General features: G+C 44.7%; 4 protein-coding genes across 13 annotated transcripts; 2 read left to right on the top strand and 2 right to left on the bottom strand.

Moving 5' to 3' along the window:
* The first annotated feature begins 4098 nt into the window (after positions 1-4098).
* ATAT1 (alpha tubulin acetyltransferase 1) lies at positions 4099-34562 on the top strand. 8 transcript variants are annotated; one of them, XR_008596852.1, is made up of 13 exons: positions 4099-4377; positions 7904-7964; positions 9106-9197; positions 9853-9913; positions 10799-10912; positions 11941-12042; positions 15569-15614; positions 17238-17309; positions 18338-18557; positions 28331-28428; positions 32101-32146; positions 32370-32424; positions 33796-33897. XR_008596852.1 is itself a non-coding variant. In XM_054976843.1 (12 exons), exons 1-12 carry the CDS (start codon positions 4268-4270, stop codon positions 34151-34153), a joined length of 1386 nt encoding a protein of 461 aa, XP_054832818.1. In that variant the 5' UTR covers positions 4099-4267; the 3' UTR covers positions 34154-34562. The 8 variants fall into 8 exon arrangements, 4 of the variants coding, with proteins under 4 accessions (XP_054832818.1, XP_054832817.1, XP_054832819.1 ...); XR_008596853.1 differs by having other exon boundaries at positions 33799-33814; XR_008596851.1 differs by having other exon boundaries at positions 32101-32424; positions 33799-33842.
* Positions 34563-37854: 3292 nt separating this feature from the next.
* Positions 37855-44328, top strand: C4H6orf136 (chromosome 4 C6orf136 homolog). Of its 2 annotated transcripts, none has more exons than XM_054975831.1 (6): positions 37855-38068; positions 40440-40973; positions 41642-41730; positions 43037-43237; positions 43789-43858; positions 43967-44328. In XM_054975831.1, exons 1-6 carry the CDS (start codon positions 37937-37939, stop codon positions 44123-44125), a joined length of 1185 nt encoding a protein of 394 aa, XP_054831806.1. In that variant the 5' UTR covers positions 37855-37936; the 3' UTR covers positions 44126-44328. The 2 variants fall into 2 exon arrangements, with proteins under 2 accessions (XP_054831806.1, XP_054831808.1); XM_054975833.1 differs by having other exon boundaries at positions 37956-38068; positions 40696-40973.
* Positions 44329-46601: 2273 nt separating this feature from the next.
* On the bottom strand, positions 46602-78832 carry DHX16 (DEAH-box helicase 16). Of its 2 annotated transcripts, XM_054975829.1 has the most exons (20): positions 78600-78832; positions 75974-76248; positions 75734-75896; positions 75316-75372; positions 74185-74439; positions 72586-72810; positions 69816-70004; positions 68899-69009; positions 67973-68088; positions 66132-66342; positions 64551-64649; positions 64309-64461; positions 63799-63939; positions 62029-62191; positions 61559-61677; positions 60079-60146; positions 58256-58418; positions 56998-57159; positions 48700-48873; positions 46602-46869 (listed from the first exon to the last, which is right to left on the bottom strand). In XM_054975829.1, the coding sequence occupies exons 1-20, from the start codon at positions 78801-78803 to the stop codon at positions 46741-46743; spliced, it is 3177 nt and encodes a 1058-aa protein (XP_054831804.1). In that variant the 5' UTR covers positions 78804-78832; the 3' UTR covers positions 46602-46740. The 2 variants fall into 2 exon arrangements, with proteins under 2 accessions (XP_054831804.1, XP_054831805.1); XM_054975830.1 differs by lacking the exons at positions 46602-46869; positions 48700-48873 and having other exon boundaries at positions 57005-57159; positions 58294-58418.
* A 2494-nt stretch (positions 78833-81326) lies between these two features.
* On the bottom strand, positions 81327-120319 carry PPP1R18 (protein phosphatase 1 regulatory subunit 18). The gene is made up of 4 exons (XM_054977647.1): positions 119014-120319; positions 115829-117504; positions 84393-84600; positions 81327-83609 (listed from the first exon to the last, which is right to left on the bottom strand). Exons 2-4 carry the CDS (start codon positions 117467-117469, stop codon positions 83590-83592), a joined length of 1869 nt encoding a protein of 622 aa, XP_054833622.1. The 5' UTR covers positions 117470-117504; positions 119014-120319; the 3' UTR covers positions 81327-83589.
* Between the last annotated feature and the right edge of the window lie 3435 nt (positions 120320-123754).

Genomic DNA, 123754 nt, shown 5'->3' with positions numbered 1-123754 from the left:
CATTCACATCCTTCTTCCCGGGTATGCTGCACACACATCCCCGCCCCGCCCCCCCTGCCCCGAAGCCAGGAGTAAATCTTAACACTGATTATTCCCTGCTGGCTTTAAAAGCCAGGAAAGGGTTAAATTGCTACTTTTCCTTTGGCTGCTTTTCCCTCCTCTCCTTATGTGTTTCAGGATTCTAATGCCAAAGGGGGGGGGAGAGAAAGTGTTTTGCGCAGCCCTTTGCTAAACAAAGCAGCAGCAGGGAAGGAATGAAGCTGCAGCATTTTAACCCTTTCCTGGCTTGGCTTAAAAAAATGAGTGGAACAAGCTCAAAAAGTACGTTTTCCCCCAGAACTCCACAATCAATTGCCTCTCCATTCCAGTGCCTCTCCAGTGGGCACGGGACAGCCCAATCAGCCAGTTTGGAGTAGCCAGCTGGGTGACCTTGGGCTAGTCACAGCTCTCTGGAGCTCTTTCAGCCCCACCCACCTCAAATGTGGGGATAATGTATACTTTGTAAACCGCTCTGAGTGGGCATTAAGTTATCCTGAATGGCGGTATATAAATTGAATATTATTATTATTATTATATTATTAAATACAGGGATGGGGGTGAGGGATGGGCTCCAACATCACGTTACGGCTTATGCAAAACTTTTTTTAAAAAATTGTATCAGCTCCAGCCCCCACAAAATGCAGCTACAGACACATCTCAACTTGTCAGCAAACACCAAATTGCCTTGAGGCCGTACAGTGCTGAATGATGGGACACCATGTCGTTTCAGCACCAATCGGCGTGAATGCTCAGCATCGCCAGCTTACAGTGTGCTGTGTGGAATGGGCCTGAGTTGAGATACCACCTTGACTGCTTCCCTTGTCAAAATCTGAGATTGTTATTCTATTCTCCTGCAGGAAACCTACTTTTTACTTATTTAGTGAGGATATTAATGCTAATTAATATATACTAATTTAACTAATTAGTAATTATTTAGCAAAACATTCCCATTTTGAATTGCACCTCCACACTTGAGAAACACAGAGCTCCCAGAGCATTTCTGATTGAAAATCCTGGCGCTGGCCAGCCACAAGAACTTTGTAATGTGTACACTGGTCTACAGTTTTGTGATTTAGAGATTAAACTTGTCCTCCTCCCCAGCTGCATTTGAGGGGGTGGGATTCAGTGGGAGTGGGAAGGGTGAAATTTGCATTCTACTGGTGGACTTGCCTTAGGATCTAACTCTTATCAGTTTTATTGTGGCACACTGCTGTTGGCAAATATACAAAACTTGGTCAGGCTGGTTGTTCAAGCAATTTGTTTAATGAAAAATGTTTCTAAGGCTAAAGTATAATAAGTCTTTATATCTCCCATTTCAATCTTGAAATGGTATAGACTTGTCATTAACAATGCCATCTTAAACAGATCCATTTCTTGACTTCAATGGACTTAGAAAGGTGCTTAAGCAGAGCTTCACCTTTCTAAGTCCATTGAAGTCAACAAATGGATCTGACTCTGCTTAAGATGGCAATATCAAAGAGTCCAGTAGCACCTTTAAGACTAACCAATTTTATTGTAGCATAAGCTTTCAAGAATCAAGTTCTCTTCGTCAGATGCCTGATACAGAGACTGGTCAAATACAGAAGAGGAGGAGAGAGAAGAGGCAATTAGGGGGAGGAAGGGGGAGGGTGCAACCAAAACATTCCTTTGCTAGTATATGTGAACATCTCCTTTTAGTGTGTGTATCAGTTGGCTTCAAAGGAGTTTCCCTGTTAGTTTGTAGCAGCCAAACAGCTAGACCATCCAATTCCAATGCAGAATGAGCCTTCGATAACCACAGCTCTCCCTGCCAGATGCATCTGACAAAGAGATCTGTGGTTCCCGAAAGCCCACGCCAGGTGCCACTGAGCTCCCCCAGACCCAACCTCTGTAAAGGAAATCTGTTACCTGTGGTAATGTGATAACCATTCATAGTCCCTATTCAGTCCCAGCTTGACAGAGTCAAATTTGCATATGAATTCCAGTTCAGCAGCCTCCCATTGGATTTTGTTTTTGAAAGGTTTCTGTTGAACTACAGCGACCTTTAAGTCTTTGACGGAATGTCCTGGTAGATTGAAGTGTTCTCTCACTGGTTTCTGGACGTTTCCATTTCTAATGTCAGATTTGTGTCCATTTATTCTTTTGCGTAGAGGTTGGCTAGTTTGTCCAATGTACAGAGCAGAAGGACATTGTTGGCACATGAGGGCATATATCAGATTGGAGGATGAGCAGCTGTAAGAGCCAGAGACAGTGTAGTTGATGCCATTGGGTCCTGTAATTGTATTCCCTGGGTAGATATAGGGGCAGCGCTGGCATCTGGGTCTGTTGCAGGGCCTGGTACCTGTGCTGGTGACTCTGCTGGCCGATTCATGGTTGTGAGTGAGAAGTCGTTTAAGGTTTGGCTGCTACAAACTAACAGGGCAAACTCCTTTGAAGCCAACTGATACACACACTAAAAGGAGATGTTTACATATACTAGCAAAGGAATGTTTTGATTGCACCCTCCCCCTTCCTCCCCCTAATTGCCTCTTCTCTCTCCTCCTCTTCTGTATTTGACCAGTCTCTGTATCAGGCATCTGACGAAGAGAACTTGATTCTCGAAAGCTTATGCTACAATAAAATTGGTTAGTCTTAAAGGTGCTACTGGACTCTTTTTGATTTTGCTACCACAGACTAACACGGCTAACTCCTCTGCATCTAAGATGGCAATGTAAGGCTGCCTTCCTAAGATCAATTTCCTGGGAGTGAGCCCCATTTAATTAAATAGGATTTATTTTTGAGCAGGTTTGCTTAGGGTTGCTCCCCAAATCAGAGAAGTTCCAAAGTATAGACGCGCTGCTCTCTAGCTATATTACGTACTCCTAAAACTGCCATCCTGTTTCACTTTCTGTGTAGTTCCCAGTTCTTTTTACATTGTCCAAACTTGTCTTCAAAATCTGAACAGGTCCAAGAGGTAATTTCCCCTCAGCTATGTTTGGCAACTGTGAATGGCATGAATTTTTTTCTAATGTTCTGAAACTTGTCGAGTCAGAGTTTTTTGCTATTTATAATTGTGGGAATGTGAGGATCAGATAACCTTAATTTGCAAACTGCCATAATAAAATGGGAGTGGTATTTAATCATTGACTAAACTTTCTTCCTATTTCTAGACCCATGTCCTGTCCTGGTTCCAAGTTTCATGGAACTACTGGAATAAGATATTTTCATATTACTTTTGAAGCATGTTGGGTTTTTGTGTTTATCAGAGATTTAATTTGTGTATGATACTGCAGTCCTATGCAAACATTTAATCAAACACAGCAGTGCGCTAAGTGGCTTGCAGTCCTGAACATAGTGACCTTGGAGCATGCCCTGTTGATAATAGTCTGAACAAATGTGCATGATATAAGGTTGGATTTTCCAAATCTAAATTTGATCTCTACCTCTACTCTCTGCTGTGGAGTATTTCCTAAACCAAACAAAAAGAATTTTTATAATACCAGGGGTGGAGAATGATGAAGTGTGCTGTCAAGTTCCATGTTGCTGCAATGCTTTCTCAAACAGGCCGTAGAAATATTTGCACAGGAAGAGCGCTGTTATTATTTGAGGGGCCACAGCGCTTTAATATTCTGCAGTGGATAAGAAGCATCAACATAATAGAGAAGTTGTGGGCAGCTTGTAGTTTGGGGGCACAACCTCTAAACATGTTTACATAGAAGTAAGCCCCTCTGAGGTGGGTGCACCCCTACCTTTAGTTCAGTAAGCCCTACTGAATACAGAGTACACGTTTAGGAAAATGGGTCCACGATAGTAAACAAAGTCTTCAGCTTTAACTGGAGTCTCCCAATCTGGGTTAAGGCGTGAGTCACGGTGGCTGCCAACCTCCAAATTATAACTGGTCTCCAGACAACATCAACTTCTCTGGAAAAAATGGCTGCTTGGAAGGTGGGCTCTTTGGCGTCACACCCAGCTGGGCTCCCCTCCCTGGCTCCACCCCCTAAATCTTCAGGAATTTCCCATTCCAGAGTTGGCAACCTTACTGCCACGCCCCACTGCGCGCTCCAGTCTAGCAGCTGACTTGGGTAGGGTTCCCGGGAGCCATTAGGCTGCTAGGCCTCGCCTGGCAACGCGGCAGAAAGCGGGTCTCGTTGCCAAAGGAGGGGCCGAGCGCCCGAGGAAGCGGCTTGTTTCTCGGAGTCACGCCCCTCCGTTGCTAGGCGGAAGTCCACGCGACGGGGGTGGGAAAACAAAGGACCCGGATGCCGGGATCATGGAGTTCCTTTTCGATGTGAACGCGTTGTTTGGGGAGCGGATCACGACTGTGGATCAGCACTTGCAACCCTCCGGGCGAAGGGGCCCCGGGTCTGCTACGACCCACAGGTAACCATGGTAACGGCCTGGGCTTGCGGCCCGCCTCCCATCGGCCGATGGCCCGGCATCATTGGCTTGGTATTCTCCCAGCCAGCGCGTGATGGACAATAGTTGCCTCCTTGCCTATTGTCCCCAAGCGTGATGGGAGAACAGTTGTCTCGTGCCTAGGCGTGTGCGCATGCTGCATAGCCGTATCCCTTGTCCTGAGCTCTCGCCTTTAGTGCTGGTGACCCCTGTCAGGAGCAGAGCGTGCTGGAGAACAGTTATTTCCCAACTGGGGCGTATGATGTAGCTCCTGTAATGCACGGGCTAGGCTGTGTCTGTTTCTTTAACAAAGTAAAACCCGAGTTGTGTGGCACTTGAGAGACTCAACACGTTTATTCCTACATAAACTGTCAAGTGCGCATCTGATGAAATAAGCTCCCACTCATGGGGGAATAAATTTTGTGACTCTCACAAGTCCTCCTGGACTCCTGTTTTATTTTGCTGGTACCAACTAACACCGCTATCATCTAGAATTATCGTCATGAAAGATGTTTTATTTATTTGGGACATTTTCTGTATTACTGTTTATGTCTGTCCCTGCTCCAACCTGGTGGCTGGGGCATGTTTGATTAAGACTGGGTTGCCCTGGGTTCAAATCTCCACTTAGTCATATAGCTCCCTGGGTAGTTTTGTACCAGATAATCTCTCAGCCTAACTAACCTCATAAGACCATTGTGAAGAGGGAGCTGTTTCTGTGTATGCCACCTTGAATTCATTGCTGGAAGAATGAGGTTAAAAAAAATAACGTACAAATCCAGCTTGTCTTTAAGGCACTGGATAGCCCTGGGAAAGCTGGACAGACCCTTCAATTAATTAGATTGAGCACCTCATCTTCTGTTGCTGTCATTTGCCTCTCAAGAGTGCCATTGTTGGGAGTTATGTTCAAAATCAAATGAAACTTGCAATCCTGGTCATTTTTCACAGGTCATAATAGATAATAATTTTATCTCTTGTCTGTATAGCAGTCCTATAATGCTATACAGTGTAAACTTCTTGCCCAGTAACTTAACATATGAGATATGTAATATTCCCTTATAGCAGAAATCAAAATGTGGGGAGAGCACGGTAAAGACTTAACATATTTATTGAGCCCAATTCATCAGATGTAGCATACCAAATGATAGGACGTTTTGGAGATCTTTCATTCATAAGGTCAGCATAGTTCAGAGGCGACTTGATGGCACGTAACATACACAAACAGCATATCAAATATTGGTGTATTTCTGTAGCAGAAGCTGTCGCTGTTGACAGCAGCCACACACACACACCACCATTTTCCCACTTTCAAGGAACCCTTTCTGCACTGAGTTGCTTATCAAATCTGTCATTCAAACCTCATGCACTGCAGTGATTCTTGGAACATAATTAGTTTAGTTTATGCAGATGCTTGTATGCTCCACTGGTGTCACAGTTGGTCTCTATTAACAGGGATTAATGTACAGCCAGTGTTCTCCTTGTGGGTGTGGGTTGCAGGGCTCAGAGAAATGATGAACAAGCCGACTTTAGTAGTCTGGGTTAAAGTGCCACACTAGGATCTAGGAGGCCCTGGTTCAAATCCCCATTCTGCCATGGAAGCTTACTGGGCATCCTTGGGATAGTCACCTACTTTTCAGCCTACTCTACCTCACAAGGGTGTTGCGAGGATAAAATGGAGGAAAGGAGAACAATGTAAGCCCCTTTAGGTCCTTTTTGGGAAGAAAGACAAGGTATAAATGAAGTAAATAAATTACCAATTTTCTCATCAATGGTTCAGAGGTACCCTATGATTACTTAGAACATAGTTGGAAAGACCATCAGAAAGTGCTAAAAGAAATAGTTCATTATGAATAGTAGCAATTTATATTGCTATCATCTCAGTGAGTAACGCCTGTTCTTTTGGAATTTGCTTGGCCCTATTGGTGAAACTGATCCCATATAATCAATCCCTCATCCTTGTACTGGTCATACTTGGACCTCTTTAGTTTCCAGTGTTTAGTTTAAAGCGTTAGGCACCTTTAAAATTTGTAACATTTTATTTCAGCTTTATGTAGCTGTTTGCTGTAATGTGCTCAGTCAGCTCCAGCAACCGTGATCTCTGTTTGCCCCAAGGCTGTGACATTGTGGCTTTACCACTGCTGGGAGTAATGAAGGTCATCTGGTTGTCCCATGTGACTAAGGCATCAGCTTCTCGATTTTACTGTTCTGGGAGGGAATTACTTGTCAGAGGGAAAGAAGTGTGGGTCAGAATTCCTAGCTTCTGTCCCTGAACCTTGGTGAGAGCAAAACATAAATGATGTGGGGAAGCTGGGAGATAGGAATCCTGAGCCCATTGCTTGAAGAGGTGGCATCTAGTATTTAAAGCAGAGAGCGCATCTTGGAAGTGCTCTTCCAGCAAACATTCTCTTAAGGACTCACATGATGTAGCAGAGTGGGGTGGAAGGAAGGGTCTACTTGCTCCATAACCACTTTCACAACTCCTTGAAATAATTCTTTGCATTTTTTGCTTCAGTTGACTCCTCTTATGTATGCCTAAGTATATATGTTTCTTTCACACTTAGGAGTACTGCTTTTATTGTGTGTCACTGAAAGGAAGATGTTGTGGCCCTGTATGTAGTGCCTCTCTTTTGTTTTCTTTAGGCAAAAGATGTATGTGCATACGTTGCTTTTGCTCTCCTACTCTTTGTCCTAGAGAGATCTCCAATTTCCTTTATGCAAGAAGAGCTGTAGTTGATAAAACACAGTGCCGTGCCCAACAACTACATACTTGCTGCTTTCAGATAACCCTTGCTTTCACAATCTTAGTTTTCTTCCCATTTTTCTTCCAAGGAGCTCAGAGTGGTTCTCCTGCCCCTCATTTTATTCTTGCAACACCCCTGTCAGGTAAGTTAGGCTGAGAGAGTCTGACTGACCAGAATCATCTGGTGAGCATCAGGGTTAAGCAGGACCTTGAACTTCCCAGATCCTAGTCCAGAGTTTGGCCCACACTTTGGTACTCTTTGGCCCCCCACTCCAAGCTTTTCAGAAAGCAGGGAAAGTTGTTATTGGCTGCCCTCATTCCAATTAAGGGGTTTTCCATGACTGAAATAGCTGCTGCAGCCCCTGGAGGAATAGGTGATGGCACTAACCCCTATCAAACATTCCAAAGGTGCCTGTAGGCTCAAAAAGGTTGGAGACCCCTGGCCTAGCCTGACACTCTAACCACTGTGCCGTGCTTTATACATGGAGAGCATGCATTCTACTACTGAGTGATGAACTTTCTTTGTCTTAACTTCTGGGATAAGAGTAGGCTCTGGTAGTTGGAAGTGTACTGTCAGTCTTTAGTACACTTACTTGGGAATAAATTCAGAAGGTATCGGGAGGCCTAATTCTGTGTAACCATGCTCAGGATTGGGCCACGTGCCGATATCCGGATGCCCGCAAAGCATCAGATTTTCCCCAGGGCTCAGTTAAACTCCAACTGCATGTTTCCATTGGGATTTCATTTTGGTGGCTTCTGTCTTCTTATGTCTAGAGTCGATCTGCAGCAGCAGCTCATGACGATCATAGATGAGATGGGCAAGGCCTCTGCCAAGGTAAGTGAAGATTTGGTTTTATAAGTGCAAGAGGCAGATTGAATTTTCTGGGAAAGTAGGAGGTGAAACATCAGGAGCCACTGCTGCTGTCTGTTAGACATGGGAAGCTCCTTTATAACGAGCCTGATGAGTAGATGCATTTAGCCCAGGATTATCTACTATGACTGACAGCCACACTTCAATATTTTAGCTACAAGGCCTTTCTGAGCCCTGCTGTTTGAGATCCATTTAAACAGAGATAACCAGAGACTGAACCTGAGGTGTTCTGTGACCATTCTTGGCAAGGGAAACTTCTGTTCCTAGTGGAGCTCCATCAGTCTCAGGCAATTGAATGGGGCGGTAGGTGGATTTTTCAGTTCTCTAGTTAATGCTGGATTTGTGTCTTGGAGGTCTGAGTTGTAATCCCAGCTCATCTGTGAGCACACAGGAGTGAGAAAAGAATAACAGTGGTGATCACAAACTTATTGGAAGGAGAGAAAAACTGAAGACAATCCAGCTTGAGCTTTAGGACTAGGGTTGGCTATATAAAAAATACACGAGATTCTAGTTTGGAAAATGATGTTGCCTTGGTATTCCACAGTGAAATTTCAGGCCAGTGAAAGAAATGTCTAGGCCCCGTCGTTGTGTCAGAGACGTGACTATGTAAGGAAGGGTCTTCTGTCTAATATGTTACTTGTTAAAATAACCATAAGCTGTATTTTATGGTCTGCTAGATGTTTGACAAAATTTCCTTGCTCTTCAAGTTACAAACAGCAAGCAAACAGGCAATTTTATTTTGGGTTTATGGTTGTACCTTTCGTGTCGGATGATGGGATGGATATGTGATACTTTTCAATAATAATAACAATTTGTTTGTATACTGCTCTTCTGGACAGAGTCCAGAGCAGAGCAGTGTAATCATCCCCACAATACATATCTCCACAATACAGCTTGGGAGCTGGGGCTGAGAGGAGTGGCTTACCCAAGGCCGCCTGGTAAGTTCATGGCAGTAGTAAGATCTGAATCAGCAAAGTACAGCTCTTAACCTCTATACTACACCAGCTCCAAAAGGTATAAAAAGTAAGAGTAAGGATGCCCCCTCAGGGAGTACAAATTCCAGTTCAGACAATAGTTTTTCCTGCTGGCCTCTTTCTGGTTTTAGGCCCAGAATCTGTCAACACCAATTACCAGTGCCTCACGGATGCAAACCAACCGCCACGTTCTCTATATACTGAAGGACAGTGAAGTAAAAACGTGAGTGTGACTACAGGAGGGCTTGCATTTTTATGGGGGATGTCTTTAGGTCCAGCAAGGGGGAACACTGCTGGCCTAGATTGCTGCTTGACCAGTGGACACAGTTACCATTTAAGTGATTCTGGAGAACTTGGTAGCCTGTGCAGTAGTCAAGATTTATTATTCCTAAGAAATGTCTAGGCCTTGTGGTGGTGAGACACTGGGACATGTGAGATAAAGGCTACTTCCACACACGTTAGATAATCCACTTTCAATACTCTTTAGTGAACATTTGAAACTGATTTTCCATGTGTGGAACAAAAAATCCACTTCTAAAGGATTGCGAAAGTGCATTGAAAGTGCATTATTCAACGTGTGTGGAAATGGCCAAAGTCTGAAAGACCGATAGGACTTCTAGGGAGCAAAATTTTTGTCCCTCCCTACATTGCTAGCCCAATCATTTTCATGTCTCTTTCCCTCTGTCATCTGTGTTCTAGAACAAACTCCTAGGCTGGGCTCCTGGTCTCAGTCAGGCATAAATTTTATTAACCTCTGAAATTACTGGGCCTGAATATGCAGGTTTTTCTCAGCGAATGGGTTTTCTGTAAGTGCTTGTAGAGCTCTCTGGGCTGAATAGGTCACTTGTTTGACATTTTGGTTTTTTTCTTCCTTCCAGAACTGGGAAGGGGGTCGTGATTGGCTTCCTGAAGGTCGGATACAAGAAACTCTTTGTTCTGGTGAGTTACTTGGGACACAGTTGCCCTTGTGGGGAGAGATGCTGCCTCTGTGCTTGGTTGAGGATGTCACCCTCTTAGAGTGGAGGCCATATGTCCAGCCTTGCCTGAGCACCTCCATCCAAGATACTAAACTGACATGGCTGTCTGTCTCCAGCAGCGATCTTGGAATCAGTTCAGCAGTCAGGATAGTAGTTTCCCAAAGAGGAGCCCTTGATATTCAAGAAGCTGTGTGAAGGCTTATATGGCATTGAAGAAAATTTGCCTGTCTGGCTCCTCCTCCACAGTGGTTGTGAAGTGTGTGTGTATGCTAGGCCAAAAAAAACCCCCAACAACACCAAAGGCCTAGTTTATTGAAAAGTAGATCTTTAAGAGCATGCTAAGGGTTCCTTCCACAGTAACGTATGCTTGGGGTAGAATTGTGCTTAACAAGTGTGTGGAATAGGCAGAAGAGCTATGGATTGGAACTGGGGGTGGGAAGGCTCTCAGACCTTGCCAGCTATCTACCTTGCCATTTCCCCCAAGGAATTCAGTATGAGACACATTGCTTTCCTTTTTAGCCTCACAACAATTCTGTGAGGTAGGTTAGGCTGGAAGAAAGAGTGTGTGACTGCCCCAAGCTTTATAGCAGTGTGGGGATTTGAACATGAATCTCCCAGATCCTAGGCCAACATTCTAACGACCACACCACCGGAGAAACATATATGTTGCACTGAGTTCCATAATGGAAGTATGGGATAAAAATGGGACCATTCATGGTTTTATAGGAGGCTCAGAAATTCAAGCTACCCATTCACTTTTAGATAGAAAGATGTGTGCATCTTGTTTTTTCCATGTTTGGTTTTACACACAAATACAAGTCTATCATGTGTCCTCTCTTTTTTTCAGGACCGTCGCGGTGCTCACAATGAAGTGGAACCACTATGCGTCTTGGACTTCTACATTCATGAATCTCTCCAGAGGCACGGCTATGGCAAGGAGCTCTTCCACTATATGCTGCAGGTGTTGCTTTTTGGTCTTGTCCCAGGGCAGTTAAGTCCCAGGAGTCATCCTCCAATATGATCTCGCAACTGGATGAAAGTCAAAAATTCTTGTGGGGGTGGGTCAGTAGCAGATGGGTGGAAAGATTTTCTTCTGGGCTCCAAACAGGGTCAGTACGAAATGGGGCGTGAAGCAAGTCAGCTCCTCAGAGTGTTCTCCAAAGGAAATGATGCCCTGAGCATGAATTCATCCCATCTGACAGAGGCCTCTAATTAACGATAGAGTCCCAGAACTGTTCTGCTCATGGTGCTGTAGTTGTACAGGACCAATGGGGATCGCTCTACAGTGAGTTTATTCATTTGGCCTGACTGGTATGGATGGGGCTTGCAACAACTCTTGTACTCTGCTGCATTTCTCTTGGACGGGTTGCTGCACAGCCTGTAGAGATGCCTCTGCTGTGCCAAGGCCCCAAGCAGCCACACCTTCATTAGTACAAGAGAAAGGGCGTGGCTGATGGCTAGAAACAGACCAGTTTGCTACTTGTTCCTTTTCAAGTTGGGGAGTGTGTAGCCAATTGACAAGAGAGGCTATGGCTCAAGGATAAAGCTCCTGCTTTGTATCGAGAAGATCCTGGACTCAGTCCCTAATATTGCCACATGAAATAATCAAGTAGAAGGTAATGTGAAAAACCTCTGTCAAGGCCCCTGAGGGCCACTGCCAGTTTGAGCAGACAATACTGACCTTGATGGACCAATGGTCTGATTCAGTATTAGGCAACTTCACTTGTGTTCATGTGTGCGGCTTGTAGAAATTTGTCACTGTCCTTATACTGGATGCAGTAGTGACAGTCTCCTCCCATGAGTTGGGGGTCTCCTCTTGATGAACAGAAGGTGAGCCCTGCTGGAGCAGTCCATTGCTTCACCTAATCCAAAATCCTGTTTCATACTGAGGCCAACCAGTTGCTCTGGTGAACCAACAAATAAACAGTAGAGGCCAAGGCTTTTCTCTCTGTCTCTACCTTCCTTTCTTTTCTTTTTTTTCTTCTTTAGCGTGAGCGAGTGGAACCCCACCAGTTGGCTATAGACCGCCCCTCAGAGAAACTCCTGTGCTTCCTACGGAAACACTACAACCTCTGTGACACAATCCCCCAGGTGAGTCATTACCTCCATGGTGGGGTGGCCTCCTGTGCTTTGGCAGTTTGTCATTTGGGCTGCTTCTCATGTAAAGCAAACCAAGGGAAAAAATCTAGCAATGACTACCTCTGGACAGCTAATGAGATACCCTGTATATTGGAGAGTGGATTTTCTTATCTCTAGTGGTCTGGAGGGACTGGAAATAGCTCTTCTAGGGACCTTAATGGGGGATGTGTAGGCAATGTACGATAAAGTGGAAGCGCTGTCTCAAATAGATTTTCTGGAGAAGTGCAGTTGTAAATACTCTAAAATAAATTTAGGACTTTTCTTGTCTAAAGAAGTTCTCATACAGACAGTGCATGGGGCCAGGCCCTGCTAAATTTCAGCCTCAGAACTGTGACTTGTGTCTTCAGACTATTTGCTTGGCCATCAACTGTACCAAAAGTTCTGGGTGGTGTTATCACACTGGGCTGGGTCCAGACTAAATTTTCTGTGAACGGAAAGGGTGGGAGAATTTTTACCGATTCCCTCTTCCTGTGGCGGATCCTCGATTTGCCTCTCATGCTGTTCCTGAGGGTCCCCTGCCCTCGCCAAGAGTGGCATTTTACGGAGACCAGTGGACTGCAGTGTGTAGGTGGTGGTGGTGGTGGAGGCAGGAATATTCTGAGCAACTAACTGAAGTACCTTGTGTGAGCAGAAAATGTAGTCTGGATCCAACCCACTGAGTGGAATTGCACAGTCTTGGACCACGGGAGCAGGCCCTGGCCTTTTCTGGTATGCATGCACACAAAGAAACTTTTCAGGATTTGGGCAATCACAGTTGTGATCGCTGGAAATTCATGGTAGTAAGTCAAAGTATCTTGGAGGAGTATGCAGAAGGTTGTGAAGTTCTTTATAACTTGTGGCGGATTATCTCTAGCCTTTTTTCCTGGAGAAAAGCTTGTGCTCAAAATATGTTGGGGACCTCGAGACTGCTTAAAAAGAATATTAAAGGAAACTTTTATAAGATTCCGTTTCATTGTTACCTTACTCCTTTGTTGTTGAAAGATGTATATATCATTTATTAGATTATCCTTGTTGGTGATGTCCTTCACCAAACATTGACTTTTTGATTATGTTTTTGACTTGTTACAGCCATTGATACATTTGGACAACAGGTTCTGGAGATAACCAAAGAGCAAACAAGTTGAAATGTAGTTTATGTTCCAAAAGAGGTACTTTTGGGCTATTTGAAGGACATTTTTTTTTAAAAAATAGGCTTGAGCTAATGATCTGTTGACTTTAGCTAGAACAGGTATTGCTGGTTTTTGGAAATCTCCAATACTCCTATCCTGTAGCTTTGTTAACTAAGCTACAATTATAGATGACCAAAAGAAGAAATACGTCCAGAAGAAGCATTGTTTGGAAAGGTTTCTTTAAAATAGCACATTGGGACACACATTTTCTAGGTAACATTGAACCATAATCATATTTTCTCTCTAACTCCTTGAAACACTTACTGGAATTTGATCATTCATTGTTATGTCCTTGCTCACACTATTCATTCGCTGCGTGTCTCCATGTGAATACACACTTCAGAGAGGTCAGTATTATTTGTTGGAAAGCGAGGTTAAAAAACCCCAATGCTCACTGTGTGAACCAGATCATAGTTAGATGGGTAGCAAATCTAACAGAAGGAGGGATAACTAGCTGAAAAGGATAGTTGTGATGATAAAATGGAGGAGGGCAAATGATGTTGTAAGCCACTTTGGGACTCCATTGGCTAGACAAGCAGGGTATCAGTATCTAAAGACATAAATAGCACAGTGTCTTTAGTCGATTATCTCCGATTTAAAGAGGTGTATTATGATGGATTAATATGTAGCTGTTTGAAGCAAGATGCTGAGCTGGCTTGACTGATCCTGTTAGAGGAGCTGCCTTACAATCTACCTAGCTTGGCACTTTCAGTCAGTCTGGTGGCTTTAGGAGCCGAGGGTAGCATTCATGGTTCTCTGCCATTTTATCTTCACCAGAACCCTGGGAGGAAGATTAGGTTGGGAGGGGAAGGCAAGGGGGAGGGGGAGGGAGGGAGAGAGGGGAGGACTAATAGAAATTCGTGAGGGAATGCCAAACAAACAAACAAAGTCTTTACCCACTGGTGGAAGGCAACTATAGAGGCAGACATATCTTCCCAGGGAGGGAGTTCCAGAGTTTCAGTGACATGACCAAGAAGGCTCTTCCTTGGTCTACCATCCATCTAACCTCTGATGGTGGAGCCCCCAAAGCAGGGCCTCTGAAGATGACCAGAGGGAATGGGTTCATATGGGAAAAGACAGCCCTTGAGGTATGCTGGCCCAGTGGCCTCATGCCACATCAGGCTTTAAAGGTCAATACCAGCACATCGAATTGGGCCGAGAAGCAGAAGCTAGAGTAGATTGAATAAGACTACGGTGACCAAGGTCATCTCGGAACCAGGCTAGAAATCATATGAATATAGATCTCCGAGATTCTAGTCTGATGATAAAAACAACAACAACTGAGAAATCCAGTTCTGGGTTTCAGGAATCCCCCCCCTCCCCAGGATTCCTGAAATCCAGAAAAGATACTCTGATCCAGTTAGGACAGATCAGAATAAGGTGCCTCTAGCCACTCTCCATTGTTTCCTATGGGGGAAAACAGTTACAAGCAGGCTCTCTGGCAGAAACACACAGGGGTAAGGCTGCCAGTGGCCAAAGGCATACATGGCACAACAGAACCAAAGTGAATCATGGGGATCAACTTCAAACCAGAGAATTATGTCAAAAGAGAGAATTCCACCCAAACCAAACTGAATCAGGCAAGGGACACTGTTGCAACTTAGTCCAACTGAATCAGTGCCACACACAGAAGCCAGGCAGGTAAGGAGAGCTCCTGCACAGATTGGCCACTCACTCCCCCCCTCCCTGTCTCACTCCCCCACCCTCCTGCTTCTGCCTCATTCCCCCATCCCTCCCACTCCTTGGGAAAAAAAGTGGAAGAAGCCAGCCAGAGGCTGAAGCCACATTTGCTGGATTTACCTGGATTTATCCAGGTGTCTGGATCTACATTCTCAGATCAGATCCTGAATGTAGATCCAGGTGTCTGGATCTACATTCTCAGATCAGATCCTGAATTCTCTGATTTGATTTGGGAAAGCCAGATTTAACCAGATCAGCAAAAATTCAGCTTTTCCCCAGATCTAAACTGTACGCCCTTACATTTTACAAGAGCTTCTTTGATTGAAAATGCTGGGGATTGGACCTGGAATCTTGTGCATGCCCAGCCTGGATGCTGCCACTGAGCTCCAATTCCTTGTATTTCTTCTCATTTGAAGGGGCTTAAGCAAATCAGCAGATGCTCTGTGAAATAGACAAGATGTTATTACCTCTACTATTGAGGGGTATGGTGGATGTGTTTCCCGTACCGGTGAATCGCTTTGCTTGCACTTCATTGCAACCATGACTGGGTTTAAGAACCGTAAAATGTTTGTGTTTCACAGGAAGCTAGGAATAGCTTGGAGAGCTGTTTTATCTTTTTTCTCTTTCAGGTGAACAACTTTGTGATTTTCCAGGGCTTTTTCAGCCACAGGCATGGTGAGTCTGTGACATGTGACTTCGTCATGGCTTTATATTTGCAGAAAGTTGTGCAATTCTTTGTGGGATGCTTTCGGCATAGAGAAATCTTGTTTAAAGACATGGTAGAATGGGCTAGAAATGATATTTTCAACAGGCTGGTCTGTTTGTTAAAGATAATAACAACAACAACATTCGATTTATATACCTCCCTTCAGGACAACTTCATGCCCACTCAGAGTGGTTTACAAAATATGTCATTATTATCCCCACAACAGTAATCACACTGTGAGGTGGGTGGGGCTGAGAGAGCTCCCAAGGTCACCCAGCTGGCTTCAAGTGGAGGAGTGGGGAATCAAACCCAGCTCTCCAGATTAGAGTCCCACGCTCTTAACCACTGCACCAAACCTATTGAGGGAAGAAGGGGAGCCAGAATACACACATGTTATGGAAGCTGATCCATCTTCTAAGACTTCCAGTAACTTGTAGTAACCTTGCCCAGTTTTTGTTGTTGTGTTGAGGTCTAGACATTTGCTGAACTGAACCCTGAGCAGCTTTGATGTCACATTCCTGTTCTTGCATGGTATCCACCTAGCCCTAACATTTGCCATTTATAGAGAATGGAATTAAACCTGTTTATTTAGTTTCCCACTCTGGACTAAACAAAGAGATGACATTTATTTTTATTAAAACGTTTATCTCCCACCTGTATTAGTGGATCAGTGTGGTTTGCAAAACCAGTCAAGAATATCACAATTTAAAACATACAAAATAAAACCTCCAATAATCCTCCCCGCACAGAAAAAATGTCTGCAGTTTATATTGCATTAAAAACCCTGGCAAATAAAAATGGTCTTGTAGCATTTCCTGAACATGTCTAAAGAGGTCCCCCGCCGCCTCAAGGAGCCTGTTCCACAAAGTGGGAGCCACAGTAGTAGAAAGCACAGGCTGTGTGGTTGGTGCCACACTATAGTTGGCTCACAGGAACAGAGCCTTCTTTGATATATGGGACCTGGGCCATGAAAGGTTTTAAAGGTCAGAACCTGAACTTGAATCTGCTGCATTTGTAATGAGTCCGCAGACAATAAATGGCTTTTCTTGGAGTCCAAAAACAGGCTGGATTTCCAAGGGGGAGTTTGACTAAGTGGGCACAGTTGACGTGCCTGTTTGTTAGAAGGGTCATTGTTATCGTGGTCTTAGTGAATCAGCTGTGTTGGAGGAGTTAAGATAGCAGACTTCTAGGCTTCACAGAGATCTTTCTCAGGCAAAAAGGGAGTTCTTTGCTAATCTTACTGTGCCAGTGCTGCCATTCATTAAAAATTACGTAAACCTACATAGAATCCTATTGATGTTTTAGAAGTGTTGAGCACTCCAAACGGGAGTTCAAAACAATGATTTCTACATATCTCCAGTTTGGCATTTCTCTCTGTTTCTCTTCTGAAGTAATTCATAAATTACCACCCCTCAGGGTTTGTCCTGTTTGTTTTATCCATGCAGTTTAGAATGGCTGTTCCTCATGGCTTGACTGTTGTGTGTCCAGAAAATCTAATACCAAAATATCTCTGCAGGCATCCTTTTGTACTGGGATCTTTTAAGCATTCTCTCTCTCCCCATCTCCCTCTCTCTCTCCTTCTCTCTTTGTAGCTGCAGCAAGGAAGTTGCCTCCAAAACGACCGGAGGAAGAGATAAAGCCTTACTCCCTGTCAGATCGAGAGTGTAAGAGATTCCTAACTGATGCTTGTTTTAGATTGAGAAGTGGGCAATTCCCTCTTAAAGGCAGCTATGGCTAACCTGTCTCCACATGAGAGGACTGCTTGTAAAGGCAGGGAAAAGAAGTCATTTTCTTGCTGGAGAGATAGTGGTGCAGGATCTAGTTTGATCTACTTGTATTGGGAGGGATGGATTACTTCATGAGACAGAGTTGCTTCTAATTTCCATGGTACTCATTCCAGTTTGCTCCCACAGAGTGGCTGTCTGATTTAAATAACACACTGAGGATAATGAGAAATGACATCTTGCCTTTGTCAGAATGCTAAGAATTCTACTCCTTCATCTAGTAGACTGCCCAGGTTTGGAGGAATTGAGTTGATAGTTTTAGAAGGCAAAGCATACTCTCTCATGTAGCTGGGCAACAAGCTGTAGGGATCTAAAACATTCTACTTTTAAATGTTAACAATTAATTTACTATTTCTGTATTGCTGTGAACATTCAAACATTTCCAGCGCTTGGACAAGTAGCAAAAAGTAACCTGTGCATTCTGGGACAGTCTGTGTTTGCAGAGCAAGAGTATGTTTTCCAAGGCTGGCCCTGCTATTAGGTGCCTGTGCACAAGACTAATGTTAATGTGTTATGGATAATGGATAATGTTAATGTGTTAATTTTTCTTAACAAAAATCAGTATTAGAGATATACATGTGGCTAAATGAATTGCGAGGCCATTGATATTTACACAATAAAATCTTGATAGGTTAAATGATTGCTTTGTTAAATGAAATGTAAATCTCTAAGAAGCGACAGGATCCCCAGTTTGAGACTTCCAAGTATATTCCTCCTCTTGTCCTTGGACTATCAGTAAGTAAACTGAAAGGCAGAGGACAGTTGTAGGGACAAGTATATATTTTTAAGGGACCCAGGATCAGGCTGCGCTTGAATGAATACAACAGGCAACTTTCCCCTGCAACACGCTTTGTTGAGTCTAGGCACTGGAGGACTGATTCTCTTTGGTCTCTTCCTCCACCTTGTAGTCCTCAAGGAAGAAGTTGAACCACCCTGGCCGTTTAACCAGTCTCACTCGCTGACCCGCTCTAGCAGTGTGGGGAACTCTCCAGTGCGGGGCTGCCTCAAACCATACCTCAATGAGCAGGAGCTGATGAAGAACTTGCGCCTCTGCCCCCCGCATTCGACTGCTCACCTCCTGATGAATGGAGAGCCCGGTGACCCCGCTTCACAGAGGCGGAGAACCAGGTACGTATGGACACGGTGGAGACATCCTGGAGCCCTGCAGTGCATGGGAATGAATGCTTCCATTATGCATTGGTCCATCTTGGGAAGTTACCAGATGCCTGATCTTGAAGGATCATGAGTGTGGGAAGTTGGCAGGTTCCAAATATCTGTGGACTACAGTATCTTGTCTTGCATGTTGGAGGCTAGTGGCAGAATTTGTGTGTGCCTAAAAGTTACTGAAATTCTGCAGAAGAACCAAATTCTATAATCTGTATAAATGACAGTTGAGCATATTTGCCAAATATTTTCCATGTATTCTAGGTTTGCTAGGATTAGGGGAGGGACAGGAAGCAGTGCAGGAAAGCGATTCCCCATCCTCTCAAACCTCTAAAAATGTTGCTTATATTTTCTCTTGCTCCAGAGTGTTCAACAAGTGTTGCCTTGCCTATTCTTAAGCATATATCGCAGCCTTAAGGATTCACATCTCGCTTTTATAGTTTTCGTTAAATGGATCCTCAAGGGGGAAATGACTTCTGCTCTCAAAAGCTCCATTCTGTCCCACAGCACTGCCAACTGTGGCCTAGACACGGGGCATGCATATCTAGAAGGCGTTATCCGTGAGACTCGTGGGAATCCTGGGATGTTAGCCTCTGGTCTGGAGATTACAAGGCTGGCTGGCATCAGCGGAGAGCTCAGTTAATACATAAGGGCAGCTTTCACCACCCATGATCCTGAATGGCGTGCCACTCTCCTACCCAATAGTGTGCCATCCTAAATCCAGCAGTACATCCAGAAATTACTTGGTTGAAGCTGGTCTCTGACCCTAGAATTCTTGACAATGCATAGCAAACACATAGTTGAGCTGAGTCTGTCCATTGGACAAACAGGACATTTCAGCTCTGGTTCTGATCTTGCAGTGGGCTGTAAGCAGTCAGTTGATGCCCCTCTTTGCTCTTCTTTTTCACAGTTACAAGTAGCTGCTCTTTGGTTGGCCAGTCCATTAAGTCCCGGGAAGAAGGGCAGCCATTTCATGGTTGCGACATCAGCCTAGAAGCTGGTGTCGGTGTGTCCTGTGGCTGCCTTACAACCATGGTGTGCTTGGACATCTTGGGCATGATGTCAAAAATGGCCTGGCTTTGACGATAGGCGACCAGAGCAGCAGAACAGATGATTGGGGGGGAACATAGTCATGTCTGAGGAAGATGGGATAGAAAGGAGTAAATTCAGCTGTCAGAGAGGAAGGAAATGTGGCACTTACAAATCTAGAGGAGGGACATAGTTGTGCTCATTGACATCACCTTTATGCTTTATAAAAGAGGTGTGGGAAATACAGAAGGTGATTACAATGACTGCTGGGGAGGGGTGCTGATTATCTTGGCCCAGGGTTCACACAGGTGGAATGCTTGAGACAGCCAGGAGTCGCATCTTCATGTAGCTCCTTTTGGTTCCCAACATTTTTCCTGTGTGGAGCAGTGGAGGGTTCTGTTGATATTTGTATGCTGGAATTGGTGATTTGGGCTGTGGGGAGGAGCTGTTCATATGCAGAAGGTGAAAAGAATCAGATTGATGGCAGTTTCAGTCTGCTTGCTTTGCATGTGATTAGTTGAAGCACCTGGAAAGGCTGGGCCAATTGGTTTGAAATACATGCTGCATGGTATATTTGTGAAGAGCATGGCACTCGTTTTGCATGCGTAGGTAGTGTGCTCCTCAGATCGTGGCAGTTGCTTTTGCCTGCTTTAGACCAAAGTCCAAGCTATCAGCGTGCGTTGCTTGTTTTTTTTCCATGCATGGTACTGTTACGGCATTGGTACAAAGTTGTGTTCTGCGTTTGCTGCATATCTTGGTTTACACTTCCATTCTCATTTGTACTCTTCTTTTACACGGGGTTCTCTAACCTGTATCTTGGAAGCAAAATACCTCTATTTACTTGAAAGGAATACAACCCTGAATGTAAGATGACACCCTCCCCTCTAAAAATGTTATACACAACACTTTTTAAAAATTATTTGACATAACTGTAATTTCTATGTGAATTTAAGATGACCCCCTCTTTTTTGTGGCACATCTGGAAAAAAACTTAGTCTTGCGTTTGAGTAAATGTAGTTGAATGTGTACAGATATATTTAAATTGCATAGTTTCAAGTAAAGAATATAGCCATTTTGTTTACAGTACACAGCGTTGGGGTTCCCTGCCTGTTGGATGCATGCTGGATTATGCCCAAGTTGCAAATGAGGTTCCTTTTTGGCATGTGTGTTCTTCTCTTTTGCATATTTAATGTAGTTCAGGGTTAGTGCTAGCAACTCTCATTTGTTGTTTTCCTCTGTACTTTTTTGCATGCCCTTAGTTGAATGGAGCTGCCAGCACGCTGTAAGGGTTAGAGTGTCAGACTAGGATCTGAGAAACCCAGGTCTGAATTTCTACCTTGTCATGGAAGCTTGTGGGGTGACCTTGGGCCAGTCACACACTCTCAGGCTACCGCACAGGGTGGAAGTTAGCATAAAAAAGCATGGAAAAAAATGTTGAAAGCCTTGTTGGGACTCTATGTGAGGAGGGAAAGCAGGGTGTAATAAATACTTAAATAAAGTGCTTTGTGACCGTGGCAGTGATTTTGCCCGGCTCTGTTCATATCTAGGAAAGTGGCTTCCTACTGTTCTGCTCATACTGTTCCAGGATAATCCAGTGGGCAGGGTTTTCTCCAAAGAAGCTGCTTCTGGGGGAGAGGGGCAGCGACTAGAACCCTGTCCATGCCATCACTTCATGCTGAGCCCTTTGTCTGCTGGTTGTTGGGCCCAAGCTGAAGAAAATCCTCCTGTAAGGAGCCTCGGTCAGCAGGGAGAGGAGAACCCTGAAAGTGGAGCTGTCTCTGACTGAGGTGGCACTGCTTTCAGGCTTTCCTCTCAGCCTGCTAGTAGCACCTTTCTGTTGCTGGAGCAGAGTGCCCCGGGGGCCTCTGCATCATCCCAGACTCCCCTGGGGCACCTCTTTGTTTTAGCGTGGGCAAGGCTGAGCAGGTGGTCTAGATCACTCCGAAGCAGCGCATGACTTTTGATTCGTAAGCACGGGGCTGTGCTTCTTCCTGAGGACTTGCTCAAGATGTGGTTCAGTCCAAGCTCAATGCAGTGTGCTGCTACTAAGCTTGGGCAACTGCTCTGTAACTTGCCAGGCCTTCTAAAAAAAGACATATCAGAAGTATTTTTTTCTCGAAAGTGGTTCAGATATAGGAAATTCAAAGAAGCAATGGCTCCTATGAATGCTGCTCTGAAAGGAGTTGGGCTAATGAATCAGGAACCAGATATGTCTGAATAATATAGCAACATCTGCTCTTGTATTTGCTGTGGGTCTTTAGGCCTAACTGTTCTGCTTTGCTTTTCGACCCGCTCCCTTTCCTTGCCATGATATAGATCTTACTTTCTGTCAGAGTGGAATCTGATTCAGGGGTGATGAACTGCAATGCAATGTTTTAATTTCCCCCCACCAACATTCTGGATGCTACCAAGTTCTGAGTACCATTTTCCGTTGACACTATTGTTCTTGGGAGAGAGATAATTAAATTAAGAAGCTAAGTTTGCCCCAGCCATCTGGGATCTAATCTCTCTCTCTATTTCTCTTTTTCTCTCTTTTTATACCCCTCTTTTCCTTCTCTTCTACTCTTCCCCCACCCCTGGCCTTCCCTGAAGCTCCCTGAACCGTTCTGAAAACAGCCATTGATCGCCGGTCTCTGCTGTGTCTCCCCAACTGCCGGTCCTCTCCGCCTGTGTCTTGAGAGCTATCTAGCAGCAAGACTTGGTTTTACATGCAACTACTTCTTTTTTATATGCTTTATGGGTAGAACTGTAAGAATGTGGGCTTATTTATATAGTGTTGGTTGTATTTTACCCTTACATCTCGGTTTGATTTTACTTTTTTATGCCATAAGGAAAGGAATCATTTAGTTGCACTTAGAAGCGCAGATCCTATTGCCTCTTTTTTAAAATTTTAAATTATTATTGAGTTCCAAAGTAATCAGAGGTTTACCTGCAGGAAGATTATTGGCGGTCAAGAGAGACATGCTATCCTATGTTACTGATGATGTGGTCCAGTGCCTATTGCCATAGAGACTTAACTTGAGCTCCCTCAGCGGATCAGTCTCAGATTCAAAAAGCCAATCTGAATTTTCCTCAGATTATCATTTAGTTTTAGAAGATTTCCTTTTTTTTTAAAAAAAGAGCTACATTGATTAGAAATTGGTTAATACAACAAGTCTCTTCTATTGGTGCTTATTTGTTTTTAGGCATTGGATCGATCTCATGTGGTAGATTTAATCGTCCTATTAAAAGGAAACCTTTGATAAATAGGTTACTATTACATTTTTACCATTGGGAGGGGGGAATGTTGATTGTTTATCTTCAGTACCAAAATGTCTTTCTGGTTTTGAAGGGTTTCAGAAACAAGTTTGACCAGAGGCAACATGTTGGGCAGAAGAAATACTCCCTAAAGTAAAAATGCCTGTCATCCTACCAAAAATCTCACAAAAACTGTTTCCAGACTTGGATGGCCTAAGGTAACCAGGGGTAAGGTGTGAGTAAATAGCATCTCTTTGGCTTTGCCGATAAGTATAGAAAACAGGCCTACTGTAGACCATTCTGTTGCTCACTGGAGGTAGAATTAATGGTTCTCTTCAGTTTCTTGGTTTGAGGAGGGGGATGTGAAACAGATATTTGTATAGAGTGCAAAATAAGATGTCTGTTGATTTTGGTTGGTGGTCTAACGTGAGTCCATTCATATCATGCAGTTCCTATGTGGAGTCACTCCAGACTAAGCCTACTGAACGTAATGAACTTATACAAGAATAACAGTATGTAGGATTAAACTCTTTATCTGCTTATACTGGAGTCTGAAATAGGAGATGGAATAGGAATGATGGCTTATGGATTTTACATGGGTCACAAAAGGTGTGTGTGTGGGGGGGGGGATCACAAGTTTTTTCCCCCCAAGGGTGCAAAGGAAAACATGTTTTTGTAACCCGTATAAAATTAGATAATTTAAAAATTAGATAATTTAAAAATGTTATGAGCAGTGCTTTTTAGAGAAGTAAGAGAAGAGATCAGAATGTTATTGGAGTGAATAACAGGATTTGCGTCCAGTGGCACCTTAGCAACCAAAATGATTTTCCAGGTGTGAGAGCCAGAGCTCCCTTTTTCAGGACATCTGGGTGAATAAAAACCAATTCTTTTACTTTAAAAAGTAAGATTTAAAAAATAAGATTAAAAAAGCTATTAAGTTTAGCCTGATTTAAAATGACATCTGAATGTAATACAAACATATCAGAGTTAATAGTTAGTGAGCCCAATCTTACACATGTTCACTTAGAAGCAAATCTCATTACGTTTAGTGGAGTTTCTCCCCAAGCAAGTATGCATAGGACTGCACCCATATTCTATTACAGCTGAGTCCCGGACACTTTGTTAGGTTAGTTAATATCTGTTGTTGAACCACGGTTTGGCTGAACCTCAAGCTTGCGTGTTCCCTCCTCCCATTGGGCTCTCGGATTCAATGCGTAACTTTTTGTTTAGCACAAAGTGTAGCTTTCCATTAAATAAGGTTTGTTTGGCAAGTATAAACAACACTTGGCTGGTGCTGATGTTATGGCAGAAAGCAGAAAGCTAGCAATCAAAGGAAGCTGTTGAGAAAGTTACTTACTGGAGCATGCTTAGAAAAAATAGGGATGTGCGAGGTTGTGTAACATGAAATCATGATTAAGCATCATTTATGAAGCGGTTCACTGAATTAAAACAGGCTTTTCTATGTAAAAGAATGAACAGTGGGCAGAATTTTTTTCATAGTTTCTTCCTGAAGCCAAGATAAATATTGTAGTGCAAACAGCACAAGTAGTAGTAGTTGCAAGCTGTATTTAAATAAAGGATGAAGGATATAGCTGGTTAAGGGCTTTGAAAGTCAATCTTCTTTTTTCAAGAAAGAGCAATTCAAATGGAGGCAGGGAGAACAATGTTATAAGGCGCTTTGTAGAAGCTTTTAGTTCTGAAGTTTTGCTCAAAGAAGACCATTGCTCAAAATATGTGCATGTTGGACATTGTGTAGATGAGATAGCATCCTTCTGTTTATGTGGAGCATTTCTCACTTGGGGCATCAGCAAGTACAGTAATGCCAGTTCCACCCACTCATCTACATTTGAAAAGCAAAGCGGTCATGTCAAGTGGAGCCATGGCCAAGAGGCATCTGTGCAGAGAAGACTGAATCAGGTCCTCCAAAGTTTTTGTTTGTTTATGCTCCCAAGAAACTTAGTGGCCGTCTCTTTAGATATTCTGCCATTTAATCTTGATAGGTAGCTGTGTTGGTCTGTAGCAGTAAAATAAAACAGAAGTCCAGTGGAACCAGTGCGTAAGATGCCACCGACTTCCTGTTTGATTCATGTAGTCTGTTTCTCAAATGGGTCCCGTTTTCCTCTGCTTTATTGTGTGCCAATTGTATTGTCTTTAGTGTTTGGATGTAGTTCTGTGGTATGTTTTGTCCTGCCTCCTTATGCGGGGTCGGGAGGGTGAGAGCATCTGTGCTCCTGAGAATGTTGAATGTTTGGTTTATCATTTGAAAGGATATGGCTGTGGGGATAAATGAAACCTACAGCAGTTGCCTTCATGTTCCTGATGCAGGCAAAGTCTTGATAAGGCTTTAAAGATAAAACAGAAACTCTTGCGTTTTTATTCTTTTCAGCTTTGAGATTGAAAGTGGGCAGGTTTGAGGGATAAAAAAGAAGGGCCTAGAAGTTGGGATTCAGGAAGAAGTGCCAGGGTTTGGTCACTGGAGTGGGAATTGGTCTGTGGTGGTAAGGAAAAGAGAAAAGTTGGGAGTCTGGCAGACGAAACAGAATTTTATATGCAAGACTGTACGCTCAATAAAAACCGAATTTGTGCCAAGGTGGTCTGCATTTTGTGCCAAGAAAAGCTGTAACTTTTCAGCTAGCTGTGTTCATATGATAGATAGGAAAGAGCGAGGATATACAGAGCTGCTGTGGTATAATGGGTAGAGAGTCTGACTAGGACTGGGGAGACCAGGTTCAAATCCCCACTCTGCACTGAAGCTCGTGAGATAATTTTGGACCAGTCACTACCTCTCAGCCTAATCTACCTCACAGGGATTGTTGTGAGGATTATTTTTTAAAAGGTGGTGGGGAGGAGAGAACCCCCACGTGCCATTCTGAGAGGAAAGACAAGATAAAAATATAGTAGTTATAATGTATACTTGAAGTATTGAGGCTTTGCCACTGATTCCTGAGTTTTCACCAGGTGACACCCAAGTCTTCCTTTATTTATTGAATGAAATCTCATTCCCAGGATGCTAAGTACAGAGCCCAGTTTCAAATCCCATTCTTGTCTGGTGAAATTTCAGAATCACGGTGCCCATGCAGCCCTGTGCATAATGCATTAGTTGATGCAATTTATTTTGTGCTTGAAAACTATTACATAAACAGAGTTGGTAGAGAGAGGCATTGGAGGATGCTCCATGGCAGATGTGCCTGAAGAACTGCCTGTTTAGTGTTCCAGCTGTTGCCTGGTTGATCTGTGGTTCTGCCAGAACGGGTGGGGCTACATCCATTTTGCCTTGTGTCAAAGTGCGCTGATTGGACATTGTGTAACCATATATAAGGCTGGCCATTGTACCATGTCCTCATTGCCCGGCTGCCATAACAGAAACCATTATGCTGCCACTTTACTTACATGGTTTTCCTAATTAAGAATCAATTAGTTGGAGGAGGTCCCAGGGCACCTAATCCTGTTTTCCAGCTTCTTTCTTCTGGAAGCTCATAAGCAGGGTATGAAGGTGGTAGACCTTCCTCCTCTTGTTTGTTCCTTTTATACCTGGTTCTTGAGTGGCATACTAGTGGTTCCGCTTAACTATTGTGAGTCATAGCTGATAATAGATCCATCCTCCAAGAATTTGTTTTGCCTTTTTTAATGATATCTCAGACAGATGGCATTCATAGGGCTGGCTCATCCTGATTTTATTTCTGGTATTTGTAGTGCTCTTTTAGATCAGGCACCCCGTCTGACTCTCGGCTTTCACAGGCATGATATAAAATTCTAGACCTTCCATCAATAACAACTCAAAATGGAACCTTCCACATTCAGAAAGAGTATTCTAGAGTATACAAGCTGGGGATGGCTGTCTATTAGACCTAGCTTAGAAACTTTCAGTACACATCTGGCTGGTCACTATGGCAGTCCTCTGGTTTCATCTAGTGTGCCATGAAGCTGCCTTGTTCTAAGTCAGACTCTCGGTCTATCAAGGTCAATATTGTCTGCTCTGATTGGCAGCAGCTCTCTAGGGTTTCAGGCAGAGTTCTTTCGTGTCACTGATCCTATTTTAACTGGAGGTGCCAGGGATTGAACCTGGAACTTTCTGCATGCCAAGCAGATGCTCAACCACTGAGCCACAGCATTTTATATAGCACAGTCATTTTATGCTTCTCTTCATTCTCCTGCTGGGGGAAAAAGTAAAGCTGTGTGTGTCAGCCACTTAGACAGGGAGTACGGGACAAAGCAGGGGCAAAGTTAAAGCCTGTCTAGTACCTTAAGCACAGCAAAAGCTATTACTTGGGTTTGTGAGCATTACTGTAGGTAATGTCCCTTATTCTAGGGCATCATTACTCCTTACAATGGATTTTAAAGCTGGTCAAACATGGAGAACTCCTCAGATCGCCTTTAAATTTGGGGCAGGCTGCTTGATAGTATCCTTCCTTGAAGCTTGTCCTATCAGTTCCTTTGTCTACCCTTCTTTCTTATCAAAGCATCCAAGACTCTGAAACTGTCTTTGGCTGTTAGTATCTGGCATGGGAATATGAGCTTTTGTTTACAATTCAATAAAATTCCTTTTTTAAAATTTCAAAAAATGGTCTCATTGTCTTGTTTTTCTATATTGGAGGGCTTCCAGCATAACTGTAGAACTGCTTCTTGGCATGTAAAGCCTTCGCCTGTTAGACCATGCTTGGTGGGGCTTTGAAGAAGGTCAACAGTTTGACCCGGGTGAACCTATAAACTTGAGTCAAAGGCTGGGCTTTCTTCTGTAATCCCAGCTCTAAGATTGTGTTGGCTTAAAATTAAACCAATTCTACCTCTTCCCCCACCCTGCTCTCCTCTGTTCCCCCCAGGTTATTTTGTTCTTCTGACATATGGTGGAACTACAGGGAACCAAATAGGTTGGCTGCATGTTGGATGTAAAACATACCGGTGACTTTCTGCATTCATTCAGACACCTCTTTAAAAGATATGTGGAGTACCCAATGTCTTGGATTCTCCCATTAGTCTTCCTTGTGCAAAGTGATCCTGCTATCTCCATCCACTGTTTTAATTCCCAAAGAAGAGCATTCTTGATGTGTTTCCTTTTCCATAAGTTAGTGTTTTATAGTGGGAATAAAACCTGGAAGTCAGACATGGAAAAGTTTGGCATACTTCAATTACGATTTGGGCAAGCTGCTTATCTTTCCATGCAGCTTACCTTACAGGATTGTGAGAATAAAATGAGAAACTACACTTCCAACCGTCCCTCAAACATCTGGGAAATTGCCCTGGGAGTGGGGGAGACACTGACCAGCCCCTCTTCTTGAGAACAATCTTCCCCCAATGTTGTTAATTCTGAGTGGAGAAAACACCACTTCAGTCCCACCACAATTTCCTTCCATGCATTTTTCTGTACTTGGTTTATTCTTTTCTTGGTTTGCTCTTGTTTATTCTGTTCTACCCACTCTCTTTTGCTGCCTCAGCTCCATTTTTCCACTTGTCTTTTTCACTCCCATCTCTAGGAACAGGCCTCAAAAGGATGTCAGAATGGCTCAGAAGTGTTCTTATAGCCGCTTTGAGAATGCTGCCCCAATTTTGGAAGACCCCAAGAAGAGAGCAAGTGAGTGGGGTTTCTTCCCCCCTCCCTTCACTTTTTCCCAGTTTTATAACCTGCCTTATCTCAAGGATCTAGGCAAATACATTTTAGAACTACCAGCAAAGAAGTGAACTACAAAAGGTGCCAAAGAAGATAATTCTTGACTGAAGCGCTCCCAAAGGACTGAGCTGCCTTGGGAGAGAGCATCCATGATGGCTAAATTGAACCCCTGTCTTCAGAGGCATTCCTCTGAATAGAAGTTGTGAGAAGGAAACAGTAGTGGGATAATTTGACCTCTGTGCCCTGCTTATAGACCTTCTGCTTGTTGAAAATGGGATGCTGGGCTAGAGGGACCACTGGCCTGATATAACATGGCTGTTTTTGTAGTTTTATGGTTGGGTGCTCATTTCTTGAAGGGCTTTAAGAAAAATTAAAATCTTATGAAGACACAATTCAAAATATACAACTCAGTGACCTCCTTGGAAAGGAGTACAGAAAGTAATACATAAAATACTCTGTTTACTTGAAAGGACGGCTAAGAAAGAGATGGTTAGTCTTAAATTTTGAATGGAAGTTCCAGTAAAAAAATGTCTAACTTGTTTAGGGGGATCATTTTACATCTAGGGTTATTTTTCTTCTGGGTAAATAAAGAACAACACAACACAGGGGTTAATAGGTTATCCTATAACATAATTGTGTTAGCGGGTTTCCGACGACTCACATTGATTCCACTGAGCAGGTGCGGAAGTGCGCCCCTAGATGATAAGAGGAGAGTTGCTCCCCTCCTGCAGCGGCCGGATCCCCACTGATGGGCTGGAAGGGGCTGGCTGCTGTTTTGCGCAGAAGCCCGTCAGGGCACTTGGCTTCACCTCCCCCAGCCCTCACCACCTGCAGCGCCTGGGCAGCGGCCCACTCCGACCCCAATGGGGCCTGAATGGGCAGCTGCCGGGTGCAGGAGCTGGGCGCCTGGCGCGTTCGGCTGGAGGCTGCCCCCAAGCCTCCAGCCCAAGAGATGGGTGGGTGCACCTACAGCCCTTCGCGGCCACAATCGTGGAAGGGGCACCTGCCCACCTGCCAAGCCTCCAGCCCTGGAGCCTGGAGATGGATGGGCGTGCCTGCAGCCCTTCGTGGTCGCGATCGTGGCTGTGAATGGCTGTGAGGTGCACCTGCCAAGCCTCCAGCCCCGGAGTCTGGAGATGGGCGGACACACCTGCAGCCCTTCGTGGCCGCGATTATGGAAGGCACGCCTGCCCACCTGCCAAGCCTCCACCCCGGAGTCTGGAGAGGTGCGGGCACACCTGCAGCCCTTTGCAGTCACGATCGTGGAAGGGGTGCCTGCCTGCCTGCCAAGACTCCAGCCTTGGAACCTGGAGACCGACGAGCATGCCTGTAGCCCTTCGCAGCCGCGATTGTGGCTGCGAAGGGCTGGGAGGCGCACCTGCCAAGCCTCCAGCTCCAGATCTTGGAGACAGGAGAGCCCGTTGTATTTTTTTGCCACAACGGGCTTTGTTGCTAGTTAAAAATAAAAGTACTGTGAAATTAGTAACAATATAGGAACAACTTTAGAGTATCAATACACTAATAAATTGCAACTCTTGTACAATATTGAACACATCCACCAGTCCGCTTACTTATGCAATGATACTAGCATGGTATCGCAGACACAAAGAAAATTGAAAAAGTAGTAAAAACCAAAATATGCTATTCGTATTTACTATCTATCCCTAAAATGGTCTGTTAAAAACCTAGAGGTATCGAAACCATGCATAGTGTCTTAGAACCTCAGAGAGTATATCATTCCAAAGTGCCGCAAATATTGACGTCCTTTCAATAAATGGACCATCGTTGATGTGACCCAGTTTTGTGCATATAGAATATATCATTTTGGTCACTGTGTCAGTAACTTCCCAAAGTTGGAAAAAGACATTCTGAGATTGGGGAGGGGGGAGTGTCAGCAAATATTCTCTCCCAACAATACATAATTAGGTGTGTATGTTTTATGTATTGTCGAAGGCTTTCACGGCCGGAGAACGATGGTTGTTGTGGGTTTTCCGGGCTGTATTGCCGTGGTCTTGGCATTGTAGTTCCTGACGTTTCGCCAGCAGCTGTGGCTGGCATCTTCAGAGGTGTAGCACCAAAAGACAGAGATCTCTCAGTGTCACAGTGTGGAAAAGATGTTGGCAGGTCATTTATATCTACTCAGGAACTACAATGCCAAGACCACGGCAATACAGCCCGGAAAACCCACAACCATTGTGTATGTTTTATTGGCTTCCAACATCTACTGTTGCATCTCTCTGGCCAGTCTCTCCCCCACCCCTCCTTCTCCTTGTACTCTGCTTTTCACGATAAATTTTGTCTGGTCACTATTTTAACATTGACATTTTAGATTAGTTTTCCGTGTTTTTTTTTTAAATTTTGGAAACTGCCTTGGTAGTTCTTAAGTAAGAGTACAGTGAGGAGGTTATAAATGTAAATAAACAAACTAAATTCTTTAGAAAACTTCAACCCTGCCTTTCTATTTAATCGATAGCGCAGTTTTACAACCCCCCAAAATGACAATGCTATAAAATGGACAATAAAGAGTTACCAACAAACTTGTCAACAAAACAGCACAGCAATAAACAATAGCACCAGAGAAGATTCAGGAAAACCAGCTTTCTCTGGAAAACCCACCTCAGACTGTCCTCGGAAACAAAAGTTTCTCAATCAAGCACTGGAAGTTGCAAAGTGAGGGAATCTAAAGTAAACTTTGTGAGGGAGAATGTTCCATAATCTGGGCAGAATCACTGATAGCCCTCTTGCTCCCAGCATTGAAGGCCCATGAAACAGGTTCAATAGAAGCTTTCTTTCCAAAGCAGCCAGATTGATATAGTAAATTGATGATGGCCAGGGAGACCTAGGTTCATATCTCTACTCAGTATTGAAATTTTATTGAGTTCACTTAGACTGAGAGAAACTGGCCAATCAACTTGTTGAGAGGATGAAATGGAGGGGGTGGTGGTGGAGAACTACATAGGCTGTGGGTAGCCTTCTACATGCATGTGTGCACTCTCTCTCTTTAGAGCTGTTTCTCATGATACTGAGTTTGGCCCTCAATACTTGTTCATTCAGAGCAACCACAACATTGCAGAGTAGGTGAACAAGTCTCTCATAAGAACGCTAGAAGAACCCTGCTGGATCAGACCATCTAGTCTACTTCCTGTTTACACAATGGCCAAAACCGTTGCCATGGAGGGCCAACCAACAGGGCATAGAAGCAAGGCCTTCCCTTGATGCTGCCTTCCAGCACTAGTATTCAGAGGTTTCCTTTAGTTACTATGGCTAGTAGCATTTGATGGACCTCCCTGAATCTGTCTACTCCCCTGCTTTAAAGCCATCCAATTCTTGTGGCCATCCTTATCTCAACTAGCAGTGAATTCCACAACTTAATTATTTGCTAAGTAAATAAATAATTTCTTTTTGTCTGTCCTGAACCTATTGCCCATCAAGTTCATAGTGTGCCCTGAATTCTAATATTATGGGAAAGGGAGAAAAAGCATTGTATATCCACTTTCCCCACACCATACTTAACTGTAAGAGCCTCTATCACCTTTTTTATAAACTGAAAAGTCCTAGACTCTTTAGCCTTTTTTCACAGGAAAGGTGCACCAATCCAAATGATTTTCTGGTTGCCCTCCTCTGCACTTTTTCCAGCTTCTACAATATCCATTTTGACAGACTTCAACCAGAAGTGTATAAGGTATGCCAAATGGGGCTATTTCCCAGACTGGTGGGAAATTAATGTGGCTTCTTAGACACTAATTTTGGGGCTGGAGGCATTTCTTGAGCTGTCAATAATGTCTCCTAAGAACTAGCTTTTAATGTCCCTCTTGTTTAAAAATATGGTTCTCTAGGAGAGGAAGTACTACAATATCTCTGCAAATGAAATGCTAAAGGTGCCTGGTTTTTTCCTACTTCTTTAGGTGACTTAAAGAACATCCTCACCTCCCCAAGGAAGGTTCAGGAATCAGAAAGCCAGTAAGACATTCCTCCCTCTTCTACCTTCTCTTCTTGTTTTTCTGTAACTTTTCCCTATTTTCTTCCTACTTTTAAAAAAGTTTCCTATATAAGTAAACAAATTAAAACAAAATAGTGGTGGTCTGAATAACGGAAGGGCAGTGGCTTGCTGTTATTTCGCAGTGCTGTGTATGATGAAAGTCCAGGGTAAGTCCTCATATCTAGTTAAAGGATCTCGGAGAGGAGGTGCTGAGAAAGACTGAAATGCTGGAGAGCATTTATTCAGGGGTCTTCCATCTATTCTAGAGAACAGGAAAATGCAGGAAGTATTCAGATGTAAATGTTTCACAGTATTATAGGATCACATGTCAGTTTTTCAGGTTACACTGTTTTGCTTCATGGGTTGTAAAATATGAAGAAACTGTGTTTTGATCCATAAATCTCAAAGAGGATGTAACAACTGTTTACCTGAAGCAAGTCTTATCAGTACAAATAGACCAGTGTCTCCCAATTCTAAATTTAGGATTTCTGCATTCTTGTCAAACAATTGATTTGAGGGGTTGTAACACCAAATTGTGTTCGGTTTGCTGAATTCCAGTAGTTCCTTTTGTTGAGGAGGACACAGTTTAATGAATAGCCATCACATGATGGATGGCGCCTAATTATGGTAGGTTTGTCCTCTCTCATTTTGTAAGATGACAACTGCCTTGTTGGAACAAACTAAGGTTCATTGCCTAAGACTCATCAGCTTGCCAAATCCCACTGACCAGCAGTACACAATTGTGCCACACAAGGTAAAACAAATGGAGACCGTTCTCTCCATCTGTTCTGTATGCTGATGTTATTGGTGCCCACAGCAGTCATGGGAGGTAGTTTGTGGCTGCTTCCTTTCATACTGGCAGTTGGCAGCTACGGGAAAAGGTGGAATCAGGGCAAACCATGATTGTACGTTGGGGGAGAAAAACCTAATCACAGCAGAGGCATCAAAAAAGCTGTAAGTCTTCTCATGAATATGTCCAACTCTAAAAGACATCAGAGCTCTCACTCATGAGCTGTACTGTAAACTAGCGACTGTAGCGTAGTGGTTAGCAGTGTGGTCCTATTCAGAGTTAATGCTAGTCTGAGTTTAGATTGGAGTAACTGCACTATGATAGAATGAATGGTGAAGTAGGAGCCCCTCTAGTTCAAATCACACTTCGGCCATATGAAAACCATGCAAGGATTTCTGAGCTGATGAATGTGATAAACTTTGGAAAATAATTATTTCTTTAAAATATGCCCCTCTTTCTCCAGAGCATCTCTCTTCAACCTCTATAGACAGTATAATGCTTGTCACCACTGGTGCCCTAGACCCTCCTTAATCTGTATGGCTGATGCCGTCTTTTTCTCCAGCAGGTCAGGCACCATGAGTACCAGTCATTCGCATCACCTTGAACCAGCTACCCATGGACATTCGGGAGATACTGGCAATCCTTCTGAAGAATCCTTTTGCCCCAAGAAGGACCCCCAAACTGTTGCTGCTCCACCCCTTCCAGAAACAGCTAAAAGCTCAGATGCTTCAGCCGCCATAATGACCCAGCCATCCTTTAAAAGTGACCCTTGTGTGGCCTGCCTTTATCAGCAGCAGAACTGGTATAATCTGTCCAGAATCCCACAACAGAAGAAGCCCATGTGGACAGTGGCAGGGGGACCCTACGAAGCCAAACGGATCAGTTACATGTACCTGTATCGCGATACCAGACCCTGGTGATGGGGAGTCATGTGTAATTGTGGCTATAACACCGAGCCAACAATGGACAGTATCATCAGTCCGGTGATGAACAAGGAATTTCCTTAATATGATCTGTTGCTGTGGGAGCGACTGGAACTGAACCATTTAACCTGGAACCCCCCTGTTACTTGCTTCATCTCATGTGCCTCTTCTCTCTGCCTCCTTTGCCACTGCCTTGGATCAGACTACTTAGCAACATATTACTCAGTATATATCCTTCTTGTTTACATTCTGTGTTATATAGTAGCTCCTAATTTTTGTTTTGCCAATTTTCCTCTTTTGAACATTTAGAAATTCTGTTCGCTTCATCTTTAGAAGTCAGTGTTGAACGGCAAGTACACCTAAACTCTCTGCATCTAAATACATACTTGAATTCCATATACTAAAATTTCTTGGGTTTTTTTTTCAAATCTAAAGTTAACAGCATTCAAACCTTCCTTGATGATGAAATTTGCCAGTCGCATATTGCCAATAATTCTTCCCCATTTGTTGTTCAGCACAAAGCTTTTTGGAATTTTTGACAAAATGATACCCCCATAGGCTGAGGAATTTGAACTGTATAAAAATATGAAATTGCAAATGTTAATGTTTAATGTTAGCTTCACAGTCAGGACAATGCAACTAGAATGTGTTTTGGGGATTCTATGAGATGTTGAGCGAAGCTCTTAGAAACCCTGAAATACCAAGAGTGGTAGGAAGAAAAGATCAAAATGGATTTAGCAGTTCTGGTTCTGCTTAAAGCCATTGCAGGACTGAATTAATCCAAATGAATGGAGTCCACATAGGATTTAATTCCAGTTTGCCAGATTGTGATACAGATCATGAGTTACTAATATAAAAAATTAGAATAAAACTGTAGAGAAATATTTAAAAAAATCATAGTGCCAAAATACTGTCTAAATAATACTCTGGAAGGATGTAAAGATCATGTAAAGAACAGATTTCCAATGCTAAATTTAATTGATCGTGAACCAGATGAACTATAGGCTGAAACCAGAGACATTTTCAAGGAAGAATGTGCAAAGACTATTCCTGTAGCCAGAAGAAAGGAGAAGCCTAAATGGATAACTGGGGAAACTCTTAAAATTGCTAAAGAGTGAAGCAAAAGCAGAAGATGACAGAAATAGAGTTCTAAATGCAGCTTTTCAGTGACTTACATGCAAAAACAAAGAAATCTATTACAATAACCAGTGCAAAGAAATAGAAGAGAACAACCAAAAAGGAAGAACAAGAGAACTGTTCCACAAGATCTGGGAAATCAAAGGGAAGTTCAAGCCACAGCTTGGGATGCTGAAAGCTCAGCATGGAAATACAGTATCTGATCAGGACAAAATAAACAAAAAATGGAAATAATACACTGACGAACTATACAGAAGGGATGTAAGCGTCACAGATACCTTCAAAGAAGAATATTTTGACAAAGAACCGGAAATCTTAGAAAGTGAAGTAAAAGCTGCACTCAAAGCAGTTGGGAGAAACGAAGCACCTGGAGTAGATGGAATACCACCAGAGCTATTTCAAGTGACAGAAACTGAGACTATCAAAATCTCAACTTTAGTATTGGAATTATAGAATTGTGTATTTTATCTTTTATTATGTATTGTTGTTTTAATTTATTGTACCACTATATAATGTTGCAACCTGCCCTGAGGCCGCTTGTATGGAGGGTGGGCAAGAAATCTAATAAATTAATTAACAAAATAATGGCCCACAGACTGGAAATGCTCAATCAACCTCAATACAAGGCATATCATAAGGAAAGCTGAATTAGATCTAGAAGAAAGTGGAGTGAAAATTGGCAGAAGGAACATTAACAATTTGAGATATGCAAATAACACCATATTACTGGTGGTGAATGGTGAAGATTTGAAATGACTATTGATGAAGGTTAAAGGAGAAAGCGCCAAAGCAGGATTACAGGTGACTATCAAGAAGACAAAAATAATGACTACTGAGGAATTACAGTTTTAAAGTTGACAATGAAGAAATTGAAATAGTTCAAGATTTTCTATTCCTTGGCTCAGTCATCAACCAACAGGGAGACTGCAACCAAGAAATCAGAAGAAGATTGAGATTTGGAAGAGCAGCTGTGAGGGAACTAGAAAAGGCCCTTAAAGATAAAAATGTCTCTCTGCAAACCAATATCAAGATAATTCAAACTATGGTATTCCCCACTACTATGTATGAAAGAAAATTGACAGGAAGAAAATTGATTCATTTGTAATGTGGTGCTGGAGGAGAGTTTTGAGGATATTGTGAACAGCCAAAAAGTCAAATGGGTTCTAAATCAGGTCAAGCCTGAAACTGAAGCTATCATACATTTATCACATCAAAAGAAGACAAGACTCTCTGGAAAAGTCAGTAATGTTAGGAAAAGTGGAAGGCAGTAGGAAAAGAGGAAGACCCAAAATGAGATGGAGTGACTCAATAAAGGGAGCCACAACCTCCAGTTTGTAAGATCTGAGCAAGTCTGTTAATGATAGGACATTTTGGAAGTCTGTCATTCATAGGGTCACCATAGGTTGGAGTTGACTTGATGGCATATCACACACACAACTTAGTTTGAATGTAGATTTTTATCTAACCTATTTGATGTAATTAAGTTTATGCGGGGGGGGGGGAATCAGCTTTGCTGTTTCTATATCCTTTTCTCCATTAATCCCTTATCAACTGTATGCATTCTTATTGATCTAGTTCTCTGTGTTGAAAGTTGGTTCTTAGGCCAAAAAAATTTCCCATTTAATGAGAGCTTGTACTTAAGAGCTAGAGAAGTATTCTTAGCTCTCCTTGGTGACTATTATTATTTGAGAAAGGGAGTCCTCCTCCCACCCTAGTTATTACCTGTGAATAGGAGTCACATCTGCTTTGAGCATTGCAACCCATCCAGTAGCAACTAAACTATGCATTCAAGTCTCTTTTTATTAATTTACAGTAGAAAAGAGCAAGAGTCCAGTAGCACCTGTAAGATTAGCAAAATTTGTAGGGTATGAGCTTTTTTGAGTCCAGTTCTTCATATACAGCTAGAATGAGCTGTGACTCACAAAAGCTCATACCCTACCACAAATTTTGTTAGTCTTATACGTGCTACTGGATTCGTGCTTTTTCCTTCGGCTACAGACAGACTAACACACCCATCTTTATTTAATTAGTCTTTCCCACGGAGATTTGAGGCAATTACAAACATTAGAAAACAAACGAAATAAAAAGGTAATATATAGCAGTAAAACCGTGCTATGAACTGTTCTCTGGACGCTTCTGTTTGATTATAACCCTATTCCTTAAAGGGCTGTAATTATTTTGCGTATCCTTTCGGAGCAAGACTCATTGAAGTCACGTGATCTGTCAACATGCCTAGCTTTGGCCTGCAAAAAGAGCGTTATGTAAGTTCAGTGTATTTGTGCACTGAAAAGAGTTTTGACAGAAAAAAAGATGTTAACTCTTAATTCATATGTAATTAACACCCACCCACCCCTTTCCCGGCGGAGGAACAGTGTCTGCTTGCCGCCGTGTAGATCATGAAGTCCTCTCCACGCAAGCGCAGCAGCAGCAGCAGCAAAAAAAAAGTTCCTGGCTCCCAAGGCCTGGCCGCATGCGCGCTCGTTCCTCCTTCACTCAAGGAGACTACAGCAATGCGCTTGCTCCAACTGGTCTGTCAGTTCGCGCAGGCGCCGTGGCTTAGCCGGTTGAAGCGGGCGGCTCCTGAGGAGAGCGGCGTAGAGTGGGCTGCGCGTGCTGGAGGGGGAGCTATCCCGTGTCCGCGCCATGTATCAGCGGAGCCGGGTGGTCGCTGGGCGCCTCGGGCCCCGGTGCTCCTGGGGCTGGGAGGGGAGCAGCGGAAGGCGTCGCTGGGCGCCAGGCGAATCGACTAGATGCTGTTACCGGGCGCGGCCGCGGGTGAGTGCGAGGATAACGGGGACCGGCAGGGTGACCCGAAGCGAAGCTTTCTGGTGGGCGTGGCCAGCCATCCTGGCCGTCAGAATGCCCAGCGTGGGAGATTGGAAGAAGCGCTCTGGGAAAGGGGTTGCTTGGGTTAAGAAGACGCGCGGTGGCACAAGGAACCCTGCATCGTTCACACGTGCAAGAAAATGAGGGGTTGGGAACGTTGACATGATCGAATGCACTGCAAACACTTTAGACTGCGGGTCATGTTTCGGAAGGATTTTTAATGTTTTTTTCTCCCCTATAAACGAGCACAACACCCCAAAAGAGTTTGTGTGGGTGGGTTAAAACTTTCCTCTCTAAAGCGCTAGTCTTCTACTTGGGGCGTGGGGCTGAGCAGGTTGGGACGCACAGTTAAGGGATAGTCTAAGCGGGAATGTTTGAAGTTAAAAGAAGCAGTGGGCACTCGGTTCGGGATGGAGGTAAGGAAGTGCTGCGTTGCTCAATGACTAAATTGTGGAAATTCACTGCCAGTGACAAAGAAATTGTGGAAATTCACTGGCAGTGGACCAAAAAACGTTTACTGGGAGTATGTTAAATGAAACAGAAAAGTGTTCACTGCTGGCAGAAGACAATGACAGAGGGAGGCAGAGGAAGCTCCCTGGGGAGGCAGTTCCATAGTTTCAGTACTAAGAACAAAGAGCTTTAAAAGATTAGATAAGTTTGTGGAAAATAGATCCTTCAGTGCTTACTAGTCATGGTGGCTGAAAGGAACCGCCAGACAGTAAACCTGTGGGCTTAGGAGACAACATGGAGAAAGGCCTTGGCTTTGGCCCTCTTAGTCCTCCAGTGCAACTAGTTTCCCTCTGTGTGAAATGGAGTGCTGATCTAGATAGACCAATGGCCTTATGTTCTAACATTCTTTCACCAGCAGTCTGAAGTGGTGTGGTCCATTCTACTATCATGTTACACTTCCAACTTTACCTGGAGGGGCTGAGGACTCTTCGCTTCAGCGATAAACATCTATTAAAGATCCCTGACCCTAGGAAAGCCCACCTGGCATTGACCAGGGCCAGGGCCTTTTCAGTCCTGGCCCCAGCCTGGTGGAATGCTCTGTCCAATAAGACCAGGGCCCAGCGGGATTTGTTAGTATGGGGTGGGGGGTAGCAGGGGAAGTATGGCACATGCCCTCCCTACTAGTGACACCTTCCATCTCTCACATATTTCCCTTCCAAAATGCTCTGGAAATGGCTAAAAAAAGGTGGTCGTCTAGATTATTGTGCCACTGTGTCTATATATGTAGGTATATATGTATTTTAATCTAGGTTATTTAAATGTTTTACGGTTTTAAATCGTATAAATTGTGAAATGTGATTTTAAATTCTGGTTGTAATCTGCCCTGAGCCTGCTGATGTGGGGAGGGCGGAATATAAATTGAACATAAATATAAATAAATAATATTTGATTTATATACTACCCTTCAGGACAACTTAATGCCCACTCAGAGCGGTTTACAAAGTATGTCATTATTATCCCCACAACAAAACACCCTGTGAGGTGGGTGGGGCTGAGAGAGCTCCAGAGAGCCATGACTAGCCCAAGGTCACCTAGTTGGCTTCAAGCAGAGGAGTGGGGAATCAAACTCGGCTCTCCAGATTAGAGTCCCACGCTCTTAACCACTACACCAAAGTACCTTCTGTATGCATGACTGGTACTCTGCCCCGGAACAATAGTCCCTCCCTGTAACAATCATAATTAGTGCTACATGGTGAGCTGGAAGCTAGGAAGTGGCAAGTGGTGGTGGTGATAGCAGCATGAGAAATGACAGAGCTTTATATGATCCTAAAGCCTCACGTGCTTGCTAGCTTTTCTTAACATTTAGCACATTTTTGAGCTTTGTTTTGGGGATTCTTGTGTGCTAGAAAACTAAGCTCTTCAGAATAGGCAGTTCTGCCTTAGATACAGCTGCCTTTGTTGCTAGATGTAATTGCAACACCTATGCGAGGAGCGCTTAATGCTATACAATAAAGTACAAAAGGCAGGATTTAGTTTTCTGTGCATAAACGAGTCAGTGCTAGCATGTTGTCCTCCTTAGGTGGAGAGGAGGGAGGGAATAAAACTCCCTATGGCTGCTGGTCCTCTGGTGGCTAAGGCTTCCCTGTTTCCTGGTGCTTTTCCTAGTCCTTGAACTTCTGGCCAGTAACAGGGACAGTGACCACCCCTTCCCCTCTCCCATGTATATGTCTGTGGCCATTTCTACATCTGCGAAAGACATTTTTATATATCATGACTGGATGACACAGGATGACAGGTTTTGTGTGTGTGTTACTCTCAGGAGAGCCGGGAAAGATTGAAGCTCCTCAAAGGACCTTTTCTTCCATTCTAGGACCTAGATGCTTCTTGGGATAAGTTACCTCCAGGGCTTGTTCCTGCGGGCTCCATAGGGCCAACGTTCCACCCATTTTTTGCCAGGAGGCCATTGGAAGCCCTCCCCACCTCCCCACCTCTTCCAGTCCCTATCCAAGGCAACTTTGCTGGTATCAACATAAGTGAATCAAAGAACAGACTTTGTCCATTGGTGGATGTGCCCAATCTAGACACGGGGACTCTTTTTCACCCCACTCTACTCTCCCCTCTTGAAGGCATGGAGGATGCCATTATGTTGGTGAACGGAAGGCAGGAAGATGACATAGAGGTGAGGGATGGTGGAGGACTAGACGGTGCCTCTTTAGACTCTTTGCACAGCCTGTTCCATGGCTGGCAGTGCCGCTCACCCTACCAGGCCCCTGAGGTAGCGCTGGACCCGCTTATGCCCTTCAGAGCCACAACAGGAAGTCCATGCCCAGCCAGTTCTTCGGGGAATGACGATTCCAGCATGGAGGAGCATCTTGCAGTCATGCACCAGAAATTACGGAGTGAGGTAAGTGTATGGGGATCCTATGTTGTTTGGGGCTTAGAACTTTTTTCTTCGTAGGTGTGTAGGGCTGGAAGACATCTTGGTCCCAGTTTGCCACATGTGTTTGAAAAGCTTGCAAAAAAGTTCAAGCTAACTTATTTTGGAGGATGAAATATTGGAGTTTTTAAAGGGTTTTTTTTTTTTTGCGAGGGAGTCAAGGCTGTGATCCAAATAATTGTGTGATGGATGCACATTTGGAATTGCCTTCCCACAGCAGTTCTCAAAAAGTAATTCATAAAGGTTAGACCCTCTGGGGCAGCATCTGGCACAAAATGAAGCCCTGTGTATGCTCAGAACCACTTTGAGCATGCTCATGGGATTTCCGAATTCCAGCCCCAGTCTGTAGAATTGTGACACCAAGGCACATGCTTGCAACTTAAGCCAAAAAATGAAGCTCAAGTACCAGAGATGGAATTTTCACATACAAAAGTGAGGAATTGAATGAGTGTTTTCTGAGAACTTGTTTAGTAGGTTTAGTTGCCTGCTGTTTGAATCGCAGAAGGGAAGATTGCTAGCGATAGAACAGATGTGAAAACTGAGGCCTAGCAAAGCTAAGTGACTTTGCCAAGATTGTACAGAGAGTCAGTAGTTGGACAGTGAATCCTTCCTTGTTCTCTCTCCAACCCTTCCAGTTACCAGGCTTCTTTTTGAAGACACATGACTATGGAATCTACTCGCAGGATGTGGAGTTTGACAATGAGATTCTGCACCTGAAGACCCGGTCAGTGCTGGGGACTGCTTAGGATACGTTCAAGAAAATGAGCCCTTTCATTCCATTGAGTCTATCATTTTTATGCAGCTACCGTCTCATTGGCCAGATCTGGTCCCTTGTCAGCCAGTAGTTGGTTTCCAGCATGCCTGTGCCCTTCTAGTGATTCAAAGGGCCTTTTAGCACCCTTCGTTTCATCTGGCTTCCAAAGGCTATGGTGGGGCAGGCAACCAGAACGAATACAGACCCTCAACCATGAATTTCCTTGTTTATAGGCAGCATATTGATCTGGTATTTTCAGTCTCACCATTTGAGTACATTGGAAGAGGCAGCTGAGTGAGCGTGTGGCTCAGCCCTTCTCGTCTGTGCTCTGAGCAGGGTGACCAGGTCTCTCCTAATTGCAGGAGACCACCCCTCTGTGCAGGCCCTGCTGCTGCTCAGTAGAGCAGCGGGAGCAAAATCGAGGGGGAAGCTGGCATTGCACTGATGATACAATGTCATTTCCAGCATGAAGCCCAGAGTGATTTCACTGCATCATCCCAATGCTCTGACATCAGTTCCAGTCCCTGTCCACTGCTGCTTACCAGTGTTTGGATGACAACCCTAGCTCTGACCTACATTGGTTTGTTGGGCGGTACTGCCTGCTTACTGCTGACACCAGTTTTTGGTTATTGTTAGCCTGAAAATCCCTTTGATTGCCATGAGCACCTAATTTGTCTAAGGGATTCACATATTGTGGCTTTTATTTGCATGCATGTGTGCACATCATCCACCGCCTCCTCTGCAAAATATTTTTGTTCAGATGACATGAGCTTATATGAAAGCTCTGTCTGGGGTACTTGGAACTATGGCATACAGTAGCTCACACGCGCAAGCATTGGTTTTGTATTCCAGGCTGAATATGCATTTGTGAGCTCATCCTTAATTGAGGGCCTCCCTACTTTAAGTGGGGGATGTAGAGGAAATGTTTCTGTAAACTTTATAGATGTTAGTGGAACTACCGGCGTGGAACTATCGTTTTTTTCAAATAGCAGAGAAAAGAGATCTGTACATTTGTTGGGGTTCTACTGATGTCTTGCAGAAAAGAGGGGGAAGATTTGCAGTTCTACAGTGGGACTTACTTCCGTTGAGATGGTAAGGTAGATCCACATGCCTTTCCCGCTAAAAGAGGGAAGGAATACTGATGGAAGGGAAAGTAATGATGGGGTTGTTACCCAACCAGTGAGAGAATATATAGGCGAAAGGGTTCTTCGTTACTGATGTGCTAAAGCTTCCTCTCTAACTCGGATAATTTCACATTTCCCACTTCCGTCACCAGTGGCCGACCTATGTACCAGCTGGCACTGACCTTCTGCCGGTTTGTGGCTTGGAACTACTTTGCTGACTTGCGCATGGAAGTGCTGAAGGTGACACAGCACTCTGAGAACTGGAGCATCCAAGCTCGGTGGCGGATTACGGGACTGCCTTTCCATGTCCTCCTGTTCCGCTTCTACAAGAGGGACAAGGCTGAACTGTACAGGTGAGGCTTTCCCCTGTAACCTGCTGTTTGCCTTTGAGCTGAATAGTCTTGTCATAGGGAAAGCCTCTGACGAAATCAGCTCTCTGTAAGGCAGTGTAACTGTCATGCTTCTCTTGTATTATCAGAGTTCTTGAGGCATGGCTGGTCTTCTGGAGGCGTGCAGAACTTTATTTGGGCTAGACTGGGATTGCAATAAGAACTGGGTTTTATATAGTGGGTGACCCAGACCACATCACTATATTACAACAACAAAAAATCCCATAAGAAACCTGTAAACAAAACAATCTTACATTCCTATACTTTAAAAAAAATAGTATCTTAAGCTTGTTCAAGGCAGATGTAACAAAGGTTTCATTTGTTCTGAATTATATCTTGGCTTGGGAAGGACCAGACCATTCAAATGGTTCATTAAGCAGGCAGAGGAAGTTTTAGTAAAGACAAGATACATCACCTCTTGGGCTGTGGTTTTAGTGAGGTCAGTGCAAATCCACATGATGCACCAGCAAGAGTAGTGGGTAATAAGTCATTCTTTTTTTTAATTCCCCTTCTAGGACCTATGATGCCTATTCCACTTTCTTCCTAGATTCCCAAGGATTAATCAAGTGTCACAGGGTAAGCAAGGTAAGTTTCAGGGTCTCTCCTTCCCCACCCAGAGCTTTGCTGGTATTTTGAGAGCAACTCCTTCTACAGAAACTATCAGACTAATCTTAGACGTTTCCTTCCTTGCAGCTGATGCCATCCCAGCCTCCTCTGACCAAAGTGAAAAAGCTTCTGGTGGCCTCCTTGTTGGGCCTGGGATTGTTTGACCAGAGGCCGTCTCTGCAGCTTCTCTTGTCAGCTCTGGCAGGCAAACAGCATGGGCTGCCAGTAGGCTGTCGGAACAGCTGAGGCTAAGCACTTCTTGTGTATCATTTAGTTTGGCTGCCCCACCACAGGCTGAGGATGCCGCTAGTGGCTCATTGTATATCCATGATGTCTCTGTACAGGGTGTGTGGGCCTTGTCTTATGTTGCTGTTGTTAATGCCATCAGCAAGTGCTGTAAAGATGGTTGTAATTTAATCTGTACATAATAAAAGGTGTATGTTGAAGAAGGTCTGGCTGGTTAGGGAGGCTCTCTGTCAAGAGCAAAAATTGGGCTGCAGGCTTCATAAGGAAGCGGTGAACTTTGAACTAGTGCTGAGCAAATAGAGAGTCCCTGTTTGGCAAAACATTCTGCCCTATGTGAAAAGCCCCCTCCCCCCGGGCATATGCAAACAAACATAAAACTACTGCCTTCTTTGGAATAGCAAGTGCTTCTTTGAAGAAGGTAGTCAGTCCACAGTAGTACTCCTTCCTTTGCAAATGCTGGTGTGGGGATGAACATGTGTGGCTTTTTTTCCTTGCATGATTTGCCTTTCAGATTTGAGAGTAAAGAGCAGCTTCTACACCAAGAAATGTACCTCCCCTCAAGAACTGGGATTGCACTATTAGACCTAGGTTTGCATAGGGAATGACCTGGCCTATCCTATTTTATTAAAAGAAAAAATCCCTATAAAAGAGAGTCTTGGAAACAACATTAGCTTACATACCTGTATTTTAAAACTGTACTATCAATATTGTTTTATAGGGGATCTTCCCACACATACTCTGCAATAGAGATGGGCACAAACCAGAAAAAAACGGAACCATGCAGTTCGTGGTTCGTCATGTTTCACAAACCACAAACTTTCACGAACCTGCCCCAGTTCACGAATCGGTTCGTTTTAGTTTGTGACAATGTCGCTTCCCAGCCAGCAAATCACCACTTCCGAGTCAGCAGCAGGTCTGCAGGAAGTCCACCCCGTTGCCTAGGAAACTGGTTGATCGGTGCCAGGCTGTCTGCAGTGATGAACTGAAAAACGAACCAGCCTAAAGTTCATGGTGGTTCGGCAGAAATGGGATCTGATGAACCACTGGTTCATGAACCACAAACTGGCCTGGTTCGTCACAAATTTTGGTTCATGCCCATTTCTACTCTGCAATCTAACCCTTCCAAATGGTGTTTGGCTGTATTTTGTACTGTAATTATTTTCAAAACAGTTGCTTCCAGATGACCTCTTTAATTGACAAATTGTCTGAGTTTATTTTGTAAAAGGGGAGATCACAATCCACCCTCTCTGTATGTGCTGCCTCCAGCTTTCTGGGGAATAAACCATCACTTCTATTGCAGACAGCAGAAGGATATTCCAATTCCCTTCATTTTTGATGCTACAACTCCCATGATCATCCTGAACCTGATGACCAATTATGGGACTTCTTTCTTTTCTGATGAGTTATGCCTGTCATAGACAGACAGATATTATTGTTATTATAGATAGTATCATAGGTTATTTTGCTCATGTTAATGCTGTACAGAGGCTTTATTCTTTTTGAATTAGTAGTCAGTCCCTTAGGAAATAACCACCCATGTAAATGCAGAGCCTGCAAGATGCACTTTTTACCACACCGTTTACTGAGCTCTTAACTGTTCCCGTATTTTGAAGGAAGATATTTTCTTATTTCCTATTCTATCATAGCACTTTCTAGCTCAACATTTTAATTTCAAATCAGTTGCAATTAATTAGGCTTCTGTATCCCATCCTGCCCGTGATGTGGAACCACTCTCTCAAAGTCCAAGGCAGTTCCCCCTGGTATGCATGCTGTGTGGGTATGTGTGTGTCATTCCATAATATCCCACAACAGATTCTCACAATATTAGCTTTAAGGCAGGGGTCTGGATCCTGCAGACCCTTTTGGAATTCTGACACAGGGTGGTGGCTGCAACTACAAAATGATTGCCAAAGGAGTTAGAATTTACCACAAAATGTCAGGGAGTAATATCATGCATAATGGTAACCGTAGCTTTTCAACAAGATGCCTTTTAAAATGAACTTACTGTTTAAAAGTATTTTCCTACATACACACAGCTTACCTTCAGTCATGCAGTGAAGATCCTTGGGTCGTAATGGCAGCTGCTGCTGAAGCAACTTCATAAAAATCTGCACAGCTAATTAGATCTCCAGTGGCCAATTAGAAGCCCTGGTATGCAAAAGACCCACCCTAGCTCTTCCACTTTCTAATAATACTTGATGGGATCCAGGAAAGGTGTCAGCAGGCACTGTGGTGACCATGGGTGCCATGTTGGAGATCCTTGGCAGGAAAGTCATGAACCAGGCCAATAGCAATGGGTTGTATTTGATTTAGTCTAAAGCATACAGGAAGGTATCAGCAATAACTAGAAACACCATGACTTAAGATGCCAGAAGGAAAGCCAAAGCAATTCGAGAGGGTGTGAACAGTCCAAAGAAACTTTTTTTCCTAAGACCTCTATCAGTTCTTTGGTCAGCAAGAGAAACAAGTGACCCAAGATTGTAAAAAACAATTTATTGTCTGCCCGTAAGTGACAACAGAAAACTATACAGCTGTACAAAACAAGAAAAGTAGTCCACTGGTGAAGGCATCACTGCAGCATAAAGTTTATAGGAAGTACAGCATAGATTCCTGCTTCAACCCAGCTCCTCTCGGGTCTTTCCTACTTTCTTTGGCAGCTTCTTTGTTGAGGCATCCTCCAGTTCCTTAGCCTTGTAGTAGTGAGGGGCCACCTCCAACAGCCATGTGCTGTCAATCTCTATGACCTTCAAGGAAACAAGATTGAGGTACATCCATCTGCACTTCAGCCAATCAGATTTTTTTTTATCTCCGGTTCCCTCATGACAGTGCTGGTGGCCTATCCTCCCCTGGCCCGCTAGGCACCTCCTGTGTAGTATGCAGAGCTACAGGGCCTACAAGCTCACAGCCAGCCAGCAAATCTTTCCCATCTTCCACATCTTCTTTCAACCCCATCCCCTCAAATGGAGAAGGGATGTCTGCCTTCAAAATCAAGAGGGATCAAGTAGTCTGCAGCGAATACTGGGTGGTGCGGAAAGCTGCAGCAACTATGACGTATGACTATTTTGTTGTGCTGGCTAAAGGAGAACTGTGTATACATGCTTGGAGCTGAGGGCAATACTAGGCACTTTTTTCAAGCTGCCTTTTGACAATCTCTGACCCTGTTGTATTAAGGTGGTTTCTGTACAATTAAAGTTGCTTTAAACTGCTGGTCCATCTAGCAAAATACTGTCTACGTTGACTGCCAGCAGTTTTCCAAGGTCTCAAGCAGAAGCTCAACCAAGCCCTAATACGGCAGATCTGGAGGTACCATCTGGGACCTTCTGCATGCAAAATGAAAGCGAAGGCAGTACAGTGGAATCACTTGAATTAACCAGCAGCATCTTAAGCTCCTCTCCTCGTGCACCAAGGCTGCATTCCTAGACTAGAAACAAAGCCCGTTGTGCAAATAAATAAAACAGGCTCTAGAAAGCTGAGGCTGGCTGGCAGGGGGGCGAGAAGGGCTGGCAGGTGGAGGGGCAAGGGGGGTCTGGGGAGGGCTGAGAGGCAGGAGCGGTCAGAAGGGGCAAGGGGGACAGGAGGGCTGAGAGGCTGGAGGGGTCTGGGGAGGGCTGGCAGGTAGGGGGGCAAGGGGTGTTGGGAGGGCTGAGGCAGGAAGGGTCTGGGAAGGGCTGGCAGGTGGAGGGGCAAGGGGGGTCTGGGGAGGGCTGAGAGGCACGAGCGGTCTGGGAAGGGCTGGCAGGTGGAGGGGCAAGGGGGGTCTGGGGAGGGCTGAGACGCAGGAGGGGTCGGGGGCGGGTTGGCAGGTGAAGGGGCAAGGGGGGCCAGGAGGGTTGAGATGCAGGGGGGTGACGTGCCCACCGCTCTGTGAGCCCTGCTGGAGCCAGGGCAATGGGAGTGACGCGGCCCAGCTCTGGCGGGGCTCACAGGGCGGCAGGCACTTCACCCCCCTGCCCTGGCTCCGCCGAAAGCGCATCTGCAAGTCCCGGTGAAGCCGGGGTGAGGGCACAGTGCCTGCCGCCCTGAGAGCCCTGCCAAAGCTAGGCCATGCTGCTCTTGATGGAGCCGGGCCGATGGGAGCGGCGCGGTCCAGCTGATGGGGCTCACAGGGTGGCGGGCGCTTCCCCTCCTGTCCCATCACCCCGTCTCTGCTGAAAGCAGCACAGCACAGCTATAGCGGGGCTCAAGAGGGCGGCGGGTGCTTCACCTCCGCCCAGGGTCCACAGGGGCTTGCAGGCACGTCATTCTTCCCACGCTGCCCTCCTCCTCCAGCTGGGCTATGTAGCCCAGCGGCAGGGGGCCGGGAAGGCTCACTTGGCCATCTGCTGGTGTTCCATGGCACACTTTTTATCCTGGTGCTCCTGCGCAGGTGCACCAGGATAAATGTGTGTCGTCGGAAACCCGCTAAGACAATTATGTTATAGGATGCTACTAAACTCACCTAAAACTGCTATCTTCCCCACAGTAACATTACCATACGATATCAGCTGTACTTGCCGGCCACCTCCCTTGTGAGATAAAAGGCTTTGTTGTCCTTATCAGCAAGGAATTTACCTTGTGATAGCTGTGAGACCTACCTGTCTCATGAACTCTTTAGTGGTGAAGACCAACTCATGATAGATGAGCCAGCGTGGTTGCTCTTCAAACAGGGAGCTGTTCGGATGGATGAACACTGTCTGCTGGTGCTTGACGGTCTTGTAACCACTACGGGTGAGGCGGGACGTGTGATAAAAGAAACCAGCAGTGATGGCCTGAAGATGGAAAGGCAAAAAGTACTGAGCACTGAGAGATCTGAATAGCACTGTGGGGGACTCTGGATGCCTCTTCTTGAAATACCTGAATAGCACCATGATTGTGTGCTCAAAATGCCAAGGTGGTGCTGTGGTTGCATGCTGACTATCAGATTCTCATGGTCATTATGCAGCAGATATAGATTGTGGGGCTACTGCTCTTGTTTTTAATACATGGATGGGAGATTGTGGAATTAATGCACTTTTCTGCAACTAGTGTCACTTCATGGAAAATTGGAAAGGGAGACCAGGCCCCGCAAACAGAATTTTATCATGTTTTTGCAGGCACGCAGGACGTGATATTAGGTGCAGAAATCAGCTTCCTGAAAACGTTACTTTAAAAAAATTTAAAAATCACAACCCTTATGGTTGTGAAAATACATGGGAAATACCTGGCAAGATGTCAGAGGATTGAATAAGATTTCCAGCAGCCATCAATAATGCTTCTGTGTCTTATGGTGCCCCAAAATTAAAATGTGCAGAATAAACTATGCAGAGTAAGAATATGCAAACTGCTCATAATCTATACAACCTGCAGAACTTTGCTTCTTTCTGCACACCAACAAGTTCTGAGAATCTGAAGGGGTGGGAAAATGTCATTTTCCGGCACAACAAGGAAACGTGCACCTCTCCCTAATGCCTTCCCCCACCACCAGGTGAATGGAGGTGGGAGAGGCAGGGCATCCCCTGCCCCCAGTGGGGGGATGACAGCCCTCCTCTGGACTCATGCTGGAATGAAGGACTTGCCTGGACTCCATTTTGACTATGTATAGCCACAAAATAGGAAGAGCCACATACCTTGAACTCAAGGTAATGGAACTTCTCTCGAAGGCTCCAATGATTAAGCGCCTGTTCCTTTAATTACAGCCGTTAAGGAGAAGTTGATTCAGGGCAAGATAGATTGGTCTGCAATTTTATTTTCCATTATTTGCTCAGTCCCGCTACATACAAGTAATCTGGAGTATATGATTCTTTTATAAACCTTTGTAACTTGAATTCAAGAAGTCTGATTTCTGTATGCTACCAATACCATGTCCTACTCTTAACCACATTATCAAAGGCGAAGTAACGGAGGAGGGTGCAAAAGGGCATCTGCTTGTTCCTGCCAGAACTCAATGGGGATCACAGTAAGGCAATGAAGCCAGCACAAGTCTCCGGAGGAACATCAGGATGGAATCCCATACCTATGGCTGGTTACAATCTACCAACTGAGATGTTGGTGACCCAAGAAAGGGTTAATCAGACGAATAGGGAAGAAGGCACTTCACCAAGCAGTGACTTGGAGTGGCCTAGAAACTCAAACTCATATACCCATGAGGAGTGAGAAAGAGAAGAGCAACACATGCACATTGCACATGTCCTATTCTCTTTTTTTTTTGAAAAATTTTTATTGGGTTAGAACATTGTTATTTTTACATTACAATCAATTTTCCCCTAATTTTTCGTTTCTAACCCCCTCCCTTTCCCCCCCTTTTGTTGACTTCCAACAGCTTTCCCACCCTCTGTCCCTTTTCCCTTACTTCTATTAAATTCCTCTATCTAAAACAGATATACATTCTCCATTATATTAAGCAGTACATCTTTAACTCCCTTACTTATTATACACCCAAACTATACGTCTTTAGATAAACAATTTATCCCATTTTCCAGTTTTGAATATTTCTATATAAACCTATATATCATAAACCATAAAAATTTCCCACATTTAAATCAAACAATTTGATTTGTTCTCTATGTATTACTCATTTCATCTTTTTATGGTAATTCTATATAACTCCTCAGATAGTCAATCAATTTAACTCTTCTATACATTCAGTTTGGTGCATATAAATCTTGTCAAAGAAAGAAAATATTGTTAGTTAGTCAATCCTCATGTTTAAACCTTATCATTAATTATTCTCTATCAGTTAACCTATACATATCTATATATATCTCAATCAATTAATCTAACTGCTTATAAATTCACATTTCTCTTCCTCCCCCGGTAAAGTCACCCCTCTCTTTTATACTTTTATTATACTTCAGTAGTTCTCAAACTGCCACAGTTTTCCTCCCACCTCCCATTTCTTCTCCAGATATTGTTTCAGCTTCTCCCAGTCTGTGTTAAACTGCCCTGAGTCCAGATCTCTCAGTTTTCTTGTCATCTTGTCCATTTCAGCCATATACAGCAATTTGTAGATCCAATCTTCAATAGTTGGCACTTCTTGTACTTTCCATTTCTGCGCATACAAAAGTCTAGCTGCTGCAGTCATATAAAAAATCAACGTCCTATGATGGGCTGGAATTCCCTCCATTCCCAAGTTTAGCAGCAGGAGTTCTGGGTTCTTATTTATTTGAAACTGTAAAATTTCACTCATTTCTCTTATTATTTCCCCCCAGAACTGCCTAGCTACCTCACACGACCACCACATATGGTAGAGGGAGCCCTCATGTTTCTTACATTTCCAGCATTTATTAGAAGTATTCAAGTTCCCTAGCGCAATCTTCTTTGGTGTCATGTACCAACGATAGATCATTTTGAAAATGTTCTCTTTAATATTGATACATGTCGTTGTCTTCATTGTAGTTTTCCACAAGTATTCCCATGCCTCCATTGTTATTTCTTTATTGAAATTTATAGCCCATTTCACCATCTGTGTTTTAACTATCTCATCCTCAGTATACCATTTCAACAGTACTTGGTATACCTTGGATATTCTTTTCTTGTCTTCTTTAAGAAGGGTCTGCTCTAGTTCCGAGTTCTCTGTTCGTATGCCCCCTTTTGCAGAGTCCGAATTGTATAAATCTCTAATCTGTCTGTACTGGAACCAATCGTAATTAGGTGATAGTTCCTCTTGCGTCTTTATTCTAAGTTTAGATACTTCAATTTTAGTTATTTCTTTGTATGTTAAACATTGTTGTTCATTATCAACAGCTCTCGGATCTATCACCTCGTATGGAACCACCCACAAGGGGGTTCCTTCTTGTAAGTAAATTCTGTACTTCTTCCAGATTGTATATAAACTTCTCCTTACAAAATGATGTAGGAACATCGAGTTGACCTTTACTTTGTCGTGCCATAGGTATGCGTGCCATCCAAAAATTTTTTTATATCCCTCTAGGGCTAATAGTTTCTTATTCTTTAACGTCATCCACTCTTTTAACCAAACTAGGCAGATTGCATCATGATAAAGTCTCAAGTTGGGCAGTTGCATTCCGCCTCTTTCCTTTGCATCTTGTAGAACTTTAACTTTCACTCGAGGCTTCTTGCCTGCCCAAACAAAATCTGATATTTTCCTCTGCCATTTTTCAAATTGTTTAGAGTCTCTGATGATTGGTATTGTCTGTAGCAAAAACATTACTCTTGGTAACACATTCATCTTAACTGCTGCAATCCTGCCCAACCATGACAGATTCAGTCTATTCCATTTGGTCAAGTCTCTCTCTATCTGAGTCCATAATTTTTCATAATTATTCTTGAACAAATCTATATTTTTTGCAGTCAGCTCAACTCCCAAATATTTCACCTTACTAGTTACTTCACAGTCCGTTGTTTCCATTAACAATTGTTGTTTCTGCTTAGTCATGTTTTTGCATAATATCTTTGACTTCTTTTTGTTAATGAAGAAACCTGCCAAATCACCAAACTCCTTGATCTTATCTATCACTTTTGGCATGTTCTCCAATGGATCTTCTACAATTAACATTATGTCATCAGCAAATGCTCTAACCTTGTATGAATAGTCCTTTATTTTCATTCCTCGTATTTCCTCATCTTGTCGTATTTGTATCATCAGAATCTCCAATACTAAAATGAACAACAATGGAGATAACGGGCAACCTTGTCTTGTTCCTTTACTAATCGTCAATTTCTTGGTCAATTCATCATTCACTACAATTGCTGCAGTCTGGTCTCTATAGATTTCTTTAATTGCTCTGATGAATCTTTCTCCCAATTGTAGCTTTTCCATAGTGGCAAACAAAAAGTCCCAGTTTAAATTGTCAAACGCTTTTTCAGCGTCTACAAAGAAGAAACCAACCTCTTTATCACAACGCTTATCATAGTATTCAATAGCATTGATCACTGTCCTTAAATTGTCTCTTATTTGTCTGTCTGGCAAAAAGCCTGCTTGTTCTTCCTCTATGACTTCCGAGAGCCACCCCTTCAGTCTCTTCGCCAATATCTTCGCAAAAATTTTATAATCATTATTAAGTAGTGATATAGGTCTGTAATTTTTCACGTTAGTCAAATCTTGGCCCTCTTTAGGGATCAATGATATATTCGCTTCGCTCCAAGTGTCTGGAATTCTTTGATCCCTAAAAACTCCATTCATCACCTCTTTTAGGAATGGTGCCAGTTCATTGGCCATTGTCTTATAAAATTTAGCCGTAAGTCCATCTGGCCCTGGCGCCTTTCCTAGATTTGCAGATTGTATTGCCTTGCTTATTTCCTCATCGGTTACTTCACTGTTCAACTTGTTTCTCCAAGCTTCCGAGATCTCTGGAAGTTTAGTTTTCTCCAAATATGATGCTATTGATTCTTTGGTTACTTCTTTTTTGTTATACAGCTTAGCATAGAATTTATAAAAGGCTCTACTAATGGTAGTCTGCTCCAGATACGTTTTATTTTCTTCACAGATTTTATTTATTATTTTCTTTTCCCTTTTCTTCTTCAATTGCCATGCCAAATATTTCCCAGGTTTATTAGCACCCTCAAAAGCTTTTTGATTCAGTCTTTTAAGGTTCCACTCCAATTCTTTATTACTCATTGCTGTTAACTGTTCTTGAAGAATTTTGATTTCCTGATATATTTTCTTTTTCCCTGGTCTCTTTTTTAACTGTGCTTCTTTGGCCTTTATTTTCTCCTCAATCTCTTGTCTTTTCTCCTCTTTCTTTTTCCTTGCTCTGCCATTTAAGTCCATTAGTATGCCCCTTACAACCGCCTTGTAAGCATCCCAAACTTTATTGGTTGGTACTTCTTTATTCACGTTGTATTGTATAAAAAACTTTGTCTCTCTTCTCAATATTTCCATATTCTCACTTTCCTGTAACAAGTCCTCATTTATTCTCCAGGCTTTCCTTTTCCTCCTTTTTCCAAATTTCCACATAATTGGATTGTGATCTGAGCCTACCATCGGCATTATTTCTACCTCCTTAGTCCATAACGCTAAGTCCTTTGAGGCCCAGATCATATCAATTCTTGATAATGTAAGATGCCTTGCAGAATAAAAAGTAAACTGTTTGGTTTTAGGATATTCTCTCCTCCATACGTCTTCGAGAATCTCTTGTTGAATCAACTCAAAAAAAAGCTTTGGCAATAGTCCTCTTTTCTTTTGTGCTGTTGTAGTCTTTTTGTCTAGTTCCAACTCTGTCACTCCATTGAAATCTCCAGCAAGAATTATCTGGTCATATACAAGATCATCTAAATGCTTCCTTAAATCCTCAAAGAAGCTTTCCTTTGCACCGTTAGGTGCATAAAGTCCGACTACCAACACTCTCTTTAAATTCCAATTACATTCCACTGCTACAAATCTAGCTTCCACATCTCTCATAACAAATTTTGGCTGCAGCTCCTCTTTTATGTACAACACCACTCCTCTTTTTTTCTTGTTAGAGGCCGCTACAAATTCTTTGCCCAATTTTCCAGATTTTAAATATTTTACATCCTGTTTTCTAATATGGGTCTCCTGCAAACAAACAATATCACATTTTTGTTTTAGTAGCCAATGAAAAATATTTTTCCTCTTATTCGGTGAGTTTAGTCCATTTACATTCCAAGATAATACTTTACACTCCATATTCATGGTTTTGTTGGTAAGTCTTTTTCATTGTCCTTGATAAATCTCTCCATCTCCCGCTCAGATCTGATGCGTTTTTTTGCCCCTCCAAACTCAAAGGACACTCCTTCCGGTAACTCCCATCTGTACCTGATATTCATGTCCTTCAAAGTCTGAATTAGCACTCTATATTTTTTCCTGTCCAGTAACACTGATCTGGGCAGTTCCTTCATTATGATAATCGTCTTGCCATCAATCTCCAATGGATCTTGAAATTGTTTTGTCACAATCCTCTCTTTCATGTTTCTAGTTGTAAACTGCACAATCACATCCCTTGGTAGTTTCCTCTGGGTTGCAATTCTCGAGTTCACACGGTACGCCACATCTAGGATAGCCACAATTTCCTCCTCTTCCTTCCCCAGGTAATCAGCCAACACCTCAGTCATCTGTTCTTGCGCTGACTTCCCTTCCACTTCCGGCAGACCACGAAAACGAAGCTGCTTCTCCATGTGTTTAGTTTCTGCAACTGACATCCTCCCCTTCACCAGTCTCATCTCTGTTTGTTGCGTGTCTATTAAATTCTCCATCGCGTCTTCTACTGTTTTAACTCTCTGCTGCGTTCCTTGTAATTCACTACTAATCGTTTCCACGCCTTTTTTCACTTCTGACAGCTCCGACTTTACTGTCTGTGTAACTTCTTTGACCTCTTTAATAAGCTCCAGTTTCGTGTCCTTAAGTTCTTTCATCATGTCTATAAGTTTTTTGTCCAAATTTTCTATCGCCGATTGCCACTCTTTTTTCGACATCGTGGGGCTTGCTTTAGCTCGCTCCCACGAATCTGCTCTCTTCCTTAGCTCCGTGGCGTATATTTAAACGTTTTCCTTTTTTTCAAATGTCCCAATCTTTGCCAAAATTAATTTTTTTGTATCCAAAATGTCGGGCGTCTTTTCTCTATGGTTTCTCTATGTTATTGTAATCCAAGATGGCCTACTTCCTCTTCCGCTGAAGCCGCGACCCTTCCCCTTTCAAAAATGGCGATTCCCTGCTTCCTGTCCGTCGGCAAGGGCCGCTTCCCTCCAGCCACTCTATTGTTGTTACGCACTTCCTGTCTCCCGTCTTCCCACAGCAGGTCTCGCGATGGTGTCTTTTTCCCACAGCTCCGAAACCACAGGTATTCAAAACAATAGTCCAATTTTTGCAATAACTTCTTTAAATTTAGTCTCTTTTAAAATACAACTCCTGCCGAGTCTTCGCCTCCTTTTCACTAGTCTGTTGCAGTTTAAAAATCTACTTTCTTTCTTCTCTGTTTTTATCAATCTGTCCCGTTTCAAGAGATAGCGATCTTTACCTTCTCTTCAGCTTTCTCGGGTTGTAATCGCTGTTTCGATCTTAAATTCTCCTCTCGACTTCCCTCCCCGATCGAAGCTTGGGTATGTAGGTCTTATGCCAGCCGAATTGGCCCCAAAACTGCCGCAGAGATTATAGCCGACCCGTCGCAAGGTGGGACCTCAAGGATCAGGGGGGAGACTCCTTGTGTAGAGCCCCCCCTCGTCCGAGATCTAACTCACCCTAGGGTCTTGAGCGTTCTTTGCCTGCTCCCCGCCTGAGAGCAGTCGGCCGCGGGTTATTTTCACCCCTCCGGCCGGTTAAAACGGCAGTCCGGTCAGCTCCACAAATGGAGCTGCGTTAGACCTCCATGAATCCCAAACCGGAAGTCCGCACATGTCCTATTCTCAACCACATTACCAAAGGCAAAGTAAGGGGAGGGTGTGAAAGGGCAACTGCTTGTACCCACAAGAGCTCAGCCAGAAACGCATTCTATGAACATTACTGGAGCAAAAACTTTTCATTTTCTCCCAAAGTTCCTGTCCCCCAGAGAGGGCCTCATCCCCAAACTTCTTGGAAAGCAGAGCAGATACAAATTGAAGGACATCATCACATGGTTTCACTGAACACTGTCCTCATTGTGGGGAAAACAGGAAGATACTGGGCTAAGCACGTTTGAGCAGAAGCTGCCTTCCTGAAAAACCTAAACACTGCTTGCTTTGTACAAATGAAACAATTTATCTTTGTGGAGTATTGATCCTCAGTCCTGCTGTAGTCTGAACATTCATCGTCACACCCAGATGTTCACAAGGCTCTCTCCTGCAACCCCAGAGGGCAGGCAGCTTCCCCTCCCTCTAGGAAAAGCCAAGATTTTCTGGGTAGCAGATTCTACACAACTGAGAGGTGCAGAACATACAAACTTGGCTGTACCTTCCCACTACATATATAACTGAGCTGAGAGTGAGAGCAACAAAAGTTGTGTGTGAACATGTGCAGTCTGTACCTTGCGAACAGGGATGTAGTCCCCCTCACTGGAAGTGATCTCCACCTCAATGCGCTCCATCAGTCCTTCCAGCTGCTCTCGCACGTCCCGGGCTCGTCTCATAGAACGGAACTGGATGAAGTTCTCATAGCACCACTGCATGGAGTAACCACTCTCCACCCACTGCAAAAAAAAAAAAAAGGTTCAGGCCGAGGCCAGCCACTTCCCATCACCTGGGGTACCACAGCCAACTATGGGTTTGAGCAAGACCACACCCCTGAGCATTACCAATGGCCTGTCCATACCTGGCCCTGCCAATGTAGTTCTAATAATTCAGAGCACCCCGATATTCCTGATGCCTCCTGGAAGCACAAAACCACCTAGCCCCCCTCAGTGCTAGTCAGCAGTCAACTTTTAAAATATCTCATTACTTGACAAAAGCAGTTCAGTCTAAAATGAAAATCCTACTCCTTGGGCCTGAACTCAAGAACTGGTGTGGTATTGTTAGTGTTGAACTAGGATCAAATCGCTCTTGTACCATGAAGGTCACTGGGCAATCTTAACCCAACCAAGCCAGTTTGGTATAGTGGTTAAGAGTGCAGGACACTAATCTGGAGAACCAGGTTTGATTTCCCACTCCTCCACTTGAAGCCAGCTGGGTGACCTTGGGTAAGTCACAGCTTCTAGAAACTCTCTCACTCCTACCCACCTCACAGGGTGCTTTGTTGTGGGGATAATAATAACATACTTTGTAAACCGCTCTGAGTGGGCATTAAGTTATCCTGAAGGACGGTATATAAATTGAATGTTGTTGTTATCTTCAAAAAAACACTTGCATCTTCCAATTCCTTGAAGTTTTAAAGAGCTAAATCAGTTTTCCCCAATAAGAAAGGCCCACAAGAGTTGCCAAACACAGAAACAGGAATCTTGCCTGAACTCTCTCTACCAAAGGAGTACACATACATATCTCTGGCACACCAATACGATCTTCAGAGGCTATGCAGACAATCCTGTCTCAGTGATTAAATTCACTCCTAAACTAATCCAGTCAAGTGTCTAGTCCATAATTCTAATGATGCAGAACCCATAACTCTCCTGAACAATGCGATAGAGAACTTACTACAATCTAGGTTCAGTTTACATCAAGCATCCCCTATAGGGAGACACCTGTCACTCGCTCCTTTCCCCAAGTCCGCCTGGGATTTAACTGCAACAGATGCCTGATGGACTCTGCACCTCTCCCCATCCCTTCCTTCAAAGCTTATGAGTTTTTCTTGACCTGATTGTAAACATTGAGAAGCACCAGGTGATCCCCACCAGGCAGGAAGAAATTCATGCGAGCGTTGTCAGCATGGACAACTTTGTCCTTGGGCCGGTAGAAGATGGCATTGTTGACCGACAGCATGGCAGCAATGGTGAGGATCTGCTCCGAGCACTTGTACCTGGAAGGGGAGGAATGGAGCACTGTTATGGGCTGGCAACGGAGTAGCTGATCAGAAAAGAGATAAGCATGAAAAGGGGAAAAAATAGAGACCGGGGAAGAGAAAATCAATATTGCTGCATGAAAAGAACGTATTCCCTAAAAGTGATCCAACATAGGGGTTTTGGTGTGTGTGTGTGTAAGTGTATTTCTTTTTACCAAGGCTAGGACAGAAAACAGGCAAAGAAATAATCCGTCTTTTATGAAGGCAGTATTAACAGTAAAATACTCTAGACTGAACAATATCCTCTTGGATCCACCTAGAAAGCTATTTTAGTGGGTTGGGGGACTTTGGGGGAAGGGGGGTGACTGCAAGAAGAAAACAACAGAAAAGCAGGCAATCCAAGCAAGCCAAAAGACGACTGGGAGGATTTTTATCATTCGGAAGAGCTGTCTGACTTCTCAGTAAAAATTAATCTCCCAGCCTGCAAATGATGGCATGTATCAAACTATTCAATGCATAGAAATTTTCCTGCATTCTTCTCTACTCTTGAACCCCTTTCCAACCATTGGAAAGATCTTTTCTGGAGTCAAGGGATCCATGCAGAGCAGCAGCTGTCTGAGTCCGTTAGCTGAAGAGGGGAGGAACAAAGGGATGAAACTGACCCTTTTCCTCAGTGGCATTGTGCCTGGAGAAGAGGAAGGAGAAACAATTTCACCCCCTTGGCCTTCCTCACTCCAGCCTAACCCAGACACTGGGAATGGTCTTTCCAGGTATCTGAAGAGGCTGCAGAAATGGAGAGGAATGCTGGAAAACTCCGTGTTCCAAACAAAACCAGTGTGTATAGTGATCAGAGTGCTAGACTAGGATCTGGGAGAAATGAATGAAGCCCTGCCCTCAAGTCATAGCTCATTTATGGCAACCTCTGGCAGGGTTTTTATGGCAGGCAACTAACAGAGGTGGTTTGCCTCTGCCTGTCTCTGCAACCTTGTTGGAGGTCTCCCATCTAATTGCCAACCAAGGCCAATCTTGCTGAGCTTCTGAGATCTGACAAGAACAGGCTATCCTGGTCAGGGCAGGATCTGGGAGTATGTGTGTTATGTGCCGTCAAGTGATTTCCAACCTGTAGTGACCCTATGAATGAAAGACCTCGAAAATGCCCTGTCATTTACAGACTTTCTTAGATCTTGCAAACTACAGGATGTGGCTTTTTACTTTAAATGGCTTATCTTGAAAACCCTATGATGAAGATCTGGGAGACCCATGTACAAATCCATGGAAACTTGTTGGGTGATCTTGGGCCAGTCACACACTCAGTCTAACCTACCTCACAGGGTTGTTGTGAAGATGAAATAGAGGAGAGGAGAATGATGGAAAGCCATTTTGGGTCCCCAGTGGGAAGCAAGATCCGGTTTAAATGAAGTAAATTAATGTACAAAAGTGGTAGGATACTGCCCACTATATTGAGAACATCTTGTGTAATATCAGAAAACAGTGTACTGTATCTAGTTGTAATGCTATTGTTCACTGGTATCTGAGGAAATTGGAATTATGAAAGGGAGCCAGATAGGAGGCCAGGAATCAGGAGACGCATGAAGGTCCCAAAACAAATGAAAGAGCAGAAGCTAGGCTTAGCAGGTATCATCTATTGCAAAGAGAATGAAGGCTGTGAGGAACTCACTGTTCTGAAGCCAGAATCATCTTTGACAACATAGGATCCACAGGAAGCTCTGCCATCTTGCGGCCCAACTAGATACACAACACACAGTGGTCAAGCCTGAGCAAAGAACTCATAAGCTGCCTCATTTAACAGCTCCTCAGATCTCAAATCGAAAATTAGTATTATACAGTCAGAATAATGTTTAGTGCATGTGGCCAAAAGTTATCACAATTAAGCAAACAAAACACCTAAGTAAAGCATGAACAATAAATGATTATAATGTTAACAACACATAAAAGTACATTAAAGCACATTAACACCTCTCCTATGTCCTTGGGGCAGGGACAGATGACAACAGAAGTTTACTAATGACCTAAGAGCACCCAAAAACAAAAGCCAGTGAGGTATGATAGTGGGGTGTTACACTTGGATTGGGGTGACCTGACTTCTCAAACTCCCCTCAGCCATGAGGCTCACTCAATGATTTTTTGGGTAGTTATATTCCAGCATAACCCACCTAAGAAAAGCTGAAGAGATGGATGCCAGCCTGAGCTTGCTGAAGGAACGGTAAGGTGGAAACGTAAACAGCAATTTCTTTTGGTGAATGAGGTATCCAACTCCACAATACTTTCAGTATACATTCCACAATCCAACTCCACAATACATTCCAGGTATCCAACTCCACAATACATTCAGTATATATTCAGTAAACAACAGCAATTTCTTTTGGAGAATGAGGTATCCAACTCCACAAAACACTGGGCCTTCATTTAACAGCAAAGGGGAGGGCAATTGCTTCTCACCCCTTCTTCCACTCACTCCCTTCTTCCACTCATGCCTATGACCTCCGAAGCTGAAGAAAATTCTCCTAAGGATTCCTCTCAAGTCCCATCCCTGATATACACTCTTTCTTTATAAATGTTCTAATTAAGTTTTTTTAATGTTAGCACATATCATTACCCACTTTGAGCCCTTGGGATGTGGTGGGATATCAGCTAAATAAATGCCAGTTATTACCATGTGAACAGCTAAAAGGACTTGGCACATCTATTCCCCCTCATGCCCCCAACCCCCGCAGAACTGACAACGAAAATCACCAGGGAGAGCTGTCTAAGGACTAGGCACCAAGGAGAAAATGGTATCATAATACATCCCACCCACACCCCCAGACCTGTTTCACTACCTGCCTCAGCATGGCGCATTTTTCAGTCTTGTGAAATACAGAGATGCATAATGAATCCAATCAAAGGTGGGGGAGGGGTGAAGAATCTTTCAACAAGAGTTCTGCTGAGGTCTCTGTCACAAGATGATGGAACATTATTTCACATGGAGAAACAAGGAAATCCTTGTCTCCGCTGGCTTTTATACTGCTGCCACTGACAGTGAAGCTCCAACCTTTCCCACTTCCACCTCTATTCCCCCTGGAGAAGAAGCCAGATGGCTTGAGAAGCCAGTGTGGAATCCTGACTAAAAAGTCACATTCGGACCCAAGTAATCTTACCTTGGTGAGCTCACCAAGGTGATTGAGGGCTCCCAAGGCATACAGTTGCTCCAGGGCTAGAACTAGGGTTTCATGGGGTGGTGGGTCCATGAAGTCAAAGTGGATGAGATCGTTGATGCCTGAAGGGGGAGACAGAGGAAGGCCAAGCTAAGAAACTTGCATGCTAGTCCCACCCCCCTCCCAAGTGTCTGCACTGTCAGGGAGAACGCATGATGCTCCCTCATAGTGAATAAGACCTTTGGTCTATCAAGGTCAGTACTGGCTGCTCTGACAAGCAGCGGCTCTCCAGTGCTTCAGGCAGAGGGCTTTCACATCATCTGCTACCTAATCCTTTGAACTGGAGATGCCAGGGTTGAATCTGGGATCCTCTACTATTGAGCTACCTCCCCCACAAAAGCTTATCCAGTGAGAAAGCCTTCACACCACCATGCAAGACAGAGTACACAACTTTCCCATCCTAGGCGGCCTACCCAGGCTCTTGAGCAGCAGCACCACGTTGCCTAGGTTGGTCCTTTGGATCTCCGGTACAGTGGTCTCTTCCATCTCGTTCTTGTAAGCCCAGGCTGTGTAGAGGCGGAAGCACTTCCCTGCAGCCACGCGACCAGCTCGCCCTGCTCTCTGGTTGGCAGAAGCCTTCCAGGACAGGGAGAACAGCATAAAGTGAGGAAGAGGGGGAGGGCCTCACAAGAGAATTTGTATCTGTTTAGTCACATTACTTATAGTCTGCCTTTCTCACTAAGAATCAAGGCAAATCAACCTTTACACAATGTAAATCAACAGGATGATACATCAGTAAGTGTGGGAGGGGCTGTCCTTACCAAGTCAAAGTTGAATGGAAGGACTGTTACAAGGACTAGCAAATATTCAGTGAAATAAATAGGCATATAATTAGGGTTAAAAAAAAACCATGGCAAAACCAGTTGGAAGAATTTTGTTACATAGTTCTGAATCTGACTGAGTTGGCTTTTACTGGGTACACCACCTCCTCATTTTTGGTATCAAGTTGACCTAGCTGCTGTCTAGTATGTACAGAATATTTCAGCTTTCACTTGGCTTAAGTTTGCATCCCTCCTGACTGTGGAGAAGGCTGCTTGAAAAAAACTATGGAACTATGAAACAGGACACAGGTGGGCATGACGTAAAAAAAAACTCTCACCACACCAATGCTTGAGGCATGCAGAAACATTTTGGTATTTTCATGAATATTTTTAAATCCACGAGGACCAGAAACTCTCCTTTGAAACATGCCCCCAAAGCACAGATCTTTGAGAATCCAAATTCTTCACCGTGAGCAGGGCTGGCCCGCCCATTGAGGCTGGCCCAGCAGCCGCCTCAGGGCGCAAAGGTGCCGGAGGGGCGCCAGCCCGGGGGCAGGGGCACTCGCCACAGAGCTGCTGTCGCCACTGCTGGCCAGCAGTGTGTGCTGGCAGCGGCAGCGTGGGGCAGCTGAGTGGGCAGCCTCCTGTTCAGTTGCTCTGCGGGGCCAGGCGCAGCCAGCAGCCAGGACGGCCGGTTGCTCCTGGCCCGCAGAGCAACTGAAAGGGAGGGCTGGAAGGCCCCTCACGCGCGCACCAGCCCTGCGTGATGATGTCACACACAGTGACATCATCATGCAGCCCGGTGCGCATGCACACTTGCGCACGTGTACACAGAGGCAGCCGTTAAGCTGCCTCAGGTGCTAGCAATGCTCGAGCCGGCCCTGCCAGTGAGATTCTGTGCGTGGAGTTGCACAAAAAATGCACTGATCTTCTCTACTAAAGTGGTCCCAATACATTTAGAACACATCAAGAGAATTTGATGTCATCTACCCCATTAGATTCCCTTGCCCAACAGTCACTAAAGCTACCCTGTAATTTGTGCCTACTTCCTAGTCATCTACACAGGTTCACACAACCATCAATGCATAAGAACTTGGGTAATCAAGACACTGCAAGAAATGTTGCTGGTAAATTCATGGTGTCCCCATGTCATATTCCACATTACACAGTGTGATTAAGATCATGTGGCTTTATAAAACCATTGTCATAGGTCTCTAATTTATCGTGCTCAGTCCGTTAGCCGGATGAAAAGACCAACCCTGTAACCCCATCAGCACTTGGTATTTTACATCTGGCAGCCCCCCCGCCCCCATGTTAAAACCAATTTGATAAGAATTGCAAGTAGGACAAGGTTTGCAGTGTAAACAACGCTGCAAATGAATCAGTCTCGGCAGGATGGAAAAAGATATGGAAGGCAGGTACCCGAGAGCACGGGGTGACAATGAGCGACTCCATGCCTGTGCGAGCATTGTAGCTCTTCTGCTTGCAAAAGCCGGGGTCAATCACATAAATGATGCCATCTATAGTCAGAGAGGTCTCCGCAATGTTTGTGGCCACGACAACCTGGAAAAGGGAGGAACAGGGCACATCACTCAGCCAGAGGTTAGATCCCCTCTCCTGAACACCGTTTATCTGAAACTGACGGTGGCTACAGCTGTGTCCTTTTGCAGCCTAAGCTACACCCTTTCAACCACCAACCTGAGAATCCAAAGCATGTCTTTATCCTGTGCCCCCTTTAGAGCAATAAGCTCTGCATTCTAAATGATCGATGCCTAAACCCACATCCCCCAAAATCATCTCTCCTTCCATAGTGTCTCCTCCCCATGTTCACAGCGCTACTCCCCTCCAGAGAGCAGTATGTATAAAGCCCACTCCTAACAGCCAAAGCTTTGTTCCATTCTTGCTTCTCAGTTCCACACAAGAGGCTCCTACCTTCCGAGCCCCTGGTGGGGTTGGTTCAAAGATTTTGGCTTGCATGTCAGAAGGCAGGTTAGCATAGATGGGGAGTACTAGGAGCTCTGCAATTTTGGAGCCCAGCCGACGGCAGCGGTCCTGCAACATCTCACAGCACGCTTCGATTTCTTCCTGCCAATAGAAAATAGAGAGTTAGGTGCTTGGCAAATGTACAACAAAATCTAAAATAAGGCAGGGGAAGGTATATTAAGGAGACTCACCTGGCCAGTGAGGAAAACCAGGATGTCCCCTCGGGGCTGCGTAACATGGATCTGTAGCACTGACACCACACAGGCCTCCAGGTAGTCAGCCTCAGGGGCCTAACAGCAAAGGTCAGGAGGAGATCAGTTACTGTGCCTGCATTCGTCTCCAGGAGTCCCAAGTCCACTGAGCCACTCAGCAAGGACACATTCAGCTTCCACACTCTCAACTTCTGCTGTCTCCTTCATAGGCTACCTGCCTTTCCCCTCTACTATTTGATCTCCTCTAGGACACTTACCATTCCTTATGCTATCCTGGCTATTCCACACCAACGTGTTTGGATATTCTGCTCCCTCAGCTACAAATGCCCCCCAACAAGTTACTCCTCATCCTAGGCATCACTACCTTTTGGGGATCTGACACACATAAGGGACGGTTCTATCACCCTAAAGAGCAACTTTATGCATCTGCTAAGTACTGTGATACTCATTTGCAACACTTCGTAACCAACAACAGCAACAAAAAAAGTAATCTGCTATGGAAACACATGCTTTGGGTAAATTCACACAATCAGTGTTTACTAGGAAATCTCACTATAAGTGAATTTCCCTACAACCGTTATCAATGATCCTGCATGTCGTGCTTACAGTTTTACTGGCAGTGCGGGAGAAAAAGGACTCTTTTTTAATTCTTTACAGGGGAATGTTAGCTATACAAATAAGACACACATCACATCTCTGCCCACAAGGATATCGAGCTTTATACAATCAGAAGAATAAATCTATTCTCCTGCGGAACTGGCCTTCCTTTTAGTAATTTTGGCCAATTAACTACAGTTGAAGTCATTTAAAAAGACCAAACCCAATACCCCAAGATTTGCTTACAGCCCGATTCCTGCATAGAAATAGGAAGTCTGCATGAGCCAGTCTGTATCACCTGGCTTTGTGGAGTGATGGACAGGCCTTATGGAAGAAGAATCTTCTGAAATTACTCACTTCCTGGAAAGGCTACAATAACTTCAGGCATCTGAAAATTTTAGGCATGTGTTTGTGGTGGGGAGATCCTTTTGAAGGGCTGCGGGGCTGGAGAAGGTGTCGGTTGGATGCAACACAAGAACTGGGGATCCAGTTTCAAGCCTTTCTAACCAGGCACACCAAGCTCAGCCCTCTTTTGGGCAACACAACATCCCCTTTTTCTGTACACCTCAGCAATTGGTTATGACTTAGCTGCAGGCAAACCCTGGGAAACAAAGAATGCATACATAGTGGGAAACAGAGAAACCACTGGGGCAGTCCAAAATCAAGTGAGATAAATTAGTTTACTTTAGAGAAAACCTCAGTGCTATTTGGCATACCTTGTGTGTTTCAGCATTAACACACAAGGTATGGCAAACATCTAGGGGTGCATGCATTCCACATCACCAATTCAATTCCAACCATAGGTGTCGACATTCAAGAACTCCTGATTTGTTTCATTTTTTAAAAAAAAATCAAGCTTCTAGCCCTGACAACATATATATGGGCATAGATCCTCCGATGTGGCTCCACTTCCTTGGTCTCTCATCCCTCTTGCAGGCCTCTCATTCTGCCAACCCTGCTGACCTTAGTGTAGTAGATGTCAACAGGGAAACGGCGCCCAGGAATACGAAAGATGGGGGCATCGTCAAAGAAGGTGGAGAAACGCTCTGTGTCCAGGGTCGCGCTGGCAATCAGCACCTTCAGCTCAGGCCTGAAGCGAGCGATGTCCTTGATCAGCCCAAAGAGGATGTCTGTGTGCAGCGTCCGCTCATGAGCCTCATCTATGATGACGACACTAGGGAGGAAGTTGGAGAGCTTGTACCCCAGGACTGCTGCTGATCACTGGCACAGCACTGGCAGTCTACAGACATTGGTGTATTCATCCTAAAGGAGGCCGGTATTTAACTGAGGACGGCAGAAACCTCCCAAGACCACACAATGAACCCTTTCATGTTCGAGTCAAATGCGTCCTATCCTCTGGATCATACTGTGCCATATAAATGCCACCCTTGGATTAATTCTTGGGACTAATACAGGGACACTAGACTGAATGGCATTCCTTGCTCAGTTATATGTTTGACTAAAGGAGGATACAGCAGAAGCTTATAAAATGATACACAGGGTGGAGAAAGGGGATAGAACCAACTTTTCCTCCCTCCCGCAAGATACTACAACTTGGAGGCAGGGACCCAATTAAGTTGCTAACAATGGGAAGACAAGAGGAAGCACTTGTTCACTCAAAGAATAATTAACATGGGAATTGATGGCCACAGCAAGATTGGTCCATCAATGGCTCTTAGCCTTGGTGAGTAAAGGGAGAATCCATATACAGAAGCAGTGAACCTTGGAATACCAGTGGTGGGGGGCCTTGGCCTCTATGCCCTCCTTGTTGGCCCCTCCAGGGCAACTGGTTGGCTACTGTGTGAAACAGGATGCTGGACTAGAGAGGGACCACTGGTCATACAATCTTTACAAGCCCCTACTCAAAGTACTTAGTGTGGAGCATTTTGTGAACCTCTCCTATTCCAGCAGCACAGATTATCTTGGCCTTGCATCTTCATCAACGCCTCATCAAGGCTGGCTTCCCTCTCTATTTTGCTGTGTGCTTACAGTAATGACAGCAGTGACTGCATTTATACATCACACTTCATTTCTGTTAAGTAAAAATGTACACAAACCCAACTGGCTTCTGGGCTCTCTTTCGCACCTTGCTCTCCCCCCTGCCATGAGTATGGAGAATTGTGGATAAAAATTAACTCCAATTACTCATGGCTCAAGGATTCATGAATTAGTCTTGCCCTGACCTAACCCTGGTTAATCCACATGCCTGCACTTGCACATCAAGGGTAATAACCTGAAGTGGCTTTTATCTATGATGCTCTGTGTAAGAAGGCAGAAGCAAACCATCAGAGCCTGGCAACAACCTGGAGCTTGTGCACATTTTTACTTACTGCAATTGTAACATCTGAATGCACACGTAGCGTGATCTGCCTTTATAACAGCAGCACAACATAGGATTTTCTCAAATTCAGAAAAGTTACCTTTTGAACATTTGATAACAAAATGAGCTCAGAAACATGTACAAGCGAAGGATGCAAGGGTATAAAGTGATGCCTTCCCACCCTTAACATTCTGCTGAGATACTCATGTACTTTCTGGTAAGAATGGTTTCCTGGTTGCCCTCCAAACTTGAGGACTAGGCAATTGCTGTTGATTTTTGTTTTCCATACAGAAAGTGAGATATTCAAGCTTAGCAGCTACATTTCCCAGAAAAAAGCATTCAGTCTGCCTTTTGACAACTGTACTGAGACATATAGTGGTCCATGTTAAACTTCCCTCAGTCTTGCTCACGTACTCGGAAGGAACTCACTAACTCCACTGAATTCCAGACATCCTTTAGTATAGGAGTCAAAGCTGCTGCTCACCTGTAGCTGCTCAGGTCCGGCTCAGTGAGGAACTCCCTCAGCAGCATCCCATCTGTCATGTATTTCAGTACGGTCCGCTCCGAGGTGCAGTCCTCAAACCGGATGCTATAACCCACCTGTAGGAAGGCCATACAAGGTTAATCATGAAGCCACACTCACAGCTCCCACTGGAGCATGCTCAGACATGTGAGATGTGAAGAGGAAGGGAAGATTGTCATTACATTCCATGCAGGATAGGGAAAGATATCTAATTCAACCCCAAGATGGTCCACAAAAAAGGACATAAGTAAGAGAACTTGAAGTACAGGAAGATTTCTTCACCAAATAATACATTACTCCCTCCCCATTAGAAAAAGGTAATGAATTGCTCTCCCTGATTCCAAGTGACAACAGGCAATCGGGGGGTGGGGGGTGGGAGAGGTGTGGCTCAGTGGCAGAGCATCTGCTTGGCATGCAGAAAGTCCCAGCTTCAAGTCCCAGCATCTCTAGTTTAAAAGGTCAGGTATACCAGGTGATGTGGAAGACCTTTGCCTGAGGCCCTGGTGAGTCACTGCTATTCAGAGTAGAAAATAGTGGCTTTTGATGGACCAAGGGTTTAATTCAGTATAAGGTGGCTTTCACGTGTCATGTTCACTGTAATGCCCCCAGATTGAGAAAAGACAGTGACAAATGACAGCCAGATAGAATGCAGATCCCATTCACAAAATCTGGGTCCCACTCAGCTGGGTTGATAACTGCTTTCACTTTCCAAGATCAATTGCACAGAAGGAGGACAGGGCCTTCCCAACTACAAAACATATTCAGACAAATACAGTGGGGTTATAAGGATGACTAGAAAAGTGCAACCAGTGTGACACTCTGGGAAGAACGGGCAACTGAACCAGGGGCCTGAGACATCACCTTCTTCCCACTTCCCTATCACGTACTTCATTTCCAAGCTTGACCCCCATTTCCTGGGAGACGCGGGCAGCAACGCTCATCGCTGCCACTCGCCTGGGCTGGGTGCAGCCAATTTTCATTCCTTTCTCTGTGTAGCCCTGTTGGGAGAAAAGGAAATACCTATGATAACATACCACATATTCTCAGCATACATTTATAAAGGTTGCTTTGTCCAAGAGCTTCTTCACCGCAATGCATACTTAACATATGGAAATGGCTGCCACAAGAGGTGGCAGCAACTGCTGGCTTTAAAAAACTGGTCTTATTCTTCTTCCTGAAGGCAGCAAAGGAAGGGATGTGACAGTGACTGCAGTCCACTCCCCAGGCTTCCTGCAAACCTAGCTGTTGTTGCACTCTCTGCCGGATGAGTTATTAAAAAGTCTGGGTCGTTATAATAAAACCACGTTCATTTTTAGTATATCACTGATGCATTTGGGGTCCAAATTAATCCTGTTCTGAAGGAAGCATTTAAAAAGAGCAAACCTTTCTGCTCTTGTTCGTATTCCAATAAAGGCTGGACAGCTCCCATGCACTTCTTCTATTCAGTCTTGGCCAGTGTTTTCCCTTGTGAAACTGCATGTGTGTCAGCCAGTGGCCATTGTGACCAGTATAAAAAACAGTGAAAGGACTGGATGGCCAAATGGAAAGCTGAAGTTTGCCTGAAGTGGCCTACTACATCTGGGAAAACCTCACTTCAGACAACCACCCTAACATCACAGGGAGATAAATGACTTTCAAGGATGACCACCTTCCTACTGATTTCCCAAGCCAAGGTGTGTAGCATGCCACCTTAGCACACTAATGTTCGTGGGGAGCATGAGGGGTGCTCTTTCACTAGCAAGTCCGATTGCCTTAAACTCTCCCCCCCCCCCAATCAGAGCCCATCCCCTCCCCATCACATTACCTCTTCAAACAAGTACTGTGGGATTTGAGTGGTCTTGCCGGAGCCTGTCTCCCCCTCGATGATGAGCACTTGATGTTCGGCAATGGCAGCCAGCAGGTCTGCATGGTAGGGGAAGATGGGCAGGCTGCGGCGCACCTCCTGGATGGACAGCTTCCTCCGCTCAGCCTCTGACAGCTCTGGCTTCTCTTCCTGGGAATAACAGAATCACAGCAGAGGCAATGATTAAGCTTCTGCAGAGCAACAGACTGCTTGGTAGAATCCTCTAGAGTTCCATATCTAAATTCTGCTACTGGTAAAACCCAATTCTCCAAGTGCGATTGTGGGTGGCTGTAAGGAAGTGCAGAGCTAAGGCCAGTCGTTTACAAAAAAGGGCTGGCCTTTGGTTCCGTGTGTAAGTGGTCGCAGGGCCAGGGTTTGGTCTGGCTCAAAAAATGTGCTGGCCTTTGCTGACTTTAACACCTGCAGGCCAGTTTCTGTTCCCTAGAGACTTATTTGGCCTTGGGAGACTGGCTCTCAGAGCTCCTATCTTCACTCCCCTATTTTCACACGGCTGGAAATGCTAATTAGACAGTGGGGCCCTGATTGGCTGTTGGTTGATAGGGTGATGGCTGGAGTCCTGAAAAGATGGCTTCTCAGCATACCCAGTTCTCTTCTCTAGCCATTTTTCCTTCACCATCATGGGAGAGAGTAGCTGTGGGCACCACACTCCACGATGCTTCAGCAGGCCGTGTGCTGCGTGGCACAGAAGAGGGCAAACCGGCTAAATAAGACTGGTAAGAAACAATTAGCTAAGAACTATTCAGAGATGTATAGGTAGCAAGCTTTACAAGTTTTAGTTAGGGGGATTTTAGCTAAGCAATAGACAGGTTATTTGTTTTGCGTCTTTTGCCTGAATTTGAGTGCTATATGCTCAGCAACAGTGTACCTTTGGGGTGGGGAAGGTTCTCCCCACCACTGCACCTTGTTAATTTGTTTTATTATTTGCATATTGATTTTAGTTTTTGTTTTTATCGATTTTAACTGTTCACTGCCCAGAGCCCCTGGGGATGGGCGGTATATAAATTGAAAAAATAAATAAATAAATAAATATAATCTATGAATTAAAGTTTTATTTAAGCCTGTGCTCTGGATTCATGAGTTGCACATGAGTACAACCTCGGAGAGAACCCAGAGACTGAAAAGTCTCACAAAAGAACAGGAGCCTTCCTTCTATCTGAAATCTGAGCCTTCCTTCTACCTAAGGTCTGGAGTGGCTGTTGGTCAGCACCCAGGAGTAGGAGCTGGGGGTTCTGGTTCATACAGTGGTCCACAGCTTATTAGTTGAGAGAACATTCTTTGCATGCAGAAGATCACAGGTTTGACTCCTGCTATCTCCTCAAGTTAAGAAAGGAAACAACAAAGGGCGACCCCGGTACCAAATTATAGCAGAACAACAAACCGGGACTCCACAGTATTGTAAGCCAAAATGTAATCTAATGTCCGTGAATTACGACCCTGTGGAGCGGTAGGAGAGTATGCCTTTGTGCTTGTAACATACTTATGATCAGTCCAAATTGCTTCACGCCCAGGAGGAAGTGAGTCGTGTTACTCACGAAACGGGTTAATGATATTTGCCTGCAAACCCCCGTCGGCATTCGTCTAACTACATCCAACTTTATGGACTGTGAATAAATAGCACTGTGCACAACTCCCTACCTACCGGCTCTGTGGAGAATATTGGCAACTGGCACTTTAAAAATTTTTTGATTATTCTGGACAGCAAAAGTATTGTGATACATTTGTAAATGTTTGGGCTCTGTATTTTTGCACTTCTAGACGATTTTGTATAACATGTTCTGTATTTATGTTTATATTTATAGCACCTTTGCAATTTATAATACAGAAAATTAGATTACATTTTGGCTTACAATACTGTGGAGTCCCGGTTTGTTGTTCTGCTATCTCCTCAAGTTAAAACAGCTCAGGCTAGTAAGAATAAACTTTATCTGCCGAAAACCCTGGAAAGGTGTTGTTGGACTGTACTGATCTAAATGGCCCAATGGCCTGACTAATTAAAATCCATTCAGATGTTCATCAACCAACTTTACGTAAATACAACATGATTGTGTATGTTTCCTCTCTTTGTGTATTATGAATTGGAGTGTACATATTGGTTTATTCAAAGCTCGGGATGGGAAACAATCAATATAAAATAAAAACACAACGCACCTATACATTTACTGTTTGCTTAGCATCACATACAAAACACTTGCTCAAACAAATCTCCAGAAATAAGGGTGGGGGAGCATCTTAAAATAAAGAGAAATTATGCTTAGTGTGCCACGGAAAGCACTTCTCCAGCTCTGTGCATCCTCCTAAACCCTGGACTCCAGATTCAGCTGCTCTAAACTCAGTAAGTCTGATCTAGTGAACCATCACTGAATTATCTCACAATCCAACCCTACTTATCCTCCTTCCTAACTCCACTAAGATATCTCCCAATGAGTTGTAACAATTCGACTGGCTTTGCCCTCTGATACAGAGGAGGAGTTAACTTTTTTCTGGGTTTTTTCCTATCAATGGAAAAAGAAATAAAAGTTCCTTCTTTTATCTTCACTTCCTAAACAAGTAAAACAAGCAAGAAATATAAATGAATCTTGTTACCAACTGATCAAGCATACAGTTTCCTTGCAATTTATTGCTCCCTTCCTCCTGACATGGTCACTGGCCAACCTGACCAGACTGGTATCACATGATCCATCTCCACCCCACCTGCATTTGGCTTTCTCACCTTGCTCTGGCTTGTGCCCCGCATCTGCACAGCGTTCACAAACTGGATCATCTCATCCTCCTCAAGCACGTATTCGTAGTCTTTGTGAGGATGGCGCTGGCTGGCATCCCGGGCTCCAAAGCGCAGGGCGGCTGCTCCAATGTGCTCTTCCTCCCAGCGCCGCTGCTCATCTCGTGGGGCTAAGTGATCCTCTGACTGAGGTTCCTCGTAGCGATCAGGGATCTTCTGCGGGACAGAAAGAAACAGAAAATGGGTCAGGTGCAGCACTTCTCGTTATGCATCATGCAGCTCTATGCCTTCTGAGGGATCAGCGTGCTGGAGGTATGATCACAGCTCGGTCTACTTTGTTTCCTTTTTTAAAAAAAAAGCCTCAGGCAGTGAACAACTTGACAAGTGTAAAAATCTAGTTGTGTCAAAGGAGGATAAAAACCACACAGACATTTAAGTAATCCACCCCCAACGATCCATCACCATGAACAAGAAACAGAACCCAGGGAACTGCTTTGCAAATGAATGGGTGGAATATGCAGAGGAGACCATTGCAATGGCTGGGGTTAGCAGAGAGGTTTATGGCATCCCAGTGGTGTCCCTCAAGCGCCCTCCTTTATTTTTGTTCTAGATAAGTGAATGAATAGTTGCCACTTTCTTTCATGGGAAAAACCAAAAGCACAGCTCTTGAAGATACTACAATGGGAACAAAAATCTGCTTTCGACCCTTCTACTGTGTGGCCTGGTCCTCAGAAACACAAGTCCAAGATGTTTGGCATACTTATCGTGATAACAGACATTTTGCTAGCATAGATGTAAAAGAGGCATTGATTTTGGTAATTTACTATGTGTATAATTTAAGAGTTATATATTTATTGATTTAAAATGTTTATATGTTGCTGTTCTACCCAAATAAGGTCCCCAAGGTGGGACCAACTTGCCTCAAATGCAGAAAATAGTTGCACTTCCCCAATAAGAATGCTTTGTTAGAGCAGATTTTGCTTTCAGGTATACCAGTGGTTAGTAGTTGCTGCAAACGATATATTCTTGTAAGCAAGGATAGGGAGCAGATACTGCTCTATGCAACTACATGGTCTCCTCCTCTTTTTCAGCCAGGTGGATAAAAGCTTTCAGAGAAGCACCACAGTAAAGGAGGCATGTGTGTGAGTGTGTGCGGGGGGGGGGGGGGTGATTACTAAGCAAAAAATGATCCTTCTACAAGTGGTGCATTTACATATATTGTTAATGAAGAAAAGTAGTTTATCCATAGAGTCAATGTGCTGTAGTGATAAAAGCATCGGACCAGGATCTGGGACCCATCCTTGCAACAAGCCTTTGGTATAGCCTTAGATGCATAATCACTTTCACATTCCTCACTTATTCCTACATCAAGGGCAGGAATCAGGGTTGCTCTTATTATATTTCTCTGGACAAATGGCCAGGAGCACCAGAGCAGCTTTCTAGGATCTCTGGTCCTAGAAAGGTCCTTTTCAACACCGTTGCCAGAGGCCTGCAGCCACCAGAGGATAAATACCAGGCTGATCTATAACACATACTTCCTTTGTCAATCACCAGATTAAACTCCTGATTGATTTGTGCAAAGGTCTTTACCTTGCTGCGACTCTCCTCAGGCATATAGTAGCGATTGCTCTTCTCTAGTTTTTCCTGCTCACCAGCCTGTTTGTACTGCTTAGCCAAGTCCCGCACTTTGCGCTTGTATTCCAGCTCCTGCTTCTCATGGGCTGTCAGTTCGAGCTCTGAGAACAGGTATTCCTCGTCCGCAATCTCTGCTTCCAGGTCCTCTATCTTGTCCTTTTCCCGTTTAGACAAATATTCTCGACGAGACTTCTTTCGCAGCTCTGGAATCTGCCAAGATACATGTGGACGATAAAGCATCTTATAAAAATATAGAAAGAACAGGAAAAGAATACAAATAACAGCAATCTAAACAATATCAGATCAAAACAGAATAATGAACTTTAAAAAAAACTTTTAAAAGTACAGCATAAATCCTTATAAAAATATATACAATGCAAGCGGCATAAAAGTGTACAGCTAAAAACTCTAGTGAAGAGAAATTCTAAAGGGCTTGAGATGGTCAAAATTTTGTCACTGGGTGCTAAAAGACTGTTAAGTTTGGTACCAGAGACACTTCTGCAGGAAGAGAGCACCAAGCCTAGTGCCTCCACTGAGAAGATCCAACTTTCTGATGCTCATCCGTCTAGCTCTGAAAGTGGGAGCACACAGAAGAGGGCCTCTCACGACGATCTTAAGCAGTGGGCAGGTTCCTTATGAGAGAAGGTGATCCTTCAGGTACTCTGGTCCCAGACCAGAGCTTTAGGCATAGAGACAGCAACCAGCACTGTAAATTGTGCTTGGAAGCCAGTCACTATGGATTTTCTGAGAGTGGAGAGATACAACTCTTGTACCACCTCACAATTGCATTTTGAACCAAGAAACATCCCAACAGTCTTCAGTTTGTTGTGGGTTATTAGCTTTCTGGAAAAGTAGTAAAAGTCCTTTTGAATATTGTCCTTATATTCTCCAGTACTCGCACAGAGTAGCATTCGCTGAACCAAACTAAAATCAACCCATTTGTCTAACTCAAGCAAGTGATGAAAGAGAGCTTGTTAAACAATATGAGATATGGACAGGGTTGCAGAGGGAATTCTAGACAGAAAAGAACTACAGCTATTGAATGAGCCCAAATATACACCATCTGTATAAAAATGGAACTCTCACCATGAATTTCTTGTCCTCTTCTGCCATCTTTAGACGCTTCTGAGCCTCTTCATAGGCCTAAGCTCAGCATGACAAGAAAACAAAATTTATAAACATATAACCAAGCCAAAGCAGATATTTCTCAAGTGCCACTTTGGGAGCAATATTATCAGAACTGTCCAAGGCTAGCTTGTCAGAAATTCATAAAATGCTTGGGGAAAATCCTTGAGCAGCCTCAAAAGATAAACACACAGCCCTATAAAGTTACTTAGTATCAGTACAATTTATAATGCAAAGGTCCTGGAATATTTCCAGCCCGAGAAGAATAGTTCCTGATGCGAAAGAGTTCAGAAGGAGGTAAGAAAAGACACTGAGGAACACAAGCCAGGGAGAATGATCAGGCAGAGCTCTCGGAAGCAGGGCTGTTCATAGGCTGTACCTTCTTGTCTGAACGTTCCAGGATATTGCGAGTCTTCTCCTTGTCCTTGCGCTTGATGCGTTCAGCAAAGGCATCACGCTCCTCCAGATCTTGTAGTCGCTCTCGCTCGCTCCGATCCCACTCATCCTCTGAATCCTCTTTTGAAGGGGATGCTGCTGCTTTTCTGCACCAAGGAGAATGAGTTAGGCCCCTGAGGCTTCCCTCGTCCCTTCCCATACTCTGCAAATAACCAATACTCACGGCTCCCCACTGCCTTTGCTGTCTTTCCCATCAGAGTCTTTGTCATCGTCCTCTTCTTCCTTACGCCGCCGCAAGTGTTTGTGCCGCTTCCGTTGTTTCCCCTCAGGGCCCCGTGGAGGATGCCGACGCTTTGCGTCCCGAGCTGCTGTCGCCTCACCAGCCTCTTCATCATCACTGTCTTCCAGCAGGGTGTATGAGCGGTTCTTCTGCTGCAAGGCCAAGGCCTCCTGCTCAGCTGCCCTAGCTGGACGCTCCCGGGGGGCTTGGTGGGGAACCTAAGGGAGGCAATGGGTCAGACGTACACAACAGGCAACTCAAGCCACCTGTACTCCACCAGCTCCCTTGGACATCTTCCCTCTGCTCCTCAGCAAACACCATCTTCAGAGGTGCAGCTCATGCCTGCTTACCTTTCCCCGACTTACTCATTGCTCATCCATGCCCTACCTTAATACCACCTTACATCCAATCCTATCAATGCATAATACTCCTGCCTACCTCAGTGCCCCCTCCCCTCCCAACTCTACTCAACCTCTATCAATACTCTAAGGCAGGGATGTCCAACTGTATCTGGCTTCTGAAGCAACTGATCCCCCAAGCACATTTTAAACAGAATGTCATAAAGCATTTCCCTTCACTTGCAAGGAAATAAAAAAACTGTTTTCCAGCTGTAAGAAACAAAATTCTATGCCTTAGCATTATATCCCTTTCCCTACGTTTGTATGGAACATCTACGCAATAGATACACAGGCACGCTATGAGCCCATGTATCCCATACCAGCTCATTTTTAAAGACATGGGCTGCTTCCACACACGTTGGATAATCCACTTTCAATACGCTTTAGTGAACATTTATAACTGATTTTCCATGTGTGGAACACAAAATCCACTTCTAAAGGATAACTAAAGTGCATTGAAAGAGCATTATTCAACGTGTGTGGAAACGGCCATTGTCTTAGTTGTGAGCTGCCTCCAGCAAGCTTCTCAAGAGACAGCATATATATTTTCTACATAACAAATACTAATATACTAAGACACAACTTTCACTTTATTATGACCATGATTAATCAGTATTGCCAAATGCTTTTCCAATCATGCTCCTGAGAATGAAGAAAAGATCTAAGAAAAGTATACTTTGGTCTTGTCTTTTAAAAATGTGCAATGTTACCAATAGTCATGGGAGTACTTATAAATAAAGAGCAAAGTAGGATTCATTGGTTCAAATTACTCCTCTACCAGAAGCCAAGTCTTCTTAGATAAGCTACTATTCTCAGGCTCATTCCTACCCTCTCACCATCCTCAAGGCCAGATAATAATTGTCATGTATCTCTGTCTACATATCTACCATGAGTATTTTCTGTATTCTGTACTCTGTATTGATCCTCTGAAAGTATGTGAGGTTGCATTATCGGTGGCCTATTTGGCTGGAAGTTGCTTATCTTACAGGTGCCTACTGTGGTGTCTACTTTTGTTTTTGCAGCTGCTCAAGGAGTACCGGCTTGAGCCTGGGAACTGAAGATGACTTCATTGTTTGCCTCTCTCGTCCACTCCTCTCCTCCTGTCTCAAACCCCCTCCCCCCCTTCCTGGCTCCTTCACGCCAGAATCCTAACTGCCCATATCCTAAAGGCGGGAACGTTCCCTATAACTTACCCCTTCAAACTTCTACACATCACTTCTGCCAATACCCTTGTCTGTGTATGCTGATGCATCTCTAATAAATTAACTTTAACTCATACCCTGGTGTGTGCAGTGGAGTACTATGGGGATCTAACTGCCAGAACCTGACAGTAATATTGGTTCACCTTACTAGATCAGGCAGTTACAAATTACTGCTATAATCTATATTCTCTTTCCCTATACACACATATACAGAAATCACACACAAAGCAACAAGAGTCCAATACACCTTGAAGACTAATGTGTTGATTGTGGCAGAAGCAATTCTGACTCAGATTCACAGGTCACATTCATTTAGTAGGAGGCCCAGCTTCCTGGCATACATGAGAATGCTATTACTTTGCACAGCAGAGAAGAAATCAAAAGGGCGAATGACCTAATCAGATTGGATGCAGGGTCTATGAAAATGTGGATAAGTTATCAGTGTTGGATGGACATGAACAGAGTGCATGAATCTGAAAGGAAGGGCAGTTACTTGCTTGTACTGAGCTGATCACCCCTACAGTCCGATCCCATGTAGAGAAGTTATTCAGGGCTGGCCCAATTCTGTGTATACATGTGTATGCTAACAAATAACGTACTTAAAGCACTTTGAGCACTCATAAGGGACATCACTGTGTACATGTCTTACACACATATAATGGCGTGATATCACACTATGTACACACAAACGTGTCCTCTCTGAGCACTGACAACACTTTACATTTATCATCGCACTCTCTCTCTCCGAACACTACATATGCACACAATTTTAATTAAGTGCCATCAAGCCACAGCTGTCTCACACTCACACACACACACACACACACACCCTCCCTCCCTCCCTCCCTATAAGGTGTCCTTAGCCCTAACTGCCCGCCCCATTCTTTTTGACCACGACCACGCCACATGATCCCCCGCCCCCTTTTGCTCGAGGGCTGACCACGCGCCTAACGGCCAAGCCAGACTTACCCGCTCCCAGAGCTGCTGAGCGAAGGCTCGCGCGGAAGGATCCGTCACGCGCAGGGTCTCGGTCTCCTCCAGGCGAGCGAGCAAGTCATCCGCGGTGCGGCTGCGCTGGGCGAGGCCCACCAAGAAGGCCACCACGTGACGTTCGCTGAGCCCCAGCAGGGCATGCAGCTGCCCAGACACCCAGCGCTCCAATTCGCCGGCCATGGCCCCGGAGAGTCGGACCCCAAAACGGCTCTTTCCTGTCGCTGTAGGGGTACTTCCGGATTCGTGATTCCACTGGCCAATCAGAGCGCTCGAAAAGTAATTTCCGTTTCCTGTTTGGAAAAAGACTATAGAGCTAAGAAAAAGTGGGGGGAGTTATTTGGGTTGGTTTGCGTTTCTTCTCTCACATGAGCGGGAGCCGTAGACTTACTATAGAGAAGTGTAAAGGCCAGAGCGTAGCGCAGCTTGGGTTTCCGGCGCTAAAGGGAAACCCTAGGCTATTTCTCTTTGTGGGCGTTTTAGGTTTTGGCATGGTGAAGGAGCGTGTGTATTTTGAGCTGAAATATAGAGTGGAAAGCCAAGTTGATTTTAGACTGAAAGTACCGGAAGGCTTGATAGGGAGTTTGACGATACCCTTTCCCTATCTTTACGGAGTGTTAATTACTCCTTCTTACATGTTTAATCTAGTGTTGCCATCCTTCAGGTGGGACCTAGAGATCTCCCGGAATTACAACTGATCTTCGACTACAGAGATCAGTTCCCCTGGAGAAAATGGCTGTTTCAGAGGGTAAACTCTATGACATTATACCTCGTCGAGGTCCCTTCCCTCCCCAAGCCACACATCGATTCTACTCCCTAATCTTCAGGAATGTCTTGAACAGGGGTTGACAACCCCAAAATTGTCTGGGTCCGCTGCCTTGTGGCCGTTTCATGTAATCGCCAGAACAGAGCCGCAGTTTTTCAGCATAAACTGAGGTCCTTTATCTGCTGCACTTGCTGTGGGTGGCAGTATAAAGTTAGGTGTGATTTAGCAGCATGACTGCAACATAGCCTGAGCAGCTGCATATTTAATGGGAAGTAACACGTTTTATTTAGTGGTGACAGTAGTCTTTAAGACTGCCTTGTGCAGCATACAAACTGCAAAGTTTGCACTCCATCTGAGTAAAAGTATATGGATGGATGTATTTGGGTTTTGCTTTTGGTCAATGTGATTACCTGCAGGCTGCAACCCAGGGCTACCAACCCCTTTACTATCAACGCTTTTATTATTTTGTCACTCCTCCCTGGAACTTTGAGGCAAATTACTATTACAGGAAATTTTCACATTTCAGCCAGTTTCACATACAAAGCTAGATGATAATTTGGCCTGGGCATGTTAACTGAAATGTCCACGACCATACAAATAACTCCCCTGCCCCCCACCAATAGTCTAAAGAAGTACAAAAGCAATTTCCCCCATCATTGCATCTTTATGGTCCTTTGTATTTCTTGCCAAGTGTTTTCAACAGCTATTGATATGGGGCATCTTTCCAAGCCATCTGATGGGTGAAATAGCATACAGCTGCTCAAGGCACCAGACGCCCATCAGGAAAACATCTGGCAACATTTAAGTACAAGTAAGAGCCCCATGGCACAGAGTGGTAAGCTGCAGTACTGCAGCCCAAGCTCTGCTCACGACCTGAGTTTGATCCTGGCGGAAGCTGGGATCAGGTAGCTGCCTCAAGGTTGACTCAGCCTTCCATCTTTCCGAGGTCGGTAAAATGAGTACCCAGTTTCCTGGGGGTAAAGTGTAGATGATGGGAAGGCAATGGCAAACCACCCTGTAAAAAGTCTGCCAAAAAAATGTTGTTGTGCGACGTCCCCCATGAATCAGTAATGACTCAGTGCTTGCACAGGGGACTACCTTTACCTTTTACTGGCGACTGCTTAGAGTATTTTTATCTGAAGCAGGTGCTCTGCCACCAGGCCAGGGCCCCTTCCTGATGTTCTATTGAACATCCATTCTTGTGACAAACCATGATTGAGATTTTATTAATTAAGTGATGGGGAATTAGGAGGTGAACAGTGCTGTGTTGAGGTAGGATATGGTCTCTTGGTCCTTCTGTGATTTCACAGCTCAAGACACATACCCAGGGCTTTTTTTCAGCGGGAACATGGTGGAATGGAGTTCCGGCACCTCTTGAAAATGGTCACATGGCCAATGGCCCTGCCCTCTGATCTCTAGACAGAGGGGAGTTTAGATTGCCCTCCACACCACTGGAGCAGTGCGGAGGGCAATCTAAACTCCCCTCTGTCTGGAGATCAGGGGGCAGGGCCAGAAGCCATATGACCATTTTCACAGAGGGCGATTTAAACTTTAAAAAACTCCCCCCTTGTTCCAGCTGACCCAAAGTGATGTCTTTGTGTGGTCCTGAGTTCCACCACTTCTTTTCCCAGAAAAAAAGCCCTGCACATACCTCTTCCCTTCCTCCCCCTTGCAAAGTGTTGTAAAGACAAAGCACCTTTAAGACACACCAAAGTTCATGCATTTGGTTTCCAGCAGTAAATACAGATGCCTCTTGAGAGGCACCCAAGCAAGGTGATGAAAACAACCCATCTTCTGTTGTTTTTTCTGAAATTCAAAAGTATATTGGCACTGTATATGGAAGTTTGGTTTGACGATTGTGGCTGATAGAACGCAGCAGACAGGATGAATCAACGTGCAACATCATTCTGATTTATTAATAATAATAATAATAATAATAATAATAATAATAATAATATAAAAACACTGATGGAAATGGCTGGACACAGCTGCTTCAGCCCTCATTTCACAAACATTGATCTGAGCAAGGCTCCATTTCGCCCCTGTAGAGGAAGTGATGTCTGCCATGCCTAATCATTCACTTGCTGACTTGTTCATGGACTCTAGACAACGGCTGTTTCCACAGTGCAAAAAAAGGGGGAAATGATAATAAAAACTGTGCACAGATAACAAGATAAATTAGTAAGGAAAGGAGAGGGAAGAAACACACCATTTTCCTTGTTCCTTCCCCTCTGCACTTCCTTCATCCACTCATTCATGCTCCTGCTTCCTCAGTCCACACTCTTCCTCCACAGTTTGACGAACCACTGGCGCTCCTACAGTCACAACTCCCCACTCATACATTCATCACTCTTCAGTCTGAATCCTCTCTCACAGATGGGTTGTACCCTTTTCCCACAAGCTGCTGAACACAAGTTTTCCACTAGACAGAGATGGTTCATAAGTGGGGGTTTCCAAGATAAGCATTTGAGAAATACTGCCACTGTGATCTGGACATTTCCAGCATGGTTATGTTTTTTAAGAAGGATTTAGAGAATCACACACAGACTGTGACAGGTGGCATGGAGGTATGGTTCACAAAGCCCTGATCCCAGCAGAGGAATTGGTTGAGGGTGTTTGAAGAAACCGAGTAGCATCTTCAGACAAAAGCACCACATTATCTGGTTTTAGTCGCAACCAAGATTGTTACTGCTCTCAGTTGTAAAAAAACAAAACAAAAACACACTTCCACATTTGTCCATATACCTCCAGAACAATATGCTATTGGCCTATGGCTGGGCTTTAGTCATTGGCACAGAAAAGTCTGAGCTGTACCCTCTCTGGGTTTAATTCACTGTCTTGTCCTTGAAGTCCTAAATGTCACCATTTTAAACTGTTGTGACTACTGTGCTTTCTGACATTTTTGAAAGCCTTTCCCAAATTAGCCTCTTTTTTTCCTACTTAAGAACACCATGCAGTGAAGAGTAGCAAACAATCATTTAAGATGGCTGATCGTTTTTAAAAAACATGTTGAAATGTCACTCTGTTTTCTAACATTCAACCTGCCTCTCCTCATCTTTTCAATTCCACATTTCCCTCCATGCCCACTTGCCCAATCCTTCCGGAGTTCTGAATCCTAGACAGGAAGTAAGTGGGGCAAAGACAAGAAACCATATTTTACACTCCATTTTGTGGTTTATCATCTCCACATGCAACTGCCTATTCTTTCTTGCTTCCAAACACAAGTTTTGTTTTCTTGACACAACTGCTCCTGCCTAGAAGACAAGAAAAATGAAAACTGTCCCAAACAGCAATGAGCTCTGCTCATATGTAGAAATCACATAGTCCATATTTGCCCATTTGCATGCCTTAAGACCAGCTGTAATTGTTTTAACAACACAGATAGCCGTACAGTTTAGAATTGCCTTGCTTCAGAATGGCTTTTTTAAAAGACTGTTTGGCATACCACCCTCCCTGCTATTCTTGGTACAAATCCTTCCCCAATACTGATAGGTTGTTGGCCACCAAAATTGCCCCCTCCCAAAGCCAGTTCCTCCCTCCAATTCCCCTTCCTCACCATGGCAGCGATTAGAAAATTTAAAAATAACAAAAGTCCTAAAGGATAACCTCCAAATATTTTACAAAAAAGTGGGTCTGCAGAACTGGAAACATCCCTCAGCTCAGCAGGGGCAGTGTTTGGGTAACAGCAAGGAGAAAATAGCCCTTGGCTGGGGATCTGCGGCAACACTGGAGACAGGCAGGCAGGCAGGCATAAGGTTTGGTGCTCCACCTTGCTGGCTGTTTCAACATCTTCATATCCAAGTTGTTTTTGCATCAGTATAGGAAAAAAGATTTTCTTTGAGTTGAACCCATGTGGATGCAATCTTTTTGTATAGGCCAGATTGAGCAGCCTGATATGTGACACGGATCCTTGCTGTTTAGATTTAGGGTGGGGTTTCTGAGGTCCTGTTTTCAGTGCTGAATTCAGAACAAAAATGAAAGGAAGGTATTTTTCAAGCTTTTTCTCCCATCTCAGAGAAAGAAAGACACTGAGTCCTAGGAAAATGGGCAGAACTGTCCAGTCTGGGATGGTCTCAGCTTCTTCCCTTGATGTGGTAGTCACTGGAAGACGAAAAAAGAAAAGTCCAGCTAAGGGACTTGAAGGGTGATGCAAATCTTTAGATATCCTACATCCTTCCCTGTGATGGAGAATTATGAGTAGGGTTACCGCCGACAAGACTCATCTGGAAAAGAAGAGAGAAAGAAAATAGGAATTGTCAGAGGAAAGGGGAGGAAAGCATGAAGAAGGGAGCCAAAGGACCCCCCCACACACACACCATAACCCATTAAGACAACAATTTCCAAGAGTCCTTGCAATTCTCAAAAGAAGCCTTTAGATGGAGCTCCAATATTGGCTTCTAATGGCCATCCTTCCTAAACAGTCAAACCTTTCTAGACCCATTGAATTCAGTGAGTTTAAAAGGTGGTAGTTCTTAGGATTGTACAGCAAGGGCCTGTTGTAAAGGAAAATAACCCTCTATATTTCTAATACGAACAGACATGGCTTTGCTTCTACTTTACAAGCTATTTTTTGTCTGTAATAAGTCATTCATTCATTCTATTGTGTTAGTTTTGTATAAGCTGGGAATATTTTATGTTGAGGAGCATTCAAACATTTAATTCCCCATCGGTTATCAGAAGTGGTCTAGTCTGGTCATTCGTCTGAGACTTCTACGCATCTTTTTTACTCTCAGTAAGACATCATTGTCCTACCGGCCATTTCCCCCCCCTTTGCTCAGCCACTTGCCAACTTGTCTTGACTCAATGATATTCTAACGGTGCAGTCCTAAGCAGAATTATACCCTTCTGAGTCCATTAAAGCCCATTAAAGTAACTCCATTTAGGACAGCACTACCTATGAAAAGGCCCTAAATTTAGCCTGAGTGTATAAGGGAGGAGCAATGTTCCCCAGATGAGCATGATTTTCAGGCACATAACAGCTCCTCCTGAGGCTCCCAGACACTCACCCACGATAAGGGGTTTGGTCCTCAGTAGGCCTGGGAGGCCACGATGAAGCAGCAGCAGCTCCTCTTCTTCCTCTTCATCATCCCCATGGGGGTTGGTACACGCCAAAGGCTCTGACTCCTCAGGAGGTCCAAACTCCTCCAGCAGAGAACCCTCCGATGGGTACTGGAAGGTCCTTTCCAGCTGGTTCTCGCTGAATGAAATCTTCAGCTGCAGAAGAGAGAGAGAGAGAGAGGTAGTCCCACACCAGGAGCAACTGAGCAACTGTGTTCTGTATTCAGTCACCCTCTTCCCTTGGTTGTATAAGATCAGACCAGTTTCACACTAGGATCCTTTCATTCAGGTGGGGTCATTCCAGCATGCAGTCCGCATGTACTGCCGAAAATCATGGTGCTGTGTTTGTTTATTAATTCATCCTGTGCTTTTCTCCCCAGTAGGGACCCAAAATGGCTTGCAACATCATTCCTCCTTCCATTTGTATCCTCATCATAACCTTGTGAAATAGGTTAGGCTGATAGAAAGAGCAACTGGCCCACAGTCACCCAGCAAACTGAAATGCAGAGTGTGGATTTGAACCCAGGTCTCCCAGCCTGACACTCAAATCACTACAGCATGCTGATGTAGCAAATTCCACTTTAAAAACATTTCAAAGAGCAAATTTTTGCTCTCATGATTGTATAAAGATTTTGAACAATGTGAATGGGTTAGACTGATGGGAATAAACTGAAGTCTTTCTGTATATACGCAACCTGACTTGAGTGGCCCAGGCTAGCCCAGTCTCATCAGATCTTGGAAACTAAGATTTAGTTAGTACTTGGATTGGAGACGAAGACTCACCAAGCAGAGGCAGGCAATGGCAAACCACGTCTGAAATCTCTTGCCTTAAAAACCTGGGGTGGGGGGGTGTTGTTGTTTTGCCATAAATTGGCTGTGACTTTACAGCAGCACTTTCCACCATCATGTATGTATGCCATTCCAAATTACCCTGCCTTCTTAATTTATCAATAGTTGGGAGTGGTTCCCACCCATTCTGAGGAGACCCTTTACTCTTTTGACTGTGTGTGCTGTGTAATGTAATATAACACACCCATGTCCTGAGAAAGTGAGCCTTTTTGTAATCTTCCTCCCCCCAACCCAGCCCTTCTGCTATGTGTGTGTTGCTTTGTGTACCTCTAGTTCTACCAATCAAGTGTAACACATCTGACAAAATGGCCTATGGCTTATGAAAGCATATGCAACAATGAATTATTAGACTTTAAGGTGCCATGAGATTCTTTGTTGCTTGGGCGTACAGCTACCCCTCTGGAACAGACAGGATTCATTGAATAAGTCCTCTATTGTTGGCAACTGATCCTTATTCAGCTGTAGTTGTGTCTAACAACCTGGTGTCCTGGTTGAGGATACAAGTTGAACATCATAGTGCAAACACATCTGGATTCACACCTGCATCAGTGTGGGCTGCACACATGAAAAGTTTCTGTTGTGTGCCAATCTCTCATGCTGGATCACAACAGTTTGCATTGTCATTAGTTTGATTAGGCGTTGCCAGTAAGGCAAATCTGACTCACTTATGAGTGCCATTATGCACTAGTGTCCTATTCTGTATTTATTCATTTAGACATTTGTACTTCACATTTTTCCCACAATGGGTACCCAAAGCAGCTTACAACGTTCTCCCTTCCTCTGTTTTATCTCCACAACAAAACCCTGTGAGGTAAGCTAGTTTGAGAGAGTGTATTGGTCCAAGTTCACCTAGCCAGCTTCAAAGTCAGAGGGGTCAATCGAACCCAGGTCTTACAGATCCTAGTCTAACCACACCACCATGTTGGTGAGTAATCAGTGTAGAAATGATGGGACTAGATAACCCTAATTATATTCTGGTTTCAAGAAGCTGCCTGATGCTGTTCTCTTTTGCCACACTGCCACTATAAACAGCAGGACTGCCCATCATTTATCAATTTCAAAAGAAGGGCAAAAGACAAAAGCTCTGGAATGACTTAGAATAACCCAGAGAGGCTGTAGATGCCTCAGAACTAGGAAGTCTAAAAATACAGGTGGTTGCATAGCCTTGGCCAGGTAAGCCCGTCTGTCATGGCCTGACAGGATATGTTCTTTCTGCTCGCACGCTGAACCCCCCACTGGCAAAACCCAGGAGATAAACTTGGAGGAAATGAGATTACACTCTCCACCTCTTCCCACCCCTCCAGTGGAAAGAATAGTAAGAGTGTTTCCAAGGACAGGTGTCCTCCTGGCCCCGTCCCCTTGACGTGGAGCAAAACTGTTTCCAGGCAAAGCAGACAGAATGCTCCGCCGGCAGGAAAGGATGATGAGGCACCATTACCTCTGGGGTGGAGCAGCTGTTACTAACAGCTGCTGCATGATTGCCACACACTGGAGCGTCAACAGTGTGTGCAAGATGCTGCAGGGAACCACGGAAATGATGCAACTCCACCCTAATCCATCATCCAGGAGGCGGGAGAGAGGTCAGGGGCTGGGAGAGGGGGGAATGAAGTGAGGGCAGAGGGGCAACGGGGTGACTTAAGGAGGGCCACCTAGATGTCTCTTTGAAACTTCTGCAGAAAAGGGGTCTTGCTGCACCTTAATTCACACCCACACTGGCAAGTGGCACCTGTCAAAAATCTCCTCTCTTGTAGAGCCAGTGTGGTGCCAGGAGGGTTGGTCTAGGGTGGGGGAGACCAGGGTTCAAATCCGCCCTCTGCCTTTCTTTGCGTCTGGCCCACCTTATCAGGCAGGGCTGGCTCAATGTGTTTTGTGGCTGCCCCACACAGTTGAAGGAGCTGAATGGCATGTTATTTACCAGGTTGTTATTTACCTTCAGGCCATGAAAAGCTTCAGCTGCCCATTTCCACACATCTAGCCTCTATTAAAGGGACAGGACCATTTTTTGTCCTCCAGGCCTTTTGGCAACCCTATCTGAGAATGCATTGTTTATTGATTTATTTAAAGTATTTCTCTTCTGACTTTCTGTTCAAACTTTGAGGCAGCAGGCATTAAAAGAAAATTAAAACATAAGATACCTGGCAGGGAAGGAAGTTGGAAAGATTGGCTAGCAGCATCTAAGCACCATCCTGGCTGAGTGTGTTTTCTCCTCTGCTTGCCTGAAAGGCATGACCAGAGCTGTGAGCTCCACAGGACTCTTGGCCCACAGACTGGAGCCTGCCTAATGAATTGGGACCTGCCAGGATGTGTCCCCCCACCTTTGTTTTGTGTATTTAAACTCGATGTGCTATATTTCTGCAAGCTGCTTTAGACACCTTTGGGGAGAAAAGTGGCATAGAAATCTCCCAATAAATATTTTTCTTTTTTAAAAAAAACATTTTTTAAAAATGAGTCAAATCTTTTAAAAATGCAAAAAGTGCCCTCTTGAATATCTCTGCCTACAGCCCTTTCCCACAGCCCTATATATTTCATCTCTTTGGGCAGGATTTTGCCTTACTCTTGGAGTAGCTGGACAGTTTCTCATCACTTATCCTAACATCTATACCCCTGGAATCTTTTGCAATGTTTTATTATTTACAGTCTCCCTTTCTTACTGATATTGAAGGTGACTTACATAGTGTAAATCAATGGGACATCCAATACCACAAAGAAGCCTGATGTTCCTGCCTCATATGGCTCATAGCCTCATTGGCAGCCTTGAAATCATTGCCACCTGAACCACTGCTGGATTGCTTGTGCAGTTGGGCTGGCATTAGTCAGATGGCAGTACCCATAAATAAAACCTTGATGACAGAAATAAGCAAGGCTCAGTCTGGGAGCTGTGGGCTCATCCCTAGAACTTAATTTCAAAGTTCAGCCTCAGATATGTCAAATAATAAAGAGGGTGCCCCCAAACATGTGCAGAGCGCATTTCCCATATCACTTTAGCTGCCTTGCTTGACACATTTGGGTAATAGACATGGCTTCAGGAACTGAAAATATGGTGCGCAGGCAAGTTCGTACCCCAGTAATTTTAAGAGATGTATGACAGAAAAAGTCAAGGAAAAAGTGGACTTTGTCCTATCAATCTACCTCCATGTTAGAAAGTCCTTCACCTGTTGGATCTCTGTCTACCACATAGCCATTAAAGGCCTCCGGGAGCTCATTTCCCTTCTCTGACTGATACTACAGACTACCTTATGTGGCCTTCATGCTGCTACCTGAAGCAAGGCAAATGTCATGTGATGGTTTATAGCATTAGATTATTAGTGGAGAGATCTGGGTTCAAATTCCCACTCAACTTTTGGTTGCCAATGGACTTGGTGAAAAATGTCCTTTTAAAAGGGGTTTAAGGTGTGAAATTTGTGATGGAGTTGCCAAGTATCCAGTTTTCACCTGGACAGTCTGGTATTTTGGTGGACTGTCCAGGGAAAACATCCCCCAAATACCAGATACCTGACTCGTCCCCCCGGTGGCAGCTCCATCACACAGCTTGGCCTGGGTGCCCAGCTGGCCTCCTGTGGCTGCACTGTGCTGCCTAGGAATGACCTGCCAGCCGGCCTCCTACAGCTGTGGTGCACTACCAAGGAGTGGCCATCAAGCCCTGGCACTGGGAAGTCAATTTGGTGCAATGATATCACTTCTGTAATGGTGTCATTGCATTGGGGTGGGAGGGGGGGAGCTCACGTATGCATGAATATATTTTTTTTAAGTGAGTGCCATCACCCCCTTCCCCAGGTTCAGTATTCTTCCAGATCTCACCTGACAACTAGCACCTGAAGTTTTTTTGTGTGTGGGTGAGACATGGAGGTAAATAACATTACCTAATAAATAGCATCCTATTAAGCCTCTATTAAAGTGACAGGATGTTTTTCATCCAGGCAGTTAGCAACCTAACTCAATGATGAAGCTCTCTGGATGACATTTGGCCAGTCACTCTCTCCTAGTATGACCCATTTCATGGGGTTGTTGTGAGTGTAGGATTGTTCCCCTAGACTCATGGGACGGGGGGGGGGGGGTATTCCTTGAAGGAAGAGAGGGATGAAATAAAAATCGGATAGAATAGACAGATAGATCCTGAAAGCCAGGCTGGCTTAAGAAACAGACTTCAATGTGGAAAGCCTGAATTAAAGGCCATAAATTCCAAGTTATAAATTCATAGGGTGACCTTGGACAATTACCTATCTGAACCTTTTGTACGATTTTAGTAGCCTTTCCAAAAGGGTTGTTGTGAGGGTGAAAACAAGAGTCTCAAAGTACTTGGCTCATTGCACACTCTGACACTATGAGGCAAGTGACTATTTCTAATTTTTAAAAACCTGAGGTGCTCAAGCTCAGAATGGCCGACATGTCTTACTTTTTCTTTATTTTAAAGCAGACTGAACCTCTCATTCTCCAGCACTTTGTGCCCATAACCATTTCAATGATCTTCTTTGCCCGTGACTGTTTCAGGTCCCAACCCCTCCATCTCATTTCTCCTCCGTCCCCCTACCCAGAGTTTAAAGACATAGGGGGTCCTTGATCTTATCTTCTTCTCAAGCAGTTCCCATGGGAATTAATCCAAGATAATCTCAATTAACTGAGGTCTATTAATGACCAAGGTAGAAACAGGGGAGGAGCAGAGTGTTCACCTCTAGGGATTTTTTTGCGGGCAGACCAGGGAAGAGGACAAGGTTGTCAGTCAGTCAGGCTGTTAAAGGTTCAGGAGCAGCGGCTGGTAAAAAAAAAAGCCGGGATCCCTAAAGCCTTCCTCTCGGATTGCCAATCTTTAGGTGGGAGCTGGAGATCTCACAGAATTACAACCAGGGCTTTTTTTCTGGGAAAAGAGGTGGTGGAACTCTCAAGAGGGAAATGAAGGAGAAACACATGGGATATTATCCAAGATCCATAATAATTTCCATCAATGTGATCTTTCTATGAAGAACTTCATATGTGCTCTGCTATTTACAGTTGGTCTATTGGTTCTCCCACAGCATGTTAGGCAATGTGGTAGCAGAAGGAATGCAGGCACCGCATTTTCATTTGGAACCCCATGCACCGCTGCAGCTGTTAGCTGCTAGGGAAAGGCTCTGCCCCCAGCACCAGCAATGGGGACACATGCACAAATCACTGCCTAGAATTCCCCGTTGGCTTCTGGGATTTGTAATTTACACCTAGCAAACAGGGCAAGGGGAGCTCTTGTCATATCTCCCCCATGTTTGACACAGAGCCAAACTACAAGTGACGCCTTACACAGGTTGGACACTTGTCAGCTTCCCTCAAGTTTTGATGGGAAATGTAGGCTCCCTGGTTTTACCGCTTGGCTCTCCATTACAGCTGCAAGACCAGGATGCCTACATTTCCCATCAAAACTTGAGGGAAGCCGACTAGTGTCCAACCTGTATAAGACGTCACTTGTAGTTTGGCTCAGAGTAACAGATTTTGCTGGGGGAGGGAGAGGAAAGAGGTTCCGGAACTCTGTTCCTGCTGAAAAAAAGCCCTGATTACAACTGATTTCCAGACATCATTTCCCCTGGAGAAAATGGTTGCTTTGGAGGCTGGACTGTATAGCATTATATCCTGCTGATCTCCAATCCCTGCCTGCCCCTGGCTTCACCCCTCAAATCTCCAGGTATTTCCCAACCTGGAACTGGCAGCAACCCTACGCTCCTCCCCAAGCTTCTTCAAAATTAGGACAGTCACTGCATCCAACTGGGTCTATAGAGCAGCAATGCTGAGGGCCAATTAGAGGCAGAAGGGCCATTCTGTTTGGCCCTCAAGCTCAAAGGAGGCCTCAAATTTAGACAACTGCAAATTTTTTTACATCCAGTAAATTTTGCAACTTGTTATCATGCACATCCTTACTGGACCAAAATGTGACACAGCTTCTCGGCTTTGGTAAAAGATGAAACTTGTTTGTTAATAGATACAGACTTTGTTGCTCTTTTTTTTTGCTGTTTTATTTTGTTTCCATATGCCAACTTCGAAATCTTTTTTACGGCCAGGGGCCACAAAGTTGGAAGTGGTACAGGTCTCTCTGGACCCAAATACAGAGTGGTGGTTGGACTCAGGCCTAATTCACACATGCAGAGAATGAAGAGTAATGTGATGGCAAGAGTAAAGATGCCAGGCCTCCCAATATAGTGGGAGACCTTCTGGCATCCTGCTGCTTTGTCCACTAGCACCTGAGACCCAGCAGGAGGAAATGGAAGTGGGCATGGGGGATAAAGTGTGCACCGGTATGCTGACCTCACTTCCTGTAAAATCTAGAAGTGATGTTGTGGGCACTCTAGAATTTACAAAAATGCTATTGTAAAACCATAGAGTTTTTGTAAAATATAGTGTATCTTCTGAGATTTTTTTACTGGAAGTGATGTTAATGCATTGCTGCAATGTCTGCATGCCAGGCCCTCTTCCCTCAGTTTCACCCAGGGGGGTTGCAGGCTGTGGCCTGGCAACCCAAAGAGGCTTGTTTGTTGGCTTTTCTGGGCAATTGCTTGGCCTAGACATGATGATGTCGCTTCTTTGAGGATTGGTCAGTTTGGGGTCAAAATCGGCCCCTGTGAAGTGCGGGAGCACTCCTGCAGCCAGCATGACAGGTCACTTCAGGAAGTGACATTGTTGCACCCCACCTGCTTGGGTTGCCTGCTGGTGGTGGGTGACTGCCGGATGGCTTGCCATCTCCTCCCGATTGCCAGTGATTGGCAGGCACCGGAGCAAACTACCGGGAGTTTGCCTGCCTGGGAACCCTATCACTGGGTGACTTTGGGTCAGTCTCTCAGTGTAGTTTCTTGCAATTCGTTGTGAAGAATAAAATGGAGAGAGTGGGGAAAGACATCATGTATGTGCCCTGAGCTCTTGGGGAATGGGGCAATGTAGCTTATAAAAACTGCAATATATTTTCTAGTCTTTAAGGTGCCATATGATTCTTTCTTGTTCGTGCCGCGTGGAGCTAACAGGGCTGTTCTCTGGCGTCTGGGCTATTGCTGTTCACACATTCTTTTGTACAAATGGTGTACTTCCCCCACTCCCATCCTTGCCCCAGGGAATTTGCCCCTGCTTTCACTCCTTTCCCTTGTTGCTGTGCATTATGGCATGTGTGAGAAAAGTGGCAGGGGTTCTCCAGACTTAGCTGAGCTGAGTCAGACAACAGCTGCATAAATCCCCACCTTCCTCCCTGCTCTGCCAGGCCTGGCCAGGCCTTATTTAGGAGGCTGAGTGGGTGACTCAGGCTCGGTGCATTCCTTAGGGAGGCAGGCCTGGGGTGGGGCACAGCAGCTGTGGTGGGGAGAGAGGAAATACAAGACAAGAGGGAGAGCCAGGGAGATGTGTGGGAGTGGAGGGATGTCCACTGCTTGGAGAAGAAGAGCAAAGGACAGATATGAAAGAACAAAAAAGGCAAGGAAGCAGTGCAGGGTTTTTTGTTTTTTTTAATTTTCACAGATTCCATTCCTTTTCCATACAATTAAATCTACCTTTGGTTTAACCCCTTAATCTCTGGTGATGGCACCTTAGGCTTTTATTGCCCAAAAACATTTACTGCCAAAAGATCAGGAGAAAAATGCCCCTTTAACAGAAGCTTAAAGTGTGGAAATGGGCAGTTGAAGCTTTTCATGGCATGGCGGCAATAACATCATCTGGCATCTGCTACAGATCAAGTTGTTATTAAAGGGATAGTTAGAGGGACCGGTTTAAAAGTTGGCGATCCTAATTTACACCACAATAAAACTGTTTTTAAAGAGTCTTTAGGACTCTTTGTTATTTTGTCCATAACAGATCGACATGGTCCAACTGCATTTGCTCACTTTCATCTCTTGTTTATAGAGGTTTTCCCCATAAGCAGAATGTATATTCCTTGGGGAAAGCGGTCTGTCTATTTTGCCTATGACTCTCTGTAATATGCTATGTATATTGATTGAGAGTACAATAAAAAATGCATCTGATATTTTGAAGTGGGATCCCCAATGTGGTGCCTGCAACACCTTTCCTGGTACCTGCTGAGTGATTTTTTTAAGTAGGTGGGGCTTTTGCCCTGCAGGGCTTCTGGTTGGCCAGTGGACATCTGATTGGCTGTGTAATGTTTAAAAAAGTTGTTTCAGCAGCTGCTGCCACCATAGCCCAAGGATCTTCACTGTGTTACTGAAGGTATGGAAAAGGCTAAGGGAATCTATGTCTGTGTGAATGGAGGCATGTTTATTCTATTAATGACGATCTATATGGAAAATTAATCTTTGTGACTGGGTCTGTGAATACATCTTTAAGAATATTTTAACTATTTTGAAATTGCCAAGCTTATGAACTTATTCTGCAACCAATATGCTTATCAATATTCTGCAACCATCACACTTATGTGCTTTATTTACAAATTCTACTTTTGGCTAAGCAAAAAAGGATCCCTTTTTTACCTCACAGGTATCCATACACTCTGCCTATTTTGTCATACTACCAGCTATAACATAGCCTACCTAGAACTTCAGTTAAACAGAAAAGATCTAAGGCAAAAGCCTTTGGTGGTAGCCTAAAACTTTTGGGAAACAGCAATATATAGGTCATACACAGGGTCAAAATGCCACAGTGTGATTAGCAGTGGGATTCAAAGAGAAAGTGTTCTTGAGGTAAAAACCTGTGTAAAGTATAGAACACCTGAAGCTCTGTGCCTGTGGAAAGGAAAAGTGTTGTTTGTGCCCAGGGTCCTCCTGAGGTTAACATAACATAAGGAGGAGCTGTAATAAAGGTTCAAGGCAAGGTTAAAACAAAATCCTTACGGTTCCCTTTAAACTAGGGTTGCCAGCCTCCCGGTAGTGGCTGGAGATCTCCCAGAATTACAACTGGTCTCCAGGTCACAGAGATCAGTTCACCTGGAGAAAATGGCTACTTTTGGGGGTGGGCTGTATGGAATTATGCCATGCCAAGGTCCTTTCCCTCCCCAAACCCCACTTTCGCCAGCTTTCACCCCCTAGATCTCCAGGAATTTCCCAACTTGGAGCTGGCAACCCTACTTTAAACAGTCAGTCATATTACCAGGAAACTGCATAGAAGACAGCAGGTGCCTACTCCCCTGTCTTCTGCTTATAGCCTTACTTGTAATCCCATTTCTGCCAAGGGTTGTAGGAGGGAAAGAAAAAGTGAATGAGCAAGGCCTAACAGAAAGGTTGAAACAGACAAGACAAGAGGGTTAAAAAAGAAGCAGAACTCAGCATGCTTTAACTATCTATTTGACCTCTCTCACCCCCTCTTTCACTTAAAAAGTACTGAAGAGCATTACTGCACTTAGGATGCCTCCATTAATCTTTCTGACAGCCCTGAAAAGTCAGAGATTAAGCTGAGCAATAGTTTTTTTTTGCAGCTGGGATGAGTTCTGGGTTGAGATGCGATTTGAACCAACGACACTCGTTTACCAAAATGCAATTCCCATGTCTGTGATTATGGGGGTGATTTTGCAGATCAAATGTTCTTGTTCAGCCCATCCAGTCTCTGCAGTCTACACATGTCAAGGGATTCACCATGTGTAGACCTGCCAGCCCACACGTGGCAGACAGGAGAAGAGGAGGGGAGAACATGGAATCAGCACAGACTGTCAGGTTTCCTGCTTTTGACTGGCAAGTGTCCCAGTGGGGAAAAAATGTACCAGGCTGTCTGCCCTTTCAGCTGGGAGCAAGAAAAGTGAGCCAGCAGTTCAGTGAGGTGCCAGTATGAATAAATCCTTAGAACTTTCATATAATCTGACAGCACATGCACAAGATTACAAGTCTGCGCTCTATACTATGTAATCCAGGAATAAGCAAACCATGCTCTGGTCTATTTTTCAACCTACCTATTCTCTAGAGTGCTTAAGCTAGCACATGTAGGCCTTGATCCTCACAACCCCCCTGTAAGACTAATTACAGAGAGAGAAGGTGACTGGCTCAGAACTGTGATTTTCGTAGGAGCTGAACACAGACTTGAATTACACAAGTCTTCCCCCAACTCTTTATTTATTTCCTTCATTTATACCATCTTTCTCCCCCATAGGGACTAAAAGTGGCCTACATTGTTACTCTGTCATCCATTTTATCCTCACAACAGCCTTGTGAGGTAGGTTAGGCTGAGAGTGTTTAACTGCTTGCATGGCAGAGTAGGGATTTGAACCTGGGTCTCCCAGATCCTAGTCTGACACTCTAACCAATATACCACACTGGCTCTCAACTCTAATGCTCTTGGATGTTGCTGAAAGCCACCACAAGCTCTCAAATATCCCTTCGTCCTCCCCCTCCAACATCACCCCACTCAGATCCATCCCAAACATCTTATAGAAACAAATCATGGCAGTTGTCTAGCTCTATGGACTCTGAGACTGACCTCCCCTGACCAACTGCGACAGCCCTTATGCTGTCTCTGTCCAGTATTCCAACTGGCTCTGAGGTTCTTGTTCACAGTCACTAACACAGACTAGATGCTCCCACACCAAACATAGGAATGCACTGAAAGAATGAGAAGAATGAAAATCCACCTTGTCACCACCCTGACCTGAGTATTCTGAGTATGGGTAATAGGTATTAAAATCTTAACTGATCCATATTCAGATACCTAAGCAAAGTTTACACCGTTAACTTCAGGTTTCAATTGAACGTTCTTAATAACTCTTGTACATTACAGTTGATTAATTACAGTAAGAAAAGCACTGGGGTATAGACTCTTTAAAGAGAAATAATGGCCTAGTCTCTTCATATACGCAATGAATGCCAAAGAAGGGGCTGTGCCCCCCCCACAAATGTTACATGTAGATCTGTGATCATTTTAAAGGAACTCTTTCACAGACTGTAGACACTGGGGTTGCAATTTCCAGGAGAGATGGGGGATTTTCCCCTATGCTGTTCCCCCCATGTAATTATTATCAGCAAGCTACTTCACAGCAAACATTTAATCCTCGTTACTGCTCATTCCTAGAACTTGTAGCCCCTAGGCTTGCCAACTCTCAGGGCCAAGCTACACATGACGAATGACACTTGAACAGCAAGTGTATTTCTCCCTGTTCACTTGCCCTCCACTCAATCCACTTGCAGTTCAAGTGTCATTCGTCATGTGTAGCTTGGCCCTCAGTTGGGAAATTCCTGAAGATTTGTGGGTGGAGCCCTCGGAGAGCAGTGTTGTGGAGGGCAGGGATCTCAGCAAGTCCACCCTCCAGAGTAGCCATTTTCACCAGGGGAACTGATTCCTGTCCTCAGACTGAAGATCAGTTTGTAATTCCAGGAGATCTCCAGGCCCCGACTCAGAGGTTGGCAACCCTAAGACCCAGTATAAAATTTTTAAAAATTGTCTTTTAAAATTATCATGGAATTAATAGAGCCAAGCTCTGGGATACTCCTCAATTTCACCAAATGTTGACTGTTCAGGGAGGGATAGACTAATTTTATTACTTTCTCAACACGTGTGAACAGTTCACAATCCAGCCTAAAGCTTGTTCCTTCATGTTCTTCTTAAGAGAGATCCTGAAAGAGCCAGCATGGATCATACTAGGATCTAGGAGAGCCAGCTTCAAATCCCCACTTGCTTGGCCATGAGGCTTGCTGAGTGACCTTGGACCAGTCAGCCTAATTTTACCTCACAGGTTTGATGGGAGTATAACATGGGGGCAGGGAAAACACTGCACTGCCTTGAGCTCCTTGAAGGAAGGTTGGGGAAAATGTAATAAAGAAATAGTACACACAGATATAGTTGGGTATAGTCTGGACTCCTCTAATATTTTTTAAACTGTTGATAGCTGAAGCGCATTTTTTTTAAAAAAAAATTAAAGTAGGAGGCACATTTCACTCTTACATTGAAAGCTTCATTTCTGGAACAGTAAAAATAAGTACTCTCTCAGAGAACTTTACCGCCTATCTTTTCTGCCTGGTTTAGGGTTGTCAACCTCCAGGTGAGGCCTGGAGATCTCCTGCAATTATAACTTGCCTCCAGAGGACAGAGATCAGATCCCCTGGGGAAAATGGCCGGTTTGGAGGATGGACTCTATGGCATTATACCACGCTGGGATCCTTCCCCTCCTCAAACTCCACCTTCCTCAAGCCTCACCTCCAAATCTCCAGGAATTTTCAAACCTGGAGTTGGCAACCCTATCCTGATTAGAAGTGACTCAGAAACACAATGAGCAGTGTCTTTTGAGGGTAGGTATTCTTCTGTATAATCACCCGTGAAGCAGAGTTCAGCAGCATTACCTATCCCCAGAATCAAAAAGAGTCCAGTAGCACCTTTAAGACTAACCAATTTTATTGTAGCATAAGCTTTCGAGAATCACAGTTCTCTTCGTCAGATGCCTGATCCAAACTGGGTAGATACAGAAGAGGAGGGGAGAATCAGGCATCTGACGAAGAGAACTTGATTCTCGAAAGCTTATGCTACAAGAAAAATTGGCTAGTCTTAAAGGTGCTACTGGACTCTTTTTGATTTTGCTACTACAGACTAACACGGCTAACTCCTCTGGATCTATCCCCAGAAGAAGCTGACAGGAAGGAGTCAAGGCGAGAGCATGTATAGATGTAGTGGGCAGCCTCCTCCATCAGTTGTATTATAGAGCTCATGGGAGTCTGCATTAATTCTTTAATTTATCTTGTGGCATATTAGTTCTCCTGTGGCACACCAGCATGCCCTCCACACACAGGTTGAGCATTATAGATCTGATCCACTTCTCTGCCCCCAGACAACATCTTCTTATCTCTGACCCTAGTAACTCCCTAGAGATTAGCCCGCATTATCTAGCCCCTGGTTTGCTTCAGAGAACAGAAGGGACTAAGATGTTCTACAGCAGAGATCTCTACACCAGAGGAACTGAGCCTAATTGTCTGTAAATCAAGGAGAATTCCAAGCTCTACCTGGAGGTTGGCAAGCACTAGCCCAGCCATGTTTCACTCTCCCCACCCCCACTCTCCCCACTCTCCCCACCCCACCCCCGCCTCCAAGGTTTGAAAATGGTTTGGAGGTAGCCACATTTACTAGAAGGGCAGGCTGGCAGCCAGCAGCCTCATAAAGGACAGAATCTCTAGAACACTGAATTATTCTGTACCAGTCGTATTTTATGCATGTTTCAAAGCAATGAGGGCTAGGATCTTAGTTTTTAAAAGAGCCTATAGAGAATCTCAGGAATCTGTAATTTGTCTGGGATTCCTTACACATGGTAAGAAATGGCAGAAGAACTAAAACCCTGTTCATAACTCCCCCACTCTCTTTTCAGCCCAGCCTAATGACTGTCTTCTTCCGTCTTTATTAAGTGCCGTAACCGCTTCCTGAGCTGAACTAGTCAGAGTGCGTTCTGTTGCATGCAGAGGCCCTCTCATTTCCGCTACACACATTTTCTGCTTCCTGTTTTCGGAAGAACTGTGATGTGGGTAAGGGGGTGATGGAAACACCAGGGATGGAAACAGGCAAATTAGCTAAGGATTCAATTGTAAGGAGACGAACACAAGGGGGACAGCTTCTGTTGTTGTCTAGTGGAGCAGGTGTCAGTTTTGGGCTTGCAGCCCTTGGTTTAGGCCTGAAGCCTGCTTAGTGGCCTTGCTCAAGTGAGGGCAGGGAAGGGAACACTCTCTGCCTGTAGAAGCTTCCAAGTTCAATCGCCAGCATCTTTGATGAAAGCATCACAGGTAGCAGATGGTGGGAAAGACCTTTTGCTGCTTGAGCCCCTGGAGAGCAGCTGCCAATCAGAGGAGATGACAGATAGACCAGTGGTCTGAATCTGTATAAGGCAGCTTTTATGCTTGTATAAATTGGTCTCTCACAACTGGAAAGAAAAAGTCCTGTCCCATGAACAGAGGTTTCATGGACTGTGCCTTACCCGGTGATGGTTTATTATTTATTTTCTTCATTTATACCTTACCTTTCCCCCACAAATACGGACCAAAAGTAGCTTGTTTCATTCTCTTCTCCTCCATTTCATCCTCACAACAACTCTGTAAGGTAGGTTAGGCTGTGAATGTGAGACTGGTGAAGGATACTCAGCAATCTTCAATGGCAGAGTAGGATTCAAACCTGGGACTCCCAGATCCTAGCCTGACCCTAACCATTACACTACACTGGTTTATCCATGTGCTGTGAAAAGTTTCAACTGCCCATTTTCACACAGGAAGCCTCTATTAAAGGGACAGGACTCCCCCCCCCCCCACCTCCAGACCTATTGCTAGAGTTATGGTGTAAGTTACTAACCACTTTTATGAACAATATTAATCACAAAGGCCACTAGCCTGTTCCTTTTCAATACAAAATGAACACAAGGATTGCACAAACAGAAAGTCCACACTCCCCTATGGGGAAGACATCCCAAAATTGTCTCTTAATGAAGCGAGTCACTTCTTTTTCCTTAATCACGGTGGTCAAATGATGAACACATTCCACTGTGATTTAAGTAAAAAGGAGTGACTTGCTTCATTAAGAGACAATTTTGGGACGTCTTCCCCATAGGGGAGTGTGGACTTTCTGTTTGTGCAATCCTTGTGTTCATTTTGTATTGAAAAGGAACAGGCTAGTGGCCTTTGTGATTAATATTGTTCATAAAAGTGGTTAGTAACTTACACCATAAGTGTGTGCTGTACTTTGTAGACTTTATGTTAAGTTGCTAGTCCTTACTGTTGTGGGTCTTTTGATTCATTATCTGTTACCACACAGTGTTCCCCTCTGTATTTGTTCCTATTGCTAGAGTTGGCAGGTCCCCCCTCTCAGCGAAAGAGGGGGGGACACCTAGCACTACCTTGTGCCTTATGGGTGCTTCTTTTTGTGCATGCACTCCTGGCTCTTGCATGATGATGTCACTTCTGGGAAGCAACATTATCACACCGGCCATAAGTGTGCTCCTGCACTTTGTGAAGGGCTAATTCTGGCCCATTTGCGGCCGAAATTGGTCCTAGCGAAGTGCGGGAGCACACCTTTGGCTGGTGCAATGACTTCACACCAGGAAGTGACATCATGCCTCACTGGGAGCACACCTGGTGTGTGCTTTCCCGGGTTGCTTGCTGGTGATGGGCAATCTCCAGGGGGCTTGCCACCTTCCACCAATCACCAGCTATCAGCGGGCAACAGAGCAAAACCCCAGGAGATTGCTTGCCACTGGTGAACAACTGGGAAGCCTACCTGTTGCCAACCTTACTTGCAGCCTAACTGCATGTGACACTATTTATGGTCTTCTCCCATATCTTACCAAGCATATTGTTGAAATTTCAACTCTCAGGCACACAGGGGCCTGATTTGGATTGGGAATAAACAACATATTCAAACATATATCCCTGGGATATACAAACAGTAAATCCCAGGGATATACTGCCACTGAATAGAGGCTCTACTTAGCTATCCTAGTTAGTAGCCATTGAGAGACCTATTCACTTCACGCTGGCTTTTTTAAAAAAAAGTACAAAATATCTTTTGCTCTAGGATTAAGAGAAAGCAACGTTCCTCATTTCAATATTGCAGTTGCAAAAGGTACGGGGACTGTAGTCCTGGAATCCTAACTTTGAGCTTTCATCCTTGTCTGCTTGCCCTGTTTCAGAAATAGAGCTGGGGGCTTTTCCTTTGTGCCACTGTCCAAGTTCAACATCCGTCTTCACAAGATAAATAAAAAAAGGAAAGGAACAGGTGTAACTGCAGCCTGGAATGTACAACTGTGCAGTTCTCCTCCATGCAGTTATTTTCATTTTTCAGCAACTGCATGTTCAGCCCTAATAGACTTCGTGACAAGAAAAAGAAAAATACCAAAGCATCAGCATAACTGATCGCTTACTGTAAAGGCAGAATTGTGCAATCTTTACCAGATACGTGTGGGAAATCAAAGAGAGGGATGGAAGCCAGAAACCACAGATGGTCATTGGTTGTAACTCAGCTGGGTAAACACACTGGATTTGAATACAGAACCCTTACAATGGGGCAGTTGACCAGATGCAAATGTAAGGATTTGATGGGGCCCCTAAACTTCCAGTGAGTCCAATGCTTTGCATGTAATAGCATTTCCAGGTCATCATAACTCAAAGGTTACATTAGGCCTCAGAGAGGATGCAGTAATGGTTTCTCCCACAATCTCCTTCTCTCCTTTCAGCTGTGGGGCAAAACGAGAGTCCTGCTAGCTCTAGCAAGCAGAAAGGGAAGGTGAGCAAAAGGACCAAGGAAAAAGTAAAAGGGGAGAAGAACCCCTCAATGAATTCTCTTTCATGACTGCAGAGCTCCTAAAGAGACAGACATAATCTGTTGTAACTGTACCCTCATTTGAAAACCTTTGGTTGGGGGGAGATCCTAAGAAGTTGCAATGTGGCAGGGAGTCATACAAAACTTTGGAGGGAGAGTAAGTTCAGCAGTAGCTCAGAACCTGAAGGGAGATACAAAGAAACGAACATCGGCAGACCAACTGTGGTCAGGCCGACGAAAAACTGTGCATGGAGACCGTTCATTTTGAGTCCTTGCCACAGATTCTCTGGCTGGCCTTGAGACACATCTCACAGCTTTGGTGCTCTTTCAGTGAAATGGGAACTACAGTGATATTCCTCAAAAGGTCTCTAGAGGACAAATTCAACACAGATTGTAACTCACTTTGCAAATTAAGAATGCTATGTGAAGTTAGCACATGTAGAGGATTGCAAGCTTTCCCCTCATCTCTGGCTCTGCTCCTGTGCCTTTAACAGCAGCCTGGGATGCAAAATTTAGTAGGAGACGCACTCCATTTTTATATATTGCGCTGATGTCAATGGAACAGAAACAAGGCCTGTACAGAAGCTGGAGACTCTACGCATCCCAAAGGCCTTCATTTGCTGCCCACTGTTGCTCCAACACAGAACTGGGAAAAATGCCAAGAATATATGAACCAGAAGCAAAGTAGTGTGAACTTTATGGTTCTGTCTTTTTCCTGTTTTCTACCAACAAATCTTCCCTTTGTCTCAGCACCAGATTTACACCTTCCTTGGTATAATGAACATCCCTTCGGAAGACAGATCAAGATGGGTAGCCGGGTTAGTCTGTCTGTAGCAGTAGAAAAGAGCAAGAGCCCAGCGATACCTATAAGACTAACAATATTTGTGGTAGCTTTCATTTGAGCTTTCATGAGCCACAGCTCACTTCTTTGGAAGTGAGTTTCTGAAGAAGTGAGCAGTGACTCCGAAAGCTCATACACCCACCACAAATTTTGTTAGTCTTATAGATGCTACTGGACTCTTGCTCTTTTCTATCCCTTAGGAAGGACCCGGCAGAATTCCCCTCAGAGCTGAGGCTGGGCTGAAACCAGCGAGATCAAGTTCAAATCAGTGCCAGGAATGTTTTTCCCCTGCAGCCCAAGGCAGCCACAGCTAGCATGAGGATGGGCTGAGTATAAACCAAAAGCAGAAGGCCTGGGGTGGGAGGTTTTTTAAGGGCATCTGCTCCAGAGAGGTGAAGAGCTGCCCTTCCACAGTAACTGTGGCAACTTCATAAACACTGACCTCAGTACTTTTTAATGACTTCCTTTGGAAAAACACAGCAGAAGGCTTCTGCCAGCAACCCCCCCTCCCCATTCTATAGCCTGCTCAGTCTTCCATGATACATGCACTTTAATGTTTCACAAATGAACAACAGGGCCAGTAGCTTGACACCCCTACTCTTATTCACAACACACAACCCCTTTCTCTCCAACATTACATTGCATTGCCAAAGGCTCAGCTCTACCAGCTGTGTTGATTTACCCTGTCATGGCAAATAAGTACTTAGAGTTACACTAGAGAAACATTACTATCCACAATGTGTTGTCAACGACCAACACTGTGACTAGATCTCAAGAGGTGTTTTTTAGTTTCGAAAAAGATCTATGGGAAGGGAGGCTATCAGTTGGGGTTAACTCTTTCTCTCTGTGTCATTTCTTAATCAGAAATGCTCCGCTGTGCTGTGCTCCCTCCTTGGGAGGAGGAAAATACAGGGGTTTGTATTGGACCTCTCTTTGTGCTTACTGTGGCAGAAAGTAGCATTTAGGAAGCCATTTTTGATTGGGGGAATGGCATATAGGAGAGGGTAAGTCATTTCTTTTCTCCAGTGCTGCAGCAGCCAATCCATGCTGGCCTCTTTCCACAGCTGTGTTTTAGCTAAATACACATCTGAAGATCTAGTCATGGAACCCCAGTGTCACATGTGGTGATTATGTACATAGCTTTACAAGCATATGCATTTTAGGCGAGATGCTTCTACCCACACCCCCGAGGCAGCTCAAAGTATTTAGCTGTTCCAGGCAGATGCCATCAGCTGCCTGTCAAGGGTCTAACCTGAATCCTGCTTTTCCAGTCAATGCAACAATGGTGGTGTAAAGGCCAGACTTTAGAATGGAAGCTCAGGACCCACCTCATGAAGGGCTCGGTACTGGGCCCCCCAAAGAAGGCTGTTGCTTTACACTGGAAGTGTATCTAAAGAGGTTAGGGTTGCTGACAGGCCTGAATACGTTATTTTAATAGAGGCTTCATGTGTGGAAATGGGTAGCTGAAGGTTTTCATAGCATGCAGATAAATAACATTATCAGGTATATAACAGCCTCTTGGAGTGGAGAGTGCCCTCAAGTCATAGCTGACTTATGGTGACCCCTGGTGGGGAGGTGGTTTGCCATTTAATCCTCTGTTAAAGAGACAGGGCTTTTCTTTCTCCAGGCCTTTTGGAGGGGTATGAAATATTTAAGTCAAGACTCAAGAAATTCCAAACTGTGCCACTACCATGTATAAATACTGCCTTCTGTGCCAGCAGTCTTCAACCTTTGGGTCAGGACTAGGGATCCCAGGTGCCCACCAGTGGTGAGCAATCTCCCGGCAGTTTACCTGCTTGCCCACTGGTCACTGGCAACCAGTGGGAGGTTTTGAGCCAACCACTGGCAGGCACCCTGGGAACATGCATGGCATTCATGCTCCCATTGGATGCAATTATGTCATTTCTGGAAGTGATATCATTGCGCAGGCCACAGGAGTGCTTTTGGGCTTTGTTTGGGACTGATTTGGGCCCTAAATGGGACAATTCTCAAAGAATTGGCCTTGCGCAGAGCACAGGAGCACTCCCGTGGCCGGCATGTATCGGGTCCTCATTCATGGGGGGATATAGGGACCTAGGAACCCTAGTCAGGATCCTCAGGTGAGTAGAATGGCCCCCCACCTCCTGGGCCATGAACCTTTTGTTTTTGGAAGGACCTGTCCAGAAAACAAGGCACCACATCTCCTGCCTCTCTTCATGTGCCAGCTGGGAAGAGCAGCAGGACAGTAAGGTGAAGCAACTCTGATTTCTTCATGGCTCCAACCCTCACTATGGTACATATCCTAGTGCTTGGCTCATTTATCCTATCCTGGCTCTTGGTTGGCTAGCCTTGATCACAGCACTCTTTTCTCCAGTCAATTTCATATTGTTATATCAACCTATCATTATAATAAAATGTGCAGCAGGTTCTCCAAATTCCCATCTTTCATTTTTTTTTAAAAGGAAGTCTCCAGACCCTTCCCTTCTGGAGATAAAAGTAAAAGGCATATCTCTACAATGGAAGAGGGCTAGATACTTACTTTTTTTAAAAAAAATGAAAGCTGGGAATCCAGAGACCCTGCTGCACCTTTTAGTACAACAGTAAGTTGATCTATCGATATAAAATTGACCATTTTAAAAAACGAATTGTAAAGTGCTCCGGTAATCCAGGGGAATAAGGGTGGTCACTTCTGGCACCAGAAAAAGGGGCATGTTTGAAAAGCACGTAACCGCTGCTGCTTCATGCTCTGTCCCGAGGTCAGTTTCACCTGCTGGTGCTGGCCTCTACCTCCTGGCTCTGCATCAGCCTGGGTAGGCCTCTCTAGTTTGGGTGGGTGGGGACTTAGGTATGGGTGGCAGAGCTGCTCCCCTTTTATGCTTCCTCATGTGTTCATTTTCAATCTTTTTTAAAAATCCGGTCCTTATATCAATTTATTGATAATAAGCATGCGCAAAAAGGGGTGTGTGCTGTGACGTCAACAATGCTGCTGCTGCTGAAGATAGCACCCTCACTTGAAAATCTTGATTTTTTTAAAGGCATATGCAGAACAAACTCACACCACAACTATAAAAATGCAAAGAGAGGGCAAACATGCAGAACTGTACTCAAACCAATTCAAATATTTGGGGATTAATTGCTAATAAAATCTGGAATAAGTCGAGTGTGCGGAAAAGTCTTGATTGATTGATTGAGTCCTATTCCCCCCGCATGACTGATTGAGAGAGAGAGAGAGAGAGAGAGAGAGAGAGAGAGAGAGAGAGAGAGAGAGACTGGCCCAAGGATACCCAGTGAGCTCCAAAGTAGAGTGGGGATTTGAACTCAGGCCTCTCTCTTCTGAGTCTGACATTTTAACCATCATGCCAACTGGCATGGAAAAAACCTACTACATTGTTCTGCACTTTCTCTTTCATTCTCCCATGATTATTTCAGGCACACTTTCTTTCTGTAAAGGGATATCCTCAAAATTATCTAACATGAATTAATTACCCTCAATCACCCTTTTAACCACTCTGCTGTATGCTTAGTTGGGGTGGACAGTTTCCACCACTCTACTGCATGCTTTGGGGGTCTGTAAGGATTCTAATTTGTGTTAGTACAGAAGAGGGGGTCATGACCCTGGATTAAGTAATGTACAACATGATCTTGTATCTGTGGTGTGTCTTGCTTTATATCTCACTCCAGGTCTCATCTGTACATGTGACTCCCAAGAGGAACAAACGCTAAAAGAGCCATGTTTGTCTCTTATTGCAGCAAAAACAAGAGAACCCTGTTGCACATTGAAAGCCTATCCCATTTACTGTGGCAAGAGTTTTCATGGGCAAGTGCATGTTTATCAAATACATGAAGTGGACAGCTTCTGCCACAATAAATTAGCATTGTCAGCTTTTTAAAAAAACTGTCCTACTTCCCATGCCTAACTTTGCTATGCTACACAGAAAATTAGCTGGTCAAGAGTTGACTGCCTTTTTTCTACATGTTAAACAGCTGCTAAATACACAAGAGCACACCAGCCCATTTTTTCCTGGTCAGCTAGCAAACTTAAGACAGTCAGCTTTGTGTAGTGGTTAGAGCAATGGATTGCGATCAGGGAGACCCAGGTTTGAATCCCCACTCTGCCACAGAAGGTCGCTAGGTGACCTTTGTCTAGTTGTTCTCTCCCAGCCTAACCCACTTCTCAAAATAGTTGTGATGATAAAAGGGAAAGCTGCATTGAGGAGAAAAGGTTATAAACATGTAAATAAATTAATAAATTTTATATCGCCAGACATTCGTATCTGTTTTTTTAATGGTCTAGTTTCCAAACATCTCTTTAAAGCTGTGTGGAATCCAAGTCTCTGAGTTCCCACTCCCCTTCAGTTCCATCGGGCCCCTGAAACTTCTCCCAGAACTACATTACTATACAGAAGGCATGGTGGGAATATAATTCCTGTATGAGAACATCCCTTCTACAGTCAAAGGTCTCTGATGTTACAAAAAACCCTGGGGGATATACCCATGTCTCTATTAGCAACCATGAGGAATTCCAGCACTCCTAAGTGATGTCATTGCTCAGCCTGGCATAGCCTCTCTGTCCTCACCCAGAAGCCTATTTGGCCAGTCCAAGTTGGCATGAAGCTAGCTAGGAAGAGACAAAGGGAGTCTGAGAGGCAGCCAAAACATTATGGGCCCAGGAAAAGAAGAACACAGGCTTGGAATTCTAGGCTAGAAAGAGCAACTACCGAGATGGAGAGTGGAGATTTGTGTCTTGTCTCGGTTCTCTTGCTTGTTAACATAGCTTGCATCCAACAGAGAGACAGCTGGAAAAAGGTCTCAATTCTCCTAGGGGGAAGGGCTGTCCCAGAGAGAAAGGAGTTGGTCAAGGTGGGTAGACAGTAATCAGGAAAGGAAAGCAGGCGATCCTATCTTCAAAGGAAGAAAAATGGGCTTTCCTGCAGAAAGTTCAAAAAGTATGTTTCTCTTAAAATGAGGAGAAAATTCATAGGCTGCCTGAGATAGACTGGAAGTTCATGGAGAAGAAAGTATGGACTAGGGTTGACAACCTCCAGGTGAGGACTGGTGACCTACCAGAATTACAGTTGATCTCCAGATCAGTTCCCCTGGCTACTTCATAGGGTGGACTCTGGCATTATACCCCCTTGAAGTCCCTCCCCTCTCCAAATCCTGTTGTCTCCCAGGCTCCACCTCAACATGCCAGACTGCAGATGTGAGGGAAAGAACCCGCTGGCCTCTGTCATGGGCAATTGGAATAAAGGCCAAAATAGGACAGAGATGGATTTGTCTTTTTCCCTTTTAAAACAGTGCATCTGTTGAATTATCTTACTATTAGCCCCTCCTCCCCAATCCAGAGGTCTTAACTATGCCCTTTCTGTCTAGTGCCTGTGCTCAAACAAGAGCCGAAGAAGTTCACCAATTTGCTTGCTCAGATGAGGAAAGGGGCCGCATTCAGCTGATGTCAGCCAGACTCACTTCCTCTCAGAGGCTGTTGTGTCAGCCCTGGGCCCAAGCCAGAGTGCTCTAGCTCAGGCCAAAGAAATGAAGCAAGGAGGAGGGGGACTCCAGCCAGGCCTAGCTGCTTCGAGCAGGCCACAAGATAAAAGGGCCATTTGTACTACAAGAAAGGGGGGGGGTGAGAAAGGAGCCAGCAAGGGATGAAAAGGCAGAGCTGGAATTTTCCCTGAGGGGGATCACGAATGGCTGGCTGGAATGAAGACAATTTGGATGGATGGGAGAGGAGGGAGTACTGAACCACAGAGGTCAGAACAAAGATTACAATCGGGCTGAGTTGTACCCATTTAACAGTGAGAAAACAGGTTCTGTAGCTACATGTGCTAGTTGTTGGCATGTTCTGATACTGTATTAGTTACGAGGACGTAATGGGCAACTGTACACGTTCAGTGCTCAGAAATACACCTTATCTTCTTTGTGAACTATGTTTGCTAGAGGATACAATATTTTGAAATTCTAAAAAATTGAGACTCTTAGGAGTGAGATGTTCCGTGACAACAAAACCACAGAATAGGCTAGCCCCAATAATCCTAAGCAATACAGTCCATAGGAACAGAGCAGGAACAATTGAAATATGAAGCATGAGACTGATGGAGAGGAGATCACTAGCCAGTCTATTGCAGGGCTGGATCTAGGGTTGCCGGCACCCAGGGCAACCCAAATCTGGCTCCTCTTGCTGGCGCTGTGTGATGATGTCACTTCCGTGATGTCATCACGAAGGGAGGAACATGCCGCCCGCATGGCTCGCTAGCTGCCCTAGCGTGCCGCAGAGTTGGCAGAGGCAGCGCGGGTGTCTGGGAAGCCGCCCACACCATTCGCCTGCCGGCCGTCCCATCTTGCAGGGCAGGCGAATGGCACGGCGGCCTCCCAGCCCCTCGCGCTGCCGCCTGCACACTCCCGGCAGCTGGCAGCTGCACCTGGCACCCCTCTTTGGTGGCGCCAGGGGCAGACTACCCCCCCTGCCCCCCTGTCAATCTGGCCCTGATCTATTGTGGGAACAAATGGGAAGAACTCTAAAAGTCTCTGATATATACGTAATGTTAATTATATGGGATTTTAAAAACCTATATGGGTAACCTACTATCTGCTTTCTTAAAGGATGGGCAATGATAAAGCTCCATTGCCTTTAGTTTCTTCATGAGGTTCTATTTCTACAGGTAACATCCTGCACAATATGCATTTTGGATTTTAAATAATCAGTACACCATCTTTCTTCCCAGTGGGGACCCACAGATGCTTACAACACATTTGTTTTACTTTCACAACAACAACCCTGTGAGACAGATTGGGCTGAGAGTGTGTAACTCGCCCAATGTCACACAGTGAGCTTCCATGGTAGAGTGGGATTCGAATCTGGGTCTCCCATATCCTAGTTTGACATGTTATCCACCGCACCACACTGGCATACAAGTTACTTATATGTGTATGTTGCATTTACAAGTTATCTTTTACGTGTATATTAAAACAGGCATATACCTAATGGCTGTGACTTGATGGCACTTCACACACACATACACCCTAACAAATATAGCATGTAAACTAGCCTTCAGTATCTGTGATTGGGTCCAGTGGACATGGGGACACTGTGTCATGTAGTTACGATCGCACAGAAGGCAGAATTTCAACACATACAGCTTTTCCCCTGCCACAGCTGCCATTGCCGCCAGGACAGAGACATTGTACAGATACAATTCTGAAAGGTACCTAGCTTGGACTTGGGAGTTATGCTCACCTGTGGAATGTGGCAGTTTCTTCAGACAAATACTGGCTAGGATGAAGAGAAACTTGTGCGGATGCAAACCAAGTTCTTCAACCCATGCACATTTGTGTGTGCACGGCTGATACTTTCTTTTGGCAGCAGTTCATAGCTCTTCGGAGCTCAGCAATTGTTTCTCTTTAGGGTGGGCAGGGGGACAGAATCTTATATTTTGGGGATCAAAACCAGTAGTGTTGCGAAAGTTTTGTTCAGACACTGTAACTCTGCCTTTCAACAACAGCTACTAGAAGAGCCACTTAAATTGGCGGGAAGCTGCTTAGACTGAAGTAACTTCCTCCAGCTTATAGTAGGATACATACCATTATCCCAAATTACTGCTATTGTGAATGGTCTCTGTCCATCTCTTGATTACACTTCACTTTTACATTATAACATCACAACCTGTATTTTCTGCATTTCATGCCCTTTGACCCTGCTATTTACAGCTTTTTTTGTTTATAGCTTAGTATTTGTCTTCCGAGCAAGGACCCACCTCATGCAATAGAAGGGCTCCAGCCCATGGAAGCTTATGCTAGAATTAAAATGTATTTGTCTTTATGGTGCTACAAGATGCCTGTTTAGGCCTTTTTTTTTTTTTTGCTGGAACGGACTTAAAAGGCCACCTGCTCTAGTTCTGGGAAACAAAGAATTTTAAGTTAGTTTTAAACTTAGTTGCACAGAATGTAATGCAGATGTGGTCTGGAAACCCCATTCCTTTATGACATCAGCCTGATAGTCTGGGACTGATGAACTAAGAAATGATAATTAAAGACTGACAAAAAACATCCCCTTGAGGGGGTTATTTAACCAAGTCCCCAAGGAGAGATCTCAGCTCTTTAGTTCTCTAGTTGGTAGAGGCCGGTATGAAGATGGAAAGAGAGAGGATAGAGTTAATAAACAAGGAACAAGGTAGGGTTGGCAGCTGTGGGGTTGGGAAATTCCTGGATATTTGGGGGGGGTGGAGCCTAGTACGCATGGAGTTTGAAGAGGGACCTGAGGGGTAAATAATGCCATAGACGCCGCCTTTCAAAACAGCCATTTTCTCTAGGGGAACTGATCTCTGTGGCCTGGAGATCAGTGGTAATCCTGGGAGATCTCCAGCTACCACCTGGAGGCTGGCAATCCTAGCGAGAAGAATTATGCACGTGTTAGATAGATAATGAACATCTTTTTGACACTGGCTGCACAAAACACTGGAGTTCAGCAGCAAAGAAGGATGCCTCTCAAGTAGTTAGCGACTTAGTTAAATAACCCCCTTATGAAGTACAGAAGAAATGGGCCTCTATATTGGCCAGGGGCACATCTGGTGACCCTTGCCATGGTGCACTGTGGCTGCTATGAAAAAGTCCTTTTGTGAGTTGAATTAAGTGCTTCTGTATATGTGCGTATGTCTTCTAGCTAGATGCCCTTGAGGCTGGCCCAGTCACCAAGGTTCCCTCTCAGGCCAGTACTTTTTGGATGCAATCCAGGGCTGACATCTTTTGGATACTGGCTCTAGCCTCATATGTTTACATTTTAGAAAGGAGGAAATATTTCCAAGGCAGCAGGTGGGCCTGTAGATTGTGCAAGTGTTGAGTAGAGTGGTCAGTCCATGGTGGCACCATCTTGTCTAAGACTGTTGTCTATACACAGCACAGGCGTTACTCTTTGAGGTACTTCTCACCCTCATGAAAATGACAAAATGAGTAGAAGGGGGACAGATAAAAAAGCTAGTCTGGAGAAAGAGGCAGCAGACTATAAGAAAATCACTGCTTGTCTACTAGAGATTAACTCGCAAACACATTTTGACAGTACCCTGCTGCACAGGAAACCGTTCTTTCAAATGGTGGTCTGTTATGAGTGTGTGTATGGGCAGGGCTGGGGGGGAATCCAATTTTGGTGTTAGGCCTGCTCCTGATTAGCTCAGAGGAGTAGGACAATTAATAACTATTGATTTGTTTAGATAGTTATAGCTCATTTTTCTCCGCAATGGGGACCAAAGTAGCTCACCACTTGGTTCTCTCCTGTCCATTTTTTCCCTCACAACAACCGTGTGAGGTAGTTTAGGCTAGGAGAGAGTGACTGGTTCAAGGCCACCTAGTGAACTTCCAGGATGCAGTGGGGATTCAAACCTGGTCTTCTAGGGTTGCCAGGGGACTTACCTCCCATGCACATGCTATGCAGAGGCACACTCCCACACTCCCTCTCCACAGAGGAATCCCGAGGCGCACTGACTGAAAAATGCCTCTTTGGAAACAGCATGCATGTGCCACAGCTCCTTCCTTCGTTCCCTCCCTCTCCAACAGGACAAAGAAAAGAACTGCGATGCATGCATACACGCTCAAAGGGACGGTTTTCAGTCAGCATGCACCAGGATTCCTCTGCACGGGCACTGGGTGAGCAGGGTCAGGGGACGACGGGTGGGGGCAGGGGATCCCCCTCCCTGGGTGGGGGGATGGGAAGCCTATGGTCCCATATCTTAATCCAGCGCTCTGTCCACTATACCATGCTGGCTATGAGAAATTCCCACTTTGGCAGCTGATAACTCACATTCAAAGCCCCTGCTTTTTCTTTTCTGTAGCTTGCTGGCCATATTTTAGTGCAAGAGCCATGGAAACATGGTTTGGATACTTTACCCTGCCCTGTCAAAAGCCCAAACCACAACCTAACTTTCATCCTTAAGCTCTCACTGAAAGATCTGCAAAGGAAACTTCTATGGTTTTGATACATCCTGTCTTGCTTATTTTATATCACGAAAACATGCAGCTACACAATGTGGCTTTGGTAGGCCACATGCAACCTGTGGACTGTATGATGTGTGTGGGCCCGCTATATACACCTCTGCTCGGCTAAGACATCGAACATTCTAGAACATTGATACTCACTCTGCAGCTCGTGTTCAGCCACATTTGCAATTACTATCAACCAAAAAAGCCACATTTAATTCCACGGCTGACATGAGGCTTCTACCCCAAGGAGGGTTGCAGCTAACCCATTCATCTGGTGCAGCTGTTTCAATGTGCGAAGCCCGGCAAGGGTCTTATCCTCCTCATGCATAGGTCTTATCCCCAACCATGCCACACTGGGGAATGGTGCTTAGAAGAGTCACATGTGGCTTTCAAGCCACTGAATATCAATGTTCTAAAGCAGCCACCAGGCAACCCGCCCTCCATGTTTTCTGCCACACCCCTCCCCACACTTTCAAGGAGACAGACAGACACATCAGGACTCATTTCCTCCCTTACTTTCAGGTCTGTTTGGCACTTGTCTCAACTAGATGTTCAACAGAGACCTCAACTTGGGTTTTGATGGACATCTATAAAACAGCAGAGAATAGCGCCATTTGAAGAGAAGAAGGGATAGTCAGTGGCTTAATCCTTTCCCTGCCTACTCCTCCTTCCCTGAACTTGCCTCTACAACCATAATTTTTCTTCCAGGTTTGAAAAAAACACTTATCTAGGATCCCTGACTACAAAAAGGCAATGGGAGGGAATTGTGGAACCTCTGGCACTGCTCAGAAATATTTCTTTTTGAGATCTTCTAGTTTGGCTTTATAAAAAACTGATGCTCAAATATATATAAAAATCTGAAGTATATAGGTGAGAAAATGCATCACTCTAAGGTGTAAGTGTGAAAATGATAATATCGATATATCTTTGTTTTATTGAAAGATGTATTTTTGCACCTACATTTATATATAACAATACTTGTCAAAACTCAGTATATGTTGAAATTTGCCTGGAATTCTTAAGACCAGCAGGATATCTTAGAAATGTTTGTATCATGCAGCTTGTTTTTGACACACACGCATGTCAAAACAACTTGGAAGACGCAAACATGGTCAATGGCATGGAAAATGACCTTTACTGTTAAGCGATGCAAATAGGGATGACATTTGAATATTTATTGCATTCAGTTGGCTTTGAGCCTTCGTGGTAAAAGTCAAGTTTCTTCTAGGCCTTTTCAAATGTTAACAATTACCAGTAAACATCAAAATTTACCACATTTTGAATACATACTGCAACAAAATATTTCACAAAATATTTCATGATACTCTGATACTGCAATATAAAAGAAATGGATTCAAACCAAAGGGACATCTCTTACCCTGAGGAAAATATCTGTTCATTCGTTCTCACACATACTCGACACAATTCACACAGCAATGCGAACAAGCAGGGAGCAGGTGCATTGGAGAAAAGTGATTACAGCGCACAAGATAGACCCTTTCATGTTTGGAATCCTTAACAGGGGGAGTTTTTCTATGGCCGCTTTCAAGCGTTCACAAAGAAAAACCAACACCTGTTGAAATTTAATTGGACAGACAATTGCTGGTGAACCACACCCATGTTTTCAATCCCACTTTGAACTAAGGCAAGTATCATGTTTTTAGATGAATGTTCACAAAACCTGGCCCACACAACAGGGGGCTTGAGTTGTATTTGGGACTCCTGGGGTATGAATTTATAAGTACCACTTATTATGGCTATTTTCACTGGTTGGTCTTAGATAAGAATCTGAAGAAGCAATTTTAAGCTGGTGCGGCATAGTGGCTTCAAAGAATGGACTGCAATCCAAAAAGGTCTCTGATTTTAATTCTCGCTTCTGCCATGAACTTGCCAGATGGCTTTTGACAGGCAACTCTTTCTCAGCCTCCCACCCATAACACAGGGATAATAAATACAGGTCTGCTTAACAAGGTTGTTGTAGAGATTACAACAAAGTGCATGCTAAGTGTTTGAACACTGAAAGCACTATATAAAAGTCAAGTGTTATTATATTAAAACAAAAACTAATTGGAAAGAGCTATATAATAATAAATAAGTGCTGCCAAGTCACAATTGACCTATTGTGACCCCTCAAGGGGTTCTCACGGCAAGAGATAAGCAGAGAACTGATTGCCTTCTTCCATGTACAAACCCAGTCTTCCTTGGTGGTCTCCCATCCAAGTATTATGACTGACCTTGCTGAGCCTCCGAGCTCTGATGAGCTTGAACTAGTCTGGGGGAAAGGGTATAAAAACCTACATTAGCGATCATCTGTATTCTATTTCTATTCCACATTCTGTCCTAAGTTAGCAACCATCACAACGGACTCCATGAGGAAGACTCAAAGGCGCTTTTGGTAACCAGTGAAAATCCTCCCATTATTAAACCAGAGCTCTAAGTCAAAGGTTAACTGCAGCTGACCTTAATTTGGGGAGCAGCTTAAAATTCATCTTGGGCTAAAGCAGAATTTTTCTGAGGATGAGGGGCTAGCAAAAGGTGGAAGGTGGGGAGAGATGAAGGGTAGAGCAAAGAGCTCAAGAGTCAGCGAAAGGCAACAAAAAACCCAAAGTTTTTCATTTAACAGCGTGCGTCTTCTCAAAATACCACCTCACACTTTCTAGAGGAAAACCGTTCACTGCTTTGCCTTACAAGGCCATGAATTACACTACCGTGCACACAATTTGTCTCTTCATATGTACAAGAAAGAAGGCACCATTGTAAGAACTAAGAGGAGTGGCTCAAATAGAAGACATAACGATACTCTCTGGCTAGCATGCTGGGCTTGCCTCTGACAGACCTGGGTTCAAATCCTTCTTCGAGTATGAATGTTGTTGGTGTTCTGTATTTTCTTGGCTTCATTTAGCCATTCTATAAAGTGGGAATGTCAGTGATCTACCTCAGAAAGACAAAGCAAGTGAAGGTATTTTGTACACAGAGATATGTTACGGGGAATTTTAAGGATAATCAGGGCAGTATCTCACCAGGTCAGGCTCCTCTTGCTGCCCATCAACTCTTTTGGTCTGAAAGTTTTTTATTTACTTTTTACTTTTTAATTTTACTTTATTTAAACCCTGCCTCTCTCCCTAACAGGGAGCTTACACCAGTCTCCTCTCCTCCATTTTTTCCTCACAACAACCCTGTAAGGTATGTTAGGCTGAGAGTATGTGACTTGCCCAAGGTCACCCAGTGAGCTTCCATGACAGAGCGAGGAATTGAACCTGGGTCGCCTAGATCCTAGTCCAACTCTCTAACCACTACACCATAATGGCTCTCTAAGTCAAGTCATTTCAATGCAGCTCATTATGTGTCCGTTGTGTCGAAGTTACAAATATGCCACTTATGGGCCAGGGCCAGTTGTGTCAAAGGGCACAAAGACATGAAAGAGAAAAAACAGAATGTGAAGAGAAATTAGGAGGAGGAGAAGCAAAGGAAAGAGCAGACAAAGCCCGGGAAGAAATGGAAAAACACATTCTGAGGAAATACACGAGACCTACTCAAAGGCGGAAAATGGCAAGAGAGTTTGAAGCCCTATGAAACACAGTAGGCAGCTGCACGTACCTTTTTCCGATGTGGATCATTCTTTGCAAGGCAGGACCTTTGCAGTGAGAGGTAGCCTCCAATCACCTGGATCTCCTCAGCTGTGGGGTAGCGTTTCTTCACAGGAGCCACAGCTGTGGGAGAGTCACCCTCAATGCCGTTCTCCACTGCAGTGACAGGTGTCACAGGGGCCTTGCGAGGGTTGATCGTGATGGTGTTGCCACTGCGACGCTGCACAGCTGGGTGGGGGGACGAGGCATGAGCCAAGCCCCCCACCCTGACATCCTCCTTGGCATAGCTGTTCCCGCTGCGCCTCATGGCCTCAGCCTCGGGTGGATCTTCAGTGTCCAGGGGAAGCAGCTCACAGCTGGCTGAGGAGCAGGAAGTGGGGGCTGGGGGCCTGAGAGAAGAAGGAGAAGGGTTGGCTTCCTGCCTGAGGTCTGTGGGTGGGGGTGGGGAGGTTGAGGCCCGTCGCGGCACAACCACAAAGGAGTTCCGGGAGTGCAGCCGTAGATTAGCCAAGGCCTTGCCCTGGACATCATCATCAGCGACCGGTGCTGGTGGTGGTGCTGGATAGAACTCAAACGTAGCCTCAGAATCAATACTGTCTGGTCTGGACCCTCTCTCAGGGGAGGCAGCCTCTCTGCCCCATGTTCTGCCTGTTGGAGAGCGTCTTGGGGGGCTGTCTGGCCAAGCCTCACCACTGCTTGATTTGGCTTCAAACTGGCTGCGATAAGACGCCACAGTGAAGGGCACTGGTGAGGAGAGGCCTAGTAGGTCACGGGGAGGGCTGGGTGTCCTGTCACGGTGCTGCCTTTTGGGGCTGGGATCTGTCGGTAAATATCCAGGCTTCCTGGCCACATAGGTACCCTCTGTTAAGTTCTCAGTGCTGTGGGATCTCACTGGCCGTGGTGATACAGGCCCACCACTGTCCTCCTGGTTGAACCTGCTCAGCAATTTGCTTACCCGCCCACGGCGCTGCTCTGGCAGAGATGACCGGTACTCAGCCTTACCAACCGAATTGAGGTCCTCTACACTACGGCTCAAAGCTGACTTGACAATGAAGACCTCTCCGGCGCGGATCTCAGTGACGCTGCCCCCACGACGTGCCAGCAGCTCGTTGAGGGACTCCATGCTGCCTGATTTGGACTCCCCAGAGTGTCGGTCAGTGGTCATCTGTGCTGGTGGTGCCCCTGGGGCTGTCTCAATGATAATGACATTGTCGGCACGTAGCGTGCGGACGCCGGGAATCTGCCCATACAGATCCACAATCTGCTTGGCCTTAGCACTAGCGAGGTCACTCTCCAATGGGGCAACCTCCTTGTGGCGCCGCTTCTCCAGCTGAATGAAGGGGTTCTGATGGACTGGGCCAATCTTCTCCTGCAGCACAGAGCTCTCTAAATCCCCCTCTTGGCAGGGCTGTGGGGCAGCAGGGGTGGGGGCTGCCCCACTTTCTGTCCCTCCTGGGCCACCAGATTCTGAGAAAGAAGCATTAGAGCCTTGCTTAGCGCGGCGTCTTTCAATGATTTCACGTTTCCAGGCTGGCATTTTAGCCATGCGATCTTGCTGCTCCCGTTCTCGCCGGCGGGCCTCTTCCTCCTCTTTACGCCGACGCTCTAATAACTGGAGCTTCCACTCCGGCAGTGCTGGAGCCGAAGACATCTTCACGTGGGATAGTGAACAAACAGAAGGAAAACCTGAGAAAAGAAACAGCGTGTTTTTTCTTTAAAAGAAGAGTAAGTTACAATTAAAACAGAGGGGGGAAGAGAGGAAAATAAACTCAGTGAATGTAACAAACAAGAGGGAAGGGATGAAGAGATGACAGGAAATGTCAAAAATGAAGGTGGAGGAGAGAAAACAGGAAGGAGAGTCAAGGCCTCCTTTCCACCTGGAAAAGGGAGAGAGAAGGAAAAGAGGAGAAACAATTGGAAAGAGAAAGTCGGAGCAAAATAAAAGAATCCAGGTGGAGAAGTGGAAACGTAATGGAGGGGCTAAAAAAAGGGAGTAAGAGGGGACCCAGAGGATTGGGGAAGGAGGAAAAGGGAATCAAAGGGATAGAATCAGGAGGAGGGAGAAGGGAGGGAAAGATAACTGTAAGGAAAAGGGAAGGGAGGAGATTCAAGAGGGAAGTGGTGGGAGGTGGAAAAGAGAACTCCAGCTACTCAATAAGAGAGAGCAAGAGGACAGAAAATAGTAAGAAAAACCCTCCTTTTGGCTCCTCCTGGTATTTGTTTTCTCCCCCTACCCACTCAGTCCACTCACCCTTTCCACACACGTCACACATGCTCCCTCTCACGCCCCAGGGTGGTGACAACTCCACACGTGGGTCTTCACACAAGGAACCCAGGCATCCAAATGCAGGCTGAGGGATGTGTATGAGAGAGAAGGAGGGACTAGCAGCATCTAAGAATTAGCGATATCTGAATGTGCTTTAATGTATCTTTGTCTACACAGTCAGGATCAGCTACAAGAGTATGATGGGCAAGGAAGGAGGGAAAATGCTGATTTTTTTAAAAAAATGCTTTTTCAGTGCATTCTTGTATTCATGTGAATACAAGACTGGGGATGGTAGTTACTAGATCAACTAGTCTAGACTGCTGGCTTCCGAGCATTTGGTAGTGCAATAGAGGACACTCTATTCTAAGCCCATTGACTGGAGTAATTCTGCATAGCATTGCACTTTTAGTCTAGAATCTGAGGTGCTGTAATCTGACCCAGCAAATGAGAATCATGAACCGTGACAATTAATTCCGATTTCTTAATCTTGATCAAAACCAAGAAGATCTCATGACTTCAAGTTTAGAAAGGAAAACCTAGATTCCAAACCGCATGGAAACAGTAGATATAAAGTGAATTTCCTCATAGCTGGCTGCTGGAATGGTAATAATATTTGACAGCTAATCCACCTCCTCCTGCAGATATTTGACCCAAAGAGTGGGGAACATTTCTTTAAACTGAAGCTGAGCACAAAGGAAATGCTTTAGGATTAGAAAGTCACACTGAAGTCATGTACCCGGAGGGTAGGGGAGTGCTCTTAAAATTCTATTTCTTGGAAGTAACGCTACCTCTACGTCAAACTGTTTACATTTTGCAAAGGGATACGTACATATCTTAAATCCTCAACAACAGATCAAATTTGAAAAGGAACAACGGGGGTATAGGGGCGTCAGAGAGCTGTGCACAAGATGAATGGAAGCAAGGTTTACCCGGAGTCCGAATGTCAAGCAATTCCAGGAGTTCGAGGGTCAGCAGAATCAACAGCAGCAGGACACAGAAGGTTGACTTTGGTACCTAGTGCCACCTTATGAACTTCTCAGCTGGGTCAGAAGCCAGGGTTGTAGAGGAAGCACAGTCGGGGCTAGGCAAAGCAACAGGGAAGATGGACTCAAATCTCAGCAGCTCAATTGGAACCCAGGCGTCCGAGGGAATAATGCAAGTGGGAGGCTGAATAATCCTTGACGAACAATTCTTCTGTCCAGGGAATTCCAAGCATTCAAGTGCCTGGAGAAAAAGGGTCTTCTTTTTAAAAAATGTGGAGAAAGCCTTTTAAAATCAATAGTGGGAGTGTTCCATTAACTCGTTAAAACCCAGGCGGCCGAAGATGGAACAGCAGTTCAAAGCAATCTTTTGATCAGCAGTGGAAATAATATATCCCCCTAACCGGAGAGATCCAAAGCCCCGCAGGGACGGGACGGGAGATCAATGGCTTTGGGCGGAAGAGAAAGCGTGGACTTCTTGAGATCAAGGAACGTCCTTTCTCCGTCTTCCTTTGACGCACGATGCTCAGGGGACCCGTTAAAACCCAGGCGTCCGAGAGGATGAGCAGCCGCCGACAGGATAAAAGAGATCTTTCTCCGGATTAGGTCTGGTGTCTCACAGCACCGGCTACGGCACCGACGAAGGAATCGCCCAATCTTGGGAACGTATGGAAGAGAGAGGAGTCCCTGGCCACTTTCAAGCCAGCTTGATCTTGGCGCTGTGGGGCAAACGGCGGGCCGGATCCCCCGCTTGGCCCATGACTGCTGGAAGCGTGGCGGGTTGCAGCGGCTCCTTCTGGGTCGCGCTGGCTGGGGAAGGGGAGGGAATTCAGCCGCTGCTCTGCGATCTCTTTCGCCCAAGCCAAGGGAGGGGATCCGGGTGGATCTGGTCTGGGTTGTTTCAGGGAAGGAGGGTTGGGTTGGTTCCTTTTCTCCCCGTCTCCTTTCTTCCCTTTTCTCGTTAAAACAAAAAAAGGCTTTCTTCCCCAAGAAGAAGTTTTCGGATCGACGCGACAGAGGAGCGGAGGGTGGGGCGGGGTGGTGGTGGAAATCTCGACCAACCTCTCCTAACACATCCGCTGCTTCTAATCCTCCACCGAGCTCCACTCCGCCCCCGGTTCTGAAATCCCTTAGCCTAGGTCTGGGGGAGGGGAGAGGAGGAAATGGGGAGGGAGGACGAGAGAGAGAGAGAGAGAGAGAGAGAAGAAAAGAAAGAGAAGAGAAAGGGGGAAAGGGAAGATGACTGAAAGAGAGAGGAAAGAGCGAGGGAGGAGAGGAGGAAAGGGAGCTGGGGTCTTTGTGTATAAACAGGAGGGGAGGACAATGAAAGGGGCGGGGCGTGGGCTGGCAGCAGAGAAGCGGGGTCTGGTGGGGAGGGCTGGAGCCAGGAGGGAGGAGTCGGCTCGTCAGAAATCCTGGGGTCCGGCTATGGGGCGTTTGGAGCCGTGCAACAGAGAGCCACCTATGGGGTCCTCCCCACAGATCAGGCCCTTGGAGCCCTCTAACCTCTCAGGTCCCCTGCCTCGGATTAGAGGCTGTCTGGTCCCACGATGCAGAACTCTCCCCAGTTGCCCTAGATAGCGCGTGCTCTTTACCTTCATGAGTATATTCAGGCAGTCGGTGTAGCCAGAGCCCAAACAGGCATCCTCTCCCCAAATTGGGGGCGGGGGCGTGGAATGCCTATTTATTTTCCTGGGCTGTGCCTTTCTGAGGACCATCTTTAAAACAGAAACGGTCGGTGTGGTTTCTACAGCAGATTAGAGTTGTCAACCTCCAGGCGGGATCTGGAGACCACCCCTCCCTCCTCAAAAATTAGAACTGATCTCCCCCTGGAAAAAATGGATGCTTTGGATATATTGTGCTCCACTGAGCTCGCTCCCCTCCCCAAATCCTGCCCATACCAGGCTTTGCCCCTAAAATCTCCAGCAAATTTGGAAGGGGTTAGCTGTGTTAATCTGTTGCAGGAAGCAAAACTAAGAATAATAGTATTTATTTAGACATTTACACCCCATTTTTCTCCCCATAGGAACCCAAAAGTGACTTATGACATCATTCTCCCCACCTATGTTTTATTCTTGCAACAACAACCCTGTGAGGTAGGCTAGGCGAAGAGAGAAACGGGCCAGGTCACACCATGAGTTTCCATGACAGAATAGGATTCCAACCCAGGTCTCCCAGATCCCAGTCCAGTACTCTATCCACGACACCCTACTTGGCACCTAAAGGTTGATTATAGCGTGAACTCTTGTATGCTGCTCCAGCAGATGCTCTTCGGAAGTCTTTTTCTTGAATTGTATTTAAAGTAGCTAGTCACCAGCAATAATGGGACATCTAATGAAGACACAGAGCCAAGGAACTGACCCCCAAAGCAAGCCCTGCTAACTCTATCCTGACATTCACAATCGGATAACATGGGCTATACCAACAGGGACTCGAGTCACAAGTTGCTTCTCTAGAATGATACAGGCCATTACCAGCCAACAGTGACCTTCTGATATCTACCCTGACCTGCTTGACCTCTCTCTACTCAAGGGGATGAAATGGCCACACAGCTGACGCTGACCATGGCAACAAGGTCCAAAAGCCACCCAGGTCTTTCTGCAGCTCACTTCAAAAGAACTGTACTTCAAGAAAGACTTCCAAAGGAAGCTCCAGTTTGTGAGACTGCTGAACTGGCATTTATCAGCAAGTGTGATTCTATTCAATTTGGACCTAAATTGAACAATAGATTTCTTTCATAATAAACACAGCTGTCAAACAAGCATACCAGCACTAGAAAAAGAGAATTATTCCCACCTCTTACTGTTGTTGTATGGAGGTTGGCTCTGAAGAGTCACGCTGCCTTGTGCATTTCAGGGCCTTTTGGCCCTACCGTTTATTTTGTCTCTGTACCAAAGTATGTATATGGGTGTCAACTAAAAACTATATTTTATGTCTTCATGAATATCGTTTGCATTTCACAGCACAGTGCATCTGAATAAAACAGCTTTAGTCCATGTACATTTATGCCACAATAAATCTCTTAGCTGTAATGAACCCCACCCTTTGAACGGCAACTGTCTTCTTTCCAGTTGCCTCCGTCTCCACTTCTGTTCCTTTTGGACTGGAAGTGCCTCAGGGCAGGAACTTGTCTCCTTGTACTCCTATCAAGAGTCAGGCGCATTGATAGTTATTTTTATTTACTTAATTTATATCCTGCCTTTCTCCCTAACGGGCCCACAGTGGTTTACACCATTCTTCCTTTCATTGTATCCTCAAAAAAACCCTGAGAAGAAGGTTAGGCAGAGAGGGTGCGGCTGGCCCAAGTTCACCTAGTGAGTTTCCACGGCAGAGTGGAGGTTCAAACCTGGGTGTCTCTGATCCTAGACCAACACTCTAACCATTATACCACACACATTTAAAGAACACTTTATTACTCGGATCAGTGACAGGGGCATCTGCAACATAAAGTTGCTGAATTAGAATTAGGGAGGTCTTAACAAGGACATTGGATTTCTCAATCACCGTAGCTGCTAGTATTCCAACCTCCTTACCTCTGTAACTTCCAGTTGAATCTGCTTATGTTCTTTCAGATTTGTTTTTATTCGCACCTTTGCCTATTTATCAAGAGTTTGGCATAATTTTCGCTCTTGGGGTGGAATCTTATCTTTTGTGACACCCCTCCCTCACCTTTCTGACGCCAATATAAATGTGTTAGTCTAATGGATCCACACCGTGTATCTGATGAAGTGAGCTGTGACCCAGGAAAGCTTATGCTGGAATAAATTTGAATAAGTCTCTAAAATGCCACTGGATATGGACACTTCTTCAATACGTGCATTGGATCATGGTGTCACCTAGTGGCCAGACAATATTATTGTCTCTTTTGGATTCCCACACACACAAAATATGGCTGGAGACAAAAATCCATTTTGAGAGAGTTCATTAGGTAAAATTTCATTTTGCTGACAAATTCATTTGTCTGCCCACCACACAATCTCTCTGAAAAACCACATGGTGCAAGTTTCTGAACACTACAAAACCCATAATTTTGTGTGAACAATGTACAGAGGGATAAGAATGCACACCACAGGCAACGAATGCCTCAGTAATACAATCATCATTTCTCTAACAAGGGGTCACTTTCCTGCCTCTGTTTCTAAGAACACATTTGTACTGGCTATTTCATGCAATCCCTTACCTGTCGTACTTTTGGTTCCATCTTTTCCCATGGGGTTTATATAGCTCTCCCCTTCACAGTTCCATCCCTACAGTGGTTAGAGTGGGTGGACCATGGGACAATCACACACTTTCATCAGCCTAATCTACCCCATAGGGTTGTTGTGAGGATAAAACAGAGGAGAGTCCCCCCTACTGGGGGAACATACAGGGTATAAATGAAGTGAATAAACAAATAATCCTGTGAAATTGGCTAAACCGAGGCTGCTGCACTTTTCAGAAGGCTTCTCTGGGAATAAGCCCTGACAAATCAAATGGGTCTAAGTTCCGAGTAGACCTGCTTTGGAAAAATGGTGGGAAGGGGGGAAGGACTAAATACTCTTGCTCCACATGCCACAGACCCTGCACAAATCAGGGATAGAGGTGCTAGGAAGCACAGAATTTCAGAACATGCGTCTCTCCTGGAGATTTGAGTTTGGGGAGGGGAAGGAACTTTCTTAGCAGGGATGTGTTGCCATCGAGTCCAGCTTCC

Source organism: Eublepharis macularius, chromosome 4, assembly GCF_028583425.1.
Source record: "Eublepharis macularius isolate TG4126 chromosome 4, MPM_Emac_v1.0, whole genome shotgun sequence".
NCBI lineage: Eukaryota > Metazoa > Chordata > Lepidosauria > Squamata > Eublepharidae > Eublepharis > Eublepharis macularius.
The sequence above is the reverse complement of the archived record's forward strand: the minus strand, read 5'-3'. Positions and strand labels throughout refer to the sequence as shown.

Excerpts from the sequence above, each read along its gene's own strand:
- DHX16 (XM_054975829.1), bottom strand. The coding sequence starts at position 78,803 with ATGGCCGGCGAATTGGAGCGCTGGGTGTCTGGGCAGCTGCATGCCCTG. Across the intron at positions 66,343-67,972 it reads CCGGACCTGAGCAGCTACAG|TGTCGTCATCATAGATGAGG; the intron begins GTGAGCAGCAGC and ends CTTCCTCCCTAG. Across the intron at positions 63,940-64,308 it reads CCCCACCAGGGGCTCGGAAG|GTTGTCGTGGCCACAAACAT; the intron begins GTAGGAGCCTCT and ends TCCCTTTTCCAG.
- C4H6orf136 (XM_054975831.1), top strand. The coding sequence starts at position 37,937 with ATGTATCAGCGGAGCCGGGTGGTCGCTGGGCGCCTCGGGCCCCGGTGC. Across the intron at positions 38,069-40,439 it reads GTTACCGGGCGCGGCCGCGG|GACCTAGATGCTTCTTGGGA; the intron begins GTGAGTGCGAGG and ends CTTCCATTCTAG. Across the intron at positions 41,731-43,036 it reads ATTCTGCACCTGAAGACCCG|TGGCCGACCTATGTACCAGC; the intron begins GTCAGTGCTGGG and ends TTCCGTCACCAG.
- ATAT1 (XM_054976842.1), top strand. The coding sequence starts at position 4,268 with ATGGAGTTCCTTTTCGATGTGAACGCGTTGTTTGGGGAGCGGATCACG. Across the intron at positions 9,914-10,798 it reads ACAAGAAACTCTTTGTTCTG|GACCGTCGCGGTGCTCACAA; the intron begins GTGAGTTACTTG and ends TCTTTTTTTCAG. Across the intron at positions 15,615-17,237 it reads CTTTTTCAGCCACAGGCATG|CTGCAGCAAGGAAGTTGCCT; the intron begins GTGAGTCTGTGA and ends CTCTCTTTGTAG.
- PPP1R18 (XM_054977647.1), bottom strand. The coding sequence starts at position 117,469 with ATGTCTTCGGCTCCAGCACTGCCGGAGTGGAAGCTCCAGTTATTAGAG. Across the intron at positions 84,601-115,828 it reads ATGATCCACATCGGAAAAAG|CTGAAGATTTCATTCAGCGA; the intron begins GTACGTGCAGCT and ends TCTCTTCTGCAG. Across the intron at positions 83,610-84,392 it reads GACCAAACCCCTTATCGTGG|ATGAGTCTTGTCGGCGGTAA; the intron begins GTGAGTGTCTGG and ends CTTCTTTTCCAG.